The 144,179-nt window shown below is 48.2% G+C and overlaps 1 protein-coding gene and 1 pseudogene across 1 annotated transcript; both read left to right on the top strand.

Annotated features, from left to right (window-relative positions):
- Positions 1 to 26,788: 26,788 nt before the first annotated feature.
- On the top strand, positions 26,789 to 125,549 carry ALKBH8 (alkB homolog 8, tRNA methyltransferase). Its single transcript, XM_075337430.1, has 12 exons — positions 26,789 to 26,852; positions 41,735 to 41,875; positions 43,156 to 43,396; positions 66,637 to 66,759; positions 67,890 to 67,985; positions 69,786 to 69,890; positions 78,994 to 79,064; positions 86,757 to 86,863; positions 99,338 to 99,489; positions 110,919 to 111,178; positions 121,199 to 121,348; positions 124,136 to 125,549. Exons 1-12 carry the CDS (start codon positions 26,835 to 26,837, stop codon positions 124,595 to 124,597), a joined length of 1,926 nt encoding a protein of 641 aa, XP_075193545.1. The 5' UTR covers positions 26,789 to 26,834; the 3' UTR covers positions 124,598 to 125,549.
- LOC142292799 (U6 spliceosomal RNA) lies at positions 54,984 to 55,097 on the top strand (annotated as a pseudogene).
- Positions 125,550 to 144,179: the final 18,630 nt, after the last annotated feature.

Raw genomic sequence — 144,179 nt, 5'->3', positions numbered from 1 at the left:
GGAGAGGGTCAATCAAATCTTGACCTCTTTCTTACGTCACTATGTCAACGCCCATCACGACGACTGGTCCACGCTTCTTCCTTGGGCTGAATTCTCCCATAACCACCACATCAGTGAGTCGTCCTCCAGCTCTCCCTTCCATGTCATTTACGGACTTCAGCCCTCCGTCCCATTGCCTGTATCCCCTTCTTCGGATGTCCCTGCTGCTGATACTGTAGCCCGTGACTTTGCAACCATTTGGGACTCTGTCAAGGCGTCCCTTGGGCGTGCTTCCCTACGGATGAAACGACACGCAGACAAGAGACGTCTGGACCCTCCGTGTTTCTCTCCTGGAGATCTCGTCTGGCTTGCTTCCAAGTACGTCCGATTGAAGATACCATCATACAAGCTGGGTCCTCGCTACATCGGGCCGTTTAAAGTCCTCAACAAGATCAATGAGGTCTCCTACAAGCTACAGCTCCCGGCCACGATGAGGATACCCAACTCATTCCACGTCTCCCTGCTCAAGCCGGTTGTCCTGGTTCCCTTCTCCGCTGCTGCCAGTTCGGCTCCTCCACCTATTGCCGATGACGACATCTATGCGGTAAGGGATATCGTGGCCATGAAGACCGTACGGGGTCGACAGTTCTTCCTGGTGGACTGGGCAGGGTATGGTCCTGAGGATAGGTCCTGGGAGCCCCGGGAGAATGTGGGTACTCCGCTGATCCGTGCCTTCCTGTCCCGGTTGCGGGGAGGGGGGCGTGGGGGGGGGTACTGTCACGCTCCCCGGGTCCCCTGCGCTGGCCTCCGGCTCACCTGTCACGCTCTCCGGTTCCCCCGCCTCGCTCCCCGGTTCCTTGGTCCGGTCACCGCCGCTCCCCGCTCTCCAGCACCCTTTGCCGGCACGTTCCCAGCGTCCTGGTCCTCGCTCCCGGCGCCCGTCGGCTTCACAGCCCCAGCCCGGCCCTGCTGCTTCCTCCTCGCAGCTTCCTGCTCTGGCTTCTGGCACTCGGGCCGCGCGCATGCGCATTAGCGTCATTGACCCTTTCTTAAAGGGCCAGCGTCCATTAACAGGAAATGATGCAAAACAGGTACAGGGTATAAAGGGGTTTATTGTCCAAGGGGGCGGGGCCTGATCTTCGTGTTTCTTAAGCTAGGAGTCAGGTCTCCTGGTGTCTTTGTGATATACTCACCTATCTCTCTTGTAGAGCCGTGCCTGCCTCGCCATCCGGTCCTGACCGAATCCCGAACCCCGAACGCTGTCCATCTGCCATCCTGACAGTCCGTACCATCTCGGATCCCTGCGGTGACCCGTCATCTCGCTCCAAAGGTTCCGGACCCCGCCTGACATCATCTCGGCTTCCGAACCTGAGCTGCGTCACCCGAACTACCACCAGTGACTCCGTGGTCCCAGGGACTTCTCCGTTATCCTCGTGTGCACGGACTGTTCTGCTGCCTATAGTGCTCCAGCTACCGGACCCCTTACCACCATCTAGGAGTTCGGCCCAGTGGATCCACCTCCTGGGTTTGCCCGTCCACCTGGCCCTGACACCTGCCTAGCGACGTCGCTGTGACCGGCGAACCGCCTCCTTTGTATGTGGGCGGTTCGTTCGGCGTCACAGCGACGTCACTAAGCGGGCGCCCAATAGAAGCGGAGGGGTGGAGATGAGCGGGACGTAACATCCCGTCCACCTCCTTCCTTCCGCATTGCCGGTGACCGCAGGTAACGTGAGGTTCCTCGTTCCTGCAGTGTCACACATAGCGATGTGTGCTGCCGCAGGAACGATGAACTACATTGTACACAAAGCAGCAGCGATAATTGTGAATAGGGGGTGATGTCACCGATTAGCAATTTTGAAAGTTTTTGCGACGATTCAAAATCGCTCATAGGTGTCACACGCAACGACATCACTAAAGCGACCGGATGTGCGTCACAAATTCCGTGACCCCAACGAGATTTCTTGAGTGATATCGTAGCGTGTGAAGCGGCCTTAAGAGTACTAGTAAAAATCAATAAAAAAATGTAAAAAAAGTTTAAAAACTTATTTTTTTAAATAAAACAATTAAAAAAAGCAACTCCCCACATATTTGGTATCACTGCGTTGAGAAATGCCCAATCTATCAAAATGTAAAATCAATCTGATTGATGAAGTGCGTACTGAGAAAAAAAATCAAAACGCCAATATTACGTTTTTTTGTCACCAAAACATTGCATTACAATGCAATAACAGGTGATGAAAACATCGGAAACGTGAACAGATACAAACCTCTAACAAATATACAGCTGCACTCTGAGATGCTAAGGTATGCAAGCATTGAATACAGAAATTTGGACATGTATTACTGCTATAGAAACACATTTAAAAACTGAGACATTTAGATCATAAAAAGACCAGTTTTATGTGAGCCCAGCAGCCAGTGGCAAGGCGTATCTCTCTTTTCTGGGTCCTTACCTAAATGCCTTAAATTTCCTATTAGCGGGTTCTTGCGCGCCCATAAAATTGTAGACTGTTTAGTCTAGGTAGATGCATTTAGGTGGGGGCCCACGCCTTGACCCTGGCTGCTGGGCTCACATACAATTGGCATTTTAAAAGTGTTGTGTCTAAATTTTGTAAATTTATTTCCTTAACCCCTTAATCGTGTCACTATCATCGCCGCGGTTATCTGCACGCATATCAGCTGATTTCAACAGCTGACATGTGTGCCTGCTAGTTGCGAGTAGAATCGCTTTCCACCCGCAACTATTAACTCCTTACATCTCCCTCCCAAAATCTGGTAGCGGGACGTATATGTGCGCGACTGGGCAGCCATTACATTTACTTACCCCCGCCCCCACCGGAAGTCACGTGTGTGATCATGTGACTTCTGGTGGTTGCCATGGTAACACAGGTTCATGTGATGACGCCTGTAGCTAACATGAGTCACTTTCTCTCAGTGCCGGCATAGTGTCAGCACTGAGAGTAAGGCCGGTTCAGACGTCCATGTTTAATCAGGTACCAGTCACACGCATGGTTATGGTCATATGTGTGTCACGCGTGTGTCACACGTGACATCTGTGTTTGCATACGTGTGACAGGTATCGGAGAAAGCACTGGTCTGTGAAATAAGATGTTCCTTATTTACCTGCTTTCTTCGGCTCTGCTGCCTCCCACTTCTGACTCCCGCTCATTATATTCATAGATTATTCACCGCACTCAGAACCTGGAAGCCGGAGAATCGCGGGTATAGCGCTGGGTACAGCACCGCCGAGGACAGCACCATGGGGAGAGGTGAGTATTCTGCAAGCACAGTGACATACAGGAGGTCATTGGAGTTCACAATGAACTCTGATGACCCCCGCGACACTCACGCTACAGCTTTACGGGTTCATCAGAGTTCATTGGGAACTGTGAGGAGTCCCCGATGCTGTTCCCGCGGTGCTCCGGCTTACAGGTTCTCACTACACACACACCCAGGACACACATACAAGTGTACACTGAGCACATATACAGACATATGTATACACATAGCAGACACACATGGATACACCGAGCACATACACACACATAGCACACATGCATGTATACAGTGAACACACACACACTCTGCTGTATACTCACCCAGTGATGCGGTCCCCGGCACTGAAGTCCCCGCGATGCTCCGGCTTCCAGATTCACAGGGCACTGACTATACAGTGAGTATAATGAGCGGCGATAAGGAGCGGGAGTCAGCAGAGCTGGATACAGGTAAATATAGAAGACCCATGTTTTCTAAGTTATGTGTCACACTGATGTCACATGGATCACATCAGTGTGCGATCCGTGTCACACCCGTGCTGCCGGAGAAAAAACGGACATGTCTGCGTGTGTGCGTGCGGAGTCATGATAAGTCACACGGTCCATGTGAAAATACGGACGTGTGAGTAACAGCAAATAATAACATGGGTACGTGTGGCATCTGTGTTAAAAACGGATGTCACACATACCTGAAACACGGACGTCTGAACCCAGCCTAAGGCCTCCTTCACACGCACGTGTCTCTGGTACGTGTTAGGTCCGTTCCTGCACGTACCGGAGACACGGGCACACGTAGACCCATTAAATCAATGGGTCTGCGCACACGTGCGTGTTTTGCCATGGAACGTGTGTAGCATACGCGTGTCCATGTGTTCCACACGTAGACATGTCCACGCTTTCTCTGGCATCACGGGTGTCACACGGCCCGCATACGGACCACACGGATGTAGTGTGGATGCGGTCCCATGTGACACGCGCCGGAGAACACTCACGTGTCAGAAAAAAAAATAACAAATCTTTACTCACCTTCTCCAGCCCTCCTGTCTCTGCTGTCACTTGCTGCCGACCGCCGCTCATTATGCTCATTCACTTCACTGCGGCCGGAAGCACAGCAGCGGGGAGTCGGCAGGACCGGAGACCGAAGATCAGCACCACGGACAGCGACACCAGGGACAGGTGAGTAGAAAGTTCTCGTTCTCTGTGTGTTATCATGGATAACACACGGAGAACACACGTAGTGCCATAAACGCGGCTCATGGAGGAAAAAATGCACCTTTGACACGTCCGTGAAACACGTGCGTGATTTTCACGGACGTGTGAAGGGGGCCTAAAGCAGCATATCTGCAGATCTCAGTTCTGTAGATGAGATCTGAAGATATGGAAGAGCGATCAGATTGCTGATGCCTATAGCCCGCTAAGGAACCTAGTAAAATAAAAAAAAAGTTGAAAAAAAGTAAAAAAAAGAAAAAAGTTTAAATCACCCTCCTTTTGCCCCATTGAAAAATTAAAGGGTTAAAAAAAATAAAAAAATATACATTATATATATATATATATATATATATATATAATGTATATTTTTTTATTTTTTAGAAGGTGGCCCGATTCTACGCATCGGGTATTCTAGAATTTACGTATTGTGTAGTTCATGTATGATTTTTGTTATAGATATAGATATAGATGTTGTTGTGTGTAGTTACCAAGTGTTTGTGTAGGGCGCTGTACATGTTCTGGGTGTTGTCTGGGTGTGGTGGGGGGTGAGAGCGGTGTTGTATGTGTGTTGCGTTGTTTGTGGAGCGCTGTGTGTCTGTCGCGTTGTGTGTGTGTGTTGCGCGGTTTGTGTGGGTGTGGTGTGTTTTGGGGGGAGGTATGTTTTGTGCAATGTGTGTGTTGTGCGGTATGTGCGTATATTTATGTATGCCGCGGTGTTTGTGTGTTGGGTGTTGTGTGTGTGCAGCGTTGTCTGTGTGTGTGGGTGTCTGTGTATGGCGGTGTTTGTGGTTCCCTGTGTGTGTGTGTGTGTGTGTGTTGGGGGGAGGTGTGCACCTCCCATCGTGCTCCATCCCCCATGCTGCACACCCCCCATAATGCCCCATCCCCTATGCTGCGCATTCCCCATCGTGCTCCATCCCCCATGCTGCACACCCCCCATCGTGCTCCATCCCCCATGCTGCGCACTCCCCATCGTGCTCCATCCTCCATACTGCGCACTGCCCATCGTGCTCCATCCTCCATGCTGCGCACTCCCCATCATGCTCCATCCCACATGCTGCGCAACCCCCATCGTGCTACATCCCCCATGCTGCACACCCCCCATCGTGCTACATCCCCCATGCTGCGCACTCCCCATCGTGCTACATCCCCCATGCTGCGCACTCCCCATCGTGCTACATCCCCCATGCTGTGCACCCCCCATCGTGCTACATCCCTCATCGTGCTACATCCCCCATCGTGCTACATCCCCCATGCTGCGCACTCCCCATCGTGCTACATCCCCCATGCTGCGCACCCGCCATCGTGCTCCATCCGCCATGCTGCGCACTCCCCATCGTGCTACATCCGCCATGCTGCCCACTCCCCATCGTGCTACATCCCCCATGCTGCGCACTCACCATCGTGCTACATCCCCCATGCTGCACACTCCCCATCGTGCTACATCTCCCATGCTGCGCACTCCCCATCGTGCTACATCCCCCATGCTGCGCACCCCCCATCGTGCTACATCCCCCATCGTGCTACATCCCCCATCGTGCTACATCCCCCATGCTGCGCACTCCCCATCGTGCTACATCCCCCATGCTGCGCACCCGCCATCGTGCTCCATCCGCCATGCTGCGCACCTCCCCATCGTGCTACATCCGTCATGCTGCGCACTCCCCATCGTGCTACATCCCCCATGCTGCGCACTCCCCATCGTGCTACATCTCCCATGCTGCACACTCCCCATCGTGCTACATCCCCCATGCTGCGCACTCCCCATCGTGCTACATCCCCCATGCTGCGCACTCCCCATCGTGCTACAACCCCCATGCTGCGCACTCCCCATCGTGCTACATCCCCCATGCTGCGCACTCCCCATCATGCTACATCCCCCATGCTGCGCACCCCCCATCATGCTACATCCCCCATGCTGCGCACCTCCCCATCGTGCTCCATCCCCCATGCTGCACACTCCCCATCGTGCTCCATCCCCCATGCTGCGCACTCCCCATCGTGCTACATCCCCCATGCTGCACACTCCCCATCGTGCTACATCCCCCATGCTGCGCACTCCCCATCGTGCTACATCCCCCATGCTGCGCACTCCCCATCGTGCTACATCCCCCATGCTGCGCACTCCCCATCGTGCTACATTCCCCATGCTGCGCACCCCCCATCGTGCTCCATCCCCCATGCTGCGCACCCCCCATCGTGCTACATCCCCCATGCTGCGCACTCCCCATCGTGCTACATCCCCCATGCTGCGCACTCCCCATCGTGCTACATCCCCCATGCTGCACACTCCCCATCATGCTCCATCCCCCATGCTGCGCACTCCCCATCGTGCTACATCCCCCATGCTGCACACTCCCCATCGTGCTACATCCCCCATGCTGCGCACTCCCCATCGGGCTACATCCCCCATGCTGCGCACTCCCCATCGTGCTACATCCCCCATGCTGCGCACTCCCCATCGTGCTACATTCCCCATGCTGCGCACCCCCCATCGTGCTCCATCCCCCATGCTGCGCACCCCCCATCGTGCTACATCCCCCATGCTGCGCACCCCCCATCGTGCTACATCCCCCATGCTATAATAGTTCTCCTATTATACTCAGAGAGGAGTATAATAGGAGGACTGTAATAGGAGGAGTAGTCCTGGGAGTAGAGGAGTATAATGCCGGCTCCCTGCACATGTATACCGGGAGCCGGTGTACACTGATAACAATGATACACATCGGGTAACCAATGGACCTTAGTTACCCGATGTGTATAATGTTTACCAGCGTTCACGGCCTCCGTCAAGATCCCAGCATCGCAAGGTTATGTCTGGCGCTGCTGGGATCCTGACGGAGCCGGTGTAGAAGCAAGCGATATCCCAGGATGTTGTGAGTGTGTGATGTGTGAGGTGTGTGTGTGTCGCCCTGGGCAAGCCAGGGGACACAGGTCACACACCACCACACCCCACACTCCAGGTAGGCACATCACAGCTAACCAGAAATCCTTGTTGCCTTCCACCAGGAGTCTGATGATGCACACCAGGGGGTGGGCCAGGCGGTTGGCTCCGCCCACCGAGGAGCTCACAACGCTGGAGGCGGGAAAACCAGGCAGATTAGCCCAGGCAGGGCTTGAGTGCAGTCTAGTCAGGGAGGAGGAAGTGGAAGGAGCGGAGGAGTAGTCTAGACAGGGCGAAAGTAAACAGCAAAGTGAGAGTGAAAGTAGAAAAGTGGAAAAGGAGGAAAGCAAGTGAAGTGACAGAAGAGAAAGAAGCCTGAAGGGTCCAGCTTTGTGTAGGGCCAGATCAGCAAGGTCAGCGACGGCGGTGACTGTCTGGAGGGGGACCGTTTGGAAGTTCCTGGAAGGACCCCGTTGGCTGTGTGCCCGGTGGTCTGGAGCAGTGTACCGAAGGACAGTCAGCACCAGGGCAGGGGCCTCTCGGACCCCGGCAAGGCTAGGAGTCGCCAGATTTGCCAAATCCGTCAGTGAAGGGGACGTAGATCCCCCAGCAACCAAGTCCCGATTGAAGGCAACAGCCCAACCTGAACCAGAGAGACACCGCCACCGCCACGGCACCAGTTTCTCAGGGCCAGCGCCTGCGGGCAAAGTGTAGAGCTCCTCCGGCCCAGATTGCAGCCGGGGAGCGGGTAACCGGAGGGAATCCACCGCTACCACAAGTCAAACATAGGTGCAAGGAAGAGGGATATCACCGTCACCTACCGGGAGTGCAGGTGCAGCCGTCTGTGGGACCGTCCTACCAGCCGTTTGGTTTACCGTACAAACTGTGTCCACGTCTCAGGCTGAGTGAGTACCACAGTGCCGCAAGGCACAGCGCTGCCCCCGCGTCCCTGCGCCCTCCAGGCCCTACACTTTACATCTCATCACTGGGCCCCGGGATCACCAACCCCTACCCACGGAGGGGCAACACAACACCTGGCTGCTCCGCATCACCATCCCCGGGACCCCCATACTGAGCAGCGGTGGTGCAATCACCACAACCGTGGGTGGCGTCACGAACTATAACAATCCCCCACACCCAACAAACCCCCTTTCACTCACGGGCGAGGAGTGTCGCTCGAGAAACCCCGGGATCCGGCCCACAGCTCGAGCGACCACTGAGCAGCTGCCGGACCCGAGCAGAAGGGGTGAGCGCGGTGTGCTGACACCCTCCTCCCCGCCCGCGACAACTTGGCGTCACGAACAGGATCTTACCGCTCTGCCGTCTGGTAGAGGTGCGCCTTGTTACCGCCGGAGGTATCCGGCAGGAAAATTTCAGAAGCCGCCATCTTTGGCGCGAAAAGTTCCCGCTCGAGCGTCTTCTCGAGCAGTAGAGGCGCGAAGGCCAAAACCCCGCCCCGAGAGAGGAGGGGCCGGAAAGAGCTAAGGGGGACGGAAACAAGATGTCTGCGCCCGACGGAGCCGCTGGAGGAGCGGTGGTCGCAGCCGCAGCGGCACCCGCGGATGGGAATGGGCCTGCCCAGGTCCCGGCCGTACCGGCGGGAGGTGCCGCGGCCCCCGCGCTTGCTCAGGTCATGCCGTTTTCCTTGCCCTATGCGCCTGGAGCTGCCTGGCTACCGCGGTATGACGGGAAACCGGATGCCCTACAGGCCTTCCGGAAAAAGCTTAACCCGTTGCTAGAGCTGTACCCCCTGACTGATAAGCAACGTGCAGCGATAGTGCTAGGCCAGTTAACCGGTGCGGCGGAGCAGGAAGCGGAGACCTGGGCCGAGGGGGACCGGCTCTCTGTAGCCACCATCTTCGAGAAGCTACAGACTGCCTTCGAGACCCGGACTGAAGCTGAGCTGAGGATGCAGTTTTACCAGTGCCGGCAACGAGCTGGGGATAGCATTCGGGACTATGCTCTACGTCTGCAGACCGCCCTCCGCACGCTGAAGCGGGTGAACTCTATTAATGAGGCGGATAGCAACAAGATGTTAGTGGAGCAATTTGCGCAGGGGATGAGGTCCCCTGAGGATCGTAAACAACTCCGGCTGTGGGCCCTGGAACACCCTGATGTGGATTTTGCTGTGTTAAAGGAGCGGGCTATCAAGGCACTACAGCCCCCAGCTGCTGAAGTTCTGGAACCCGTCCCGTGGCCCGTCGAGACAGCTCCCGTTGTGGCGGCCCCAGCCAAACCAACTTCCTTAATACCTGCAGCCCCGAGCAGCACAGTGGAAGAACTGGCAGCCCAGGTCCGTCGCATGGACGGAGACCTTGCCAAGATCCTCGCTGCGCTACAACCTCTGACCAGATCTCAGCCTCCAGCGCAGATACAGCTTGCTGACAGTCCCGAAGATGTTCCCTGGATGCAGCGGAGAAGCGCTAACAACCCGCGGAGCAGACCCCCAATCTGCTACAAGTGCCGTAAGCCGGGCCATTATTACCGACAGTGCCCGTTAAACGAGCAACCCCTGGGGCCCCGGGCCAATCCTCAGGAGTAGAACACCGTGGCCCCCCGGACTGGCGAGACCGATATATCGGGGCCCGCCCTATTATCCCTGTGGCTGTGGACGGCATACCAGTGATGGCTCTCTTGGACACTGGATCACAGGTAACTACCATACCGTACACGTTGTATCAGCAGTATTGGGCCACAGACGAGCTGGCGCCTCCAGACAATAGTATAAATTTGATTGCCGCTAATGGACTTCCATTGACCCAGGTGGGGTATAAACAAGTGGCTATGACAGTGGGGCAAGCTGAACTGCAACACCAGGGTATGATTGTGATCATGAATGAACCCAGTGATCATAACCCGAAAATAGTGCTGGGAACCAATGTGATGGAACACTGCATGGTTGATGTGTTGAACCTATTGCAACAGCTAGCCGCCACAGCGGCGGGGAGCCGGCAGAGGGCTGTGCAGCGGGAGATCCGCGCCCTGATGTACCGCCAGCATGTAAGTTCAACCGGAGGGGAGATTGGTGGAGTGAGAGTGAGAGTGATGGATGTTGCTCCATTGACTGTGCCCCCTAGGAGTGAGATGATGATTTGGTGTAGGGCAGCAGTAGGGCCTCAGGGGCGTGACTACCCTGCGATGATGGAGCCCATGCCTTCCGAGCACTGGCCCACTGTAGTAGCCGCCCGAGGGCTGGTAGATGTGAAGAAAGGGAGAGTGCCCGTGAGAGTGTTGAACTGTGGGGAGGAAGAAGTCAGGCTCCCCCGGTATGCCACCATTGCCAAGCTGCTCACCCTGGACCCTCACACTATCCATGAAGCCAGTCCATCCACACTCCCACCTACCGTCAGCACTCCCCCACCCCAGGGGGACGCAAAGGAGTGGCACCAACAGTTACATGTGGGCACTGATGATACCCCTACACATCACAAGGCAGGGGTACACAGGGTGGTGCAGGAGTACGAGCAGGTTTTCAGTAAGCACCCCCTAGACTTTGGGCAGATCAAGGGGGTCCAACACCACATTCCCACGGGTGAACATCCCCCTATCAAAGAGAGGTATAGACCTATTTCCCCTGCACATTACCAGTGTGCCAAAGATATGTTGAGGAATATGAAGGAGGCAGGGGTTATTCGGGACAGCTGTAGTCCCTGGGCCGCTCCGTTGGTACTGGTCAAGAAGAAGGATGGTACCATGCGGATGTGTGTGGACTACCGGAAGATCAACCAGATAACCCATAAAGATGCCTATCCATTACCTCGTATTGAAGAGTCTTTGGCTGCGCTAAGAACTGCAAACTACTTCTCGACCCTTGACCTCACCAGCGGATACTGGCAAGTGGCCATGGCCCCAGAGGACCGGGAGAAGACCGCCTTCACCACCCCGATGGGGCTCTGCGAATTCAATAGCATGCCGTTTGGGCTGTGCAATGCCCCCGGGACCTTCCAACGGTTGATGGAGTGCTGTCTGGGACATTTAAACTTCGAGACCGTCCTGCTGTATTTGGATGATGTGATTGTTTATTCCCAGACGTATGAAGCCCATCTGGAGCACCTGGCCGAGGTGTTCGTGTCCCTTGCCAAGTACGGGATGAAGTTGAAGCCCTCAAAATGCCACCTGCTGAAACCCAGGGTGCAATATCTAGGGCATGTGGTGAGTGCGGATGGTGTCGCCCCCGACCCTGAGAAGATTACTGCCATCCAGAGCTGGCCGAGACCAGCTACAGTGAGGGAAGTAAGGCAGTTTCTGGGTCTGGTAGGGTACTATCGGCGCTTTATAAAAGGGTACAAGAAGATGGCTGCCCCCATGCAAGATCTCCTCGTGGGACAGACCAAAGGTGGTAGACCCATTGGAGCCCCACTGTCGTGGGAGGACAAGCATGAGGAGTCCTTTTGCCAGTTGAAGGCGGCCTTGACCGGAGAAGAGGTCCTGGCGTACCCTGACTATGGGCGCCCGTTTATCCTCCACACGGACGCCAGTAACGTGGGGCTAGGAGCGGTCCTATCCCAGGTCCAAGATGGAAAGGAGAAGGTGATTGCCTATGCTAGCCGAAAACTCCGGCCGACCGAAAGGAACCCCGAGAATTATAGCTCCTTCAAGCTTGAGCTATTAGCGTTGGTATGGGCTATCACGGAGCGGTTCCGCCACTACTTGGCGGCAGCAACCTTCACTGCGTTTACGGACAACAATCCGCTGACCCACCTGAACACGGCCAAGTTGGGCGCGCTGGAGCAGCGGTGGGTAGCTCGGCTAGCCAACTACGATTTCACCATAAAGTACCGAGCTGGTCGTGTCAACATAAATGCTGATGCCCTCTCCCGGATGCCCCATTTGTCGGAAGAGGGGTGCGAGGATGACGACCTCGAGGAGATCGAGTTGCCTGCGTTTCACCAGCCGCCTACTGAGAGGGTACAAGTATGCCAGCCGAGTGTAGATCTGGACCCGCGGCCCAGTAAAGAGTGGCAGGACGCCCAGGACCAAGCGCCGGCTGTCCGCCTTGTCAAGACTCTGGTGGAACAAGGCGCCATGGGAATAGACCCTGGCGCTCCAGCCAAAGCCCAACGCTTGTAGAAAGAACGAAAACGGCTCTACCTACACCAAGGGAGGCTGTACCGTGAGCTGATCAACCCAAAGACCCATGAGAAAATATGCCAGTTGATCGTTCCTCAAGCTGAGGTCGCTACTGTCCTGCGGGCATACCATGATGGTGCTGGCCACTTCGGGTGGAAAAAGCTGGAGATGCTGTTGAGGGAGCGGTTCTATTGGAGTGGGATGCGTGAATCGGTGGAAGCCTGGTGCCGAGTGTGCGGTCCTTGTACACTGAGGAGAAAGGACGAGACTAGCCAGAGGGCACCGTTACATCCCATCGTTACCCATCAGCCGCTGGAACTGGTCGCCCTGGACCATGTCAAGCTCACCCCTAGCCGAAGTGGGTACACCTACGCATTGACCATGGTAGACCACTACTCAAGATTTATGGTGGTAGTCCCCGTTAAGGACCTAACTGGTCGAACCGCTGCTCGAGCGTTCCAGGCTTATTTCTGCCGACCCCATGGGTACCCCGAGAAGGTGCTGACTGACCAAGGCCCGGCTTTTGAAGCAGAGGTGTTTCACGAATTCTGCCAGTTGTACGGCTGCAAGAAGATCCGGACCACTCCGTACCACGCCCAAACCAACGGCATGTGCGAGAAAATGAACCACTTGGTCCTGGGGCTCCTCAAGACGTTACCGCTGGAAGAACGGAACATGTGGCCGGAAAAGCTACCTGACTTGGTCGACATGTACAATAATATCCCGTCCAGCTCGACGAAATGCACCCCAGCGTATTTGATGAGGGCTCGGCCTGGCCGCCTGCCGGTGGATCTGGAGATGAGGTTGGAAGCTCCGGAAGCACTCCCTTCAACGGCGGAGTGGGAAAGTCGGAGGAGGGTACAGTACCGGCAAATCCAGGAGTATGTGGAGAAAAACCTCAGTCGAAGTCGAGAGCAGCAAGAGCACCGGTTCAACCAGAAGGCGCCCGCAGGTCCTTTCCAGCCAGGAGATGTGGTGCTGAAACGGAAGAGAAAAGCCCACAAGCTGGATGATCAGTGGGAGCAAGTCCCTTATGTCATACAACCCACAGAATGGGGAGATGGGAAAACCTACCAGATCAGTCGTGACCAAGGGGGCACCCTAGCCACAGTTTCCCGGGACCATCTAAAAAAATACCCCCCAGCGCTGAAGGCAGAGGCTGAAGTACCGGTTCCTCCACCAGTGGAGAAGGCAGCAGAGGTAATCCACACTGTAATGGGTGACTTCCCAGCAAACTGGCCTACACAGAACGGCGCGGTGATTCTTCCAGTGATACTGTTCCCACAACCCGTGGATGAAGAAGTAGTGGAAGCGGTTAACCGTGAGCCAGAACCAGTGCCAGTGCCCAGGGATGAACCTGTACCCAGCCCCCCTGCACCTCCGCCTGCTCCACACTATAGCAGGGAGGAGGAACCAATTGTTCCCTCTACCCCACTGTCTAGCACCACTGACACCGGGCCCCGAAGGTCCACCCGTTCCAACCTAGGTAGACCCCCACTTAGGTACAGGGAGACCGTTCTATGAGTAGAAGGGGTCCGCAAATATAAAAGAGTGTTGTTGTTTGTTTGAAAGTTTGCAAAAGAATGATAAGGAAAATGAAAATTACCGAAGTTTCACCTGATTTGCTTGTGATTGAACCGGCAGGAGCTGGCACCGTTGTCCCCGTGGGGACCGTTTAAAGTTTATTGGCATGGGAACTATCCATGGACAAGCCCGTGAACTTGCAGGGCACCACAAACGTTAAGTGGCTTGTAAATATGTTGGTTACCGTTACCGTTTCCGCTATACCGCCTCCGGAGAGGCAGGTTGGAGGGAGGGCCCTGAGCAGAGCAGGCTAGGGCCCAGCCACCAAAGGAACCGGTGGCTACCCTCTGGAGGGGAAGGACAGATCCCGCTCGGGTAACTTGTGCTGGACTGTGGGTCAAGGGGTGCTGCCTGGGTTTTAGGGGCAGCATCAGGGCCAGGTTGCTTGGGTGGGAGAGCGGAAACCGTGACCGTAAACCGTTGTAACGTTTAAGTAAATGTGCCTCCCATCTTGGGAAGAGTTTTGATTAAAAATGTTATTTATGTTTTCTTAACCCTGTTACCCCTTTTACAGAAAAATAAAACCGGTGTAGGACGGCAGCCCGCGGACGGTCTGCATTTTGCTAAGGGGGAATGTGTCGCCCTGGGCAAGCCAGGGGACACAGGTCACACACCACCACACCCCACACTCCAGGTAGGCACATCACAGCTAACCAGAAATCCTTGTTGCCTTCCACCAGGAGTCTGATGATGCACACCAGGGGGTGGGCCAGGCGGTTGGCTCCGCCCACCGAGGAGCTCACAACGCTGGAGGCGGGAAAACCAGGCAGATTAGCCCAGGCAGGGCTTGAGTGCAGTCTAGTCAGGGAGGAGGAAGTGGAAGGAGCGGAGGAGTAGTCTAGACAGGGCGAAAGTAAACAGCAAAGTGAGAGTGAAAGTAGAAAAGTGGAAAAGGAGGAAAGCAAGTGAAGTGACAGAAGAGAAAGAAGCCTGAAGGGTCCAGCTTTGTGTAGGGCCAGATCAGCAAGGTCAGCGATGGCGGTGACTGTCTGGAGGGGGACGTTTGGAAGTTCCTGGAAGGACCCCGTTGGCTGTGTGCCCGGTGGTCTGGAGCAGTGTACCGAAGGACAGTCAGCACCAGGGCAGGGGCCTCTCGGACCCCGGCAAGGCTAGGAGTCGCCAGATTTGCCAAATCCGTCAGTGAAGGGGACGTAGATCCCCCAGCAACCAAGTCCCGATTGAAGGCAACAGCCCAACCTGAACCGGAGAGACACCGCCACCGCCACGGCACCAGTTTCTCAGGGCCAGCGCCTGCGGGCAAAGTGTAGAGCTCCTCCGGCCCAGATTGCAGCCGGGGAGCGGGTAACCAGAGGGAATCCACCGCTACCACAAGTCAAACATAGGTGCAAGGAAGAGGGACATCACCGTCACCTACCGGGAGTGCAGGTGCAGCCGTCTGTGGGACCGTCCTACCAGCCGTTTGGTTTACCGTACAAACTGTGTCCACGTCTCAGGCTGAGTGAGTACCACAGTGCCGCAAGGCACAGCGCTGCCCCCGCGTCCCTGCGCCCTCCAGGCCCTACACTTTACATCTCATCACTGGGCCCCGGGATCACCAACCCCTACCCACGGAGGGGCAACACAACACCTGGCTGCTCCGCATCACCATCCCCGGGACCCCCATACTGAGCAGCGGTGGTGCAATCACCACAACCGTGGGTGGCGTCACGAACTATAACAATCCCCCACACCCAACAAACCCCCTTTCACTCACGGGCGAGGAGTGTCGCTCGAGAAACCCCGGGATCCGGCCCACAGCTCGAGCCACCACTGAGCAGCTGCCGGACCCGAGCAGAAGGGGTGAGCGCGGTGTGCTGACACCCTCCTCCCCGCTCGCGACATGTGTGAGAGTGAGTGTGATGTGTGTGTATGTGTAGTCACCTAGGAGTCGGAGCTCCGTGTCAGTTGGGCCAGAGCGAGCGTGCATTGCGTGAGGGGGGCGGGGCCTGCAGAGAGCCGGGGCGAGAGGCCAATCCGTGTGGGGGGGCGGGGCCATGGCGAGCCCAGCTGCCAATCAGCTTTGTGTCACCGTAAGGACACAATTTTGGAGCATGACAGACAGACAGACAGACAGACAGAATAAGGCAATTATATATATAGATTTAGTATTGCAACGTTCAGAAATGCCCGATCTATCAAAAATGAAAATCATTTAATCTAATCAATAAACGGCGTAGCGGTAAAAAAATTCCAAACGCCAAAATTACGTTTTTTGGTTGCCACAAGTTTTGCGCAAAATGCAATAACAGGCGATCAAAACATATCATCGGCGCAAAAATGGTATCATTAGAAACGTCAGCTCCAGATGCAAAAAAATAAGCTTGTGAATTTTTTTTAACCCCTTAGATACAAGTAAACCTATTCATGTTTGGTGTCTACAAACTCGCACTGACCTTAGGCATCTCAACGACATATTAGTTTTACCATATAGTGAACATGGTGAATAAAATATCCCAAAAACTATTGTGCGATCACACTTTTTTTTGCAGTTTTTCCACACTTGGAATTTTGTGCTGTTTTCCAGTACACTATATGGTAAAACTTATGGTTTCATTTAAAAGTACAACTCGTCCCGCAAAAAACAAGCCCTTATATGGCAAGATTGACAGAAAAATAAAAACGTTATGGCTCTCGGAAGAAGGGGAGCAAAAAAAAAAAATCCGGAAAAACGCAAAACGCCTGGGGACTGAAGGGGTTAAAGCAGTAATGCATGTCCAAATTTCTATATTCAATGTTTGCATACTTTAGCGTTTCAGAGTGCAGCTGTATATTTGTTAGAGTATATTTCACGTTCAGTTTGCACCTGCTCACATTTGTCTGCTAGGAAGTATCATCAGTTTTGTTACTTTAGATTACAGGGTCATGCCTTCTGACTGAGCACTCCTTCCCATTGACTTAAGGCAATTTTTAATTTCCTATTAGCAGATTCCTGCCCGCCCATAAAATTGTAGGACGTTCAACCAGAGTAGAGGCATTATTTAGATAGGGACCCAGCATATTGATACGCCTTGGTGCTGGCTGCTGGGCTCTCATAAAACTGGCTTTTTTATGCTCTAAGTGTCTTAATTTTTAAATCTATTTCTGTAGCAGTAATGCATGCCCCAATCCCTATATTTATTGTTTGTATACCTTAGAGTGCAGCTGTATATTGAGGATGTGTAGTTCTGGACACGCACTTGCTTCACGCCATCTCTTGGCTGAGGTCTTCAACACTGCGACCACCAGATAACACCCAATGGAACACTCAGTAATTCATTATTACAAGTCTCGGGATGTCACATGGAGTTTTACACAAAACTCGCCAAATATCATGGTGGCATCAGACGCTGTTCACAATGTAGATTCTGACACTCCACCTGATGTTTTCTCCGATGTCTCTGACCTACACAGGCAGATTCGGGTGTTGACCAGCTGTGTGCTCAGTCATAGACAGGCTAGCAAGAGTTAACCTCTGCTACCCTGCTTGTTAGGCTTCTGGGCTCACGTGTTGTAAGGAAGCCTATCACATACTTAGGTTGGAGGAGATCTTCCACCCACGTCAACTATAGTTTCTGCTGTGTTGGTCTGTGTGCTGTGGTGTCCGATTTGCTGAAGAGAGAGTAGTCTGTGCTTGGTGTTGTTGTGGAGTTTACCTGTCATTTTGTTATTTCCACCCTGCTTTTGTTTTCCTCCTAATCTCTTGTTGTCTTATGACTGTGTGACCGAGTTTTGGTTTCCCGTTTGTCTATTTATGTGGGTTTAATCACTCTCCTGTCCTGGCCCCCCCTGGGGTAGGGGGTATAAGATCAGGGCTGGTCAGGAGCAGGACAGGTAAGGGGAATCAGACATCACCACCATTAGGGGTATCTCTGAGAATAGGGATAGCACAGGGCCCCGTAATCTGAGGGTCAGCTTAGGGTCTAGGTTTCACGCTATCCCCATAGTTCCACGTGACAAGAGATTACAAAAACCTGGCTGTTGCTTCAAAAACAGGTGCACACCTGTGTCCTGATTAGATTTCAGAAATATGACATTGTAGATGTACAACATGCTTACATAGCGATATACTGCACTTTCTCTTGTGTACATCCTTGTGGACTTTCCTTTTAGGCGTCATTTTAGCCACATTGGATAGTGTATATATATATGTATATATATATATATATATATATATATATATATATATATATATATATATTGAGTACTGACAGGTATGAGAGCTGTTAGGATATAACCCTAAAAGTAGATCCGTCACCAAATTTCACAATACTGACTGCATACATATTTAAATAGATCTCTTGGACCTAACGAAGTTTTTGGACTTATTGTATTAATATGCAAACTTTACAAACTAAGAATTTTATAAGCTGGAAGACTAAATGTTACAATAGATTGCTATACATTTTACACTAGGGTGTTGCTAAGAAAAATATTTTCTTATGTCTTTGCAGATAAAAGTAAAATTAGTAAAGTGAAAGTTAATGGGAATGTTACTGTATTTTTCATAATGACTGCCATTTTACTACCAGTTAAACATCATGAATGGTTGATTTATTTGTTAACACATCCAGTCTGGGTTATAGGAATCTCATGTTCCGTGATGACCAGGCCTCTTGTGATAAAGTAATGAAGTTGATCACGGACATCGGTTAAGGGCTCACCTGGTGACGTGGATTATCTAAGTGTGAAGTCAGGGAGAACAGCGGACCAGAGGCAATGATGCATGTTGTGAACGTCGTCTGTGTGGGTGCTGTTCTGAAGCTCCCTCTGGTGGCCAAGAATGGTAGAGGAGCTGAATCTGAGCCTGTGACTCAGACAGGTGTCGGCATTAATTTGGAATTGGGTAAGTCATATTGCAGACAGGTCTGGTCTATATAGGAGAGCTCTTTCTGCCCTGCGGGCGCTAGTTATAATTGTATATTCCTCAGTCTCTCTTCTTGGCCTGAAGCTTTGTCCTTCCCTGTATCCCTGAGCAAAACGTCTGAAGATAAGTGTTCAGTTTTTGCCTTGCTTCCTGGTGTACACCTTAGGACCACTTTACACGCTGGGATATTGTTACCAATATCGATAGCGTGCGTACCCGCCCCCCGTTTGTGCGACAGTCAAATCGTTGCCCGTGGCGCACAAAATCGCGCAGACCCGTCACACTACTTACTTGCCTAGCGACGTCGCTGTGACGGGCGAACCGCCTCCTTTCTAAGGGGGCGGTTCGTTCAGCGTCACAGCGACATCACTAAGCGGCCGCCCAATAGAAGCGGAGGGGCGGAGATGAGCGGGACGTAACATCCCACCCACCTTCTTCCTTCCTCATTGCCGGTGGCCACAGGTAAAGTGAGGTTCCTCGTTCCTGCGGTGTCACACGTAGCGATGTGTGCTGCCGCAGGAACGACGAACTACATCGTCCAAGCAGCAACAACGATAATTGGGAATAGGGGGTGATGTCACCGATGAGCGATTTTGAACGTTTTTGCGATGATTCAAAATCGCTCATAGGTGTCACACGCAACATCGCTAAAGCGGCCGGATGTGCGTCACAAATTCTGTGACCCCAACGAGATCGCTTTAGCGATATCGTAGCGTGTAAAGCCACCTTTAGAGGGGTTGTCTTTCCTTGTTTTGCTTTGTATCCGTTTTCTTGCAGGTGAAGTTTTGTTTCTATTGTGTTGTGAACATGGGGGTTCCCCCTGTCCTAGCTCTCCTGCAGGAAAAGGGATTCCCTGTCTAATTTGATTATTTGCTCTTCTGTATTTTTGTGTTCTTTTTTGTATTTTGTTCTCCCATAATTTACAGGAGTACCTGATATAGTGGGGGTGAGGTCACATGACCTCCAGGGCCATTTTTACTATCAGGGGTTTGGTATTTTTCTATAGGGATTTTGCACTGACCACAATCAGTTCCTTTCCTTTGTATCAAGTTAGTTGGGGCCTCGCCTTTGCTAAATCTATTTTTCCTGAGTATTGTGTTTTCATACATCACTTGTAATCTTTATATGTGGGGGGCTATCTACTCCTTTGGGGACTTCTCTGAGGCAAGGTAGATTTCCTCATTTCATTCTGTGAGGCGTAGCTAGTTTCTCAGGCTGTGACGTGGCGTCTAGGTTTTTAGGAGCGCTCCATGGCTACTTCTAGTGTGGTCTGATAGGGGTCAGCCCAGATTCCAAATACTCCTGTTTCTTGGTGTTTTTTTCACCAATGGCAGTTTTTTGTAATCCTCCGGTTACCGAATCATAACAGATGCAGCAAAAATCCTGAATGTTCGTGGGCTCCTTCTATGAACTCTGAGCTTTAGTTCCTTCCATTCATTGTCTATTGGATTCAGCTCCGGTGATCGGCTCGGCCATTCCAGCAGCTTTATTGTATTTCTCTGAAACCAATTGAGAGTTTCCTTGCCTGTTTGCTTGGGATCATTGCCTTGCTGAAATGTCCTCCCTCGTTTCATCTTCATGGTGGTAGATGGCAGCAGATTCCTATCAAGAATGTCTTGGTACATTTGTCCTCTGTCCTCCAGTGCCGAATAGTGCAAAAGAGCCCCACACCCTGATGTTCACACCTTAAAACGTAACTATTGGTATAATGTTATTTGGGCTGATATGCAGTGTCTTTTGGCCCAAACATGATGTGTATTATGGCATCCAAACAGTTGAATTGTGGTCTCATCTGACCAGATAATATTATCCCAGTATTTCACAGGCTTGTCTAAATGTTGTTGAGCAATCCTTAAACGCACTTGAACATGTTTTTTTTTTAGCTATGGTGTCTTGCATGGTGAGCGTACATACAGGCTATGGAGGGGGGTGCATTACTTGTGTTCTTTGAAACATTTGTACCTGCTGATTACAGGTCTTTCTGTAGCTCTCCACGGGTGGTTCTTGGACAACTCTTCTGATAATTATTTTCACTCCTCTACCTGAAATCTTGCGGGGAACACCTGGTTGTGGCTGGTTTATGGTGACTTGATGTTCTTTCCACTTCTGGTTTATGGCCCCAACAGTGCTCACTTGATTTTTCACTAGTTTACATCCACATCACATCAGACTCTCCCCTACCGTGGAAAGCTTCAAGAGGAACCTCAAGACCCATCTCTTCCAACAAGCCTACAACCTACAATAGCCCTCAGTCCAGTAGACCAGAGGTTGCCAACCCCAGTCCTCAACAGTGCATGTTTTCAGGATTTCTTTAGCATTGCATGGGTGTTGGATTCAGCACCTTTGCAGGTGATTAAATTATCACCTGTGCAATACTAAGGAAATCCTGAAAACATGCACTGTTGGTGTGCCTTGAGGACTGGAGTTGGGAACCTCTGCAGTAGACCAATGCACAACCAGCTCTGTCCCCACCTATTGTACCATCACCCATTCCCTGTAGACTGTGAGCCCTAGCGGGCAGGGTCCTGTGTCCTCCTATACCAGTCTGTTTTGTACTGTTAATGATTGTTGTACGTATACCCTCTTTCACTTGAAAAGCGCCATGGAATAAATGGCGCTATAATAAAAATAAATAATAATAATAGTTTAAAAATTCTTGTGTATCCAATGCCATCAGGATGTTTTGCAACAATAAGATTGCTAAGGTCTTGAGACAGCTCACTAGTTTTACCCATCATGAGATGTTTGTTGGGTGACACCTTGGTAATGAGACACCTTTTCATAGGCCATCACTTGAACCAGCTGATAAGTGGCAGGATTCTCACAGTATGTGCACTGAACACTTTAAGGATTGTCCTTTGCTTGTGGCAAGTGTGGACAGTCATGGGAGTGCATGTATGCAATTTGTTTATGTCAAGCCTCACTTAATTCATTTTCAGTGAGTGAAGCCTCACATATCTCATCAACACATGACTGCATGTAAGCAAAATGCATACTTGTTGTTTCATAACCTTCTACTCTCACCACCTGCACCAGAGAATCCTGACAGTGTGCAGTGCACACACTGTGAGAATTCTGAAGCCTTCAGTCACAGTGACTGTAAATGCATCACAAACTTGAACAACCCCTTTAACCCCATTACGACTGACTTACAGAAATTAATGGCGGCAGAAAAGGGTACTCATTCTGATCTGTCGTTTATAAACGGCAACAAGAAAAAAGTGAATAGCGCCCCCCAGCATAGGAAAATCTCCGTGATTTCAGCTCGGGACATTTTTTCCAGTCCCTGGTCACATGATCACCAGTACACACTGGAGAATCAAGCCCCCCATATTCTGGAAGGTCCAGAGTCATCGTGCAATCTCCAAAATGGATTGCGTCGGACCGGATTTTTTTTTCTTTTAAATAAATTGGTGAAAGGGGGAATGTGTTGGGGAGTGTTTTTTTAAATAATTTTTTTTGTGGTCATTATTTTTTTTATTACTGACAGTTAGTAATGTCGGGTATCTGATAGATGCCGTGACATCAATAACCTCTGGGCTTGATGCCAGGTGACATTACACAGCTGGTGTCCAGCCCATATATTACCATGTTTGCCACCGCACTAGGGCAATGGGATGAGCCGGGGTGAAGCACCAGGAATGGCGCATCTAATGGATGCACCACTTCTGGGGTGGTTGCGGCCTGCTATTCTTAGGCTGGGGAGGGCCAATTAACCATGGTCCTTCCCACCCTGAGAATACCAGACCCCATCTGTCTGCTTTGCCTTGGCTGGTAATCTAATTTAAGGGGACTCCATGTTTTTCTTTTTAAAGTATTTATCTGTCCCCTGATTGCCTGCAGCTTCAGCTCTGTCCCCTGATCGCCTGCAGCCTTAGCTCTGCCCTGATAGTCGGCGGCCTCAGCTCTGCCCCCTGAGAGCCGGCGGCCTCAGCTCTGCCCCCTGAGAGCCGGCGGCCTCAGCTCTGACCCCTGACAGCCCGTGGCCTCAGCTCTGACCCCTGACAGCCCGCGGCCTCAGCTCTGTCTCCTGATAAATGGCGGCCTGAGCTCTGCCTCCTGATAAATGGCGGCCTGAGCTCTGCCTCCTGACAGCCAGCGGCCTCAGCTCTGCCCCCTGATAGACAGCAGCCTCAGCTCTGCCTCCTGATCGCCTGTAGTCTCAACTCTTCCTCCTGATCGCCTGTAGTCTCAACTCTGCCTCCTGATCGCCTGTAGCCTTAGCTATGCCTCCTGATCGCCAGCGGCTTCAGCCCTGACTTCTGATTGCTTGCAGCCTCATCCCTGCCTCCTGATCGCTTGCAGCCTCATCCCTGCCTCCTGATCGCCAGCGGCCTCAGCCCTGCACCTGATCGCCTGTATCCTCAGCTCTGCCTCCTGATCGCCCGCAGCCTCAGCTCTCCTCATCGCCTGCTGCCTCAGCTCTGCCTCCTGATCGCCTGTAGTCTCAACTCTGCCTCCTGATCGCCAGTGGCCTCAGCTTTGTGCCCTTATAGCCAGCGGCCTCAGCTCTATCCCCTGATCGCCTGCAGCCTCAGTTCTGTCTCCTGATCGCCTGTAGCCTCATCTCTGCCCCATAATAGCCAGCGGCCTCAGCTCTGCCCCATGATAGCCAGTGGCCTCAGCTCTGCCCCATGATAGCCAGCGGCCTCAGCTCTGCATCCTGATCACCTGCAGTTTCACCTCTGCCTCCTGTAGCCTCAGGTCTGCCTCCTGATCGCTTGTAGTCTCAACTCTGCCTCCTGATCACCAGTGGCCTCAGCTATGTGCCCTGATAGCCAGCGGCTTCAGCTCTGCCTCCTGATCGCCTGCAGCCTAACCACTGCCCCCTGATAGCCAGCGCCTCAGTTCTGCCTCCTGATGGCCTGTAGCCTCAGCTTTGCCTCTTGATCGTCCGCAGCCTTAGCTCTCCTCATCGCCTGCTGCCTCAGCTCTGCCTCCTGATGGTCTGCAGCCTCAGCCCTGACATCTGATCGCCTGCAGCCTAAAGCGGGCTTTACATGCAACGACATCGCTAACGAGATTCCGTTAGGGGTCACGGAATTCGTGACTCACATCCGGCCTCGTTAACGACGTTGTTGCGTGTGACACCACAGGAATGACCGTTAACGATCAAAGATACTCACCATATCGATGTCCAGTCGTTCCTATCCCGATTATCGTTGCTGCTGCAGGTACGATGTTGTTCGGCGTTCCTGCGGCAGCACACATCGCTACGTGTGACACTGCAGGAACGAGGAACAACAACGTACCTGCGGCCACACGCAATGAGGAAGGAAGAAGGTGGGCGAGATGTTCGTCCTGGTCATCTCCGCCCCTCCGCTTCTATTGGGCGGCCGCTTAGTGACGCCGCACGAACCGCCCCCTTAGAAAGGAAACGGATCGCCGGCCACAGGGACGTCGCTAGGCAGGTAAGTATAGTGTGACAAGTGTTAGCGATGTTGTGCGCCACGGGCAGCGATTTGCCCGTGACGCACAACCGACGGGTGCCGCTCCAGCTTTAGGGACGCCACAGGACCTTCTTCTGTATATTTGGCAACAGGTAAGTTAGTTTTTATTATCGTGACGCCACTCACGGTTTGCGGTCAGGGATATGGGTGACCGTCACTGCAAATTTAACGAGCTTCTGGGGCTGATGGGGTCTGCAGTCGGATGGTGTGGCCTCCCGTGAGTGAGGCTGGCCCCAGGGGCTCGGGTGTGTAGGATAGTGGGTCAGGAATAACTCAGGCTCAGTCCAGAAGTCTTTCAATTGCTCTTTACTCACTTTTGATGTTGCTGTGGTGAGCTGACCCGGGCGATGCTGAGATAAACCAGGTGAAACCAGGTATCCTTCAAGCCAGTCTGAGGGTAGCCATTAACTCGCCTTCCTAGCACTCTTTTTTCGGATAACCCCTGACTTGAAGTACCATGGGGTCTATCCAGGGAAGTCGCTACTGCTTTTTCTCCCCTTTTTGGACCGTTTGCCGGAAGCGTGGACCAGGTGAGATGGCTTCTGGCTCTGTCTCCTTATGGGTCCCTGCGTTGCTGCTGAGGCTCAGACTCTGTATGGTTGGTGAGGGACTTGTAGTTCCCCTCACTGGCAGGTTTAGCAGATAGTTAAACTCGAGTCTACTCTAGGGACCTGTTCCCCGTACGTGCCTAGTCACCAGGAGTCCCCATACTCGACTGACTCTGTCTGACTGACTGGTATCCGTTCTCCCCCGCTAACTGCTACCCCACGCGCAGGGTCTGACTAGTGTGAGCACGCGTCTGCGTCTCCTAGCAACCGCCGCTCACCACTACCAGACTGGCTTGCTCCACTCCTTTCCTGACAGCCTCTGCATCTTAGCTCCAAGGCCCTCCACTACACCCCTTGACAAGAATTGAAGGCCAGACCCCTCTAGGGACTCCCCAAGGGTCCCATCTAAGCTTGTGGGAGACCTGGTTGCTATGTGTCTGTGCGTACACACCTCATTCCGGCCATTAGGAATACCTGGAAGTACTGTCCCAGCATAGGTGCAGTACTCCATGGCGCCTGACCAGGTCAGGGGCGCCACACTCGCTAGCGATATCGCTGCGTGGAAAGCCCGCTTTAGCCCTGCCATCTGATCGACTGCAGCCTAAAGGCCCCGCCCCCGTCGGTTGTGCGTCATGAGCAAATCACTGCCCGTGGCGCACAACATCGTTAGGACCCGTCACACGGGACTTACCTGCCTAGCGACGTCGCTGTGGCCGGCGAACACCCTCCTTTCTAAGGGGGGGGTTCGTGCGGCGTCACTAAGAGGCCGCCCAATAGAAGCGGAGGGTCGGAGATGAGCGTCCGGAACATCCTGCCCACCTCCTTCCTTCCTCATTGCCGGCAGCCACAGGTACAATGTTGTTTGTCGTTCCCGGGGTGTCACACGTAGCGATGTGTGCTGCCTCGGGAACAAGGAACAACCTGCGTCCTCAACAATCAACGATTTTTTGAAAAGGAATGACGTGTCAACGATCAATGATAAGGTGAGTATTTTCCATCGTTAACACTCGCTCGGAGCTGTTACACATAACGACGTCGCTAACGATGCCGGATGTGCGTCAAGGAATCCGTGACCCAGGTGATATATCGTTAGATACGTTGTTGCGTGTAACGGGGCCTTTAGCCCTGCCTCCTGATCGCCTGCTGCCTCAGCTCTGCCTCGTGATTGCCTGCAGCCTCAGCCCTGCCTCCTGATTGCGTGTAGCCTCAGCTCTGCCTCTTGATCGCCTGCAGCCTCAGCTCTGTCTCGTGATCGCAAGCAGCCTCAGCCCTGCTTCCTGATCGCCTGCAGCCTCAGCCCTGCCTCCTGATTGCGTGTAGCCTCAGCTCTGCCTCGTGATCGCCTGCACCCTCAGCTCTGCCTCCTGATCGCCTGCAGCCTCAGCTCTGCCTCCTGATCGCCTGCAGCCTCAGCCCTGCTTCCTGATCGCCTGCAGCCTCAGCTCTGCCTCTTCTTCGTCTGCTGCCTCAGCTCTGCCTCCTCTTCGTCTGCTGCCTCAGCTCTGCCTCCTGATCGCCTGCAGCCTAAGCCCTGCCTCCTGATCGTCTGTAGCCTCAGCGCTGCCTCCTGATCGCCTGCAGCCTAAGCCCTGCCTCCTGATCGCCTGCAGCCTCAGCTCTGCCTCCTGATCGCCTGCAGCCTCAGCCCTGCTTCCTGATCGCCTGCAGCCTCAGCTCTGCCTCGTGATCGCCTGCAGCCTCAGCTCTGCCTCTTCTTCGTCTGCTGCCTCAGCTCTGCCTCCTGATCGCCTGCAGCCTCAGCTCTGCCTCCTGATCGCCTGCAGCCTCAGCTCTGCCTCCTGATCGCCTGCAGCCTCAGCGCTGCCTCCTGATCGTCTGTAGCCTCAGCTCTGATTCCTGCTGTCCTGCTTCACTCTACACATTTTGACCAGTTTCCCTGACACTGACGTACAGCGCAAGTGCTTGATCAAGTGACACGCAGGGCAGCTGCTGCATGCTGGGAACTGTAGTTTTTGCGGCGGCTTCCTGAACATGGCCGCATACAGTGAGGTAACGTGCAGTGAGTGGAGCGGACATCATGACTGTGCTGAGGGTGTAATGCGCGGACCTGACACCGGCACTGGACCGTCACCTCCCGGTGCACGGAGCCTGAGGTGCCGGCAGCGTCTTGTGTCTGAGCATGCTGCTGTTTGTGGCTAAACTGCAGATGTGTGAGTGCAGAGCATGCTGGGACATGTAGTGCAACGACAATGGGGGGAGCACAAACTACTGATGCAGCTCTGCTGCAGATACTGAGAGGTGCCAGATTGCTGTATGTAAGCTCCCAGCGCCCCCATATTACTGCCTGCCACAGCGCCCCCATATTACTGCCTGCCACAGCGCCCCCATATTACTGCCTGCCACAGCGCCCCCATATTACTGCCTGCCACAGCGCCCCCATATTACTGCCTGCCACAGCGCCCCCATATTACTGCCTGCCACAGCCCCCCCATATTACTGCCTGCCACAGCTCCCCCATATTACTGCCTGCCACAGCTCCCCCATATTACTGCCTGCCACAGCTCCCCCATATTACTGCCTGCCACAGCTCCCCCATATTACTGCCTGCCACAGCCCCCCCATATTACTGCCTGCCACAGCTCCCCCATATTACTGCCTGCCACAGCTCCCCCATATTACTGCCTGCCACAGCGCCCCCATATTACTGCCGGCCACAGCGCCCCCATATTACTGCCTGCCACAGCGCCCCCATATTACTGCCTGCCACAGCGCCCCCATATTACTGCCGGCCACAGCGCCCCCATATTACTGCCTGCCACAGCTCCCCCATATTACTGCCTGCCACAGCTCCCCCACATTACTGCCGCCACAGCGCCCCCATATTACTGCCGGCCACAGCTCCCCCATATTACTGCCTGCCACAGCTCCCCCACATTACTGCCTGCCACAGCGCCCCCACATTACTGCCGGCCACAGCGCCCCCATATTACTGCCGGCCACAGCTCCCCCATATTACTGCCTGCCACAGCTCCCCCATATTACTGCCTGCCACAGCTCCCCCATATTACTGCCTGCCACAGCGCCCCCATATTACTGCCGGCCACAGCGCCCCCATATTACTGCCGGCCACAGCTCCCCCATATTACTGCCTGCCACAGCTCCCCCATATTACTGCCTGCCACAGCTCCCCCATATTACTGCCTGCCACAGCGCCCCCATATTACTGCCGGCCACAGCTCCCCCATATTACTGCCTGCCACAGCGCCCCCATATTACTGCCGGCCACAGCTCCCCCATATTACTGCCTGCCACAGCTCCCCCATATTACTGCCTGCCACAGCTCCCCCACATTACTGCCGCCACAGCTCCCCCACATTACTGCCGGCCACAGCTCCCCCACATTACTGCCGGCCACAGCGCCCCCATATTACTGCCGGCCACAGCGCCCATATTACTGCCGGCCACAGCTCCCCCACATTACTGCCGGCCACAGCGCCCCCATATTACTGCCGGCCACAGCGCCCCCATATTACTGCCGGCCACAGCGCCCCCATATTACTGCCGGCCACAGCGCCCCCATATTACTGCCGGCCACAGCGCCCCCATATTACTGCCGGCCACAGCTCCCCCATATTACTGCCTGCCACAGCTCCCCCATATTACTGCCTGCCACAGCTCCCCCACATTACTGCCGCCACAGCTCCCCCACATTACTGCCGGCCACAGCTCCCCCACATTACTGCCGGCCACAGCGCCCCCATATTACTGCCGGCCACAGCGCCCATATTACTGCCGGCCACAGCTCCCCCACATTACTGCCGGCCACAGCTCCCCCACATTACTGCCGGCCACAGCGCCCCCATATTACTGCCGGCCACAGCGCCCCCATATTACTGCCGGCCACAGTGTCCCATATTACTGCCGGCCACAGCGCCCCCATATTACTGCCGGCCACAGTGTCCCATATTACTGCCGGCCACAGCGCCCCCATATTACTGCCGGCCACAGCGCCCCCATATTACTGCCTGCCACAGCTCCCCCACATTACTGCCGGCCACAGCGCCCCCATATTACTGCCGCCACAGCGCCCCCATATTACTGCCGCCACAGCTCCCCCACATTACTGCCGGCCACAGCGCCCCCATATTACTGCCGGCCACAGCGCCCATATTACTGCCGGCCACAGCTCCCCCACATTACTGCCGGCCACAGCTCCCCCACATTACTGCCGGCCACAGCGCCCCCATATTACTGCCGGCCACAGCGCCCCCATATTACTGCCGGCCACAGTGTCCCATATTACTGCCGGCCACAGCGCCCCCATATTACTGCCGGCCACAGTGTCCCATATTACTGCCGGCCACAGCGCCCCCATATTACTGCCGGCCACAGCGCCCCCATATTACTGCCGGCCACAGCGCCCCCATATTACTGCCGGCCACAGCGCCCCCATATTACTGCCGGCCACAGCGCCCCCAATTAATGCCGGCCACAGCGCCCCATATTACTGCCGGCCACAGCGCCCCCATATTACTGCCGGCCACAGCGCCCCCATATTACTGCCGGCCACAGCGCCCCCATATTACTGCCGGCCACAGCGCCCCCATATTACTGCCGGCCACAGTGTCCCATATTAATGCCGGCCACCAGGGCCGCATTTCTGGCTGCAAAAACTGCAAAATACAAAAAAAAACAACACATGTACATGAAGAGAGGACGCGGAGCTTTTCCAGCAGGTAGCGGGTTTTTTTCCCTGCAGGAAATAAATGCAGTTATTTGTGAACAAATCCTATAGAAATCCGGGCGATCGCCCTTCTCAGAGTTGCCTCATTCACACCTCTGTTATCGTGTACTCCTGCTTTCCTAATGCGGGCTTTACACGAGACGAGCTATCGTGCAATGCATCGTCGGGGTCACGGTTTTCGTGACGCACATCCGGCATCATTCACGACGTCGTCTCATGTGACACCTCCGAGCGACGCAGAATCGGTCACAAATCGTGAGTCGTGTACTCTTCGCTTATTTTTAAAAAATTGTTTATTTTTCATGGTAACGGTTGTTCATCGTACCCGGGGTAGCACACATCGCTCCGTGTGACACCCCGGGAACGATGAACACGGCTTAGGCTGCTTTCACACTACGTTTTTTTAAATTGCGTCATGAACGTTTTTTTGCTGTAAAAGTGGATCCTGTTTTTACAAAGAAAAACGCATGTGTTATTTTGCAGGATCCTGTCACTTGAAGTTTATGTGCGGGCATTGAAGTCATTTGATTGGGAGTGAGGGGAACTGAACGTGATAGACTGGAAGCTGGCATCTGACAGCTGCGGTCGCTGGTAACCAAGGTAAACATCGGGTAACTAAGCGAAGTGCTTTCCTGGGTACCCGATATTTACCTTGGTTACGAGCGTCTGCAGCTGCTAGGAGCCGGGCTGCCTGATCCCTGCACACGTAACAAAGGTAAACATCGGGTAACTAAGCGAAGTGCTTTGCTTGGATACCCAATATTTACCTTGGTTACGAGCGTCCACAGCTGCTAGGAGCCGGGCTCCCTGCACATGTAACCAAGGTAAACATCGTGTAACTAAGAGAAGCGCTTTGCTTGGTTACCCGTTATTTACCTTGGTTACAAGTGTCCACTGGTCTCAGGCGAGGGAGAGAGGGAGGGGGAGAGAAAGAGGAAGGAGAGAGAGGGAGGGGGAGAGAGGGACTGATCACGTCAGGCTGGTTTCTGGGCATGCTCAGTAGAGCAAGCAGGATCCTGTCTATGAGCATGCCAGCATTCACATGAGTTTGCGTGCAGTATAGTCAGGATCCAGTGAAAAAGAGTATTTGGACGCAGTTCAAAAACGCTTTTGAAAAAAGTAAAAAAAACTGCAAGTCGCTGGATCCTCAGTATAACGCATGCAAACGCATGTTGACGCGAGTCCATTGCAAATGCATTGAAATGAAAACGCATTTGTACTGGATCCATTTTTGCGTTAAAAAAACATAGTGTGAAAGCGGCCTTACCTGCGTCCCGCGGCACCCGATGGCAATGCGGAAGGAAGGATGCGGGCGGGATGTTACCTCCCACTTATCTCCGCCCCTCCGCTTCTATTGGTCGGCTGCCATGTGACGTCGCTGTGACGCTGAACGTCCCTCCCCCTTCAGGAAAAGGATGTTCGCCGTCCACAGCGAGGTCGCTCTGCAGGTAAGTATGTGTGACGAAGGTTTAACGACTTTGTGCGACACGGGCAGTGATTTGCCCGTGACGCACAAACGACGGGGGCGGGTACAATCGCTTGTGCGATTGCACGATAGATCGTACCGTGTGACGCCCGCATAACTTCTGACAGATATCACTCACATATGTGATAGCGGTCTTTTTACTGACCGAGGTGACCAAGGAAAATCACAGTCACATGTCCGATCAAAGTCTGCAATGAAAGTCTATGGGAAAAAATCGGTGCGCACTCGGATGGCCTCTGTGTCCGGTCCAGATTTCACTGACTGTCACATAGGAGAAGGTGGAAAAACATTTATTTATTTTTTTTCTCCACATATGTGAAAAAGTGATGACACTTGGATCAAACTCTGATCAAAATAAGTGACATAAACGGATGTCTGAATGAGGACTTAGGCTATCTGAGCACGCTGCGGTTTTTACTGTCTTTGTGTCACTTTTTTGGTGCAGTGTTGTTGCTGTGCGCACGTTGCAGATTTTTTTGTCTGTAGTTTATTTGTCAAAACCTTTTGACAAAAAAGAAGCAGCGTGTTCATTTTTGTTATGTTTTTGTCATGTTATGTCATCCATTGAAATCAATGCTACCAAATTGGTGCATTTTGCATGTGTTTTACTTGCATTTTTGTCACAAAAAACGCAGGTCACCCACATTGTTCCAGGATAAATTCATTCTCTCTCCAAGCACTTCATACTCACCGATTACCGACGTGGCTGTCATGCTGCTCCCGTGGCCTCTCATTCTTCTTTCAGGGACACTCATTAGGCTCATACGTATTCACTGCTTTCCCTGGCGTCTGTGATTGGTTGCAGTCAGATGCGCCCCAGCTGTCTGAGTGCAACCAATCACAGACACCGATGGGCAGGTCTATATCGTACAGTAAAATAAATTATTTTTAAAAAAATGGCGTGCGGTTCCTTCAATTTTGATGTTCAGCCAAGAAAAAGCCCCACAGGTGGGGGCTGGTATTTTCAGACTGGGGAGGCGTATGGTTATTAGGCTCTCCCCAGCCTAAAAAATTCAGCCAGCAGCCGCCCGGTATTGCTGCATCCATTAGATGCGACAGTCCCGGCACTATACCCAGCTCTTCCCGATTGTCCTGGTGCAGTGGCAATTGGGGTAATAAGGAGCTAATGGTAGCCCATAGCTGCCATTAAATCCTAGATTAGTTATGGCAGACGACTAAGCGACACACTCCATTACTAATCTGTAAGTGAAAGTAAATAAACACAAACACTTCAAAAATCCTTTATTTGAAATAAATGACAAAAAAGTTCCCTCTTTCACCACTTTATTAACCCCAATAACACCCCTGCAGGTCCGACGTAATCCACACAAGGTCCCACGATGCTTCCAGCTCTGCTACATCTGACGCTCACAGTGAGTGCCATAGAACATGATTGCCCGCTGTAAGCTAAACGCAGCAACTGAAGTGAGCCGGTCAGCGGTGATGTCACTCAAGTTAGCTGCATCCCAGCTGGAGTTCTCCACCAGTGACAGCAAATCACTCGTGTGACTGAAGTGAGCTTCACGATCAGGAGTGATGTCACTCGGGTGATTTGCGGTCACAGCTGCAGTCCTCCACCTGTGATCGCAAATTGGGCCGCGACTGAAGTGAGCCGCATGTGGACGACTCACCTGAGTGATGTCACTGCTGACCGAGTGGCTCACTTCAGTCACGGCCTGAACCTCACAGCAGTGAACCGTGACATCACTGCTGCAACACACGTTGTACTGCGGGTCCAGCAGCGGTGACACCAGAGGTTCACCTGAGTTCATTTTGATCGTTGGGCTGTCTACACTCACAGCTGGCAGTCATGCTCTATAACGTTCTCTGTGACAGGACTGGGATGTAGCAGAGCTGAATTGCCGTGGAACCTCGTGTGGATTACTTTGGAACTATAGGGGTGTTTGGGGGTTAATAAAGTGGTCAAAGAGGGTACTTTTTGTATTTTATTTCAAATAAAGGATTTTTGAGGGATTTGTGTTTACTTTCACTTACAGATTAGTGATGGGGGGTCTCATAGACTATTTCCATCACTAATCTAGGACTTAGTGGCAGCTGTGGGCTGTTATTAACTCCTTATTACCCCGATTGCCACTGCACCAGGGCAACAGGAAGAACCGGGTCCAGCGCCAGAATTGATGCATCTTATGGATGCGCCACTTCTGGTGTGGCTGTGGGCTGCAATTGTTAGGCTGGAAAGGGCCAAATAACCATGGCCCTTTCCACCTTGGCTGGTTTTAGAAAAATGGTAGGTCCCCACGTCATTTAATAAAAAATAAATAAATCGAATCATTTTAAAAAAATAAGTGTGGAATCCCCTCTATATATCATAACCAGCCAAGGTACAGCAGACACTGAGGGTTGCAGCCTGCAGCTGCTGCTGTCCCTGTGCTGGATATGATGAAAAATGGGGTGACCCCAGGCCATTTTTGTGCCCCCCTCCTCCCCCCCCCAATTTAAAAAACAGCCAAGCTAACTATCCCTCTATCTATCCCTCTATCTATCTATCCATCCATCTATCTACAGTCATATGAAAACATTTGGGCACCCCTATTAATGTTAACCTTTTTTCTTTATAACAATTTGGGTTTTTGCAACAGCTATTTCAGTTTCATATATCTAATAACTGATGGACTCAGTAATATTTCTGGATTGAAATGAGGTTTATTGTACTAACAGAAAATGTGCAATCCACATGTAAACAAAATTTGACCGGTGCAAAAGTATGGGCACCCTTATCAATTTCTTGATTTGAACACTCCTAACTACTTTTTACTGACTTTTACTAAAGCACTAAATTGGTTTTGTAACCTCATTGAGCTTTGAACTTCATAGGCAGGTATAACCAATCATGAGAAAAGGTATTTAAGGTGGCCACTTGCAAATTGTTCTACTATTTGAATCTCCTATGAAGAGTGGCATCATGGGCTCCTCAAAACAACTCTCAAATGATCTGAAAACAAAGATTATTCAACATGGTTGTTCAGGGGAAGGATACAAAAAGTTGTCTCAGAGATTTAAACTGTCAGTTTCCACTGTGAGGAACTTGGTAAGGAAATGGAAGAACACAGGTACAGTTCTTGTTAAGCCCAGAAGTGGCAGGCCAAGAAAAATATCAGAAAGGCAGAGAAGAAGAATGGTGAGAACAGTCAAGGACAATCCACAGACCACCTCCAAAGACTTGCAGCATCATCTTGCTGCAGATGGTGTCACTGTGCATCGGTCAACAATACAGCGCACGTTGCACAAGGAGAAGCTGTATGGGAGAGTGATGCGAAAGAAGCCGTTTCTGCAAGCACGCCACAAACAGAGTTACCTGAGGTATTCAAAAGCACATTTGGACAAGGCAGTTACATTTTGGAAGAAGGTCCTGTGGACTGATGAAACAAAGATTGAGTTGTTTGGTCATAAAAAAAGGCATTATGCATGGAGGCAAAAAAACACGGCATTCCAAGAAAAGCACTTGCTACCCACCGTAAAATTTGGTGGAGGTTCCATCATGCTTTGGGGCCGTGTGGCCAATGCTGGCACCAGGAATCTTGTTAAAGTTGAGGGTCGCATGGATTCAACTCAGTATCAGCAGATTCTTGACAATAATGTTCAAGAATCAGTGACGAAGTTGAAGTTACGCAGGGGATGGATATTTCAGCAAGACAATGATCCAAAACACCGCTCCAAATCTACTCAGGCATTCATGCAGAGGAACAATTACAATGTTCTGGAATGGCCATCCCAGTCCCCAGACCTGAATATCATTGAAAATCTGTGGGATGATTTGAAGCGGGCTGTCCATGCTCGGCGACCATCAAACTTAACTGAACTGGAATTGTTTTGTAAACAGGAATGGTCAAATATACCTTCATCCAGGATCCAGGAACTCATTAAAAGCTACAGGAAGTGACTAGAGGCTGTGATTTTAGCAAAAGGAGGATAAACAAAATATTAATGTCACTTTTATGTTGAGGTGCCCATACTTTTGCACCAGTCAAATTTTGTTTAAATTCGGATTGCACATTTTCTGTTAGTACAATAAACCTCATTTCAATCCAGAAATATTACTGAGTCTATCAGTTATTAGAGATATGAAACTGAAATAGCTGTTGCAAAAAGCCAAATTGTTACAAAGAAAAAAGGTTAATATTAATAGGGGTGCCCAAACTTTTTCATATGACTGTATCTATCTCTCTATCCCTCTATCTATCTATCTATCTATCTATCTATCTATCTATCTATCTATTCTAGTGATCTGTCAATTATCCTATCCTATCATATTTTGTTTCCCCTTTAAAAAACGCATTAACAAAATCGTGGCAAAAAAGCACCATCATTTCAAGCGTTTTTTTGGACATTTTCAGGCTCTCTGTGAGAAGGTGCAGCTTTGGTTGCAGTAAAAACTGCAGTGTGCGGATATAGCCTAATGCCGGCGTCACACGGTACGATCTATCGTGCGATCGCACGAGCGATTGTACCCACCCCCGTCGTTTGTGCGACACGGGCAATTTGTTGTACTTATGTACTTACCATCCAAACGACCTCGCTGTGGGCGGCGAACATCCTCTTCCTGAAGGGGGAGGGACGTGCGGCGTCACAGCGATGTCACACAGCGGCCGGCCAATAAAAGCAGAGGGGCGGAGATGAGTGGGACGTAACATCCCGCCACCTCCTTCCTTCCGCATTGCCGGCGGGACGTAGGTAAGCTGTATTCATCATTCCCGAGGTGTCACACGGAGCGATGTGTGCTGCCTCGGGAACGATGAACAACCGGAGCACAGAAGGCGGACCGACTTTTTGAAAGTGAACGACGTGTCAACGATAAGGTGAGTATTTTTGCTCGTTAACAGTCGTTCCGAGGTGTCACACGCTACGATATGTCTGACGATGCCGGATGTGCGTCACTAACGACGTGACCCAGACGACATATCGCCCGATATATTGTACCGTGTGACGCCCACATAAGACTGAACGTGAGCCTTGGAACCTGGGGAAGAAGCAGGCGGCCATTGTCTTCTCATTAGAGTTGAGCGAGTAGCTAACTATTCGCTCTCACTATACTCATAATAGTACTGTCTAATACTCGCATATTCATTCCGAATAACGTGCAATGCAAGTCAATGGGAAAACTCGCAATGTAACGAGTAACCCGAATGCCGTACTGTTCGTGCGAGTTGCGAATAGTGCGGAATTCGGGTTACCCGTTACATTGTGAGTATTCCCCATTGACTTGCATTGCACATGCTATTTGGAATGAATACGCGAGTATTAGACAGTATTTGTTATGAGTATAGCGAGTATGAATAGTTAGGCACTCGCTCAACTCTACTGATTATATAAATAGTTTAACACCGCCATCTTGTGGCCATAGACAGTATCGTCTTCATTGGTTTTATCTGTTTTTCTTTGTCGCTCCTAATTGGGAGACCCAGACAATTGGGTGTATAGCTACTGCCTCCGGAGGCCACACAAAGCACTACACTCAAAAGTGTAAAGCCCCTCCCCTTCTGCCTATACACCCCCCGTGGGATCACGGGCTCCTCAGTTTTCATGCTTTGTGCGAAGGAGGTCAGAAGATGGGGCTGCACTTAAAGATGCCACTGACAGACAGATGGAGCTCTGGTTGAAATCCATCTATGAAGCTATCGGCGCGTCGTTTGCTCCAGCATTCGCAGCCGTATGGGCACTCCAAGCTATTTCAGCTGGTCTTACACAGATTGACACGGTCACACGTACATCTGTTCCGCAGGTGGCATCCTTAGCCTCTCAAATGTCTGCATTTGCGTCTTACGCGATTAATGCTGTCCTGGACTCTACGAGCCGTACGGCAGTGGCGTCCGCCAACTCCGTGGTTTTACGCAGAGCCTTGTGGTTAAGGGAATGGAAGGCAGATTCTGCTTCCAAAAAGTGCTTAACCAGTTTGCCATTTTCTGGTGACCGACTGTTTGGTGAGCGTTTGGATGAAATCATTAAACAGTCCAAGGGTAAGGATTCATCCTTACCTCAGCCCAGACAAAACAAACCCCAACAGAGGAGGGGACAGTCGGGGTTTCGGTCCTTTCGAGGCTCGGGCAGGTCCCAATTCTCCTCGTCCAAAAGGACTCAAAAGGATCAGAGGAGCTCAGATTCTTGGCGGGCTCAGTCACGCCCAAAAAAGACAGCCGGAAGACCCGCTACCAAGGCGGCTTCCTCATGACTTTCGGCCTCCTCTCTCCGCATCCTCGGTCGGTGGCAGGCTCTCCCGCTTTGGCGACATTTGGCTGCCACAGGTCAAAGACCGTTGGGTGAGAGACATTCTGTCTCACGGGTACAGGATAGAGTTCAGTTCTCGTCCTCCAACTCGATTCTTCAGAACTTCTCCACCTCCCGACCGAGCCGATGCTCTTCTGCAAGCAGTGTGCACTCTAAAGGCAGAAGGAGTGGTGACCCCTGTTCCTCTTCAGGAGCAAGGTCACGGTTTTTACTCCAATTTGTTTGTGGTGCCAAAAAAGGACGGGTCTTTCCGTCCCGTTCTGGATCTAAAACTGCTCAACAAGCACGTGAAAACCAGGCGGTTCCGGATGGAATCCCTCCGCTCCGTCATCGCCTCAATGTCTCAAGGAGATTTCCTAGCATCAATAGACATCAAGGATGCTTATCTCCACGTGCCGATTGCTCCAGAGCACCAGCGTTTTCTACGCTTCGTTATAGGAGACGAACTTCAGTTCGTAGCTCTGCCTTTCGGGCTGGCGACAGCCCCAAGGGTCTTCACCAAGGTCATGGCAGCAGTAGTAGCAGTCCTGCACTCTCAAGGTCACTCTGTGATCCCGTATTTGGACGATCTACTTGTCAAGGCACCCTCTCAAGAGGCATGCCAACACAGCCTGAACGTTGCGCTGGAGACTCTCCAGAGTTTCGGGTGGATCATCAACTTTTCAAAGTCAAATCTGACCTCGACCCAATCGCTAACATACCTTGGCATGGAGTTTCATACTCTCTCAGCGATAGTGAAGCTTCCGCTGGACAAACAGCGTTCACTACAGACAGGGGTGCAATCTCTCCTTCAAGGCCAGTCACACCCCTTGAGACGCCTCATGCACTTCCTAGGGAAGATGGTAGCAACAATGGAAGCAGTCCCTTTCGCGCAGTTTCATCTGCGTCCACTACAATGGGACATTCTCCGCCAATGGGACGGGAAGTCGACGTCCCTCGACAGGAACGTCTCCCTTTCTCAGGCGGCCAAGGAATCTCTTCGGTGGTGGCTTCTTCCCACCTCATTGTCAAAAGGAAAGTCCTTTCTACCCCCATCCTGGGCGGTGGTTACGACAGACACGAGTCTTTCAGGGTGGGGAGCAGTTTTTCTCCACCACAGGGCTCAAGGTACGTGGACTCAGCAAGAGTCCACCCTTCAGATCAATGTTCTGGAAATCAGAGCAGTGTATCTTGCCCTACAAGCCTTCCAGCAGTGGCTGGAAGGCAAGCAGATCCGAATTCAGTCGGACAACTCCACAGCGGTGGCATACATCAACCACCAAGGAGGAACACGCAGTCGGCAAGCCTTCCAGGAAGTCCGGCGGATTCTGACGTGGGTGGAAGACATGGCATCCACCATATCCGCAGTTCACATCCCAGGCGTGGAAAACTGGGAAGCAGACTTCCTCAGTCGCCAGGGTATGGACGCAGGGGAATGGTCTCTTCACCCGGACGTGTTTCAGGAGATCTGTCGCCGCTGGGGGATGCCGGACATCGACCTAATGGCGTCCCGGCACAACAACAAGGTCCCGGCTTTCATGGCACGGTCTCACGATCACCGAGCTCTGGCGGCGGACGCCTTAGTTCAAGATTGGTCGCAGTTCCGGCTACCTTATGTGTTCCCACCTCTGGCACTGTTGCCCAGAGTGCTGCGCAAGATCAGGTCCGACTGCCGCCGCGCCATCCTCGTCGCTCCAGACTGGCCGAGGAGGTCGTGGTACCCGGATCTGTGGCACCTCACGGTAGGCCAACCGTGGGCACTACCAGACCGACCAGACTTGTTGTCCCAAGGGCCACCGACCAGACTTGTTGTCCCAAGGGCCGTTTTTCCATCGGAATTCTGCGGCCCTGAACCTGACTGTGTGGCCATTGAGTCCTGGATCCTAGCGTCTTCAGGATTATCTCAAGAGGTCATTGCCACCATGAGACAGGCTAGAAAACCATCCTCCGCCAAGATCTACCACAGGACGTGGAAGATATTCTTATCTTGGTGCTCTGCTCAGGGAGTTTCTCCCTGGCCATTTGCATTGCCTACTCTTCTTTCCTTCCTGCAATCCGGTTTGGAAAAAGGTTTGTCGCTAGGCTCCCTTAAAGGACAAGTCTCAGCGCTATCTGTATTTTTTCAGAAACGCCTAGCACGACTTCCTCAGGTACGCACGTTCCTGCAAGGGGTTTGTCATATCGTCCCTCCTTACAAGCGGCCGTTAGAGCCCTGGGATCTGAACAGGGTTCTAATTGCTCTCCAGAAGCCGCCTTTCGAGCCTATGAGGGATGTTTCCCTTTCTCGCCTTTCACAGAAAGTGGCTTTTCTAGTAGCGGTCACGTCTCTTCGGAGAGTGTCCGAGCTAGCAGCGCTGTCATGCAAATCTCCCTTCCTGGTGTTTCACCAGGACAAGGTGGTTCTGCGCCCGATTCCGGAGTTTCTCCCTAAGGTGGTATCCCCCTTTCATCTCAATCAGGATATCGTCTTACCTTCTTTGTGTCCTCATCCAGTTCATCAATGTGAAAAGGATTTGCATTTGTTGGATCTGGTGAGAGCACTCAGAATCTACATTTCCCGCACGGCGCCTCTGCGCCGCTCGGATGCACTCTTTGTCCTTGTCGCTGGTCAGCGTAAAGGGTCGCAAGCTTCCAAATCCACCCTGGCTCGGTGGATCAAGGTACCAATTCTTGAAGCCTACCGTTCTGCTGGGATTCCGGTTCCCTCAGGGCTGAAGGCCCATTCTACCAGAGCCGTGGGTGCGTCCTGGGCATTACGGCACCAGGCTACGGCTCAGCAGGTGTGCCAGGCGGCTACCTGGTCGAGTCTGCACACTTTTACCAAGCATTATCAGGTGCATACCTACGCTTCGGCGGACGCCAGCCTAGGTAGACAAGTCCTTCAGGCGGCGGTTGCCCACCTGTAGGAAAGGGCTGTTTTTACGGCCCTATCACGAGGTGTTATTTTACCCACCCAGGGACTGCTTTTGGACGTCCCAATTGTCTGGGTCTCCCAATTAGGAGCGACAAAGAAGAAGGGAATTTTGTTTACTTACCGTAAATTCCTTTTCTTCTAGCTCCAATTGGGAGACCCAGCACCCGCCCTGTTTTCTTAGGGATTTTTGTTTTTTCGGGTACACATGTTGTTCATGTTGAATGGTTTCAGTTCTCCGATGTTTCTTCGGATCGAATTTGTTTTTAAACCAGTTATTGGCTTTCCTCCTTCTTGCTCTTGCACTAAAACTGAGGAGCCCGTGATCCCACGGGGGGGGTATAGGCAGAAGGGGAGGGGCTTTACACTTTTGAGTGTAGTGCTTTGTGTGGCCTCCGGAGGCAGTAGCTATACACCCAATTGTCTGGGTCTCCCAATTGGAGCTAGAAGAAAAGGAATTTACGGTAAGTAAACAAAATTCCCTTCTTCTTTAGGGACCCGCTCACAATATAATAGCAGACGGCACAATGCCTGACATTAGGTGATGCGGGAATGAGGCAGTGTTAATCCTCTCTTTGTGCCATATACAAACAGCATCAGGAGCTCTGTGGTCACCCCCCCCCATCTGTTACAGTGTAACTATCGTATTGTAAAACTGTTCTATATCAAAGACCCTGCATTGTTGCAGATCACTGGGGTCTTGGTGTTAAGACTATCACTGATAGGTCAAAATAATATACCTGCATGAACTTTGTGCACAGATTGGCGCGTGGGTCAATGGAAAGGCTGAACGCAGCTCTGTAAGAGTGAATTTCTGCACTCATAGATTTACTATTCAGCCCATGCATCACATGCACACTTTAGAGTGGTCTTTTCACTGATCAATGGGGTCTCAGGTCCTGGCCCCTCCGATCAGCAACACTATGCACTTGTAAATATGTGCAAAAAAATATACAAAATGATAACTACACTTTAAGGCTGCGCACACGGGGCACTACTGCGATCCCCTTGCATGACACTCGGCTCGCGCTGGCAGCACAGCAGGAGCCGAGTGTCATACGAGTGTGCCTGCATCTGAGGTCCGATCATGCGAGCAGACCTCAGCTGCGGGGGGGCGGGCCGGCACTCAGGAGGGGAAGGAGAGATTTCTCTCCCTCTCTCCTCCGTAGTCGGCTATTGCCATTCTCGCACTGCACTCTCGCAGTACACCGGAGTACCGCGAGTGCAGTGGGATTTTTCTCTCGCCCCATTCACTTGAATGGGTGCGAGAGAAAGAGTCTCGCATTACAGTTGCAGCATGCTGCGATTGTTTTCTCGGTCCGATTAGGGCTGAGAAAATAATCGCTCATGTGTGCTGACACACAGGCTAGAATTGGTCCGAGGGGAATGTGATGTTTTATCGCACTCCACTCGCACCGATTTTCTCGCCGTGTGGCTTAGGCCTAACTGTGAGCGGGAGGATTGGTGGCGACGATCACTGAGGACAGGAGCAGTGACCGGTGTGACAGTGTTTCCTCCTTATTCCTCGTCCTTATCTTATTCTTACTCTTCTGTCTATCGCTCCATAGATGACAGCAGAGCAGATGCTGGAACGTGGCACAAGACCGAAGCTGAGCAAAGAGCAGAAGAAGCTGATGAAGAAAGAAGCAAAGGCAAAGAACATCCTACTGCGGCATGAAGGCGTGGAGACTGCGTCACGTCCCTCAAAGGTGCCGGCCGGGGTCTTGTCTGATATCTTGGATATTTCGTCCTACACATCAATAGACAGTTCCGTTAATATTCCTGTAAATGATACTTGTATAATCGTCACATCCTGATGTCAGAACCTGACGAATACTGAGAGATGAGCGGCCCTGGACCGACACCGCTGATCCCTCCCTGTAGAACCTGTGTCACCTTACACTCTTATATTAACTTTATTCTCCTGTGTCAACTACCTAGTGCCACCTATCTATATAAAAAAAGAGGTTATTCAGCAGCATCAGTGTATCTTAAACAGTTTTGTCTCTAAGCTGCTGCAGAGCCTCACAATATACACCTCAACTGCTGTAGAATCTTATAATAAACACCTCAGTTGCTGCAGAACCTTATAATACACACCTCAACCACTGCATAACCTTATAATACACACATCAGCTGCTGCAGAACCTCATAATACCCATCTCAGCTGCTGTAGAATTTCATAATATCCATCTCAGCTGCTACAGAACTCTATAAAACACACCTCAGCTGCAGCAGAACCTCATAATACCCATCTCAGCTGCTGCAGAACCTCAAATTAAACCCCTCAAGTGCTGCAGAACCTCTCAATACACACCTCAGCTGCTGCAGTACCTCAAATTAAACCCATCAGCTGCTTCAGAACCTCCCAATACACACCTCAGCTGCTGCAGAACCTCATAATTCACACCAACTGCAGCAGAACCTTATAATACACCTCACCAGCTCAGAACCTCATAAAAGACACCAGCTGCTGCAGAACCTCATAATTCACATCTCAACTTAAGCAGAACCTCATAATACTCCTCCAGCTGCCAAAGAACCTCATAATACCCACCTCAGCTTCTACACAATCTGATAATACACACCTCAGCTGCTGCGGAACCTCATAATACTCAACTCATCTGCTGTAAAACTTCATAATACACACCTCAACTGCTGTAGAGCTTCACATTACCCATCTAAGCTTCTGCGGAACCTGATAATACCCACCTCAGCTGCTGCAGAACCTCATAATGTACACCTTAGCTGCTGCAGACCCTCACAATACACACCTTAGCTGCTGCAGAACCTCACCATACACACCTCAGCTGCTGCAGAACATTGTAATTCACATAATATACACCTCAGTTCACCCTTTTAGTGTCTCTGCCATCACTATGTGGTATGACTACATATGGCGGTTATCTTGGTTTTTGCTCACAGTGTGGTTATCAGGAGTGCGGTTGTGGACATGTTGGGGTTTACAGATCCGTTTCCTTTTCTTTAGAGTCTGGTAGTTGCTAATGGAGGTCTGGGCAATGGAGTGAGCAGAGAAAAGCTCCTGGATGTCCTGAAGGTGCATGGACTGGTGGAGTCGCTGGTGATGCCCCCCAACAAGCCCTACGCCTTTGTCACCTATGTGTCCCTTGAGGCGGCCATCAGCGCTTACTCCTCTCTCAGCGGTCAGGACATCCTGTCTGTGGACACGGAGCAGAAGATCTCTCTGTACCTGAGTTTTGTGGATAAAGGTATTTATATGTGGTGTCTGTTATCTGTAACTGAGAAACGATGTGGAATGTAAGGACGTCGCTGCCATGTCGTCATTGATTCTCAGTGGGAAGGAAAAGTCTGCACTCACTTATTGCTGGGGACCCTTCATTCTTAGGATCACTGAGGAATCTATAGATGACCCCCCTCCACCCCCGTCCTAACGTTTTGGAGCATCCTACTGATGTGTGAGATACTTACTTTGCAAATAGCCTCTTCAGAGAGAAGAGAATTTGACGCCTTGTGCCATATTGGCTTTTAGCATTACTACATACAATAGTTGGCACTCGACTTCTATTCCTCTCCCTTGCTGGAGTCTTTTTGCATATCCAATTCCCCTGAGGAGCATTGCATGGCTGATAAGTCTCCTAACACTGGCATGTCAGACATGTTCTTCTCCATAAGGAAAGACGTAACCAAGTGATACTGACATTTCAGTGTTTTCCCTAAAATAACATTATTTTTGTCTCCAAAATATGCACTAAAGGCCACATTACACGCTGCAATATCGTTACCGATATCGCTAGCGTGGGTTCCCGCCCCCTTCGGTTGTGCGACAGGCAAATCGCTGCCCGTGGCGCACAACATCGCTCAGACCCGTCACACTACTTACCTGCCTAGCGACGACGCTGTGACCGGCGAACCGCCTCCTTTCTAAGGGGGTGGTTCGTTCGGCGTCACAGCGATGTCACTAAGCGGTCTCCCAATAGAAGCGGAGATGAGCGGGACATAACATCCCGCCCACCTCCTTCCTTCCGCATTGCCGGTGGCCGCAGGTAAGGTGAGGTTCCTCGTTCCTGCGGTGTCATACATAGCGATGTGTGCTGCCGCAGGAACGACGGGCAACATCGTACCTGCAGCAGCAACGATAATTGAGAATAGGGGGGCATGTCACCGATTGGCGATTTTGTACGTTTTTGCGACGATTCAAAATCGCTGATAGGTGTCACATGCAACAACATCGCTAACGCGACCGGATGTGCGACCCAAATTCTGTGACCCCAACGAGATCGCTTGAGCGATGTCGTAGCGTGTAAAGCGGCCTTAAGACTTATTTTCAGGGGATGTCTTGTATTTTTTTATTGATGTACGTTGCCTCTTTGTCTTGTGGAAAATTTATAGTGTCCAGCTGGGTAGTTAAACATATGTTCATGCAAAGTTAATTTCTATAACTCTTCTTTGGGAGACACAGGAAACCATGGGTATTCACTGCTGCCATTATGAGGCTGACATTATGTAAAAAAAATTAACTCCTCTTCAGCAGATTACACCCACCAACCAGAGTCAAGCTAGTCAGTTTTAGCTTAGTATCCGTAGGAGGCAGACATGGTTCCCCTTGGAACCGTTTCTATCTTACGTTTGTTATTTTTGTTTCATTTTTCTGTTTTTTGGCTTTTAGGCTCAGCTTGTGAATGGGTAATTAGAGTCACCTCAGAGCCCAAGCGAACAGCGTGGTCTGATCCACAACATAGTTGCTTTTCTCTGTCCGACAGGTCCCTTAACCCTAACACTTCAGTGGTTAGAGGTCTCCAGGTGGATGGTCCTTGCCATCCATTTACAACACCATTCTCCCTCCAGAGTGAGAGGGGGCAGGGAGGAAAGATGGACCAGTACCAATGATTCCTGTGTACTGGGCTCTTGATGACGGTCTTCCAAGTCTGTGTGAGATGGAGCTGGATTTCATCTGCAGGAAAAGGTACTTGCGCTTTATTTTAAGCTACTTCCAGCAGTGGGGGCTCCTACTTTCACTGTAGACCAGCAGGCTCCATTTTCACGCTCATCTGACCTTTTTTCAGTTCTCTCTGTGCCAGCCTGCTGCCACCGGTGCTTACATTCTTAAATTTAGGGCCTCGCTTAATTTAGGCCTCGCTGCCTAGGCAACCTTCTTCATTGACGCATGAGTGGGCGGTCCTCACGCCTTTTTTCTGTTCTGCTCAAGCCTCGTCTGCCTATCACAGCCTTCCTCTTTCTAGGCCAATTTCTACACTAACGGAAATAGCGTTCTCCTCACCTCTCCTTCCTCTATTGGTGCCAGCCTAGTTCCTCTGGCTCCAGCACAGCGGTGAGCTCCGATCTCCTGGCCGCCTGTTCTCCTCAGGATTGTCCTCATGGCTTCTCAGCAGATCCTTCTACCCTCCTGGAAGGGGTTAGACTGTCATTTTGGGGTCTTCATGAACCTTCCTTTTTCCCTATCTGGAATCTATGCCTAATCTTAGGGAGAATCTCCCTCCTCCCTTCCCACCTATGGTAAGGATATTTTATCTGCTCATCCTTTAAGGAAAGGTTGTCATCAAGTCAGCCCCCATCTCTCTGTTCCTTTTGCAGCAGCCACTGTATGTCAGTCCTGCTGGAGCCCCCCACTGACCACAAAGAGAACGCGCCTTCACCCCCTAAGTGGGCTGCAGCGATATCACAAACGGTGGTGGACTTAACCAAGATTTTTCATGCCTTCGTCTTTGTCATTGAGCATCTGCCCATTTGCTCATCCGTCTCTGGAGCTGTGTTTGCTTCCCAGCGTGAATCGGACCCTTCAAGATGGTAGATCACTTAAGACATTCAAAAAGAAGATACGTTCCAGCTCCTCTTCTTGCTAACCTTAGGGTTACTAAGGGCAAGGTAGGGACAACCGCCAAGGAGCAGAGGCGCCACTTTTAAATTAGGGGGTTCACTGCAAGTGGGAGAAAAACGATTCCATCAGCTAAATAGGAAAGGGTTCTTTACAGTTAGTGCAGCCAGACCTTGGAATGCCCTACCGCAAGAGGTAGAAATGGAAGCACATTAACAGCTTTTAAAAAAGGGCTGGATGATTTCCTGAGTACAATGACTTAATGACAAAATGTATAATTGGTGGAGGAAGGTTGAACTAAATGGACCTAGGTCTTTTTTCAACCTATGTAACTATTTATGTTAGCTCTTCATTGTATGGTTCTTGCAGTGAATCAGACCTTAAATGTCAAGGTAGGTGATCCCTGGCCTCAGAACATTTTGTATCCTTTAAGAGAAGGAAGCAAACTCCCCGGGTCTTTTCTAACTAAAAGGAGTTTGACAAGGTCTTCTCCAGGGAATGGGAGCATCCGAAGAAACGGTTCCAGAAAAGAGGTAGAATGGATATTCTCTATCCCTTTCCTACTGACCTCCTCAAGAAATGGACTGAGTTTCCTGTTGTGGACTCCCCTGGTTTACTGCCTGTCCAGCAATACAGTCCTTTCCCTCCCTGACGGTGCCTCGCTCAAGGATCCTACTAACAGACACATTGAGTTCTTAGCCAAATCTGCATTCAAAGCCACAGAATCCGCGCTCTGCCTGGTCTTTGCTTCTATTTAGGTCTCAAAATCAGTTTCTGCTTGGGTTAAACTATTACATCAGGGTATTCTATATGTGGCCCCACCTGGTGAACTAGTGGGCCTGGCTGGTTAGATTGCTTACGCAGGAAAATATCTCCTCTCAGCTTCCCTAGACACTGCTTGAACATTTGGTGTTCAGCAATGTTGTGGTCATCCACTGGTCCATATGGCTTAAGGCTTGAAACACTGATACGGCATCCAAGAAGTTTGTCACCAGTCTTCCCTTTCAGGGTTCCTCAGAACCCAGTTGGACAAGATCATTTCGGACGCCACCAGTGGAAAGAGCACTTCACTTCCCCAAGAAAAGCTCAAGCAGAAGACTGACCATTCAGTTTCGTTCCTTTCACTTTTTATCTCCTGGGACCTTACCTGGGTGACATTTTGATCATGGCTCCCTCTTTCCAAGCCTGTTCCAAGAGTCTCCAAATAACACTCAACACTCTAACCTGCCTTGGTTTAATTATCAACATATCAAAGTCATCTTTGATCCCGACCCAGTGTCAGATTTTTCTAGGAGTGCTGTTCGATGCTGCATGCGCAATAGTCTTCATTGCAGAAGAAAAAGTTTCTCCCCATTACAGGGAATATGCTCTTTTAACTTCTCTCAACCACAGTCGCTTTGGTTCTGCATGAGTGTATTGGGGAATATGGTATTCGCAATGAAATCTGTCCCATTTGCACAGTTTCACACCGGTCATCTTCATCTTGCCCTCCTATCTCGATGGGACAGGACAACATCATCTCTGAACCGGCTCATACTCCTTACTCCCTGGGTCAGATAGTCCTTAAGCTGGTGGTAACACTCACTCGTCATTTGCTACAAGAGATCATTCCTCCACATATGCTGGGAGCTCATAAAAATGGACTCCAGCCTTTCGGCTGGGGAGCATTGTATCAGAGCTACGCAGTTCAGGGTCGCTGGAAAGTTGAAGAATCGTCTCTTCCCTTCAGCATTCTGGAACTCATAGCCATATTTTTCTCTCTCCTTCATTGCCAGGACCTCTCTTGGACCACCCAATCCGGATTCAGTGCGACAATGTCACAGCCGTGGCATACATCAACCACCAGGGTGGAACTCTGAGCAACACATGTCATGTCAGATGTAGCCTACATTCTATCTTGGACCACAAAGAACACGCCGGCAATCTTAGCTGTGCACATCCCTGGAGAGTGGACAACTGGGCCACCGACTTCCTAAGCCTCTCAGTGAGCGAGTAGTCTCTTAACCCAGAAGTTTTTGACAAGATCTATCAGAGAAGGGGTACATCGGACGTAGATCTCATGGGAGTCCAGAAGAAACAACCAGGTCTCTCGGTTTGTGTCTTGATCCCACAACCCTCTTGTGTTCGGCTTCCATGCTCTGGCTATTCCATGGTCCCAATTGTCTTTTCCATAGGTGTTTCCCCCCTCTTTCTCTGATCTGCCAGGTCATCCAGAAGGAAGGTCAAAAGGTCAAGGTGGAAGGAGTGCCAAGAGACGTCTTCTTGGAGACATCCCTTGAAAGCTTCCAGATCCTCCGGATCTTTTTTCCAGGGTCCCCTCTTCCACCAGAATACACAGATTCTCAATTTCTCTGACGCCTCATTGGGGGACACAGGACCATGTGTGTTATGCTGGTTATCCATAGGAGGACACTAAGTAGATGCAAAGATGTTAGCTCCTCCCCTGCAGTATACACCCCCTGGCTCAGCCAGGCTACTTCAGTTTTAGCTTAGTGTCTATAGGAGGCACATCTCTGCAGACTACTGCAGCAAGAATTTTTTTGGTTTTAGAGGGCAACGGTTTAATCGGGGACCGATTTCCCCAAACAATCAACAGGCGGGAACGCGGAGTATCGCCTCCCCGTACCCCCTCCTGCGACGCTGGATCCTGGGCTGTTACTCACTGGACGACAGGTCTCATGGCACTGATTTCTTTATCGTTCCTATGGGAGACCCAGACCATGGGTGTATAGCTACTGCCCCCGGAGGACACACAAAGTCACTACACTCAAAACGTGTAGCTCCTCCCTCCTAGCATATACACCCCCTGCTAGCCAGTCCTAGCCAGTTTCATGCTTTGTGTCAGGAGGATCACACACACACATGCATCCTTTTTTGATTTTTCATTTTTTCTAAAGATTTGGAAGAAAAGCGGGTCCACTGGACTCCCGGCATGTCCCTTCTCACCCCCCTGGCGACGGTGCTGTTAAGGTTGACTTCAGGGCAGGAGCCCTTCATGCCGTGCTCCTTCACCATCCCTTAGGGGCTCTGGCTTGAAGTTAGAGCCAACACGGTTCTCACTGCCTTGCAGGAGACCGGCCTCCATCCGCAGCCCTTTTGCAGGACCCTGCTGGACGGAGCACTGAACCCCCACCCCACCCAGGGACTGGGCCCTGCGTCTCAAAGCTAAGTATAGAGACGTTATTCAGAGGGTGCTTCTGCAATGTGGGGCACTTTTATTGGGGGGGACAGTGATTTACTTTGATAATGCTGCTTTTTACTGTGTTTCCGGCCGGTTCCACGGTTTTTACTGAGAACCGCGCCGATGATGCCTGATTGTCGGCCGCATGCATAACTCTAGGCCCCGGCTTCAGCCGCGGCCTAGTTTCGTTTCGTTCCCCTGCATGTCAGTCATGCAGGGGGACACTGCAGCGCCGCCCGCCGGCCGCTCTGCACAGGGGAGGACACTCCTTTTTGAGGAGATGATTCCCTCTCCTGTACATCTCCTTAGCACTCAGATTCCCGCTCCTGGGTTAACCCCCGCCCCCCCCCCCTCACTCTGGCGCCATTTTCTCAGCGTTCTTAGTACACTGGTCGGCGCTGGCTGCTCTGCAGTGCAGAGGGAGTGAATCTGGCTGGGGGTCCAGGCTTGGAATCCGGAGGGCACTCATATAGCGGCCTGATAGTCACAACCTCTGGTTGTGCACTTTTATACACTCTCAGGGCATTCTGAAGGAGTTAATTCTTTATTATAGAACCTCCTCCTCAGCAGCATGTCTCACACTAGCAGCAAAGCTCCAAGGCTGTACACTACATGTTCTGCATGTAAGCTGATATTGCCTGAACCGGCACAGACCCACACTGTAATGGTTCTTATGTGGTGGTACCTCAGCCTGGAGTCTCCCCAGGCTGAACCCCTGGCTTGGGTATTCTAGACATTCTAGACAGAGCCCCCACCTCTGCAGCATGTCTCACAGAGCGAGGCTGCAGGCTGTTTTTATTGTCCACTGCAGGAGATGCGAATGAACCGAGCTCATAACCACTGTGGCCCCTCAGCTTGGAGGCTCATTAATGGTCCCTCCAGCTGCTCCGGTTTCGGTGGCTGACCCCTGGGGGAATCCTATTTCCAGGGGTCGGCTGTCCCGGCATCTGCTGAGCATGCAGCCCCCTTCTCAGGGCGTTTTCTGCTTCAGCTCGCTCAGCAAAGCTCACAAGGGACTCTCCTTCTGGGCTCAGACCCCGTCCTCCTGACAGGGAGACGCAGGGTCCCCTGTCCTCCCCGTCCCGCAGCTCCGATTACGAGCTGACTCACTGGACGAGGAGGATGTCTCTACCAGCGGACGCTACCTTATGTACATTGATCCGTCCGTAGGTGACGCAGATGCGAATGATTGGATTGCGTCCATTATACTTGTACTGGACATCCATCCGCCTGTATCAGGGGAGTATTCCCCGCTGGCAGAAAGGCATCAGTATACCTTTAATAGGACGAGGAGTGTGTTCCTTAACCACTCCAGTTTTCAGCCCGCTGCGTCCAAGCCCACAGCCTGTCCTGCAGACCCCACAGCGGGGTTCTTCTGCCTGTCTCCCCCTCCCATCAGAGGTGGTCAAGGAGTGTACTCATTCGCCAAGGGTGGCCACTCCGGTGTCTAGACTTTCAGCCCGGATAGTTGTATCAGTGGCTGACGGCACCTCTATAAGGATCCCACGGTACATTAATTTTGTACTGGACCTCAATCAGCCGGAATTACCTTATCTAGGTGAACACAACGTGTGTTCCTTAACCACTCCAGTTTTCAGACCCCTGTCACCAGCCCAGGGTCCGCTCTGACAGTCGCTTCCCATGAAGCGTGATTCTGAGGACTGTGTTTCCCCTGTCCACCAATGGTGGTCAAGAAGTGGGCTCATTCACCTCAAGTGGCTCAGCCCGGACCGTTATGTCAGTGGCTGATGGCTCCTCACTTAAGGTTGCAGTCCGCCCGGTTGTCCTTTTGGCCAAGTCGGTATGGGGGCGGCAGGAGCTTCGTTCTCCTCAGCTTTACAGCAGTGCGTTTTTTTTGTTCCTTCTCTGCTTCTCTGGAGGAGATGCATTCCCGCACAGGGACTCTATGCCCAAAACGGTTGCCTGAACTTCCAGACTTCAGTCTTTTCATCCTCTGCCAGGTCTGCCAGGCTGGACACCGCACGGCGGTGGTCTTGGCTACTTTCCTCGCTATCCGCAGGCCCCTGTGGCTTCGGAGGGACCAGTTTCCTCGGAACCAACTGGATGAAATTAAGGAAGCTCTTGGCGGGGAGTGTTCTTCCTTGCCACAAACCTAAACCAGGGAACCTGTCCAGGGCAGGAATCAGTTGAGGTTTCGGTGGTTTCCGTTCCTCCATCTGATCGTCCTCTCGCTCGGCCTAGGTTCATAGAACCAAATGGCTCGAAGCTGCGTCTTCAGAGGACCGCAGGAGATGCTGCCACTGAGTCAGCTTCCTCCGAGCTATCTAGCCACGCCAACAACCTCCTTGGTCGGGGGCAGGCTCTCTCCACTTGGCGACGTAGGGTTCTAACACGTCTCCGTTCAGTGGGGGCGGGATTATATCTCCCATGGCTACAGGATGGAATTCTGTCCACCCGCCAAACAGATTTTTTCTGTCAACTCCTCCCGGCTCCAAGGCCGCCGTCTTCTCACAGACCAAGGCATTTCTTGCAGGCCAATGGAGTAATTGTACCGGTTCCCGACTGGGAACGGTTCTGAGATTTTTGCTTAAATCTATTACTAGTCCCCGAAGAGGGCGGTGCCTTCCGACCTGGATCTTTAGCTTTTCAAGCATAGTCAGGTGTGGCGTTTTCACATGGAGTCTCGGTTTTGTTCCGTGTGTTTTTCACCGGATCAATCAAGAACCCAAGGAGATTCCCTAGCAGCCATCGGCATCAGGGATGCCTATCTGCAGGAGTCAATCGCAGTTTCACACCAGCGTTGACTACGTTTTGACAATCGGAGTGGTCCAATTTGTGGCTTTTCCCTTGGGGTTAGCCACGGCCCCTCGAGTATTCTCATTGGGGCAGCTGTGCTTAAGGTCCTGCACCCCTAGGGATTTGCAGTGATCTTTTGCCCTGGACGGCCTTCTCGAGACTCTGTCGGCACTTGTGAAGCTGCTCTTAGTCGATCAGTAGTCCCTCCGCTGGCGGTCGACGTCGTTCTATCAGACACCATATACAGGTGCTGGTCAGACGGTGGCGTCAATGGGAGCGATTCCTTGCCCAGTTCCTCCTGCGTCCTCTGAGACTGGATGTTTTCCGCTGTACAAGCGAACTCCCTCCTCCCACGGGGTGGTGGCTTCGCCACTGACCACGGGCTCGTTTCAGTGGTGGCTTCGGCCACTCTGTCTCATGGGCGCTCCTTCCTGGCCCCGTCCCGGGTGATCCTCACCAGGATGCTAGCCTATCCGCCTTGGGAGCAGTATATCTCCACCGTGGAGCGCAGGGCGTTTGGACTCTGTCCGAATCAGCCCTCTGGATCAATGTGCTGGAAATCAGAGCTGTATTTCTAGCTATCTAAGCCTTCACCATCTGTTGGCAGCTAGGCACATTCGAGTCCAGTCGGACAACGTGACAGCGTTTTCCTACATCAGCTTCCAGGGCGGGACACTCAGCCGCCTGGCAATCTTGGCGGCTCAACATTCTTCAGTGGACAAGGGACTCCTAGTCCACCGTATCCGCAGCCCACATCCTAGATGTGAAAACTGCGAGGCAGACTATTTCAGCTGTCCAACCGTGGTCCACAATCCTCAGGTTTTGCGGTAGACACACTGGTTCATGTTTGATCCCAGCTTCGTCTCTTTACGTATTTCACCCTCTACCTCTTGTCCAGAGTCCTGCGCAAGATCAGTAAAGGGGGCCGTCGGGTCATTCTCATACTCCAGACTGACCCAGGCAGGCTTGGTACTCTGACCTGCTCCTTCTGTCCGTTGGGTTGCCATGGCATCTTCCGGACCGTTCAGACCTTTTCTCAAAAGGTCCGTTTTTTCTGTCAGAATTCTGAATTCTCAGATTGACGGCGTAGCTCTTGAGTCCTGGATCTTGGCGACTTCTGATATCCTTCCTGAAGTCATCTCCGCTATGACTCGAGCTCCAAAGTGTCCTTTGACCTTTTTGGCCTTGCCGACCCTCCTGTCCCTTCCACAGTCCGGTCTACAGCTAGGACTATCCCTCATTAACGGACAGGTCTCGGCTCTGTCAGTATGTGCCAGCGGCGTATTGTCCGGCTGGCTCCGGTGCGCTCCTTTAAGGGCGCATCTCACATCATTCCGCCTTTCCGGCGGCCTATGGAGCCCTGGGACCTTAATCCGGTCCTCCCGGTTCCCGGAAACCCCCCTTTGCGCCTCTTAGGGAGGTTTCTTTGTTTCATCTTTCACAGAAAGTAGTCTTTCTAGTGGCTATATTTTCCCGCCAGAGAGTTCTGGCTGCACTCTCTCGGAGTCACCCCCTTTTTTTTTTGGTCTTTTGCATCAAAACAAGGTGGTCTTCGTCCGACTCCGGATTTTTTTCCCTAAGGTGGTTACTGCCCCACCTTATCCGGGGCAATTTTCCTGCCTTCCTTTTGTCCGGCTCCTGTTCATCGCTTGAGGAAGCGTTGCATATCCTGGATCTGGTGCGGGCGCTCCGGATCTATGTGTCTCGCACCGCCGTTATTAGGCGGTGCACCTCTCTCTGGTGCTGACTGCTAGTCAGCGTAGCGGTCTCTCGGCATCTAAGCCGACCCTGGTTCGTTGGCTTAGGTCGGCCATTTCCGAGACCTACAAGTGTACTCAAGTGCCTTCCCCGCCGGGGATCAGAGCACATTTGATCAGACCTGTCGGCGCCTTTTTGGGCTTTCAGGCACCAGGTTACGGCTCAGTAGGTCTGTCAGACTGCAGCTCGAATTAGTCTGCATACTTTTTCGAAGCACTACCCAAGGCATGCTCATGCTTTGGCAGACGCGGGCTTGGGCAGACGCATTTTTCCGGCGTCTGTCGCCCATTTGTGAAGTTAGGTTTGCCTGCTTCTCAGTTGTCTGTTTATTCCCACCCATGGACTGCTTTTGAACGTCCCATGGTCTGGGTCTCCCATATGAACGATAAAGAAAAAGAGAATTTTGTTACTTACCGTAAATTCTTTTTCTTATAGTTCCGTCATGGGAGACCCAGCACCCTCCCTATTGCCTGTTGGCAGGTTTCTTGTTCCGTGTGTCTTCACCGGCTGTTATTGTTGTAGACAGAAGTTCCGGTTCTTCCGGATTTTACTCTGTCTCTTCTTGTGGGTGGATGTCCTCCTTCAGCTTTTGCACTAAACTGGCTAGGACTGGCTAGCAGGGGGTGTATATGCTAGGAGGGAGGAGCTACACGTTTTGAGTGTAGTAACTTTGTGTGTCCTCCGGGGGCAGTAGCTATACACCCATGGTCTGGGTCTCCCATGACGGAACTATAAGAAAAAGAATTTACGGTAAGTAACAAAATTCTCTTTTTTCCAGAGCCCAGAGCAGATGAAAACTTCCTCATCCCCTCTTGCAGACTCTGAGTTGATGCAAGTTCTGCACCAAGTGTGACCAGACTGCCATCTCCACAGGAGCTGAGGTGAGATCATTACGATTTTTCCAGAGCCCAGAGCAGATGGAAAACTTCCTCAGCCCCTCTGGCAGGGTCTGAGTTGATACAAGTTCTGCCAGCAGGCGTCAGAATCTGCACACTGGCTCCCTGACAGGAAATTGGAGCAAAGGTCACACTGACTGGATGCACATGGGCTGTGATTGCAGACTCCTACATAACATTCCACCTGTGGCGGGGGGAGGGGGAGAGCTCCCAGGACTCAGTGCAGCTGCAGCTGTGGTACACTTATAGAGGTTTTTCTGTCCACCATTGTTGTGCAGGGCTGGAGGGGGAAGGGGAGTCCCTTCCCACCATTTTTTGTTTTTTTGTTCATTCTATTTTCTCATGCCTTCTTGTCAGAGCTAAGCCCCGTCCCCTCCAACACTCGATAAGCCACGCCCCCCCCACACAGGGTGCTAGCTTCGGCAGCACATATGCTCAAATGCAGAGCTACACAGAAGATTAGCATGGCCCCTGCACAGCAGGCCAAGGATGACATGGACATTCGTGAAACATTCAACATCCTCCTTCCCACAGGAACTGTGACACAGGAGGAGGGGGGGAAGGGCTATCAGTGTTCTGGGTGAGTTATAGCCTCACTTGCATATTAGCTATGCAGAGCACTGCTCCCTCATTACATTCAGTTTGTGGCTCATCAGCCAGGGGCTGCAGTCACATGTTTTATGCCCTGCACAACTGCAGCAACAACTATAAGACGCTGAGCTACTAGGGGATGATAGCACCTCTTCCTTCTGTGAGTCCGATGCCCCTGTAGCTTACCACCCGCCACCACCGCAGCAACCGCTTACGGCTCCCAGTCCCCCGGAATGGGCACAGTTCCCAGAACCTGGTGCTGGCTATGCAACATCGTCCTCACACCCCTCGGGGCCCCTGGACAGAACGCAGCCTGATGACACCTCTATAGAGGGTCCTTCTGATAAGAATCAGCCCTCTGCTTCACCGGTTGCAGATCAGAAAAAGGGCATGACCCCCATGGTTCTCCCTCTGGGGTACACAGATGGGGTTCTCCCACATGTTCCGCGGTCTCTGAGGAGCCGGAGGAAGGGGAATGATGTTTGTACCGGGATGATTCCTTGGTTTCAACCTCCCCGAGCGATCAAGCTGCGATGGACTTATTGCAGCAATCAACCAAAACTCTGCGTGTGGAAGATCTCCCATCCACTACTACTGACCCTGCGGGCTCCTTTTAAAAGGGTGAAGAAACCTCAAAAAAAAAAAGGGATTTTAACGCCGCTTCGGTATCCGTAAACTCATGGAGTCCCGATACCCCTTTGGCTTAGCTGTCTCTAAGGGCTGGGCTGATCCGGCCTCGGTGGACCCTCACCCGGCTTCCGCCTGCCTGAAGGACCACTCCTGTCTTTTACTTGATGGATCCTCCTTCAAGGACCCGACAGACAGACAAGTGGAGCAGCTCGATCACTCTGCCTTGAGGCCGCGAGTCCCTCTCCCCTTCCGTGTGGGTCGCACAGGCACCAGGACTACCAGTTTCCCTCAGACCCTCACAGATGTAACAGTTCACATTGCTGCGGTGGCAGAGTACCTCATGCAGGCCTCCCTCGGCGCTGCTACCTGCGCAGTTATTGCCGCCTCAAATACCATAGCCATCCGTAAGGCCCTCTGGTTCCGATAATGGAGAGCGGACTCTGTCTCTAAGAAGCCTCTCACAGTACTCCTTTCCAGACCGATGGTTTGCGATCATCTGGACAGGCTCTTTTTTTGTCTGACGCCACGGGAGGAAAAGAGTACCTCCCTCCCCCAACTCTAGCCCAGGATGTTTTTTACTAGACACGCAGGGCCCGACCTTCTCAGCCCTCCTCGAGTCCACCTCGTCCTGGCAGTCTAGACAAAGACCGAGGAGTCTCGTCCTCCTCCATCTGGGCCGCCGCCTCAGACCACAAATGGGTGTGATACCTTGTGTCTTCCGGTTACCACATTGAATTCTGGACCCGATCCCCTGGTCAGTCTTTTCTCTCAAACCCCCCCAAGGCTCTAAAACACCACGAGGCCTTCTCCTCAGCAATCCACTCCCTCCAAACGGCGGGGGTGATGGTACCTGTTCCGGACGGCGAGAGGTTCAGGACTTTCTATTCCAACCTCTCGTGATCCTTAAAAAAGGACGGGTCAGTTCGTCCCATCCTGGACCTCTAACACCTGAGCAAACATGTGCATGTAAGGAGATTCAGAATGGACTTCCTAGGGTCCATTATTACCTTTTGTGGTCGAAGGAGAATTCCTTGCCTCCCTAGCTATCAGGGACACGTACCTGCACATACCCATCGCTCCAGCTCACCAAAAGTTCCTCCGCTTCGCGGTTCAGGACTTCTTTTTTTTTTCGTTTGTGGCCCTACCCTCGGCTCTGCCACAGCACCAAGGGTCTTAACTAAGGTCATGGCGGCCACCATGAGTGCCCTTCACGCCAGGAGAGTGGCTGTTCTGCCTTGCTTGGATGACCTCCTCATAAAGGGCTCAACCAGCGTGCAGATCTCTGTGGGCACCCTATCCCGCTTAGGGCGGCTTCTGACTCCAGTCAAATCATCCCCGGTCCCGTCAAAATCAGTCACCTCTCTGGCCATGTCCCTGGACACTCTTCGGGGCTTGATATTTTCCCCTCAAGACAAGGCGATTGCTCTACAACAAGCGGTACACTGCCCTCTACATACGATTCAGTATGAGAGTGCTAGGTAAGATAGCGGCGGCTATAGAGGCAGTGCTGCTCGCTTAGCCACACCACCGCCCACTGCAGCTTGCGCTTCTAGCTGCCTGGGAAAAGAGCTCCTTTTCCTTGGACGAACTTTTCACCTGACACCTTCAGTCAGGTATGCGCTTTGCTGGTGGCTTCAGTCCTCTTCCATATCGAGAAGGAGTTTTTCTCCCCCAAGTGGACTGGCTACTCCTGACCACAGACGTCAGCCTCTTAGTCTGGGGAGCAGCGTACTGGCTCCACACTGCTTCGGGACGTTGGACACCCCAGGAGTCTTCCCTTCTCAGAAATCATCCTGAAAATCAGCGCGATCTTCTCGCGCTCAGGTAATTTCCCCCTTCTGCTAGCAGGTCGTTTGATTCGGGTCCAATTGGACAATGCAACAGCTGTGGCGTAGGTCAATCGGCAGGAGGTACCAGCAGCAAGACAGCTTATCTCGAGGTCCTCAGGATCCTCACCTGGGCCGAATCGATGGGGGTCTGTGTTTTCAGCGTTACACATACCGGGAGTAGAGAACTGGGCGGCGGACCTTCTAAGTCGCCAAGGACTGGCTGCCGGAGAGTGGTTTTCTCCCAGAAGTGTTCCCACACATCTGCACTCACTGGAGTACACCAGACGTGGATCTAATGGCCTCAAGGTTGAACGCAAAGGTACCCGCGTTCTTAGCCAGGTGACGTGATCCACAGTCCATTGGCGTGGATGCTCTTGTCTCCTGAAGTCGTTTCAGGCTGCCTTACATGTTTTTCGCCTCTGCCCCTGCTGCCGCGAGTAATCTGGAAGATCAAGGCAGAAGGAGTCCCGGTGATACTAATAGCACCGGACTAGCCCAGGTGCGCCTGGTATGCTGAATTAGTACAATTGCTCATGGCACCTCGTAAGCATCCCAGACCTGCTGACCCAAGGGCCCATTTCCCATCAGAACTCCAGAGCCCTGAAGCTGACGGCCTGGCCATTGAGACCTGGACTTTAACAAGAGCGAGATTCTCTCCTGCGGTCATCTCCACCATGTACAGTGCCCGAAAGCCGGCCTTCATCCTGTTTTTACCACCGTACGTGAAAAACTTTCCTTTCCCAGTGCAGGGAATCTAATGTCCAACCTATGCCTCTGGCGATCCCCATAATTCTTGCATAATTCTTGATTTTTTTTTTTTGGCAGTCAGGTTGCAAAAGGGGTTGGCCCTCAGCTCCCTTAAGGGGCAGGTTTCATCTCTCTCGATATTCTATCAATACCGCCTTGCTTGAAATCCGCAAGTCAAGACTTTCCTCAAGGGTGTTTCCCATCTAGTTTCCCTGTATAAACGGTCGCTGGACCCATGGGACCTCAATCTCGTTTTGGACGGTATCCAGAGGTCCCCTTTTGAACCTCTTAAGGAATCTTCTCTTGCTCTTCTCTCCTGGAAGGTAACATTCTTAGTGGCGATTACGTCCATCAGACAAGTTTCGGAACTGGCAGAACCCTTTCTGATCTTTCATCAGGACAAGGTGGTTCTACGCCCCCTTCCGGATTTTTTTCCGAAGGTTACTTCCCCGTTTCATATGAACGAGGTCATTGTTCTGCCTTCCTTTTGTCCACACCCAGTCCTTGGGGTGGAAAGGGTTCTATATTCGCTAGACCTTGTGAGGGCTCTCATATATTACGTACCTAGGACAGCCCCTTTAGGAGCATAGACTCCTTGTTCGTCATTCTTGAAAGGCCTAAGAAAGGAGAGGCAGCTTCATAGGCAACGCTGGCTTGCTGGATTCGCTCTGTGATCCAGGAGGTCTACCGCTTGCAACTCAAGCCCATTCCTAGTGGGCTGCGGACTCATTCCACGCTAGCAGTTGGCGCCTCTTGGGCCATTAGGCATCAGGCTTCAGTGGAACAGAGGTGTAAGGCTGCGACCTGGTCTTGCCTGCATACTGTTTCAAAGCATTACTGAGTCCATACCCAGGCTTCGGCTGAGGCGAACCTAGGTAGGAAAATTCTGCAAACAATAGTGGAGTACCTATCTCAGTAGGCGCTCCTGGCTATCTGGGACTGGTTCCTAGTCCTTGGGTTGCGTTGTTTATTGTTTACCCACCCATGGACTGCTTTAGGACGTCCCATGGTCCTGTGTCCCCCAATGAGGCGTTAGAGAAAAACGGATTTTTGTGTACTCACTGTAAAATCGTTTTCTCTTAGCCATCATTGGGGGACACAGCACCCTCCCTTTTGCCCTGTTGGGCCTTAGTTTTTTTCTGTCTCAGTACTTTTTTGTTATGAGTATTCACTCACGTTTTTTGTTACTTGTTCTCCTACTGCTTGTGTACTAAAACTGAAGTAGCCTGGCTGAGCCAGGGGGTGTATACTGCATGGGAGGAGCTAACATCTTTGCATCTACTTAGTGTCCTCCTATGGATAAGCAGCATAACACCCATGGTCTTGTGTCCCCCAATGATGGCTAAGAGAAAACGATTTTACGGTGAGTACACAAAAATCCGTTTTTAACTGCATGGGAATTGAAGCTCCAGTTTTAAAGGCTGGGGGGTTTTCTAATCAGATCATTCAGACCATGCACAAGGTGAGGAAACCCTTTTAATCTACTATCTACCATTGCACATGGAAGATCTTCTTTCACTAATATGAAGCTCACCAGGTTGCTCCCTTATCCTTTTCGCTCCCCTCCTTGCTGGCTTTCTTACAGTCTGGTCTCGAGTCCGGGCTGTCCCTTAGCTCCCTTAAGGGCCAGGTTTCCGCACTCTCTATTCTTTTCCAAAGGAATCCCACTCTCAGATCAGGGCCTTTCTGCAGGGCGTCACTCACTTTGTGACCCATGTTAGATCTCCTGTTGACTCATGGAAACATCAGGTGTGTAATATGGCAGTCTGATTATACCCAATCACTGACGCCGGTGCAGAGGGGTGATGCGATTATGGACTAGGGAAGGGGTGAATATTCATTTTGCTTTAACATACATTTATTTCACTAGCCAGCTTCTGACTATAAAATTTCCAGGGCTTACTGAAACACCATTGGCCAGCATAAAGCTATAAGAGTTACATATCCTGAAAAGGCTGCCCAAGCCCTATTTAAAGATACTTTCTTCAGCGCTCTATTGGGAGACCCAGACGATTGGGGTATAGCTACTGCCCTCCGGAGGCCACACAAAGCACTACACTAAAAAGTGCAAGGCCCCTCCCCTTCTGGCTATACCCCCCCGTGATATCACGGGTTCTCTAGTTTTAGCTTTGTGTGCGAAGGAGGTCAGACATCCATGCATAGCTCCACAGATTTTAGTCAGCAGCAGCTGCTGACTATGTCGGATGGAAGAAAAGAGGGCCCATATAGGGCCCCCAGCATGCTCCCTTCTCACCCGTGGATGGTGTTGTAAGGTTGAGGTACTTATTGCTAGTACAGAGGCCGGAGCCCACATGCTGTTTTCCTTCCCCATCCCCATGAGGGGCTCTGGGTGAAGTGGGATCTTACCGGTCTCCAGGCACAGAGACCGAGCTCCATCCACAGACCCAAAAGAACCTGCTGGATATGGAGCTGAGTATCGTCAGGGACAGGGCCCTGCTACATCAAGGTACTCTGTGTTCCCATGCACATCGCGCCCACACACACCAGCATTGCTGGGAGTGTTAGTGCGCCGGGGACAACAGCGCGGAGCGCTGGTGCTATTATTCACTGCAGCTTTGCTGAGTGAATTTATGTATTGAAAACGGCCGCGCCGGCCGCTGCTGGTTGTTTTTTACATTGTGGCGCGGCTGGGACTTGTGGTGCGCCGGGGGACTTCGGCGTCGGCCGTGCACATAGGACGGCCGCGCTTATTACTCGAGTCCCCGGCTTTGCGGCCTAGTTTTCGTTTCGTTCCCGCCCCAGCCCTGCCAGTCAGAGGAGGGGCGGGACGCTGTACAGTAGCTCAGCGCAGGGAGCTGGAGTCTGCTTTGCATTCTCCAGCCCCCTCTCACTGAACACAGTGAGACGCCGGGTTCCCGCTCTTGGCTGGGGCTCGCCCACGGCCCGCCCCTCTGCACAGGACGGGGAAGAGAAGCCGGCAGCCATTATGGTTTCCACTCTGGGAGAACGGAACCAGTCACAGGTTTTTGGGCGACCTCGCACCCGCTCTTGTGCGGGCGGTAAGCAACTGACACCACTAATGCTGAAGTGGGCTTTTGGGCTGTGTGCTGATATGCTATGCACTGTACTGTACTGTCGCTATTCTGGGCAACAGCAGCAAATAAGCAATGCTGCTGAGGCACAAGCTTTCAATGCTTCTTCGTTTGCATGTGCTGCAGTGTTTACTGTCAGATTGGGCAACAGCAGCAGTAGAGCAATTTGTGCTAAGGCACAAGCTTTCAATGCTGCTTCGCTTGCATGTGCTGCACGGTTTATTGTTATGATATACATTCACTGTATGTCGCTATTCTTGGCTAATGCGCCCAGATAAACAGACAAAAGCAGCAGTAGAGCAATGGTGCTACGGCACAAGTTTTCAATGCTGCTTGACTTGCATTGGCTGCAGTGTTTACTGTCATGCTTGTATGCTATACATTCACTGTATGTCGCTATCCTTGGCTAATGTTCCTGGATAAATAGACAACAGCAGCAGAAAGGCTAGGGTGCTAACGCGCAAGCTTTCAATGCTGCTTGGATTGCATGGGCTGCAGTGTTTACTGTCATGCTGTATGCTATACATTCACTGTATGTCGCTATCCTTGTCTCATGCTCCTAGATAAATAGACAACAGCAGCAGAAGAGCAAATGTGCCAAGCCACAAGTTTTCAATGCTGCGTGTACTACATGTACTGAAGTGTTTATTTGTACTTCATGCTTGTATGACTATTCACTGTACGGTCGCTATCCTCGGCTAGGCTCTTAGATAGCTAGACAACAACAGCAGAAAAAGACAAGTTGCCAATGCACGGGCTTTCTATGCTGCTTGTACTGCATGTCATACGGTTTCAGGACCCCCAGTGCGTGCAATTGCTCAACCGGGGTCTCTGCTATATGTGGCCAAAGGAACCACCTGTGATCTCTGTCCAGAGACAGGGACGAAGTTGCAGTTTTTCCGCTGATATATTGTCTGTGACTATGACTGACATCTTACAGACTTTGCACCCCAAGCAGACCGTGGGCAATATGGTTGCAATGACCCTGGCTGCCCTGATCTGGAGCATCTCAAGGCGCCAGAGTGATTCCAGGCATCCCAGAGAGCAGGCATCCGACACGGTCGACAGTCCCAGATGGCCTAAGCGGGCTCGCTGGCATTAGCCCTCGACTACATCACTGGTCAAGGTCCCAGCTGGAGTACTCTCTGTACGATGAGGCAGACGTAGCTGTTCAGGACTCTGTTCCTGAGACCGCTCTCAATCCGGATACACCGGATGGTGACGCTATAGTGAATAATCTTATTGCGTCCATCAACGAAAGGTTGGGTATTTCTCCCTCAACTCCTCCAGTGGAGGGGTCAGCTTCACAGCAAGAGAAATCTCTATATATTGAGTACTTGTTTAGCACTCTGACTCCAGAGACGCAGTCCAGAAACGACACGCTTATCACGATAAGCGTTTCTCCGACCGTATTAATGAGACACGTGTCGCTCCCCCTGACGTGGTCAAGCGCTAGACCCAGTATCCAAATGTGGATCCCCCAATCTCCATGCTTGCAGCTAGATCTATAGTTGTAGTGGTGGATAGGACTTCACTTCAAAATGCCATTGACAGGCAGATTGGCCTCTGGTTGCAATCTGTCTATGAAGCTATCGGCAGGTCGGCTGCTCCGGCAGTCGCAGCCGTGAAGGCACTCCAAGCTATTTCAGCTAGTATTGCGCAGAGGGTCGTTGTCACAGGTACTCTCGGTCCCAGCAGCGTCTTTAACTCGCAATGTCGGCATGGCGAATCATGCTGTTATTGCTGTCCGAGACTCTACGAGCCGGACGTCAGTGGCATCCGCCAACTCCGTGTTTTTACGCAGAGGCTAGTAGTTGAGAGATTGGAACAGAGGCTGCTTCCAACGAAGTGCTTAACCAGGTTGCCTTTATCTAGTGATAGTCTGTTGGTAAGGGTTGAATGAAATCATTCAACTATCCAAGACGACTCAAAAAGCCCAGAAGGGCATAGATTCCTAGCGGGCTCAATCACGCCCGGGGAAGGCAGCCGGAGGAACCGCTACCAAAGCGTTTTCCTCATAATTTTCAGCCCTCTCACTCCGCAACCGCGGGGGGGCAGACTCCCCCGCTTTAGCGGCATTTACCTACCGCAGGTTAAGGGCCTGTGAGTGAGAGTCAGTTTGTTTTCAAACTACCGCACCGACCGAGCCGAGGCTCTTCTGCAGGCGGAAAGAGCGGTAATCCCTGTTCCTCTTCAGGAACCAGATACGCATTTTGCCCCGACCTGGTCGTGGTGCCAAAATAGGACGGCTCCTTCCGTCCCGTTCTGGACTTTATACTGCTTAACGAGCACGTGAAAACCAGGCGGTTCCGGATGGCATCACTCCGCTCCGTCATTGCCTCTCTGTCTCAAGGAGTTTTCCTAGCATCAATAGACATCAGGATGCTTATCTACACGTGCCGATTGCTCCGAGGCACCGGCGTTGGCTACGATTCGTTATTAAAGACGAGAATATTTCGTTTCGTAGCCATACCCTTTGGCTGGCGACAGCCCCACGGGTGTTCACCAAGTTCGTGGCAGCAGAGGGAGCAGTCCCGCGCTCTCACGGTCACTCTGTGATCCTTTACTTGGGCAATCTACTGGTCAAGGCACTCTCCTTTAGAAGCATGCCAACACAACCTGAACATGGCGCTGGACCCTTCCCAGAGTTTCGGGTGGGTCTTCAACTTTTCAAGGTTGAACCCAATCGCTGGCATCTCCTGGAGAGTTTTCACACTCTCTCAGCGATAGTGAAGCTTCCGCTGGACAAACAGCGTTCACTACAGACGAGGGGACAGTCTCTCCTTCAAGGAGGCGCCTCATCCAGAGGCGAGCTCTTTTTTTTTTTTTTTTTTTTTTTTTTCACGCAGTTTCATCTGCGTCCGCCTCAATAGCACTTTCTTCGCTTATGGGAGGGAAGTCGATGTCCCTACACAGGAACGTGCCACTTTTCCAGACGGTCAAAGACCATCTTCAGAGGAGTCCACTCTTCAACTCAGTGGTCTGGAGCTCTGGGCAGTGTATCTTGCACTGCAAGCCTTCCTGCAGTGGCTGGAATGCAAATAGATCCGAATTCAGTCGGACTATCCACAGCGGTGGCATACACCAACCACCAAGGCGGACTACGCAGTCGACAAGACTCCCAAGAGGTACGGCGGATTCTGCTATGGGTAGAAGACAGAGCATACACCATATCAGCTGTTCACATCCCGGGCGTACGACACTAGGAAGCAGACTTCCTCAGTCGCCAGGGCGTGGACGCAGGGGAATGGGCTCTGCACCCGTTTGTTTGCAAGAATTCTGTAGCCGCAGGATGAAGACGGACGTCGACGTCATGGCTTCTCGGCAACAACAAGGTCCCGATTTTCATGACGCGGTCTTACGATCAAAGAGCTCTGGCGACAGGCGCCTTGGCTCAGGATTGGTCACAGTTCCAGCTACCGATTGCTGCCACACCATCCTCGTCGCCCCAGACTGGCCGGGGAGGTCGTGGTACCGAGATCTGTGGCATCTCACCGTCGGTCGACCGTGAGCACGACGTCATTGCCACCATGAGACGGGCTAGCCAGCCGCGGTCTGCCAAGATCTACCACAACTCGTGGAAAATATTCTTATCTTAGTGTTCTGCTCAGGGAGGGTCTCCCTGGCCATCGGCATTGCCTACTTTGCCTTCCCTCCTGCAATCTGGTTGGGAAAGAGGTTGGTCGCTCGGCTCCCTTTAAGGGCAAGTCTCGGCACTATCCGTGTTCTTTTCAGAAGCGTCTAGCACGTCTTCCTAAGGTGCGCACGTTACTACAGGGGGTTTGTCATATTGTGCCCCCGTACAAGCGGCCGTTAGATCCATGGGATCTGAACAGGGTACTAGTTGCTCTCTAGAAGCCGCATTTCGAGCCTCTGAGGGAAGTTTCCCTTTCGCGCCTGTCACAGAAAGTGGCCTTTCTGGTTGCGATCACGTCGCTTCGGCGAGTGTCTAAGCTGGCGGCTCTGTCATTCAAGGATCCCTTCCTAGTGTTCCACCAGGACAAGGTAGTGCTGCGCCCTATTCAGGAGTTTCTCCCTAAGGTTGTATCCGCGTTTCTTCTTAATCGGGATATACCCTTTCCTTCCTTTTGTTCTCATCCGGTTCTCCGGTATGAAAAGGATTTACAGTTGTTAGTTCTGGTGAGAGCACTCAGAATCTACATTTCCCGCACGGCGCCCATGCGCCGCTCTGATGCATTTTTTGTCCTTGTCGCTGGTACGCGCAAGGGGTTGCAGGTTTCTAAAGCCACCATGGCTCGATGGATCAAAGAACCAATTCTTGAAGACTACCGTTCTGCGGGGCTTCCGGTTCCTTCAGGGCTGAAGGTCCATTCTACCAGAGCCGTAGGTGCGTCCTGGGCATTACGACACCAGGCTACGGCTCAACAGGTGTGCCAGGCAGCTACCTGGTCGAGCCTGCACATTTTTCACCAAACATTATCAGGTGCATACCTATGCTTCGGCGGACGCCAGCCTAGGTAGAAGAGCCCTGCAGGTGGCAGTGGCTTCCCCATAGGGGAGGGCTGTCTTGCAGCTCTAACATGAGGTATTTCTTTACCCACCCAGGGACAGCTTTTGGACGTCCCAATCGTCTGGGTCTCCCAATAGAGCGCTGAAGAAGAAGGGAATTTTGTTACTTACCGTAAATTCCTTTTCTTCTAGCTCTTATTGGGAGACCCAGCACCCGCCCTGTTGTCCTTCGGGATTTTTTTGTTGTTTGCGGGTACACATGTTGTTCATGTTGAACGGTTTTTCAGTTCTCCGATGTTACTCGGAGTTAATTTGTTTAAACCAGTTATTGGCTTTCCTCCTTCTTGCTTTGGCACTAAAACTGGAGAACCCGTGATATCACGGGGGGGTATAGCCAGAAGGGGAGGGGCCTTGCACTTTTTAGTGTAGTGCTTTGTGTGGCCTCCGGAGGGCAGTAGCTATACCCCAATCGTCTGGGTCTCCCAATAAGAGCTAGAAGAAAAGGAATTTACGGTAAGTAACAAAATTCCCTTCTTTAGTATGGTATGCAAAAATTAACCGCAGCTATGGCTTATTTTTTAAATTTTAAACATACACCAAAAAGCCCGAAAAATCCTACTAGGACTTTTCTTTGAGGTTAGGTCTTATTTTCTGAGAAACACATGACTTTGGGGGTGTGGGTGACTGTGGACCTTGCTTTTATCTTTTTCTCTTGTATAAATGATTTGTCCTTTTATTCCCAGTTGAAGTAAAAGATACATCCCCTCTGGCATTACCCCCCGGCCTGATAATTGTAGAAGACTTTGTATCTCCAGAAGAAGAACTCGTACTGCTGGAAAATATTCATTGGGAGACGGATAACACCCGTAAGTATTGTATGATGCTTAGCTGATCAGTAGAGTTGAGCGAGTAGTAGTAGTAGTCTAGTACTCGCGTATTCATTTCGAATAGCGTGTGCAATGTAAGTCAGTGGCACAATTGACGGAAAAATAAAAAAAGTTACCCATAGAGCAATTAATTGAAAGATTTAGTTTGTAAAATGGTATGAATTATGGGGTTTCTGCTTTTTGGGCACCTCAGGGGCTCTGCCAAAGTGACATGGCACCCGCGAACCTTTCCAGCAAATTCTGAACTACAATATGGCGCTCATGCCCTTCTGCACCGTCGTGCTCCCAAACAGTAGTTTTTCACCACATTTGGGGTATCCCTGTACTTGTCAGAAATTGCACAACAAATTGTGTGGTGCACTAGATAAATTGTTTGAGGGATCTCATTTCCAAAATAGGGTCACATGTGGTAGCTTTCCACTGTTTAGGCACCTCAGGGACTCTACAAATGCACCATGGCATCCGCTATCTATTTCAGCCAAATTTGCTTTAAAAAAGTCAAATGGCGCTCCTTCCCTTCTGAGCCCCGCCATATGCCCAAATCACAGCTTTTCAACACACATGGGGTATCGTTGTACTCGGGAGAAATCGCACAACCCATGTTTTCTGTGTACCCTTGTGAAAATGCAAAATTTGAGTTTAAAGCAAAACTTTTGTGGGAAAAACTAATGTTCATTTTTTTCCTTCCACATTGCTTTAGTTCCTGTGAAGCATCCACAGGGTTAATTAGCTTCCTGGATATGTTTTTGAGCAGTTTGAGGGGTGCAGTTTTTAACATGGGGTCAGAAAAGTGTTAATCCATTTTGTCGCAAATCTACTCTACCTAGCTTTTAGTGAAAACTGGCATATAAAACGCCCTAATGCCCTTTTTGATCATTTTTCTATTAGTGTAAAGATATCACAACGTAGAATACAAAGCACCAAAATAAACTCTACCTTGATACTGTGTAACGTAGGAGTGCTGGGAGATTTTAGCTCTGAAGCATTCAAGATCGTGAAGGCAACTCTTGGCTATAATACGGACAAGAGTCTGCAATTCTGCATCAATAGAAAATTCAATCCCTTTGTAGAACGCTTCAGCTCCAGCTTTGTCTTAAATCTATTTGCAGATCAGAAGTCACTGAAACACCGGCGGGTGAAGCATTATGGATACGAGTTCCGATATGATAACAACAATGTGGATAAGGACCAACCTCTGCCTGAGGGTGAGTTATAAAATCTGCCATTTATCGATGTAGGTTCAAAATACTATGCTGGTTAATGTTTAATTCTGATCTTTTTTTTTTCACAGCTCCAAATTGTTTGCATATTCTAATTAACCATTAATAATATTCTGGCTACCTACAGACACCACTAGAGGGAGCTCACTGCAGACTGTTCTCATTGAGTTCAAACTATAAACCATGTTCAGTGAGCTCCCTCTTGTGCTGGCTAAAATTAAATGCAGGAAATTAGCAAACTTTCTCAATTCTTTGCACATAGTGGATTTTTATATCCCTACTAGGGCATCTGATCAGGGTTTGCATCAATAGACAATCTTTTTGTCTACTACTTGGACAACCCTTTCTTAAATTCTGTATTCTCTAGTGAGATATAAAAATTCCCCATGCTCCTCTCCGGCACTTGCACCATTCGCTGGTCTCGGTCCGGCGCCTCCTCTCTTCCTTCCATCGCCGTCCTTCTTCCCTGCTCCGTGTGGACGACTTGTCCTATGTTATCCACACAGAGGCTGCCATTGAGCACTCCCGCTACTTTCACTCTAATTGGAGACGTCCAGCAGATTGGAGTGCAGCACTCAGCTATCTCTGGCGGTCTCATTAAGTCTGAATAGAGCGGTCGTCCGCATGATCGACCGCTACTCTGTGCACACGGGAAGCCCCAGTGTTCAGAGTCAGTGGGGGGCCCAGCAGCCGGACCCCCAGTGTACTGGAAGTTATCCCCACCTGTAGGAGATAACTTCCACACTTGATAATACCCCTGGGATGATTTAGACATTGTATAATGAAACCTGGTATGGCCATCTGATCTTTTCTTCCTCTTCAGCTGTCTTCTTCTCTTTAGCTGTCAGTGAATGGAAATAAATGTAAAAAAAAAAAAAAAAAAAGTTTCTGAGAAATTGAGAGTAAGACAGAATAGAAATTATATTAGAAAGCTGCATATATGTTGATTATTCAATTATTACATGTAAGACTGGAGAACGCATTTAATATTTAAAGGGGTTGTGTGGGTATATAAGGCCTCTTTCACACTGCGCTCCTCTCCCTGTTCAGTGGTCCCATGGGGGTTCCTGTCCAAATCCCCCCCCACAAAACAGATTTTGGATGTATGCGCCGAAAGGGCCATTGACTAAAATGATGCAGACGGAGTCATCGTGTGCTCTGTTGTGGACCATTTTCGGGCGTGTACACTTTCTTGAGGCGGGCACATAGACAAAGTGGACTGCAAATGGGTGTCCGCCTCCAGACAGTGTATATGCCCGAAAATGGTGCACGACAGAGCACATCGTGACTCCGTCTGCTCCATTATAGACAATGGCCCTGTCGGCGCATGCGTCCGAAACCCGTTTTGCTGGGAGGTTTGGATGGAAGCTCCGACGGGACCAGTGAACAAAGGACAGAACACAGTGTGAAACTGGCCTAACACTGATGAACTCTCAACAGGATAGGTCATCAATATCAAATTGATTGGGGTCCGACACCTGGCACCCCCACTAATACGCTATTATTAGCTCCGGTGTATGCAGTGTGGTGGTCACTGCCGAGCTCATCTCCAAGGTGTTCTGCAGCAGCCGCTACATAATGATAGGAGCTGAGCTGTACCGACTCCATTCACACCCTTCCACCACAGGACATAGTAATCAGCTGATTTATGGGGGTACTGGGTGTCGTACCCCTACGGATCTGATTCTGGTGACTTAACCTGAGGATAGGTCATCAATATTATATGCCCGGACCACCTCTTTAAGCTAAATGTTTTTTTTTCTTTTATAATATTTTTTTGCACAGGTCTGCCAGTGTCCTGCAAGACCCTCCTGGACAGATGTCTGCATCAGGGGCTTATAAAGAATATGCCGGACCAATTAACAATAAACCAATATGATCCCGGGCAAGGTAAGACCACCAGACAGGCCTCCATCACTGGTGGGTTCATCCCCTGCAAAAAAAAAATCATGAAATATAGATACAGATTTCAATGCTTTTAAGACAATGGGGCGGCCTTATAAAAAAACGTCTAAAAGTAAATCCTTCTTTGTTACCCATAGCAACCAATCACAGAGTAGCTTTCATTTTTCCAGAGCTGTTTCTGAAATAAAAGCTTAGCTGTGATTGGTTGCTATGGGCAACAAAGCCAGTTTTCCCTTCTAGACACTTTTAATAAAGGCGGCCCTGTGTGTTACATGCTGCTCAGTATTCACATGGAATTAATACCAGATAGGGATATTCTACAGACTATCATTGCTAGAAAATGCAATAAAATCCTTGTTTCTATTGTATGTGAATGGGATGTGGACAAACCAGCAGTCAAATTACAACATTTACCGCCTTGGGTCAGCCAGCATCTATATGGGCTAGAGAATCCTGTAGGATCAAAGCAGGAGAATACTTGTGTGTACAAAGGGTTAATGTGCATACTTATGCTTTATTTGGTTAACACTAGAAGTCCCAGAGAGGAGTCATTGAACATTTCTACCATTGGAACCCTATGGATCTCGAAATTCTGTGACTTCTAGTGTTTAAAGGGATTGTCCACCTTTGAGAGCAATTATTTTTTGTTACCTAATTGCATGTATGTGTGTATACAAATCATTTTTGTAAGTGGGTTACATTAAAAAATCTGCACCATTTGCCTTTTATAGACTCTGCTTTTCACTGCATTGACGACTGGAGAATGGGTTAACTGAAAGCCTGTCAGTGAGCCCACTGTGATGGTTAAACAGGAGAGTTTCTAACTTTTTTGAGCTCCTTAAAGCTGTTTTATTACCACAGACCACATCAAAGTTGAATGAGCAGGGAAACAAAGAAGAGAAAAAAGTGTCATGTCAGCTCCCCACTCCTGTGCTAGAGATAAATATCCCAAAAAATATCACAGGGTAGACAGTCTGTGGTCTGTGTGTGATGCACGACGTAGGCACTGGTCTGGCTTCTAGGTCTAATAGCTCTAAATGGTCCAAAAGAGGTGTTCTCCAGCACTAAAGGAAAGTACTTAAAACTTGGCCTTAGCTGACGCATTTCAGGCAGGAAAAATATTAGTCACTAGAAGGTGGCCTGATTCTACGCATCGGGTATTCTAGAATTTACGTATTGTGTAGTTCATGTATGATTTTTGTTATATATATAGATGTTGTTGTGTGTAGTTACCAAGTGTTTGTGTAGGGCGCTGTACATGTTCTGGGTGTTGTCTGGGTGTGGCAGGGGGTGAGAGCGGTGTTGTATGTGTGTTGCGTTGTGTGTGTTGCGTGTGTTGCGTTGTTTGTGGAGCGCTGTGTGTCTGTAGCATTGTGTGTGTGTTGCGTGGTTTGTGTGTGTTTTGGGGGGAGGTATGTTTTGTGCAGTGTGTGTGTTGCGCGGTATGTGCGTATATTTATGTATGCCGCGGTGTTTGCGTGTTGGGTGTTGTGTGTGTGCAGCGTTGTCTGTGTGTGTGGGTGTCTGTGTAGGGCAGTGTTTGTGTTTCCCAGTGTGTGTGTGTTGTGCAGTGCGCGTGTGTGTGTGTGTTGGGGGGAGGTGTGCAACTCCCATCGTGCTCCATCCGCCATGCTGCGCACTCCCAAACGTGCTCCATCCGCCATGCTGCGCACTCCCAAACGTGCTGCATCCCCCATGCTGCGCACTCCCCATCGTGCTCCATCCGCCATGCTGCGCACCCCCCATCGTGCTCCATCTCCCATGCTGCGCACTCCCAAACGTGCTCCATCTCCCATGCTGCGCACTCCCCATCGTGCTCCATCCGCCATGCTGCGCACTCCCAAACGTGCTCCATCCGCTATGCTGCGCACTCCCAAACGTGCTCCATCCGCCATGCTGCGCACTCCGAAACGTGCTCCATCCGCCATGCTGCGCACTCCGAAACGTGCTCCATCCGCCATGCTGCGCACTCCCAAACGTGCTCCATCCGCCATGCTGCGCACTCCCAAACGTGCTCCATCCGCCATGCTGCGCACTCCCAAACGTGCTCCATCCGACATGCTGCGCACTCCCAAATGTGCTCCATCCGACATGCTGCGCACTCCCAAACGTGGTCCATCCGCCATGCTGCGCACTCCCAAACGTGCTCCATCCAACATGCTGCACACTCCCAAACGTGCTCCATCCGCCATGCTGCGCACTCCCAAACGTGCTCCATCCGCCATGCTGCGCACTCCCAAACGTGCTCCATCCGCCATGCTGCGCGCTCCCAAACGTGGTCCATCCGCGATGCTGCGCACTCCCAAACGTGCTCCATCCGCCATGCTGCGCACTCCCAAACGTGCTCCATCTCCCATGCTGCGCACTCCCCATCGTGCTCCATCCGCCATGCTGCGCACTCCCAAACGTGCTCCATCTCCCATGCTGCGCACTCCCCATCGTGCTCCATCCGCCATGCTGCGCACTCCCAAACGTGCTGCGCACTCCCAAACATGCTCCATCCGCAATGCTGCGCACTCCCAAACGTGCTCCATCCGCCATGCTGCGCACTCCGAAACGTGCTCCATCCGCCATGCTGCGCACTCCGAAACGTGCTCCATCCGCCATGCTGCGCACTCCGAAACGTGCTCCATCCGACATGCTGCGCACTCCCAAACGTGCTCCATCCGCCATGCTGCGCACTCCCAAACGTGCTCCATCCGCCATGCTGCGCACTCCCAAACGTGCTCCATCCGCCATGCTGCGCACTCCCAAACGTGCTCCATCCGCCATGCTGCGCACTCCCAAACGTGCTCCATCCGCCATGCTGCGCACTCCCAAACGTGCTCCATCCGCCATGCTGCGCACTCCCAAACGTGCTCCATCCGCCATGCTGCGCACTCCCAAACGTGCTCCATCCGCCATGCTGCGCACTCCCAAACGTGCTCCATCCGCCATGCTGCGCACTCCCAAACGTGCTCCATCCGCCATGCTGCGCACTCCCAAACGTGGTCCATCCGCGATGCTGCGCACTCCCAAACGTGCTCCATCCGCCATGCTGCGCACTCCCAAACGTGCTCCATCTCCCATGCTGCGCACTCCCCATCGTGCTCCATCCGCCATGCTGCGCACTCCCAAACGTGCTCCATCTCCCATGCTGCGCACTCCCCATCGTGCTCCATCCGCCATGCTGCGCACTCCCAAACGTGCTCCATCCGCCATGCTGCGCACTCCCAAACGTGCTCCATCCGCAATGCTGCGCACTCCCTAACGTGCTCCATCCGCCATGCTGCGCACTCCCAAACGTGCTCCATCCGCCATGCTGCGCACTCCGAAACGTGCTCCATCCGCCATGCTGCGCACTCCGAAACGTGCTCCATCCGCCATGCTGCGCACTCCCAAACGTGCTCCATCCGCCATGCTGCGCACTCCCAAACGTGCTCCATCCGACATGCTGCGCACTCCCAAACGTGGTCCATCCGCCATGCTGCGCACTCCCAAACGTGCTCCATCCGCCATGCTGCGCACTCCTAAACGTGCTCCATCCGCCATGCTGCGCACTCCCAAACGTGGTCCATCCGCCATGCTGCGCACTCCCAAACGTGCTCCATCCGCCATGCTGCGCACTCCCAAACGTGCTCCATCCGCCATGCTGCGCACTCCCCATCGTGCTCCATACCCCCATGCTGCGCACCCCCCATAGTGCTCCATCCCCCATGCTGGCCGCAGCATCAGCCTCTGTGCCCGCAGCATCAGCCTCTGTGCCCGCAGCATCAGCCTCTGTGCCCGCAGCATCAGCCTCTGTGCCCGCAGCATCAGCCTCTGTGCCCGCAGCATCAGCCTCTGTGCCCGCAGCATCAGCCTGTCTGCCCGCAGCATCAGCCTGTCTGCCCGCAGCATCAGCCTGTCTGCCCGCAGCATCAGCCTGTCTGCCCGCAGCATCAGCCTGTCTGCCCGCAGCATCAGCCTCTGTGCCCGCAGCATCAGCCTCTGTGCCCGCAGCATCAGCCTCTGTGCCCGCAGCATCAGCCTCTGTGCCCGCAGCATCAGCCTCTGTGCCCGCAGCATCAGCCTCTGTGCCCGCAGCATCAGCCTCTGTGCTCGCAGCATCAGCCTCTGTGCCCGCAGCATCAGCCTTTTCTGTCCCCAGCATCAGCCTCTCTCCTCCCATCCCAGCCTACCCCAGCCTCAGCCTCCCCCAACATCAGCCTCTCTTCTCCCAGCCTCCCCCCTCCCAGCCTTCCCCAGGATCAGCCTCTTTCCTCCCAGCCTCCTCCAGCACGCCGTGCTCCTCTGCCGACACTCACAGATCCGATCGTATACACTCACACACACACACACACCCACCCGATCGCATACACTCACACCCACCCGATCGCATACACTCACACCCACCCGATCGCATACACTCACGCACACAGACATTGACTATATTACACATACGCGCTCATACTCACAACATCCGGAGATACCACATGCTTCTGGCCATGTCATCCTCCGGCAGGTCCTGAAAGCTCACAGCACAGTATCGCCGCCGAGAAGCAAGCGATATCCCAGGATGTTGTGAGTGTGTGGATGTGATGTGTGTGTGAGGTGTGTGTGAGAGTGAGTGTGATCTGATGTGTGTGTGTGTACTCACCTGGGGCTCCGTGTCAGTTGGGGGAATGCGTGCGGGGGACGGGGCCAGAGCGAGCGTGCATTGCGTGAGGGGGGCGGGGCCTGCAGAGAGCCGGGGCGAGAGGCCAATCCGTGTGGGGGGGCGGGGCCATGGCGAGCCCAGCGGCCAATCAGCTTTGTGTCACCGTAAGGACACAATTTTGGAGCATGACAGACAGACAGACAGAATAAGGCAATTATATATATAGATAGCTGACATCTTGGTATGGGGTACTTCCCTAAATAATTAATATTGTGGGTGGGATTGGAAAGACAAATGGATCCAGCCATGTAATCACATGTTCCATAATTGTAATATATGCCGTATTTTTCAGGCTATAAGGCTAGTTTCACACCTGCGTTGAACGGGATCCGTAGCATTGCATTGTGTGACGCATGCAACGGATGCGTTGCATATAGTGGCACAACGCATGCTACAGATCGTACAAAATAACGCAGTCCGTTGTAGTTTTTTTTCCTTGACTTTACACATCTGAGCATGCGCAGTGGTGTAAAGTCAGGTGCGTTAACGGAATCCGTCAAATGACGCATTCTAACGGAATCCGCCACCATAGGCGTCCATTATAAAATCAACGGACGCCTAACGGATTCCTGCAGATTGCGTTTTTTTGACACTGCGCCAAGCGCAGAAAAACGTTACGTGCTGCGTTCCATCCGCCCGACGCAGCGTCAAAATAACGACGCTGCGTCGTCCAGCGGATGCAACGCAGACACTTGCGTTACAGTGCGTCGTCCATACAAGTCTATGGAGAATAGCGCAGTGCGTTAACGGACTGCGCTATTCTCCATAGTGACGGACTGCGCTGAACGCAAGTGTGAAACTAGCCTAAGATTCATCGGCCTGTTGGAGACCCCCAGGTTTAGACAAAAGAGAAGAAAAAAGTATTTCATAGTAATTAAACTTCCACAGTGCTAATAATTAGGAATAGCATGAAGTAAGGACGTACCCCACACCAAGCTGTCAGCTATGATTAAAGGGAACCAACCAGCAGGATTTTCATATATAAAGTAAAGCCAGTGCTATACTGCCACTAGGAGGCTGAATGTAAGCAGAGCTTTTGTTCTGAGATTGGATGTTTTATCTCTGAAATATGTGCAAGTAAAGTTCCAGCAATGCACTGCTATTTGATTGACAGGTACAACAAGAAGGGAATATGTGGGTTGGGTCTTGCTATCTATTCCCACCCAGGAATTTTGTCGGATTTTCCTAAGATGTTGGACACCCGATGTCTATCTGATGGCTTTCAAATTGAACCACAAGGTTCACCAACTCGTGCCCAGATCTCTCCATCCCCTAGCAATTGATTCTGATTCTTTGGTAATTTCCTGGTCCTAGTTCTCCCTTCCAGATCTATTTCCTCCTCTACTGCTGATCCCAAGGTGGTCAAGAAGATCAAGGAGGAAAGAGTACCCAACAATACTCATGGCCCTGGAATGGACCAGATCTAGGTACGCAGAACTAGTCAATCTCCTCACTGACTCTCCATGGAGACTCAGACCACCCGAATTCTCAGCTGCTCAATTTAACAGCATGGCTGTTGAAGCCGCAATTTTTGAGATCCTCTGGTCTCCCTGATCCAGTCGTCCAGATCATGATAAAGGCGAAGAAGCCTTTCTCTCTCATATACCATCGCACCTTGAAGGCTTTTTTCCGCTGGTGCGAAACCAACCAGACTGCTCCCATAGTTTTTTACTTACCTTCCATGCTGTTCTTCCTGCAGTCAGATCTTGATTCTTGCCTGTCCCTTAGCTCTCTCAAGGCTCATGTCTTGGCATTTTTAATTCTCTTCCAGAGAAATCTTGCGTCTCATCCCCAGGGGGGTTGCGTATTCTGTGCCACCTTACCAACCTTTCGTAGAATCTTAAAACCTCAAACTCATTCTGGATGTCCTTCAGAGGTCAACATTTGAACCACTGAGAAGTTTCTATATCCTTCCTCTCCTGGAAGCCATCACCTTGATTAGAAGAGTGTCTCAATTTGCAGCCCTCTGCTGGCCTCCCTCAATCGGGTGTTCCATCAGGACAAGGTGGTTTTGTGTCCGATTCCATCTTTTCTCGCTAAGGTGGTTTCATTGTTTCACCTTAACAAGGACATTGTGTTCCCTTCGCTCTGCCCGCCTCCTTCTTACCCTTCAGAACGGTTTCTCCATAAGCTGGACCTCGTAAGAGCACTGTGCTTCTACATAACCATGACTGGATTGTCTTTGTGATTCAGGATGGTCATCGCAGAGATCTTCCTTCATCTGGATCCACCATTGGCCGCTGGATTCAGTCTGCCATCTTGGAAGCTTACAGATAAAGAACAGAGCACGCCCGCTCATGGTCACAGCTCAGTCCACTCACACAGTGGCGGCCTCCTGGGCCATCCATCACTAGGCCTCTGTCTTGCTGTTACGTAAGGCTGCTACCTGGTCTTCCATTCATACCTTCACAAAATTCTACAGGGTTCTCACATACATCTTGTCAGATGCAAACCTTGGTAGAAGAGTTCCAGCAGGTCTCGGTGGCCCGAGCTCAGACTTGACAGTACTTTCTTGTGCCCACCTTTGGAACTACTTTAGGATGTCCCATGGTCTCCTGTACCACAGCATCCGCCTGAGTAATAAGTTATGAGTTGTGCTGTTTAATGATGTTACTTCAATATCTTCTTACCTTATTGTTGCTTCTCCTACTGCTTTCTGACTAACTGATTATCTTCATGCCAGTTGGTGGGTATATACTATTGGGTAGGAGATAACATTTTTTGCATAGTGTCAGCCATGGTTTCCTGTGTTCCTCAATGAAGGCTTCACGTAAGGGATTTTATTTTTTTATGGCTAAAAGATAGGAAACAAAGAGTAGTCATAAATGGAACATTCTCTAAATGGGCCATAGTCAGCAGTGGGGTGCCGCAGGGATCTGTGCTAGGACCGATTCTTTTTACTCTCTTTATTAATGACCTTGTGGATGGGATTGATAGTACAGTGTCAGTCTTTGCTGATGACACCAAACTATGTAGGATATTAAAAACTGACCTTGATAGTATAATATTACAAAAATATCTGGATAAGATGTCAGAATGGGCAGATACTTGGCAAATGAGATTTAATGTTGATTAATGTAAAGTAATGCACCTAGGACGGAGTAATCCTATAGCTGTGTATACATTAAATGGAAGTAAACTCGGGACTACAGAACAGGAGAAGGACTTGGGTATTCTCATTACAAATAAGCTGAGCAGCAGCACTCAATGTCAGGCAGCAGCTGCAAAAGCAAACAAGATTCTAGGTTGTATAAAAAGAGAGATTAGATCCCGTGATCCCAACGTATTGTTACCCCTCTATAAATCACTTGTAAGGCCACATCTGGAATATGGGATCCAGTTTTGGGCTCCACATTTTAAAAAGGACATTCAGAAGTTAGAGTCAGTTCAAAGGCGGGCAACTAGACTACTACAAGGAATGGAGGCCTCCCATATGATGACAGGTTGAAAAAGTTAGATATGTTTAGCTTAGAAAAAAGACGTCTCAGAGGAGATCTCATTTATATGTATAAATACATGTGTGGTCAATATAAAGGACTGGCACATGACTTATTTCTTCCAAAGACAGTACTAAGGACCAGGGGGCACTCACTGCGAGTGGAAGAAAAGCGATTCCGACAGCTAAATAGGAAAGGGTTCTTTACAGTTAGAGCAGTCAGACTGTGGAATGCCGACCACAAGAGGTAGTAATGCCAGATACTATAACAGCTTTCAAAAAAAGGGCTGGATGATTTCCTCAGTACACACAACATTGTTGGTTATAAATGACTTGGTGACCAAATGTAGAACTGGTGGAGGAAGGTTGAACTAGATGGACCTAGGTCTTTTTTTCAACCTAAGTAACTATGTAACTATATGTAACTATGTACATGGAGGTAAACTATATGGTGGATACACTGTGTGTCTGTCTTTGACAAAATACCTTTGATGTGTTCCCTCCTGTAACAGAAAAGATTAACGAGTACATGTGACAGGCACAGGCGTAGACTGATAAAGGGACCAGCCTGCTTGTTTTACATCTATCTCTATCTGTCTTTGGTGCTATGAAGCAAGAGTTGTCCATCAAAGAAGAGGGGGTGAAGATAAAGTGGGAAAAAAGCAGGAGGTGTAGTTAAATATTTGAGCATGTCATAGTGTATTGATTGAGGGCCTTTACTTGGTTTGCACACTTTTGGTAAGGGTTTCTTTGTATCTGCCTATGCTCAAATGGGGAGGGGAGTAGCGTTGATGACATTGCATGCGCAGTACATGCTGGCCATACGTGTGTCCTGGTGGGACAACTATCAGTCTGGCATCATCAATGCCACTCACCTCCCGATACAGAACTCCTGTAACCATTTTACTTGTGTTGTTTGCTTGTCAGACCTTATTGTGCCATATAATCAAAGATCTATCCTCGCTATCTTCCAGGTATTCCACCACATATTGATACCCATTCTGCATTTGAAGATGAAATTACCTCTTTGAGTTTGGGATCAAAGGTAACAATTTACCATCATTTCTTTCGTATATTCAGAATCTGATTCTTTCTTTGCATAACCATTTTATGTGTCCAACCAATTTTCTGGTCCCCCACCTGAAACTCAAGTGTGGGATTCAGGGCTGTGGAGTCGGAGTCGGAGCTCATTTTGGTAGAGTCTGAGTCGATATAAAATGGACCGACTCCGTCTCCTAAAATATATAATAAATTGGGTACAGGAGTGCAATGCAGAATGTGCTGAATGTGTTTTCATAGGAATTTGGGAAAATTATGAAATGTCCTATAAATGGTTGTTCTATTCCTGATCTAAGGCTACATTCACACACAGCGTTTTTGCTGCGGTTTTTGAGGATACATTTTTCAGCTGCAAAAGCAGATCAGCTTTTTCAAAAACCGCATCACCTGAAAGGTTTTTGACCTCATAGATAATGTTTTCAATAGCAGATTAGAAAAACGCCACACAAACTGACTGCTCAGTCTTTGTGATGATCTGTTTTTGAGTCCAAAAACGGATCCTCACAAAACAATGTGTCTGAATGGTCATATCTTGAAACCCATTGACTTTGCTGCCACAGAAGAACAGCAAAATGATACTTTAGAATTAGATGATCTTGTTGAAGCTTCTTCAAAACACTTTCATATTCATCACATGCGCTGTGTTGTGCCTACGCTGCAGCTGGCAATAAGAGATAGTCTGCAAGAGGGACATGCTGGAAATCTGATTGGAAAAGTGAGGAAATTAGTTATTGCTGCCAGAACCCCTAAAATTGATTCCATCTTGAAGAGACGTGCTGGGAAAGGGGCAATTGTCGATCAAGCCACGCGGTGGGGCAGCACTTATTTAATGATTGAGTGATTGCTTGAACTAAAGCAGTTTCTTATAGATATGGCGAACCCTCAGGTAACCCTAAATGAAGGTGAATGGACACAGGTGGCTGAATTGAAGGAATTGCTTAATCCCCCATTTACCGTGACTAAAAATTTACAAGCTGAGGCTTTAACTCTTGGCATTTTCATAAGGGAGTGAAAGAACTTGCTCTTTTGCCTGTCCGAAAGAGAAGGTTTAATCGCTATTGGCATTTCTGCTTCAATGCAACGGAGAGAGACACAGCTGTTGGAAAATAAAATTCTGACAGCTGTTTATGTGGACCCAAGTCATCGTATACTGCTTGATGATCAACAGCTTACTAAAGGAAAAGAAGCTCTGAGTGAGGTAGCAGTTAGGATGAGTAGCCTACAGGATTGCCAGGCGCAAGAGGACTTGGGTCCTGACAGTGCTACTGCTGCCATATCTTCATCCTCATCAGATGAGGAGTTTAAGGCTATGTGCCCATGTGTGCACTCTGCACAGCGTACAAGGTCCACTTCAGAGCGCAGCTGAAAAGCTCCGTTCTGAAGCGCCTGGTGCCTGCAGAATTTGTGCGCTCTGAATGCTGCCTCTCCCTTTAGACAGCATGCAAAGCACACGAAAGAAGTGACATGTCACTTCTTAGAACGCAGCGCTTCGGGCAGCAGCCGAATCGCTGAGTTCTAATACGCCACGTGGGCACGTCTCATACACAATCTTTATAGATTGTGCTGGGGACGCAGGACGCATGCAGTTACGCTGCGGTGCAGATCGCAGCGTAACTGCATGAAAATACGCCACGTGGGCACAGAGCCTTACTTTGACAAGTATTTGGATGACATGGAGCAGGCAAAGCGTTGCCGCAAGGAAAAAGATTTCGCTCCGTCTCCTATAGCAGCAGATTGACCAGATTTCAGCAAATTTTTTCACTTGCTCTCAAAGAAATCGAAAAATTCAACCGTTCATCAAAACTGACTGTGCATGAGGCCATTCCTTTATACCCGGAAATTTAGAGATGTTGCCCATGGGGTTACGGCTTTGCCTCCAACCCAAGTTACTGTAGAGAGGTTGTTCTCTAGCCTTAAAATTATTAGGTCAGATTTGAGGTCATCTATGAAGGAGGACCTCATGGAGGCAATTCTATTTCTTACAACAAATTCATAGACTGCACAAATGGTATTTAGTGTGTTTTTGCGGAAAACAGTTTTTTGCCACTTACATAGTTTATTACATACACATATATATATAAAATGCAATCTATATTACATAGTGTATTACATATTTACAATTTATTACAGTTTTGTGTGTTCTAAAGTTGTATTCCAATAAATATATTTTATGTTCTATCTAAATATCTTGATTATTGTATCATAAAATTGATTAAATCTCTGATGCTCACTTTGCACTACAATACATTTTTCACTTTAATATAAGCAATATATATGTCGGAGTCATGGAGTCGAAGTTGGAGTCGGTGCAAGGGAAAGTCGCAGGTTTGGCTTACCGACTCCACAGCCCTGGTGGGATTATACTCCCCTCCCATACCTGTGCCGTTCCAGCGGTGTCTGGGTTCGCGATGCCGGTGCTCGCATAGTATTGTGATGTCATGCAAGCCTCTCATCCAGTCAGCGCCAGCTTCCTTCTACCCGCCTTTGGACCAACCGAGTTCATCAACCGGAAGAGAACGTTGAATTGTTCATGTGGTCTGAAGGTGGGGAGAGTCAGAAGCCGGCGCTGATTAGACTTTCATGGCGTCACAACCCTATATTAGCATCGGCACAGCGATCCGGAACACCAGTGAAATAGCACAGGCACGGGAGGTGAGTATAGGCTTTATTATTTTACCTAACGGAAAGCATGTGATATCTGAAGGAGTTGTTCTAGTACTGGATAATCCCTTTAAGGCAAAGGTCTCAGGCAACTAGAGTACTGGGTTTCTTTTGCAGAGGGTGGAAGGAAAACACGGCTTGTGTGCAAGAGATTTATTAGCAAGGAGATGGGGAACAAAGTTTTGCCTGGTATCCGGGCGATGTGAAGACTTTTGCATCCAGTTCGTTATTATTCTCAATTGGGTTGTCAGATATAATGCACGGATATTATGCAAGTTCAATTCGCCATGCAATTTTTTTTTTTTTTACTGAAAGATTTTCAATCCTCTTCTTCCACAAACGTTAAAGGTGAATAATTCTTCATTTGTCTTTGGGTCGTGAATATAAAGTTTTTGAAAATTTTTGGACCAAATCAAACATGGCAGTGACAAGACTTCCAATAGACTATAAAAAACCCCACCAGCGCTCCATACCCCAACATCACATATCCGCCGTAAATTTTTGTCATGTGTAACCAACAGGGTATAGTGTTTGGGTTTCCTTCCCTGATTCCATAATTGTGAACAGTTTTATTCAAACTTTTAACTTTTCTTTTCTTTTTTTTTTTTGTCAAATTTTGAACTCAATTTAAAGTTGAAATTAGTTTCCGCGCCCGATCACATCCATTGTTTGTTTCCGGGGTGTGAACGTGAAATTATGTTTTGTGTTTGTCGGCTAATTTAAATAATTGGGAAATAATACTCGGCTAAGATACACACAGCAAGCCGCAAAGATAAATGCCATTACTTCATTTTCTTCCATTTAATATTGCCAGACTAATTAACTTTCATCAGAATCACAAAATTACTTCTGCAAATGCTTCAAAGAGCAGAGAATTGTGTTCTTCTATTTCTTCTGGAGAATTCAAGCTCCTATACTATGTGCAGAAACCATAAATAGGATTGTCTAAAGATGGTCCTAACCTTGCAGCATGCCCCCATAGGGAATGAAAACTTCTGAACTTGACAATATTACATATAATATATAATATACAGTGCCTTGCAAAAGTAATTGGCCCCCTTGAATTTTTCAACCTTTTCCCACATTTCAGGCTTCAAACATAAAGATAAAAATTTTAATGTTATGGTGAAGAATCAACAACAAGTGGGACACAATTGTGAAGTTGAACGAAATTTATTGCTTATTTTAAATTAAAAAAATAACTAACTGGAAATTGGGGCGTGCAATATTATTCATCCCCTTTACTTTCAGTGCAGCAAACTCACTCCAGAAGTTCATTGAGGATTTCTGAATGATGCAATGTTGTCCTAAATGACTGATGAGGATAAATATAATCACCTGTGTGTAATCAAGTCTCCGTATAAATGCACCTGCTCTGTGATAGTCTCAGTGATCTGTTTAAAGCGTGAATCACGAGAGTCTTATGACCAGAAAGTCCCGTATCTGAGAACAGTTCAAACGCCATTTTGAGTCCGGTTTTTGGATATCTTCATATAATTGTTAAAGGGAACCTGTCATCAGAAATTTAGCTATAAAGCTAAAAGTTCCCCCCTCTGCAGCTCCTGGGCTGCATTCTAGGAAGCTTCCTATAGTTCTTGTAGCCGCTTTTATACCAAAATAAACACTTTGTAAACTTGTACCTTTTCTTATGCAAATTTCGTAAATCTTCCATGGGGGCGGGCTGCCTGGGGTCCGTTGCTGTCATCCTGCCGATTTACGCCGCCCCCAAATGCTGAATTTCAAAGCTCAGGACGCCGCCCCTGGGTGCCCGTGGTCCCGCGCATGCGCTGTTCCACTGTAGCGGTGCCGTGCACTGTGTGCACGTGTGACCGCTGGTGACGCTTTGCGCGGGCACGAGGTTATGGGCGGCGCTGTGAGTGTCATCAGCAAGTGCCGCCCATAACCTCGTGACCGCACTTTCCCCTATTACTCCAGCGTTATGCGCAAGCTGGCCAGATGACCAGACATCACCTGCTGCTGAGCAGGATGGGAAAGAGGTGACGTCCGGTCACCTGGCCAGCGAGCGCATCACCAGCGGTCAGACGTGCACACAGTGCACGGCACTGTTTATTTTGGTATAAAAGTGGCCACAAGAACTATAGGAAGCTTCCTAGAATGCAGCCCAGGAGCTGCAGAGGGGGGAACTTTTAGCTTTATAGCTAAATTTCTGATGACAGGTTCCCTTTAATACTCATAACAGTCCATAAAAATGTCCATAACACTGGGAACTTGAGATCTGATCATATTCATTTGAATTCACTACACAAGGAGCTTAAAAACGCACAATGATGTCAAGAAAAAAAAGACTGCGATCAGTCCTGAGACCAAAAAAATAGTCCGGATGCCAACCCTTTTTCTGTCTGCCAAAGCCTTATGTAATAGATCATGTCATAAGGGCTCATGCGCACGTACCTGCTGAATATTCTGCAGCGTTTTGACACATGTGCGCTTCAATTCGCTGCAGAAAGACTGCATAATGGATGCAGGTTTTTTTGTAGAAAAAAGCCGATTTCATGCGCTCGGGATGCTGCACCCACCATAGTCAGAGCGGGAGCTGCATCCAAAGCGCACAGAATAATTGACATGCTGCTTTTCTGAACGCACGGATTTGGGTCAAAATTTTAGCACCCAAATCGCTGCGTTCATAAAAGCAACATGCGCACGTGTTGCATTTTACATTACCAGCAAAACCTATGTGAATTCAGAAATCTCATGCACGAGATTATTTTTTTTTTATGTCCTGACTGAATCTGATATAGCAAAAAAAAAACCAAAAAACTCCGGCACTCTTGAGCAGTGAAATTGGATTTAGCTTTATTAGCAGGTAATTATCAGTAATTCAGTTTAATTCAGTTAACGTTTTGGGTCATGCCTTCTTCACGAACTGAAATTTACATACAAAGAAAAAATGGACAAAATCAGTACCTTGTACATAATTCAATAATCATCGAGACTTATATCCACATAAAATTATCAGAAAAAATGAATAAATAAATGAATTTACATCATATGAAATAAGGTATAAGTTTGAACCCAGTTATATCATTAATAAGGATAAAATAAAAGGAGGCCATACCCATTATATATATGTATCTATGCACTCGAAATACAGTTAAACAATCAATTGAAACCCACACACCTGTTTATGGGTACTTGGGACTGAATCTGAGACTTATAACATTTTTGAAATCTGAAGAATGTCAATTTTTTGCAGCATTTTTTCACCCATAGAAAGCAATGAGAGAGTGCAAAAAAACAATGCAAGCAGGTTTTAGGCCCTGTGCACACTGGGAAATGACTTTTTCTTAAGAAAAATCCGCACCCTCTGGCAGAATTCCGCACTTGTGGCCAAAACCGCGATAAAACCACACCAGCGGTTTGCCGCAGTATTGCCGTGGGTTGGTCCCTGCGTTTTTTTTTACCATTATCTATGGCAAAAACTGCAGGTACTTGCAGAAAAGAAGTGACATGCTGCTACTTTTTTGCTGCTGAAATTCTGCAGCAAGACCTTTAGGAAAAAAAGAACACAGTGTGCGCACAGCATTTTGGTTTTCCCATAGATTTTGCTGGGGAAGGACTGCAGATAGGTTATGAACAAAAACGCACCTTTTTTGCAGCAAAAATCGCGGCAAAAAACGCAGTGTGCGCACAGGGCCTTACTGTGTTTTTCCAGCATTTTTGATGAATAAAACTAGTATTATTAATCATGTACTGTAGACAAATCACACACGATCCGCACAAACAAAAAATTTAGCTAAAAAATGCATCAAAACACAGTGTGTTTAGTACCAAGAAAGAAAGATTTGGCTGCAGAAAAAAAGCGCTGCAAAAAACTGTTGCGTGTGAACACAGCCTAAAGGAGGCAGAATGTGAGCAGCTGCTCATCTGTTCAGATCAGAACCCATCGGCCCCATGACTGTTGGTTATCTGCAGCTGGTATCTTGATTACTGATATTTTTGGTTTGCAGACAAGGTTACTTTGATGCAAAATTGAGTGATGGGGCAAATGAATGGAAACTGCATGGTGACAATTTTACATTGGGTATAACTACTTTTCGGAAAAAAAAAAAAATGTAGAAATGCAGGTGTTTTCTGATTTTTCCATTTTTATTTGTGTACAGTATGTGGAATTTTTTCTGTCCTTCAACCATAGTTAAAGGGAATCTATCTCCAAGTTTTTGACACCTAATCTGAGACCAGCATAATGTAGGGGCAGAGATCCTGATTCCAGTGATGTGTCACTTACTGGGCTGCTTAGTGTAGTTTTGATAAAATCACTGATTAATCAGCAGTGGATTATCATTACAGGACTACTTGGCGTGCTGCAGGTAGTCCAGCATATTCATGAGCTCTGTATAACTGCTAGATCTGCAGCAGAGAAAACATTGATTTTATCAAAATGACAGCAAACAGCTCAGTAAGTGACACATCGCTGGAATCAGGGTCTCTGCCTCTACATTATGCTGCTCTCAGATGGGGGAAGCAAAAAGCTGGTGACAGATTTCCTTTAAAGGGAACCTGACACCAGTTTTTTTGGGTTAAAAATTATTCTCATAACCCTTAAGATCATGTGAATAGGATCCGTATAAACCATTTATATCTTCGCATGTGTCCTTGAATTTCTTTGGTTTATAACCTGGTTATAGGTTCCCTTTCATTTTCCCTATAAGGGCAGCAGCGGTGATGTCATGGCCATATCACGTGACCAATTCGGCCAATCATTGCTGTGATAATGGTGTACATGGTACCAGACCACTGAGCCCAGTGATTGGCTGAAGCAGTTACGTCGATGTGACCATCAAAAAAGACTGGGGGAGCCAGCGGAGAGCTGGAGGGAAGCTTATCTGAGTTATTTTGATGTCCAAGAGGCCTACAGATTAATAAAAGCATTGATAATTGAAGATGGACAACCTCTTTAAGTGACTGTTTGGTCAAAGGAGAACTTTATCCTTCACTGTATTCTGTTAAATCAAATTAAAATATGACCTGAGAACTCAGCCTGGTATCTTCTCTGCAGATTGTGATGGACTTCAGACACCCGGATGGCACCAGCGTCCCAGTGATGGTGCCGCAGCGCAGTCTGCTGGTGATGAGCGAAGAATCGAGATATCTGTGGACACATGGGTACGTATGGGGAAGTGTTTTGGATATTGAGTGTCACTATCACTATGAAACTGAAGATATTATTATTATTTATTATTATTATAGGGCCATTTATTCCATGGCGCTTTACAAGTGAAAGAGGGTATACGTACAACAGTCATTAACAGTACAAAACAGACTGGTATAGGAGGACACAGGACCCTGCCCGCGAGGGCTCACAGTCTACAGGAAATGGGTGATGGTACAATAGGTGAGGACAGAGCTGGTTGCGCAGTGGTCTACTGGACTGAGGGCTATTGTTGGTTGTAGGCTTGTTGGAAGAGGTGGGTCTTGAAGATAGAAACAAAATGAGCCCATACCCTTCAGTATTACATGTGAATAAAATAGGGGACTTAGGAGTCTTTCACACGACAGTGTCTCATCAGTATCTGAATGCCAGGAGTGAAACTTAGGCTATGTTCACACAGAGCTTTTTTGGTAAGTTTTTGCTGTGGTTTTTAGCTGCAGATTTGCCTTGGTTTTATGCAAATCCATGCTAATAAAAAGCTGCTTTTTACAGTCCCAGCAAAGTCTATGAGATTTCTGAAATATCATATGCGCGCGCACACACACATATATATACACACACACATAAACACACACACACACACACACACACATATATACACACACACACACATATATACACACATACATACATACACACACACATACATACATACATACATACATACACACATATACACACACACATACATACATACATACATACATACACACACACACACACACACATACATACATACATACACACACACACACACACACACACACACATACACACACACACACACACGTCAGGTTTTATTCCTGACTATTTTGTCAAATACCTGCGTTTTTGGTCAGGTTTTTTTAAAGAATGAGCATGTCAATTCTTTGCTGCAGATTTGCTGCGTTTTTTCATTAATAGAACCCATTTTGTAGAAAAAAAAAAAGCAGCAAATCTGCAGCAAAAACGCCATTAAAAAATGCATGAACAATGCACCAAAAACACAGATGACTCACAGGAGATTTCCTGCCACAAGATCAGGTTTTGATCAGGAAAAAAACTTACGAAAAAAGCCCTGTGTGAACATAGCCTTACTTAAAGGAGATTTCCTGCCACAAGATCAGGAAAAAAACGCTTACCAAAAAAGCCCTGTGTGAACATAGCCTTACAGAGAAGAACTATAATTGAAAGACTGACACCTGTTCTGTGTTTTGGCGATACTCCTGCTTTTGGCATACAAATACTGACGTGTGAAAGAGGCCTAACACTGTGCTTGATCATAAAAGCCATTCCACCACAACAAGGTGAATCCCAATCAGGATGGTAGCCCCTATAACAATCATGCTAGGACTGTGCCTGTTACTGGTACAGTGTCTGAGAAAATAACTCTTATGCAAATGAGGAAGCATTGGTGCACCCTTGGCATGGCCAAGGGTTTGGGGCACAATTTTGCATCCTCATTTGCATTTTTGGCCATTAGGGGCGTGCCGCCCCTAATGGCCAAAAATGCAAATGAGGATGCAAAATTGTGCCCCAAACTCTTGGCAATGCCAATTGCCAGCGGCTTAGTGGTTAGCACTGCAGTCTTGCAGCGCTGGGGTCCTGGGTTCGAATCCCACTAAGGACAATATCTGCAAGGAGTCTGTATGTTCTCCCCGTGTTTGCGTGGGTTTCCTCCTGGTACTCCGGTTTCTTCCCACACTCCAAAAGACATACAGATAGGGAATTTAGATTGTGAACCCCAATGCTCACATCCACAACCACCAGCTCCTGATGTATGTGAAGCGCTTTGGAATATGTTGGCGCTATATAAAAATAAAGATTTATTTTATTTTTTATTTGCTCACATCTGATTGACAATGCTCGGGACCCAGAGCACGAACTGTCAGGATGCTGCTGTCGCCATCTGTGCGCATGTGGCCAGACGCAGTCTTCTCCCTTTCTTCTTTCTACTGATGCCGCTTGCTGCACTAATATATTCAGAAATTGTCACGTCTCCACCGGAGCCCGCTCCTGTGACTTCAATCACCAGGCACCACCGTCTTTCCTCCGTGAGTGATGCTGTTGATAGGAGAGAAGTGTGCCATTGCCCCACCCCAGACCCTTGGGATACTCTGTGGATAACGGAGATCACCGTCACAGGTGGCACCTCGGGGGCACTATTTTGTATGTTACTCGTGACGCCACTGGTGGGTTGAGGTAATAAGATGTCCCTCGGCTGCTGTGGTTTTAGGGACAGATGATATAACAGCAAGTGTGTTTGCACCCTCCACCAGTAAGGGCTTAAATCCCATGTAGGTGTGCTGCGCCTTGTGGTGCGCCAGTAACAGATACGCCACAGTTCTTGCAGATTAACCGGTATTTACTCACTTGATGTTGCAAGTACAGTTTGGTACGGCTGGTCAACGGACTTTCCTTTTGTCCCATTGCTAATGTGAGACCTAGTTGAGCCCTCCGTGCACGTAGAGCTGATGGTTCCCTTGCCTGAAGCTGTCGGTGACCTGTGGCGCTCCGTTCTTTTCTACCAGGCCCAGTATGACAGGCCTCGCGATCCCTTGTGGGGTAGACTACTTTTCTCGATGCCTTCTCCTGGGTCCTATATGAGGCTGTGTCCATGAGCCTATGGGTGGCATGGTACCCAAGAAGTCGCTACACGCGGCTGGATCAGCAGACTGCCTGGAGCTGTCTACTCTGGCGTCCAGGACCCTGTCGTGCGTAGTACCTGGGATCTTCTGTCTACCCTCAGGCTACTACCTCCTAGTCACCCTTTGGGGTCTCCTCACAATCCTCACACCCCTCTCACTCACTCCTCTCAACTGTCACCCCTTCAACCGTCGTTTTTCCTCTGTCTACTCTGCCCAGCAACCCCTGTCGCTTCCCACTAGCCACGCCCCTTCCCCAGGCTAACAGCTAAGGGATTGAGTCTCACATCTGCCCACCATTAACCCTCTACATGCTGTGGGCAGTTCTCGGGGATCGTGTCCCCACCTGTGTGTGAGGTGTGGGTTGTCGGTAGAGGGTGTTCCAGAAAGCCTTAGGATCCTGCAGACCACTGGGGTAGCATACCCCAGGGTGCTGCACCAGTGGCTCCAGTGGGCGCATGCTCTGCCCATCCGCTAAGCTGGGTTTGCCTGGGGCCTGCAGTACCACTGGCTGACGGTGGTGGCGTGTGTCTTCCAGCTAAAATTACCACCTTTCAGCTAAAGTTAATGGGAAGACAACACACCCTTCTGATTCCCCCCTCCTGTCTGCTGGTCACCGCCAGGTATAGTCTTGCAGTATACTGCTTGTCTCTGGTTCACACCCTGATCCCCGTGTTTTGACCCCAGCCTGCCCTCTGATTACTCGCCTGCCGTGATTTGTACTTCACTGCCATCTCTGGTATGACCTTAGCCTAATTTCCTGACCACCCTCTTGGCTGCCGATTTTGCCCCTTTTTTGTACACTCCTGGTTTGACTCTGGCTGATGACTACTCATTCCTGTATTGCAGCATTTCCATTGGCAATGATTTATTGCACCTTGTTGTAATTCTAAATTCCTATACAAGGGTTAAAGGGTTTCGGGGTTCTTGGGATCCTGCTGAGTGGGCAGCTAGCCTCTAGTCTGTCCGTGACAGCCATCCTGAGTCTGTGGTCCCGGCCAGACGTCACAGACATGTATCAAGTGGCTTCCGACGACTACTATCTGAAACCGCTCACTACACTTCTGGGTGTATTATTGTAGCAAGCGGCATCAGCAAAAGAAGACATGGACACTCTGCGCGTTCGACCGGGGACACGCAATGTCAGTGCACACAAGCATGCAGCTTTCTGACAATGCTCATCCTAAGACGCAAACACTGTCAATCAGAAGCGGGGCAAGACCCCAAATATGCAGATCAGGAGGCTTCAGTGCAACAAACTCTTGGCCATGCCAACACTGCACCGAAACTTCCTAATTTGTATACACATTTTTATTTTTTCAGGCCCAGTTCCAGTAACAGGTAAAGTGCTAGTATGGTTTTTATAGGGGCCAAGTCCCCTACAACACTGTATAGCTCATTTAAAGGGAACCTGTCACCAGATTTGGGTCCTATAAGCTGCGGTCACCACCAGTGGGTTCTTCTATACAGCATTCTAACATACTGTATATAAGAGCCCAGGCCGCTGTGTAGAACGTAAAAAACACTTTATAATTCTCACCTAAACGGTCTGTGTGGAGCAGATGGGTCGGATGGCCGTCTCCGTTCTCCGGTATCGGCGCCTCCTCTTTCGGCCATCTTTATCCTCAATCTTCTGAAGCTAGTGTGGATGACGCATCCTACGTCATCCACACAAGCAGACACTGGGGTCCTGCGCAGGCACACTTTGATCTGCCCTGAGCAGGGAAGATCAAAGTATTGTAGTGCGCATGCATGGAACCTCAATGCCGGCTAGTGTGGATGACATCGAATGCGTCGGCTAGTGTGGATGACATTGAATGCGTCATGCACCCAGGCTTCAGAAGAAGGAGGACAAAGCTGGCCGAAAGAGGAGGCGTCGCGGAGAATCCGGAGAACGGAGACACCCATCTGACCCATCTGCTCCCCACCGACCACTGAGGGCAGTATTATAAAGTGTTTTGTTTTTTTTTTGTAACTTCGTTTTATTAATAATTTAAAACATGGTACAACTGACATTTGCCATATAAAGATAGCTCAGTATATAGATAGTAATATTTAAATATAACAATGAACAGTCATATAAAGTCCATAATATCTTTAGCACTTAACATAGAACAATGTTATTATCCAAACTTCTTATCATTTGCATATATATCTAATTTTATATTGAGCATAAGAACAGCTCTAACTATCAGCATGACCATATTTTGAAAACAAGATAGAAAGAGGAAGAGAAAAAGGAAGAAAGAAAGAACAACAACAGCCACATTGCATTATTATACCTCAATATACCATTGGACAGTGTTTCATATCCCAACATCTAACGGGAACCACCATTATCCGCATAATCTCCCTCAAACTTCCGCAAGTGTGTCTGGAGAAGAATTCCACAAACCCCAGATTTTGTTAAATTTTCCCGGGCACCCCCTATTATAATATACCACCCGCTCATAGACTATGGTTGCATTGACTAGTTTAACCCAGGACCGCACAGTTGGATTCGAATCTGCCATCCACCTCAGAGCTATTAATTTCCTAGCCAGAAACAATGCCTCTCTGAGGAATATTGTCATGTAATGATCCCAGGACTCTTCCTCCACCACCCCAAACAGGCATATCAAAGGGTCACACAAAACAGGAATCGACACAATCAATGTCAGCAGAGATGTCACTCCCCGCCAGTACGAAGATATATTGGGACAGCTCCAAATCATATGTATGAAATTTGCCCCTGAGAGATGACAGCTCGGGCACTCCGATGTACGAGAACGGCCCATACTAAATAATCGAGTTGGAGTAAGGTATGCCTGGTGGACAATGTAGCATTGAATCAACTTATTATTAACCGAAAGGGATACCGCAGTCGGAGATTCCAATATCTCTTCCCATTCCTCTCCCTGTAGAGAGGGAATTAGAGATTTCCATCTATCCTGGGCTGGCAAGGGGTCCGACTCCACCCCCACAGACAACAGGTAAGTATATATAGCTGAGATGAGGCCTCTAGGTCCTTGTGATTTTAGAATACCTATCATAGGAAGTGATGATATAAAGTGTTTTTTATGTTCTACACAGTGGGCTGGGCTCTTATATACAGTATGTTAGAATGCTGTATATAAGAACCCACTAGTGGTGACCGCAGCTTATAGGGGCCAAATCTGGTGATAGGTTCCCTTTAAAATGCATTTAGGGGGTGATGGACTCCCTTTATTACTGTCAGTTCAGATTATGATGAGGTCTTGCTTCCGTCTATAAGTTTTCTCTTGAACTGTTTTTGGATTTTTGAATGATTTGCCTCAAAGAACTGGAGTAAATAATGCATGCCTCGATTGTGCCTGCCTTCTCTCTCATATTCGTTAAGATTCGTCAAAAAATAAAAAGACTCTTTCTAAACCTAGAAAAGCCTGTTAGTTCTTCAGATAGCCAGGAGTCTTCTTCATGTCCAGCAGAGGTTGCCCTTTACTCAGTTTTTGATGGCTTCTGCTGGAAAAGTTATAGGAATGACAGGTTTTAGATGACATTCTTTACCAAGGATCCGTGGTTGGCACTATTTCTTAAGGGAAGGTGCCGTGATTGTAATTTTATTCAAGAGTTCATAAACAGGACTACAAAAAACATTTTGAATATAAGTTATTAGAATTAAAACAAGAAAATCATGAGGACAAAGACGGAAAGTTTCCCTGAAGAGCAACACTACCGGGATAGGTAAACGCAAATTAAGGGATAAAAAATCCCCTAAAAAACTGTGCTGAGGTCACAATAGGTTCAGTTAAATAAACAGTGTATACTAACACTCATGACTGTAGGGTGGTGCTATAGTCTATTTAGCTATTAGAGTTGGCTAACTAAAGTGCATGGGATAATACAAATGGCACACAAATCCATATCACCCACATATGCAGCCTAATGCGGGCGTCACACAAGACGATCTATCGTGCGATATGTCATCGGGGTCACGGTTTTCGTGACGCACATCCGGCATCGTTTGCGACGTCGTTTTGTGTGACACTTACGAGCGTCTCAGAACAATCGCAAATCGGTTACAAATCGTGTATCGTTTACACATCGTTTATTTTTAAAAAATCGTTTATTTTTCTTTGCGCCGGTTGTTCATCGTACCCGGAGTAGCACACATCTCTCCGTGTAACACCCCGGGAACGATGAACACCACTTACCTGCGTCCCGCAGCTCCCGCCGGCAATGCGGAAGGAAGAAGGTGGGCGGGATGTTTACGTCCCGCTCATCTCCGCCCCTCCGCTTCTATTGGCCGGCGGCTGTGTGACGTCGCTGTGACGCCGAACGTCTCACCCCCTTCAGGAAGTGGATTTTCGCCGCCCACAGCAACGTCGCTCAGCAGGTAAGTACGTGGGGTTTAACGACTTTGTGCGACACGGGCAGCAATTTGCCCATGACGCACAAACGACGGGGGCGGATACGATCGCTCGTGCGATTGCACGATAGATCGTATCGTGTGACGCCCGCATAAGTCTAAGAAACAATCATTATTGCTACCAACTAGCCTAACACACATGTTTTATTGCAATCCATACTCACCAATAAAGTGCACAAGTGCCTTGGACGTGTTGAAAAGCCCCCTACGCGCGTTTCGCATCCGGTTTTCTCGCAGGGCCGCAGGGGTAAAGTGTGAAGTGCATATTTATATATGGAGTGTATGCAAGGAGATCAGTGCTGTTTGGGCGCATGCAGGGGGTGGGACACTACACACAGAGTCCACGTCATCGGGTTATTCCAGGTGAGGCGTAGGTTGGAAGAATACTTCCGCTGATGTCAGTTAACCCACGCCTCCCCCAAAGGAAGCACCTTAGACTGGGACCCATGTTGAGGCAACCCCGTGCATGTGCACTCAGTGGGGCCATATCTACTGCTGGCAAGTGAAGGGCACGATCAAGATGGTAAGTAAATCAATTAAGGGTTAAAAAAGTGTTGTTCTTCACAGAAACCTGGTAATGTTGTTGGGCAGTAAAAGACTGTTTGAATTTCTGAATTAGTTGTTGTATAGGGAGTTGCCCCTTTTGGGTTTACACTAATAATGATTGATCCTTGTCTCTAAATCATATGTGATGATTTGAAGTATTATGTAAGAACAATTTGCTGATCATAAGTTCAGTCTTTTAACCGCTTCATGTTCCCAAAGACACCAAGCGGTTAAAAGAAGTGAGCCAACAATTCTTCATCTGTTGTCCTCTCTAAAGATTTACAATACAAAACAATGGGAAGGCTGAATAAAATGCCAACAAAAATGACAAAAAAGTACTCAGGAAACAACATCAACTGCAAAAAAACACAAACAAAAGATGTTTCAGTAAAAAAAAAAAAACAGAACAAAATTTCATGATGGTCCTTATTCTTGGAAAACCTGGGGAGTTTTACACTAAAGGACTCCTTACAGATATAACATATTTAATGTGACCACTTTAACAGTATACAAACATGGCTGTCATAAATCATCTTTGTAAGAATGTTTATCATTTGTCATGGCTCATATGTCCATCTCCCAATGGGGACCGTGATGATAATACAGTCATATGAAAAAGTTTGGGCACCCCTATTAATGTTAACCTTTTTTCTTTATAACAATTTGGGGTTTTACAACAGCTATTTCAGTTTCATATATCTAATAACTGATGGACTGAGTAATATTTCTGGATTGAAATGAGGTTTATTGAACTAATAGAAAATGTGCAATCCGCATTTAAACAAAATTTGAGCGGTGCAAAAGTATGGGCACCCTTATCAATTTCTTGATTTGAACACTCCTAACTACTTTTTACTAACTTACTAAAGCACTAAATTGGGTTTTGTAACCTCATTGAGCTTTGAACTTCATAGGCAGGTGAATCCAATCATGAGAAAAGGTATTTAACCCCTTAACGACCGCGGGCCGTAAAATTACGTCCTAAATGACATAATCTTACTGCCCGCGGTCCTCCGGCGGCAGCATGCCGCGATCGGCACACATCTCAGCTGATTTTCACAGCTGAGATGTGTGCCTGCTAGGCACGAGCAGAATCGTTATCTGCTCGTGCCGATTAACCCCTTATAATGGCGCTGTCAATACATGACAGCGCCATTATAAGCGCAATCGCGGTAAAGTTTTACTTACCGCCGAAACCGGAAGTCACGTGACGCGATCACGTGACTCCCGATAGTTGTCATGGTAGCACAGGGTCATGTGATGACTCCTGTACTACACATGAATTGGTTTCACTTTCGCTGTGCCCGGGGCACAGCAAAAGAGAAAGACAGCGTATCTGCTGTTTACAGCCTTCCAGCTGTGATCAGCAGATACTGCAGAGCGATCGGAATGCTGATCGCAATAGCCCCCTAGGGGGACTAGTAAAATAAAAAAAAAAAGTAAAAAAATAAGTTTTAAAAAATTTAAAAAAAACAAAAAAACCTAAAAGTTCAAATCACCCCCCATTCGCCCCATTGAAAATTAAAGGGTTAAAAAAATAAAAAATATACACACATTTGGTATCGCCGCGTTCAGAAACGCCCGATCTATCAAAATATAAAATCAATTAATCTGATCAGTAAACGGCGTAGCGGCAAAAAAATTCCAAACGCCAAAACGACGTTTTTTTGTCGCCACAACTTTTGCGCAAAATGCAATAAGAGGCGATCAAAACGTAGCATCTGCGCAAAAATGGTACCGTTAAAAACGTCAGCTCGAGACGCAAAAAATAAGCCGTCATTGAGCCTAAGATCCCGAAAAATGAGAACGCTACGGGTCACGGAATATGGCGTAAAACGTGCGCCACTTTTTTCGGACAAACTTCCGATTTTTTTTTTAACCCCTTATATAAAAGTAAACCTATACATGTTTGGTGTCTACGAACTCGCACTGACCTGAGGCATCACACCCACACATCAGTTTTACCATATAGTGAACACAGTGAATAAAATATCTCAAAAACCATAGTGCTATCGCACTTTTTTTGCAATTTTTCAGCATTTGGAATTTTTTTGCCATTTTCTAGTACACAATATGGTAAAACTGATGGTTTCATTTAAAAGTACAGCTCGTTCCGCAAAAAATGAGCCCTCACATGACCATATTGACTGAAAAATAAAAAAGTTACGTCTCTCAGAAAAAGAATGGCGAAAAAAAAAAACGGAAAGCGAAAAATCGGCCGGTCGTGAAAGGGTTAAGGTGGCCACTTGCAAGTAGTTCTCCTATTTGAATCTCCTATGAAGAGTAGCATCATGGGCTCCTCAAAACAACTCTAAAATGATCTGAAAACAAAGATTATTCAACATAGTTGTTCAGGGGATTGATACAAAAAGTTGTCTCAGAGATTTAAACTGTCAGTTTCCACTGTGAGGAACATAGTAAGGAAATGGAAGAACACTGGTACAGTTCTTGTTAAGCCCAGAAGTGGCAGGCCAAGAAAAATATCAGAAAGGCAGAGAAGAAGAATGGTGAGAACAGTCAAGGACAATCCATAGACCACCTCCAAAGACCTGCAGCACAATCTTGCTGCAGATGGTGTCAATGTGCATCGGTCAACAATACAGCGCACTTTGCACAAGGAGAAGCTGTATGGGAGAGTGATGCGAAAGAAGCCGTTTCTGCAAGCATTCCACAAACACAGTCGCCTGAGGTATGCAAAAGCACATTTGGACAAGCCAGTTACATTTTGGAAGAAGGTCCTGTGGACTGATGAAACAAAGATTGAGTTGTTTGGTCATACAAAAAGGTGTTATGCATGGAGGCAAAACAACACGGCATTCCAAGAAAAGCACTTGCTACTCACAGTAAAATTTGGTGGAGGTTCCATCATGCTTTGGGGCTGTGTGGCTAATGCCGGCACCGGGAATCTTGTTAAAGTTGAGGGTCGCATGGATTCAACTCCGTATCAGCAGATTCTTGACAATAATGTGCAAGAATCAGTGACGAAGTTGAAGTTATGCAGGGGATGGATATTTCAGCAAGACAATGATCCAAAACACCGCTCCAAATCTACTCAGGCATTCATGCAGAGGAACAATTATAATGTTCTGGAATGGCCATTCCAGTCCCCAGACCTGAATATCATTGAACATCTGTGGGATGATTTGAAGTGTGCTGTCCATGCTCGGCGACCATCAAACTTAACTGAACTGGAATTGTTTTGTAAACAGCAATGGTCAAATATACCTTCATCCAGGATCCAGGAACTCATTAAAAGCTACAGGAAGTGACTAGAGGCTGCTATTTTTGCAAAAGGAGGATCTACAAAATATTAATGTCACTTTTATGTTGAGGTGCACATACTTTTGCACCGAAACCTCATTTCAATCCAGAAATATTACTCAGTCAATCAGTTATTAGATATATGAAACTGAAATAGCTGTTGCAAAAACCCAAATTGTTATAAAGAAAAAAGGTTAACATTAATAGGGGTGCCCAAACTTTTTCATATGACTGTATATGTAAAGTGCTATGAAATAATGGCGCTATATAAGCGGGCAAATAAAATAAATATGGACAAATTACATACTATAATTTTCTTTACTATCCCTGCCTATCATACTGGCACCCCTTGAAGTCACTGCCATTTAGTTTGTGGGTGCTGTAGGTCCAAGACTTATACTTCATCTCTTAGATAGGAGTCACTTAAGGTGGTCTTGTGCACATGTTAATGTTCCTCAATGTTCTCTAATGGCTTGGTTTTGCCAAAATTAAAGGGAAAAAAAGATCAAAATTCGCCCCAAAATTAAAACAAATTGCACACAAAAAAAGGGAATACAGTATGTACCTGCCCAAGTCACAGAAACTAATACACTAACAGGATGAAGCAACACAGCTTGATAAAGATGGAGGCAGCACAGGTGCAAAATACTGATGGGACAACCACTCTAGTGGGCCTTTCACACTGTGTTCCGATCGCCGTTCATTTTCGGAAGTATATACTTACTGGAGATGGACACTCAGACATAGTATACTGCGTCTCAGTGTCCGTCTCCAGTAAGTGTATACTCCCGAAAATGGTGCATGACAGAGCACATGGTGACTCGGTCTTCACCATTATAGTCAATGGCCCCGTTGGCGCGTACATCCAAAACCCGTTTTGAGGAGGGTTCGGACAGAAACCCTGACGGGACCACTGAACGGAGATCGGAATGCAGTGTCAAAAGGCTCCTTATATAATGCTGGGCGGTTTGACTAATCTAATAGTATGGGTGTCACTAATGGGGTGTAAGCTGGACTCTGCACCCAATATAAGCCATATCCGTGTGCAATTCTAATAGCAATCACCCCTTCTGTGAACTGGTAGCTTATGAGTGGTGGTCTCATCAGTATTTTGCACTTGTGCTTCCCCCACTTTTATCATGGGTATCTGCTGCATCCTGCTAGTGCATCAGTTTTGATGTGACCTTGGCAGGTAAATATTGTTTCCCTTTTTTTGCTGCGTTAACACATAAGGTGGCCATACAGCAATCACCATTTTCCATATCCATTAAAGCTTCTCCTTTCGTGGATGATAGGGAAATGACTGTTTTACTGGAGAATTCGCTGAATACACCAGTCATGATCCTCAGTTTATATCACAAAGTATAGGTTCTCCCCGGAGCTGAGCGTCTCAGAGTCTGGACAGTTCATTAGTTGTTTATGGATATTTCCACTTCATTTCCTTTTCAATAGCAGAACAATTGTCTTCTCCTCTGAGTGATGCCCGTGACACCGAGAGGCCATTCAGACCCAGCGCATTTCTGCAGCTTTTCACTGTCAGACTCTCATTCTTGCTGAATCTATTTCAGCCTTGTCCGAGCTCTGTAATCACTGACCTTTGGTAATTGCAGGATCACTCCAAGAAAGTTTGATGTTATTCAAGTATCTAAAGGACAGAAAGTGGAGACAGTCAGCGGGAACACAGAAGAGCTGACCCTAAGCAGGAGGGGTACAAGGACATCCTTTACCTTTAGAAAAATAAGACACGGTTCCTGTAAATGTGGTAAGTCTTACATATAAATGATCTTTCATATATATACAGTGGAGTAAATAAGTATTTGATACGCTGCCCATTGCGCACGTTTTCCCACCTACAAAGAATGGAGAGGTCTGTAATTTTTATCGTAGGTACACTTCAACTGTGACAGACAGAATAAAATAAAAATCCAGAAAATCACATTGTATGATTTTTAAATAATTAATTTGCATTTTATGGCATGAAATAATTATTTGATCACCTACCAACCAGGAACAATTCTGTCTCTCACAGACCGTGTTATTTTTTTTCTTTAAGAAGCTCCTACTCTGCTATCATTACCTGTATTAATTGCACCTGTTTGAACGCATTACCTGTATAAAAGACACCTGTCCACACAATCACACTCCAACCTCTCCACCATGGTCAATACCAAAAAGCTGTCTAAGGACACCAGGGACAAAATTGTAGACCTGCATATTGCTAGGATGAACAGGACAATAGGCAAGCAGCTTGGTGAGAAGGCAACAACTGTTGGTGCAATTATTAGAAAATGAAAGAAACCCAAGATAACTGTCAATCTTACTCTGTTTGGGGCTCCATGCAAGATCTCACCTCATGGGTTAAGGCTGATTCTGAGAAAGGTCAGGAATCAGTCCAGAACTACATAGGACGAACTGTCAATGACTTGAAGAGAGCTGGGACCACAGTCTCAAAGATTACCATTAGTAACACTATGCCGTCATGGATTAAAATCCTGCAGGGCACATAAGGTCCCTCTGCTCATGTCATCATATGTCCAGGTCCGCTTGAAGTTCGCCAATGACCATCTGGATGATCCAGAGAACGCACGGGAGAAAGTGATGTGCTCAGATGAGACTAAAATAGAACTTTTTGGTATCAACTCCACTCGCCGTGTTTGGAGGAAGAAGAAGTATAAGTACAATCCCAAGAACACCATCCCAGCCTTAAAGCAAGGAGGTGGAAACATCATACTTTGGGGGGTGCTTTTCTGCAAAGTGGACAGGACAACTGCACCGTATTGAAAGGAGGATGGCTGGGGTCATGTATCTCTAAATTTTGGCAAACGAAATTCTCCTCCTTACCTCAGTAAGAGCATTGAAGATGCACGTCATAACAGAAGTGGAGACCGCCCACTTCCAAGATCAGCTCCTCGAACATGACCGCAGACCGCACCCAGAAGAAGAGCCGCGTGCTTCAGAGGAGACCGGTGAGTTGATTTGGTGAGAGGTCTCCACCTTTGTTGTGACCGCGTGCTCTACCGCCATCACAATGAGATCTGAGGATGTGAGGGCACATACGCCACTCTCGCATCGTGCGTCTATTACTCCAATGAAGGAAGAGAGAGCCTTTCACAAAGATGGCGCTGGAGATAGCACTATGCGCAGGCGCCGACTCAAACTCCATCGTAGTGAAGAGTTTGCTGCAATAATGATAAATACTAATGAGCAGGTGCCGGAATAAAAGTCTATGACAGCGGCAAGGGGAGGAAGACAGGGACGGGAATAGATAGCAATTCCTGACCCACATATTTCCGCCCCTGTTGCACCTGTCAATCAAATAACAGTGCATTTCTGTAACTTTACTTGCAAATATTTCATTCAATAAAATGCAAATTAATTATTTAAAAATTATACAATGTGATTTCCTGGATATTTTTTTTTGGATTCTGTCTGTCACAATTGAAGTGTAAGTATGATAAAATGAATGTCTTAAAAGCACCACTCCAGCTTTTTTTTTTTTTTAGCCCTGGAGTGGCGCTTTTATATGTAAGCCCCCTGTCATAGACTTGCCTTTTGAGTCTTCGCCTCTTACTGCCATCGCTCCAATCCCGTGGCACCATCTTATGACAGTAACTTTTGAATGGCCGGAAGTCATAAATTACATCACAATCTCCAAATGCGATTTAGAGACAGAATGAGGCTTTCATAGAGATTCACTGATTTGGGACTTCTGGCTCCATGAAACACTGGGGCTGGTCACAATTTTCCGAGACCAACAGAAGCGGCCGCTATAGAAGGTGAAGCCTCCAGAAGGTGAGTGTGTGACTGGGGGCAAGGGATTTAGATTTAAAGCATCACTCTAGCAATGCAATAAAGAAATCTCTGGAGTGGTGCTTTAAAGGGAACCGCTCACCACTTTTTTGGCCTATAAGCTGCGGCCACCACCACCGGGCTCTTATATACAGTATTCTAACATGCTGTACATAAGAGCCCAGGCCGCTGTGAGAACATAAAAAATACTTTATAAAAAATACTTTATAATACTTACCTAACAGTTGTGCGGTTGGCCATATGTGCGTCTCCGTTCTCCGGTCCCGGCGCCTCCTCTTTTGGCCATCTTCATCCTCTTTCTGAAGCCTGTGTGCATGACACGTCTACGTCATACACACTCGCCGGTCCTACAATACTTTGATCTGCCCTGCTCAGGACCTGAATGCCGGTGAGTGTGTATGACGTCGGACGCGTCATGCACCGCGGCTTCAGAAAATGAACGACGAAGATGGCTGAAAGAGGCAGCTCCGGCACCGGACAACGGAGATGCCCATATGGCCAACCGCGCGACTGTTAGGTGAGTATTATAAAGTGATTTTTATGTTATCACAGCAGCATGGGCTCTTTTATATACAGCATGTTAGAATATTGTATATAAGAGCCCGGAGGTGGTGGCTGCAGCTTATACGCCAAAAAAGTGGTGACAGGCTCCCTTTAACTCTGGCAGCACTGATCCATTCTTGTGCTACGGGAAAACATATGTATATATATATATATATATATATATATATATATATATATATATATGATGTAAGATTCCTGCTGTTTGTTAAGATCATAAACACACATTGGTCAACAGTGGCCTTAACTGCTGATTTTGGCAAGACTGGCCAGTCACTTAATGGGTATGGGAATTTTCTATCTCTCCCCTCATTGCAAATGTCGGGGGAAAGAAAAATCAATCATGTTTAGATTAGTTTTGATCTTTTATGGGAAATAATAAACTGTCTGACAGCAGTTTGTTCCCGATGAGAACACATGCACACTGAGCTTCTAAAAAAAAAAAAAAAACCTTCCAGCTCTTCCTCAGGTTCCAAAAAGAAGCACTGGGCTTTTTGGATTTTTATTTTTATTTTTTTAACTATATTTTTATTCAAATTTTTCAATAACATAACACTGGCATAAGCGAATTCAGCATTGTAAATTCAATTAAAAAACATTACATTGTCATGTTTGATCATCCCAAATTCCATACCAGTTTTTAAAATCAATAACCGTAACATGGCAAGATAAAGCAAAGGAAAGCAGCGACCCCTTCACCCAACATTCTTATCATTCCCCCCATTGAACCCTTGTGAACATGGTAATGACATACAATAAAGAAGTCCCACTCAAATCGGTTATTTCCCCCTCTCCTTTTAGTCATCTTTCGGCCTCTCCTCCCCCACTTCCAAGCCATCCAATGTATCCTTCAATTTTTCAGTATGATACCAGACTGTGTCTTTGAAAGGTGATATAATCCTGACTATCTCCTCCCGAGTACAATAGGCCAGTATGAATTTCTTCCATTTGTTAAAGTGCTGTCGTATTCTATCCGCCCTCCTTTCTGCATCCAGTCTTTCTATTTCAAGAAGATGCATGAGCTGACCCAAGATCTCTTCAATCGTGGGGACCCTAGACTCCAACCAATTTTTTAGTATCGCTCTCTTGGCTGCCAGAAGTATCACATGTATAAGTCTGGGTGGGTTAGTCATCTTCCCTTTAGTATCGTTCCCCTCCTCCCAATGGTGAAAAATAGCGAACCCAGGTGAGAGCCGAACTTCAAGACCCCACACCTTTTGTATACAACTTTTGATCTGTGACCATAATGGACTGAAATGGGGGCAGGACCACAACCCGTGAAGGAGATCACTTCCACTACTCTTACATTTAGGGCAGGGGTGGGGAACCTCCGGCCCGCGGGCCGTATATGGCCTGTGACGACTTTTTATGCGGCCCCCAGGCACATTCCTGGGGACCGCTGTGCTCTGGCAGCAGCCGCGCTTTTCCCCGCTGCCGGCGCTTTAAATCCCACTGCCTGATGCCCTGAGGGTAGATGCTAGAATGTACGGGCTCTATCCAGATCCTGACTTCCAGGACCTGACTGCAGCCCATACATTCTAGGCTTAACCCCCGGACTGTGCTAGTCTGCTCTGGTGGGCGGTGCAGCACGCTGCGATAAGTCACACAAGACCTGCAGCAGATTTACCAGCCTCCCGGACCTGCTGTGTGTGTGACTCCCCCCTCCCCCTCACTGTGAGTACTCAACCCATCGCTGCCCCCCCTCCCAGCTCAGCCTCAGTGCTGTGTACTCGCTTGTGCTGTGTGTACCCCTCAATGCTGTGTACCCCCTAGTACAGTGTGTACCCCCTTGTGCTGTGTATCCCCTAGTACAGTGTGTACTACCTAATGCTGTGTGCACCCCCTAATGTTGAGCACACCCCCTAGTACAGTGTGTACCCCCTCAGCGCTGTGTAACCCCCCACTGCTGTCCGTACCCCCCTAGTGCTGTCTGTACCCTTTGGGTGATGTCTATGCCCCCCCAGTGTTGTCCGCACCACCTAATGCTGTTCATGCTGCCACCAGTGCTGTCCATGCCACGGTCAGTGCTGTCTGTGCCCCCCTTATGCTGTCCGTGCTCCCCAGTGCTGTGTGCCACCCCAAAGTACTGTGTACCCCCCAGTGCTCTGAACTCGCTACTGCTGTCTGTACCCTCCCACTCCTTTCTATGCCCCCCAGTCCGTGCCCTCCTGTTGATGTCTATGCTCCCCCAGACCTGTCTGTGTCTCCCTAGTGATGCCACCTATTGCTGTCCGTGCTGCCTCCTAGTGCGGTCCGTGCTACCTCCTAGTGCGGTCCGTGATGCCACCTAGTGCGGTCCGTGCTGCCACCTAGTGCGGTCCGTGCTGCCACCTAGTGCAGTCTTTGTCCCCAGTCATGTCTGTGCCACCACCAGGGCTGTCTGTGCCACCACCAGGGCTGTCCATGCCCCCCTACTGATGTATATGCCCCAGCCCCTCCTGTGATGTATATGCCCCAGCCCCTCCTGTGATGTATATGCCCCAGCCCCTCCTGTGATGTATATGCCCCAGCCCCTCCTGTGATGTGTACTCCCAGTGTCTCCTGTAATGTATGCGCCCCAGCCCCTCCTGTGATGTATATGTCCCAGCCCCTCCTGTGATGTATATGCCCCCAGCATCTCCAGAACGAGACAAACCTGGAAAAGCAGCTCTGAGAAACAAGATGATCAATATCACCGAACATCACAGTCGCACTAAAGAGAAGCAGCTCCTGCCTCCACAGTAGGGGTGAGTTAATCGTTTGACCAAATATAGCAGGGTTATTTTTCAAGTTGATAATGTTGTGCGGCCCCCAAAGGTTAGTAGGAAATTCCAAATGGCCCCCGGCAGTAAAAAGGTTCCCCACCCCTGATTTAGGGCAAAATGTAAGCCTGTCTGGCTTTGTTGCTGATGGAGGGAGATTAAAACCATAAATTGCCTTGTGCATAATTCTAAATTGGGTTTCTCGCCAATGCTCATTTAAAATTGATTTACGAAGAGCATTCCACCCTCCCCTAATTTTTACCCCATAGACGGGTCCTCAAATTGTTTTTCCCAAGATTTAAAAAACACTTCCGGGTGCTGTCCTATTAATAGATCACGCATGGCTCCATAAAGAAAAGAGATAGATGATGAAGTTATTGAGTTCTTTACCAGAAAGAGTTAAATACTACCTCCTGGGTCACATCATGCAACTGAGTCATAATACTATATCTCACTTGGTCATATTGGATTAGTTGGTTAGGCCCCAAGCCATACTGCGCTATAATTTCATCTCTACTCAACCATCTAGGCTCTGAGGTGTTCAAGAGATGAGCAACAGTCCTTATACCCCTCACCTTCCACTCTTCAAACAGCTTATTGCTTGTCCCCTGCACAAACTCCGGATTCCCCCATATAGGCAAGGATTTGGATATTTTATAGGGAAGTTTGTAATTTTTCCTCAACGCCTTCCACGCTGCAATTGTGTTTTTAAATAAGGAAGAGTGCTTGATTTTCACTGGGAGATTAGCCTGCCTAGTATGAAGTAATGCCACCAGATCCCAAGGTTGTGCATAGTCTCTCTCAAGCTCCAACGCTGAATAATGCCTAGAGCCTTTAATCCAATCCAATATATATCTAGTCAAACAGGCTATATTGTAACCCCGAATGTTCGGCAAACTCAGACCTCCATGAACCTTAGATGCCATCAACTTCTTAAGCCCTATACGAGGGCGTTTCCCCCTCCAAATGAAGTGTGAAAAAGCTCTATTTAGCTGGACAATATCTTTATGCTTGAGAAGCAGGGGAAGTGTTTGAAGATGATACATTAATTTTGATATCGACATCATCTTAATTCGGTGGACTCTACCAATTAGGTTCAATGGAAGTTCGTGCCATCTTTTAAGATCTTGCTCTATTTGGCTCAGAAGGGGTGGATAGTTTAGACTATAAAGGGTTGCAGGAACCTTACCTATTTTAACTCCCAAGTATGTGATATATGACTTAGCCACTGTAATTCCTTCAAAAGGGATCTGCTCCCGTGTTTGAACATTTGTCCCTCCCAGGTATAGAAGCTCGCACTTTGACGCATTAATCTTGAAGCCTGAGTACGCTCCAAACTCTCGCAAAATTTGTAAAATCTCGGGGACCTGCTGAGCTGGATTCGAAAAGAAAAGCAAAATGTCATCCGCAAAAAAAAGCTGACTGAATTTGTCTATTATTTACAGAAATACCCTGGAAGGTGCTATGTGTAGATAACAATCGTACCAATGGTTCCAGAGCCAGATTAAAAAGTAATGGGGAAAGGGGGCAACCCTGTCTGGTTCCTTTCAGTAACGAAAAAGGGGCTGACAGATATCCTGGAATGTAAACTTGAGCCTTCGGATTTGTGTAAATTTCTCTAATGTAGGTATAAAATGACCCCGAAAAACGCATTTCATCTAGAACTCTATAAAGCCATGACCACTCAATATTATCAAAGGCTTTCTCGGCATCTATTTTAAGCAAAGCGGGAGATTCTCCTTTCAGAGGCCGAAGGTTAACCCTATCCAGGACAAGAAGAACTTTTCTAATATTTAGTGTCCCTCATCTTTTCTGAATGAAACCGGCCTGTGCTGGGGAAATCAATTGGGGAAGAATTATAGCTAGACGATTTGCCATAATCTTTGACATTATCTTCATATCTAGGTTGATAAGTGATATGGGCCTGTACGAACCAGGATCCTTCGGGTCCTTCCCCTGTTTAGGGATCAATTTTATATATGCCCGGTTATTATTTTGGAAAGACGCATTACCGTCTAGTATGCTATTATACAGCTCTAGTAATGTAGGTAAGATCTCTTCCTTTACTGTTTTATAGAATTCTCCCGTAAATCCGTCAGGGCCAGGGGCTTTATAATTGTGCATGGAGTTCATTGTCCCCAATACTTCTTCCCCCGTAATTTTGGCATTCAGAAAAGTGCGATGCTTTTCTGTGAGTCGAGGTAGTATCACTTTAGATAAAAGATTATTATCGGGAAATTTGTCTCGCTTTTCCGACGAATAAAGGTTTCTATAATACGTGCCTAAAGTCTCAATTATTGTCTTAGGGTTTTTGTGTATCTCCCCCTTTTGATTTTTTATTTGCATGGGTCCCTGAGTTATAATCCTATTTTTCGCTAAGTTGGCCAGTATTTTCCCTGCTTTATTTCCAAAGCGATGTAATGTAGCTTCTTGCATTGACCTAGCCATTTGTTCCCGTTTTTCCGCCCACCCATTAAAACCCCTTTGGGCTATTACCCATCTATCTCTATGGTCCCTATCAGGATGCTTTTGAAAAGAAGTATATGCTTCCCTCAGTTTATGGGAGGTTTCAGGAAATTTAAGTTGAGCCTTTTTCTTCAAATAGGAAACATGTGCTATTGTTCTGCCCCATAATACTGCCTTCGCCGTGTCCCATAATAACATAGGTGTGTCTTTATGCTGATCATTATGTACCATATATTCCATCCACCATTCCTTTAATTTCAAGGAAAAATCTTCGTTATCTTTAAGGAAGGAAGGATATCTCCACAGATAGTCCGTTCCTCTGGGATAGATGTTTGCTAGGTCTAGCACCACCGGGGCATGGTCAGAAATCACCAAATCCTGGATAGTAGCTGAGTGGAGCGCACGTACCAGGTTCCCTGAAATAAGAAAGTAGTCAATGCGAGACCAAGAGCTATTAGCATGCGAATAGTGCGTAAAGTCCCTATCCTGAGGGTGCAATAGTCTCCACGCATCCCATAAGGCCGTGGCACTTAACAGAGGACGCGTAACTTTATCATGGCCGCGCGGTACATTTGGGGGGCCTTTAGCGTTCTTCCTGTCCTCTAGCACAGATACCACCGAGTTGAAATCCCCTTCCAATTATTAGATTAAAATGGGCATGTTCTAAAATTTTGGCCTCAAGTCGTTGAAAGAATGATTTGTTGTTTTCGTTTGGGGCATAAATATTAAAGATTTTATAAATTCCTCCAGTGATCTCCACTGAGACCATCTGAACCCTACCTTCCGTGTCCGCATATGTTTCCAGGACTTGAATCTCCTACTGACTAATGTAATAACCCCTGCTTTCCTTTTAACTGAAGATGACCCGTAGACTCCTCCAACCCACAATTTCCCCATCCTCTGCATGTCTGAGCCTTCCAGATGAGTTTCCTGAAGGAGCGCAATGTTCGTAATATCTTAATTCTTTTTTGGGGGGAACGTAACCCCTTAACATTCCAAGTGACTATTCTCATAAAGCACACGTAATAAATGGAAATCCTGCCTTTCGTTTACCATGATTTTGCTGCCCTCCCTTGCCAAAAAAAAAATTCAACCAATTAGACAATTGAACATAATGCTGACTTGCAATAACGAGAGTAGTAGTAATAATAATAACTCTGTGTAAAATCTTCGCTACTTCACTTGAATCCAAAATCCCCAAACATTTCAAACATCTCCCTCCCCTCCCCCCAACTATACCATAATACTCAGACTTCACTTTTTTCTGATCATTTTCCAAACTCAGTCACCCTTATACGTGTATAGCATTTAACCAATATAAAGGAGTGTCCCACCTACAAAGAAAGAGAGAGAAGAAAAAAAAAAAAAGTTCTCTTTCCTTTCCTCCTCCCCAGGCTTCTCCAACCTAAATCAAATACAGGTGTCCCACCTTGAACTTTACACATCAGACATTTGTCTCAGGTTCCCTTAAGTTCCTTGTTTTGTTGTCTCCGGTCCTTCGGGGAAGCTGTAGCGAACTCACAGAGCTCCCTTTGGTCACTCTCTGGTCCGGTGAGTCGTTGCGCCCTTGTCCTGGAGAATTCCTGAGGTCACGAGGACTGCTGATCCGCTCAATAAAGGCCTCTGCCTCCTTTGGGCTTGAGAAAGAATTGTAGGATCCATCCTGATGTCTGATAATCAACGTTGCCGGGTACTTTAACTGGAAGCGTATATTTCTCTTAAATAAGGCTGAGCATATGTATGAGAATGCCCTCCGCTGCCGTGTGTGTGACCTCCGCAGAAAAATCCTCGAAGAGCAAGATGCGCGAGCCTTTCACCTCCAAGGGATGTTTCAATTTCTTGTACGCCTGTAATATTTCCTGTTTATCGGAGAAGTCCAAGTATTTCATTATGACTTGTCTTGGACGTCTGTTATTTTCACTCTCATCACCTCTCCTTGGCGGACCAATGCGGTGCACCCTTTCCACTTTTCTCCTTCCTGCTACTCCCAGGGTTGTAGGAATAGTTGATTCACACAATGTACGTAGCTCACCAACCGGGTAAGTTTCAGGGAGGCCGACAATGCGCAAATTGCTCCTTTTGGAGCGGTTCTCCAGATCGTCCACACTGTCCCTCAGGATCAGTTTCTCCCTGGCCAGACGCATGACTGTAGTATGGTCAGAGCTGAAGTCCTCCTCTAACGTCGACATTCTGGTTTTCATAGCCGCAACCTGTTCCACCGTCTCATCAAGTTGGTTCTGTATGGCACTGAGAGCTGTTGCTATTGATGCTTTAATTGTAGCGGAAATGTCAGGTAGCAAATGATTGGCGACTTCATCAGCCAGACGCTTATAATCCATACCCTCCATCGTTTTGAATACATCCGGGGTCCCCGGGGAATCCTCCATCTCCAACATATGAGTATTTTCAGGTGACCGAGGGACACTTAATTCTGTATGGGAAGTCACAATCTTTTTTTCACACTGTACGCTGGATGTATGAGGATTTTGGGTTTTGGAGCTGCTGCGCAGCAGGTATCTTTCCATCAAGCAGTGAATGAAGGGACGTAAGTTTTGACACTGATTTCGTGTGGGTTGTCAGACAAATCTTGATTCTGCTCCCCATTTTGTTTATTCTCACTTTCACCCCTTTCTCCCCCCTGCCAGAGTTATATGAATTCTCACTGTCCTGTAACTTTGCAGGGATGTATGTTTAAATTTCCCTCCTTCAGCTTCCTTCACTTTCTCAAGAGCTTTGCACTGAGTCTGTATGCCTAGAGATTCAGCACCTGCTTATTAAGCACAGGTCTGGACAGCGATGGGGGATGGGCCCAGGGATTCCCTGCTGTTTTCCTCTGCTCTTTGCAGAACTTGTCAGTAGCGTTTTGTTTGCTGCTTATATCTTATCAGGACTCCAGGAGATTTATTATTTTGCTGCAGGTTAACTGGTTAGTGCTGGCGGAGTGAGTGATCTCTGCATCCGAGGTAAGCCCTCAGCCGTGCCCTGCTCTCTGTGCACAGATCTGATTTTAGTGCAGGGCAGGCTCCGGCGCCATCTTTATCACGCTGCCAGATCTTGAGAGGGAGGGGGAGAGCGAAGTTCACCACTGCTGTTTCAGCTGATTGTCTCCACGGCTCCCCATGAGCTTCCCTGCATGCAGCAACTTCACTCACCGGTGGTATGGAGCGGGGGAGGCTGGTGGGTCGTCTGGTATATATGTCAGAGCTGCAGGGAATGACGGGGCTCAGGCGTCCTGTGTCCTAGATGATCAGCGCAGGATCCGGAAGTCCTTTTTGGATTTTTAACACACCTGATACTTTTAATTTTTGGTTTTCATGTTTCAACAGATCTGTCATTTGATCCTGCAGTCTCTAGTGATAACGAGATTACTCTGCTGGGTCTGTCCAAGTCAGTACAGTAAAGCTTACAAGTGAGATACAAGTAATGTCAGACTGTTGTGACTACTCAAGTGGCCATTGTGAAAACTGGAATATTTTGGGGATGCTTTTCATGAATTGTTATGAAGGATTTAATTGTTTGATAAGACAAGTCGTTTATTGTTTGTAAGAAAAACATAAAACCGTTCTGACAGCATACGATTAAACACTCACCTGCTCTTTATGTGTAATTGCAGCTTTTCCATTAGTGTGTGATAGCCAGCAAGGTTTAGAGAAGAAACCTCCTCCACGAGTCAGTGACTTAGAGCCTGAGTCCCTGGAGAAGGAATATGTTCATAAGGTCTATGAAGATATCGCCGGCCACTTCAGCAGCACAAGACATTCTCCTTGGCCCAAGGTGGTGGACTTCCTTATGAGTTTATCAGCTGGCTCTCTCGTGGCTGATGTGGGCTGTGGTAATGGCAAATATATTGGGGTCAACAAGAATTTATACATGGTATGTTTTTTTTATCTTTTTTTGATTGTAGATTTTTTTAACTCTATTTTCTGAACATGGTGATGTGGCAGCAACCTTTCCTGAGCTGCCTTTTGCAGCAGCTACATGGCCATAGAGAACAATTAAAATGGAGATGTCCATTGATTTGTGTGAGGAAATTTCCAAGACCTACTTTGTGATCTGTTCATGTTCAGAGGTCATTGCTAGAGATGAGCAGACTCCCAGATAACTGGGACAGGCTGGTCCCTTTTCTCTTTTTTGTTAAATCCAGTCCAGAATCTAGTCCCCATATAAGTTTATAGGGACCAGAATCCGAAGATTAAACATGTTGGTAGAAGGTATAAGAAGATAGGAGCAAGCGCGCTGTACTTACCGAGGTTCCGTCATGGCGGTACAATGCTTCCAGGCCGCACATTCAGTTCCAGAGCCGATAATTAACCCTCATTGAATATTCACTGCTTTAACCGCCCACCGGAGCCTTTGGTTGCAGTCAGACGTGCCCCCAGCCTGTGTGACAGCGTGTATGACCAATCACAGACCTGGTCTGCGGGTCTATAGCATGCAGTAAAAATAAATAAATGAATAAAAGAATTGTCGTGCGGTCCCACCATATTATGATACCCAGCACAGATAAAGCCTATGGCTACAGGCTGCAGCCTCCAGTTGTACTCATCTTGGCTGTGTATCAAAATAAGAGGAACCACATGCGTTTTGTTTTTTTTTTCTGTTTTTTAGTTTAAATAAAAAATCAAAATTGGGGACCGCATGTTGTTTTGTTAACCAAGATGAAGCCTGACAGTTGGGGGCTGGTATTCTCAGACTGGGAAAGTCCTTGCTTATTGGGGGCCCCCCAGCCTAAAAATAGCGACCTGCAGCCGCTCCGGGATTGTCATATCTATTAGATGCGACAAGCCTGGCACTTTACCCAGCTTTTCCTCATTGCCCTGGTGCGGTGAGGAAATAAGGAGTTAATAGCAGCCCACCGCATTTATTTATTTTTATACCGTGATACTGACCCGCATACAGGGCCTGTGATTGTTTGCAGTCAGATGCTGTCACACAGGCTGGGGGCGTGTCTGATTGCAACCAATCACAGACACCAGGCCGGCTGGTGGGCGGGGAAAGCAGTGCATATTGCTGAGTGTCCCAGGACGTGAAGGAGAGGCTGCGGGAGCAGTGTACAGCTGTGACGGAGCCTCGGTAAGTATGAAGCGCTCACTTCAATCTTATTTATTTTTCCTTTATTTTTTGAGTGCCGGATCATACACCCAGAATCATGGGCCCTAGCCCAGCACCCGGGTACCTTTGAAACCGCGCGGATCCAGACTTCTACCATCCGGGTCGACTCATCACTAGTCATTGTGCAGGGAGGTTCTGGAGGTGCGTTCTGACCTCACCAATTGTGAATGGTGGCTCCTGTGTTATTGATATATAGGTGTCATCTAATATTGTAATCACGCCTGTGATGATAATGAGACTAGTGAAATGATCTCTACCGGAGTTTCAATTTTTTATAGGGCTCAGTAGTCAGAATCTAAACTGCAAGATTTAAAAAAAAAAAAAAAAACACAAAAATTCTAAAGAAATGTGCGGTCTAGGGGCGGTCTGGTCTGCTAGGTATCGCTGCTCTCCAGTCCAGCTCCTCATCTCTGCAGCGTTCGCCATCCTCATTCTACCCAGCCCAGTGTGGATGACGCGTCCTACATGATCCACTCTGGCCTCCATTACGCTCTTGCTCAGGCGCACTTTCACCCGCCCTGCTCAGGTCAGATCAAAGTACTGTAATGCGCAGGCGTGAAAGGTGAAAGATCGCCCACGCATGCACACTACAATATTTTGATCTGCCTTCAGCAGGGTAGAGAGAAGTGCGCATGCGCAGGACCTCAATGCCAGTGGTGGTCGCAGCTTAGAGGGAGCAAATCTGGTGACAGGTTTCCTTTAAACTACATCAATATAAAGCCCACCATACATATGAGATGACTATCAGCAGAACAACGCTTTGGCTGATCTTTTGGTTGGCCATCATCTCGGCCTTTTCTCCCACACACAAGCTTTTGTTTGACCATGCTCTCTATAATGGAGCCGCCGGCAGACATGTTAGGCAGCAGCTTATCTCCGGGAGAACAAATTAATCATTACTCCAAAATCGGGCATTCCATATCAATACTTCCCCCGACAATAAATTTACCGGGACTCCCATACACATTAAAGTGTTTCCCGAACCTGTTGATATTGGTGCTTTTGGCCGACATTAGTCTTAAGACATGCGTTCACACCTAACCATTATAAAGATAGCCTTCTGTTTGACCTCTGGCACCTCCACCAATCTGCAGAATGAAGTTATCAATGGCCCTTGAGCTTTTCACATGCACAGTGGTGTTTTGGCAACTTGTAGTTCATAACAATCTCAATTTTGGGAATGGGGCAGTGGTGTAACTTTTCACACAGTGGGTGGTCAGGAATGCCGCTATGCAGTCAACCGTACAAGTGGATAAAATTAAAGGCTGCTTTACACACAGCAATATGGCTAGCGATCTCGTTAGCGATGTGACATGCCAGATCGTAGATACGATTTGCCGAGATCGCACATAGGTCGTTTTGTGACCGGCGCTACAAAAACGACCTATGTGCGTTCTCAGCAAATCGTATCTACGATCTGGCGTGTCACATCGCTAACGAGATCGCTAGCGATATCGTTGTGTGTAAAGCAGCCTTTACTTTGCATCATATCTTAGCAGAAAAATATGTTTCTTTCTCAACACCCCCCCCCCCTTGCTTCCTGAACTTACCATCCTGAAAACAAACCCAGCTAGGTTGGTGAAAACAAGATAGATTTCCAGCTTACTGAGAGGTCAGATTACAGCTGCCTATTAAAGTCTATGGAGAAGGGAGTGTGAGGAGCATAAGGAAAGGAGAGAACATGAAGTGTGACACACACACAGATAATTCTGCTCCTTTTTCTCAATCTCACTTCAGAGCTGGATTCACTGTTACACTGCTCACTGCTGCTGTATAATATCTTCTATGATGTTTCTGCTGATTCTGGACACATGCTACATAGAGACAGGACGCAGGAACCCTTCATATCTCTGTGTGCTGTGTATGGGAGACATCATACCTGTTAGTCTTTACCTCGTTGCGTAAGAACAACTGACATTTTGAGAAAACTGGTGAAAAATGAAGTTATAATGGCCAAAAGTAGTGTAGTAGTAGTATTCTTCATACACACACACACATACACACACGCTTATTATGAAAAGTCTCTTCATGAGGATCTTTCACAAAATGTTCCATGTTGGACCTATCATGCGCAAGCAGCAACATGGAAGTTCATAAGGAGCTTTGATTATGTCATGTTCAGAATGCTCCTTCTGCACTTCTATGTGCTGCTTGCTTATGATTGGTCAACGTCATACAGGTGGCAGAAGTGCCCACCCCCAGTGGAAAGGATCTATTAACACCTACTAGGACTACAAAGGGTATTCCCATCTTCAAGATCCTATCCCAATATGAAGTAGGTATTATAATAATATGAGCAAATACCTCCAATTAGAAAGGTAGTATAGTTTCCCTTATGTGCAGGGCATTGAAGCTTAGGTGTCCATGCCAACGACCACAAATATAGTGACAGTTAATTTGTTAGTTGCTCGTGGTCCTAACCATGGACACCTAAACTGCAATGCCCTGCAAATGAGGTCAGAGACCTAACTAATCAGTAGAGCTATACTACATTTGTAATTGTAGGTATTTGCTAATATTATTATTATTATTATTAGCTGTAATACCCGGCATTGCCCGGGATTGTAACTGTTTCTCTGTCTCTCTCCCAGTCTGTCTCTTTCCCTGTCTGCCTCTGTCTTTGTCTGTCTTTCCCTGTCTGCCCCTTTCTGTCTGTGCCTGTCTGTCTCTCTGTCTCTCAGTCTGTCTCTGTCTATCCGTTTCTCCACCGACATCATATTACCTCACACATAAGCTTCTTATACTAACAGTTTCCTTTGTTCCTATAGCAACCAATCACAGCTCCTATTAATAACCTGTATCTCCCAGCTCTATTCACTTTAATGGAGGCAGGTTTTTTGGAGAGTAACTGTAAAGCGCGGGGTTAAATTTTCCCATCAAAACATAGTCTATGATGTTCCCTGAGTCAGATGGAGTGTCTGTGCAAAATTTTGTTATTGTAAATGCGACAGCGCAGATTCCTTTAGCAGACATACATATATACTGTACATACACACCCATACACTCAGTTTTATATATTAGATTACAACTACTTCTGATAAATAAGGGTATAGGATCTTGGTGATGGGAATACCGCTTTAACTTTAGTTAACATTTGATTCCTAAAATCTCCACAACTGAGAGGAAAAATAAAAAAAACAACAAAACAAACAACTTTTTTTTCTCTTGTTCAACATAAAATAAATTGGTGCAACGTCCCTGAAGACAGCATGCTGCAAGGGTTAGCACATAGAATTCAGGTATGCCTGTCTTGTCAAGGTCCAATCTGTTGTTTATTTGCTATCTTTGTTTAAGCAGCAGAACTTCTCATTGCTCAGACTACAAGGAAGTCCTGCACATCCCCTCCTGTAATTGACACCTCACTATAAATGTAGAGAGCCTGGTGTTGGCTGGTTCACCTCTCTCAGCTCTGCTACATGGCTAAATCTAAAAATTCTATATTGTGTCATAACGGCTGCACCGAGTAATCTATTGTTGGAATCAGAGTCTCTGTCTCTACATCATGCATCTCTCAGATGAAATAGCAAAAACTTGCTGACGGATTCGCTTTAAATGACGGGTACGGGTACCGTAGCGTCTTAATTCTAATGTTCAGCAGGCGAATTGCCATGATCATTAATATTCTAATGATACTATGGTGACAAATGGTTGTAACAGGGTGAGGTCTCTGTAGCTTTTCCATCAAACATTCCCACTGGTAAAAGGCAGCATTTAAAGGGAATCTGTCACCTGGTTTTTGCTCCCCCATCTGAGAGCAGCATGATGTAGAGACAGAGACAGTGATTCCAACGATGTGTCACTTACTGAGCTGTTTGCTGTCATTTTGATAAAATCAATGTTTTCTCTGCTGCAGATCAAGCAGTTATACATAGCTTATGAAAATGCTGGACTACGTGCAGCACGCCAATTAGTCCTGTAATGATAATCTCCTGCTGATTAACAGTGATTTTTTTCAAAACAGCACTAAGCAGCTCAGTAAGTGACATCGCTGGAATCAGGATCTCTGCCCCTACATTATCATGCTTTCAGATTAGGTGGCAAAAACCTGGTGACAGATTCTCTTCTATGGTAGGAGAGGGCTTCAGATATCGCAGTCTTTCTCTCTTATATGAACCCTGATATTTGTCCTTCGGGCTCTGGCAGATTTATTTCACCTGTTTTGTTCGGCCTACATTTCCTTATCCCTCCGTTACCGAATCCTTTCTAAATAAATAAGACTGAGGATCTGAAATGAGCTGTAACCTGTAATTAACAGCTCCCGTAAACTGTAATTGAGACCCATAACTCAGCCGTCTTCCCTCTTTGTCATTTTTGCGATATTTTTATGTGGTCAGAGGCGAGGACAGAAAGCAAGTCTGAGGCGAGATGTATCTGATGCTATTTATATGCAAATGACAGAGTAATGCGCGTTGTTCCCTTCAATTAGCTGACAATTCATTATCACCTCTCCGTGTGCTCGGATCACTCTCAAGGTCACTTTTCTCTCCCTTCTTGTTCCACATAATCAGTACATTTTCCACATGACCGTTTGGTTAAACGCTGCCTTCATTTTCTGGCTTTTCTCTTGTAAATATTCTTGACGGCTTCCTGTCCCTGATCCCGTGAGAAAAAAAAAAATCAAAAGTCCAGAATGACATCTTTTTGGTCACCGCAACATTGCAATAAAATGCAATAAGGGGCGATCAAAACATCACATTACCCAAAAATGGTGTAATTAAAAATATCAGCAAATGGTGCAAAAACATAAGCCGTCACTGAGCCCCAGATCCCGAAAAATGAGAACGCTATTCTGTGCTGCGGGCAGTGCGCTGCTCTGTGCTGCGGGCAGTGCGCTGCCGTGGGCAGTGCGCTGCTCTGTGCTGCGGGCTGTGCGCTGCGGCTCTGTGCTGGGGGCTGTGGGCTGTGTCCTGCGGGCTGTTGTTGGTAAGGCAGAGGACATCCTGAAGACGTCGGAGGTGCGGGCTTCAAAGAAATGGCACCATGGACTTCAGGAAAATGACTGTGGAGGTGGTGCATGCGCAGATAGAGATCTCAGCTCTCTGAGATCTCAATCTGCGCCACCTCCGCAGCCATTTTCCTGAAGTCCATCGTGTCAGAGGCAGCGCAGGTAGAGATCTCGGCTTTAAGATCTATTTCGCCCGCCTCCACAGCCATTTGCCAGGGAAGCCATGGAGGCCGCCTCCTCAGTCATTTGCTGGGAGATCCATGGTGCCCTCCTCTTGCCACCGTGACACACAAGCAACGGGCCCACAGCAATTGAAAGCATCACTCAACTGGTGCCGGTGCTGCAGGAAGTCGGCGACAGAAGCGGCACCCAACTCCTGTGACTCCACGCCACCGCCGCAGTGCTCCCTGGTAAGCTAGATTCACTTTCTAAGATGCCCCCCTATTTTCCCCACACTTTTGGAGGAAAAAAAAGTGCCTCTTAAAAAGCGAAAAAATATGTATTTTATTTTTTCAATCACTATATTAAAAAAAAAAAAATAAAAAAAAAAAATCTTACAATTTTTACACTGACCACTGAGTCAAATATTAATATATTAGACCCTTACCACCTGTTGGGCAAATGGAAAATGGCAATGCACTGACTCATACCCCATTTGATTGTATGGCAGTATTATCTGAGAATGCACTAATCTAGGATAATAGTCATTATGAGGGGAGGGTGAGGAGAGAAGCTGTGATATCATGGATTGTGAATGCTGGAGCCTGTGTTATCTGCTATATATAATGGTGTTACTTTCTATTGTAAATAATCCAGAAAGTCATTATTAAACCCCCATGATAACACACTACATTGAGAGGCCTAAGGGTACCTTCACACTTTAGCGATGCAGCAGCGATCCGACCAGCGATCTGACCTGGTCAGGATCGCTGCTGCATCGCTACATGGTCGCTGGTGAGCTGTCAAACAGGCAGATCTCACCAGCGACCAGTGACCAGCCCCCAGCCAGCAGCGACGTGCAAGCGACGCTACGCTTGCACGGAGCCGGCGTCTGGAAGCTGCGGACACTGGTAACTAAGGTAAACATCGGGTATGGTTACCCGATGTTTACATTAGTTAGCAGCGCACACCGCTTAGCTTTGCTCTCCTAGCCACAGTACACATCGGGTTAATTAACCCAATGTGTAATGCAGCTACATGTGCAGAGAGCAGGGAGCCGAGCACACTGCTTAGTGCTGGCTCCTTGCTCTCCTAGCTACAGTACACATCGGGTTAATTAACCCGATGTGTAATGCAGCTACATGTGCAGAGAGCCGGAGCCGGCAGCACAGGCAGCGTGAGAGCTGCGGAGGCTGGTAACTAAGGTAAATATCGGGTAGCCACCTTGGTTACCCGATGTTTATCTTGGTTACAGCTTACCGCAGCTGTCAGACGCCGGCTCCTGCTCCCTGCTCGCTTCAGTTCGTCGCTCTCTCGCTGTCACACACAGCGATCTGTGTGTCACAGTGGGAGAGCGCCTTTGAAGAAAACGAACCAGGGCTGTGTGTAACGAGCAGCGATCTCGCAGCAGGGGCCAGATCGCTGCTCAGTGTCACACACAGCGAGATCGCTAATGAGGTCACTGCTGCGTCACAAAAAAACGTGACTCAGCAGCGATCTCGGCAGCGAGCTCGCTGTGTGTGAAGCACCCCTAAAGGTGGCTTTACACACTGCAACATCGCAAACGACATCGCTGTAACGTCACCGGTTTTGTGACGTTACAGCGACCTCCCCAGCGACATTGCAGTGTGTGAAACACATCAGCGACCTGGCCCCTGCTGTGAAGTTGTCATCGCTACAAATCGTTCAGGACCATTCTTAGGTCCTTTGTTTCCCGCTGTGCAGCATGATCGCTAGAAAGTTTCAGTGTGTAAAGAGGACTTTACAGCGACTTCCCTTTCAAAAAGCTGCTTTACAACGTCCCCAACAACCAGCTAGGTCGCTCTGCAGGTCCGGATCGCTGTTGCGTCGTTGGCCAGGTTTGCCTGTTTGACAGCTCACCAGAGACTTTGTAGCGATCCCGGCCAGGTTGGGATCGCTGGTGGGATCGCTAGAAAGTTTCAGTGTGTAAACCCAGCTTTACACATATTCCCCAGTACATTCCAAATTCCATAGTATCTTTTTATTTTTTATATCTTTGTATTTTTATTATTCTGTTTTTTCATCCTAGAATTTTATTCCTAAATTGACAACTGGGCGTTATTACAGGGGGCGTGTCCATGCTCTGTCTGCACTGATTGGACAGTGTGAGATTATGCAGACACACCCCCAACTGATCACACCCAGATGTCGATTTTTCCCTATATTGCCAGGGGGATAACAGAGGAAAGTCACAGCATAAACTTCTGAGAAAAGAGGATACAGAATTATAGAAAATAAAATTAAAACAGACGTGTCAGTGGCGCTGTCAGATCTTTGTTAACTAAATTGAAATTCCAAGATCTTTCCTTATTGAGGTTACTTACGGCTCTTGCCAAATTGTAAGGTACAAATAAATCTTGTAAGGAGCTCATGCTGTGTCTAGCAGCCAATCAGAACAAGCAGAGCTGTCATTTAAAATATGGCAGAGGACAGAATACGAATCGGAAATAAAACCGGGCACTCCCAAATGGATGCAAAAAAGGGCTGCACAAATAAATTCACCCTTTTTTCCATCCACTTGGTAATACCCAGCTTTATTTCTTATCTTATGGACTTGGACCCTTTCGGTGCACCCCTACTTTGGCCAAGAGTGTCACGGTATTTCATATAGAATAGGAATCGGAGCCTGGGGTGAAACAAGACATCTTTCTGATATCCTGACTTTCAATGGACATCATAGCTAAGCTGTAATCCCGAATTATACCTACGGTTTAGGGCTTATTCAGGTATCAGTGATTTTTTTTTTTTATGTACTCAAAGAAAAGGCCCAATTTTTGTCAGGGTTTTGATTCAGATTTTCATCAGCGTTTGGTCGATGTTTGATCACTGATATTCTCGTTTTCTGGAAAAAAAATTGCAAATCATCTTTTACCCATTATGATGATAAAAGAAAGGAAAAAAAGAAAAAAACATTTGTGACTCGAATCAAAAGTGGACATTTTTTCATTACTTTTTTTTGTGACCATGCAATTCACAAAGAAAAACAGACATCTGAACAGCCCCAAAGACTATAATGAAAAACACGGATAGAACCCAGAAGTGAAAAATGGATATCTGTATGAGACATTAATTGGTGTAGAAAAAAAGATTAAAAAAACAACTAAGGCCTTGTGCGCACAGTGCGTTTTCGATGCAGATTTCAGCACAAATCTGCATGTGTATCTTTATGCCAGCAAAGTCATTGAGAATTCTGAAGTTCTGTGTGCATGTTGCTTATTTTTTTCCTTGCAGATTTGGTGCAGAAAATAATCTGCAGTATATCATTTTTTGGTGCATTTTTGCCCTTCTACCCATTGACATCATTTTAAAAAAAAAATGCACGGCACAAAAATATGCCAAAATCACATGCATTTTTTGGTGTGGTTTTTTTTCTGCCAGAACATGCAGATTTGATTCAGAAAATGTCTGCACCAAATCTGCAATGTGCGCACATAACCTAACTGTTTAGTTATGTGCGCACATTGCAGGTTTGGTGTAGAAACAGAAACATTTAGAAAAGTTGTGTTTAAATTTACATATTCATGGAGTAAGTGACAAAAAAATAAACCTATACTCCTGGAATGGGGTCTCTTTGGGGTCTCTTTTGTACCATGGCAGTGATGTGACTCTTTTGGATGTCTCCTGTAGATTGTAATGCTATCGTTTTCTCTCCACAGATCGGCTGTGACCGCAGTAAGAACCTTGTGGACATTTGTGGAGACAGACAATTTGAGGCCTGCGTGTGTGATGCCTTGTCTGTTCCTTTCAGAAGTGGCTCCTTTGACGCCTGCATCTCCATAGCTGTGATCCACCACTTTGCCACAGAGGTATGGCATCCTTCAATCAGCCTTGTAGAGTATAAAAAATCACACTGGGTTTTCTATTGTCACAAAAGTACCAGGAGAATATTAACCGTACAATTTGTTATGTAATTTCTCCTAAGTACAGGGATACCTCAATGTAGTGGAAAGCTACTGTTTGGGAACACGACAGGGCTTGGAATAGAAGGAGCAACATTGGACATGTGGAACTCAAAATTGGCTGGAAGAGATAGCAGATGCCATATTGCCTTTACAGAGCCTCTGATGTGCCTAAACAGTGGATACCGCCACAAGTGTCCCCATTTTGGAAACCACACCCCTCAGATTGCTTTATGCTGATATGCAAATATATGAACCTGTATACACAAGTTTTTTTTCCACTTCTTGAATTGCTTGAGAAAGGCTGTCAAGCCGAAATGTTGCCTGTTGCACATATGACTTCTTATAAGTTTCACTTTACAATAATAATAATAATATTTATTTATACAGTGCCAACATATTCTGCAGTGCAAATACAATAATTGTTGCAAAAATGATCACCCTGCTCGTAAGAGCTTACAATCTACAATGAGGTGGGGGTGACAAAAAGTACAGGTGCTTATTTACAATGATGGTCCTTCATCTTGCATAAATGGGGGATAGATAAGGGGTGCATTGCCAGCCAATCTTTGTAATGCTTTTGGGTGCGGTGGAGTTTGATGGAGTGTTATGTTCAGCGAAATAGTGGAGTGTATATATATGAAAGGAATTCGAATACAGAACGTGGTAGGCTGCTCTAAAAAGGTGTGTTTTTAGGAAGCGTCTAAAACTGTGTAAGTTGTGGTTAGTCCTAATTTCTTGGGATAGAGCATCAAGAGAATTGGTGCAACTCGGGAGAGGTCTTGGAGCTTGGAGTGGGAGGTTTGGATTAGTATGGATGTTAGTCGAAAGTCGCTTGTGGAGTGCAGAGAACAGGTAGGGTGACAGACAGAGATGAAGGTGGAGATGTAGGTGGGTGCCATGTTGTAAAGAGCTTTGTGGGTGATACAGATAAGAGTGGAGATGTAGGGGGGCGCACTGTGGAGAGCTTTGTGGGTGAGAACAAGCAATTTGAAGTGGATCCTATAATGTATGGGCAGCCAGTGCAATGACTGGCACAGAGCGGAAGCATCCAAATAATGATTAGCCAGATAGGTGACCCTGGCTGCAGCATTGAGGATGGACTGTAGAGGAGAAAGTCTAGTTAGGGGGAGGCCAATTAATAGAAAATTACAATAATTAAGGCGGGAGTGGATCAGGGCCACCGTGATGGTTTTTGTTGCTTCCAAGGTGAGAAACGGGCAGATTCTAGAGATGTTCTTCAGGTGCAGACGACAAGAGCAGGCGAGAGACTGTATATAGGAGACAAAGGAAAAATAGGTGTGAAATATAATACCCAGACAGCGAGACTGCTGCTTAGGTGTTTTTGTGGTGCCGCGCACTGAGAGGGAGATATCAGATTTAGGGTTAGGTTAGTGAACGTCGGGAGCAGAAGAAGTTCAGTTTTGAAAAGGTTGAGTTACAAATAAAGAACGGACATGATGTTGGAAACTGCGGAGAGACAGTTGCTGGTGTTCTGTAGTACAGCGTGGGTGAGGTCAGGAGATGAAGTGTATAGTTGTGTGTCATCAGCATAAAGATTGTACAGGAAGCCAAATTTGCTGATGGACTGTCCAATTGGGGCAATGTAGAGAGAGAAGAGGGTCAAGGACTGAACCCTGAGGGAAGGACCCCAACAGTGAGAAGAAGAGAAGATGATGTGGAGCCAGTGAATTATACACTGAAAGAGTGGTCAGAAAGATAGTAAGAGAACCAGGAGAAAGCAGTGTAATTTAAGTTGATTGAGTCTTTTATTGAGTATTTTTATTTTTTATTGAGTGGAGCATACCGAATAGGAGATGGTGGTCAACAGTGTTGAAGGCTGCAGAGAGATCCAGAAGAATAAGCAGAGAGTTTTCACCATTATGTTTTGCTGTCAAAATGTCTTTGGTTACTTTGATGAGGGCAGTTTCTGTAGAATGTAGGGAGCGGAAGTCAGACTGCAATGTATCTAAAAGAAAATGAGTGGAGAGGTAACGGGGGAGGCGGGAGTAGACCAGGCGCTCCAAGAGTTTAGTTATGAGGAGGAGATTGGAGACTAGACTGTAGTTTTTTGGGCAGAGTATGAGTCAAGAGGATATTTTTTTAATAATGGAGTAATGATAGAGTGTGAAGAGATTGAAGATTTTAGTTAAAAGAATATTGAGTATAGGACAGAGGGACTTGAGTTAGGTGTGAGGGAAAGGGGTCAGTAGTGCATTTAGTAGGAGGAGGAGGAGGAGAAGAGAGGAGCCTGGAGACTTCTTCTTCTGTGATTGGGTCAAATATGGAGAGTGAGACAGATGAGAAGTTGGGAGGGATGGGAATCACGACGCTTGGTGGCAGGGAGCCAATCTCCCAATGTATATTTTCTATTTTCTCTGTGACATTGAAGGCCAGATCATCAGCACAAAATTCTGTGATTGGGACCTGCACTTTGGGACTAAGGAGAGAGTAAAAGGTGTCAAAACTTTTTTTTTTTTGGATTGTTGTATAGTGAGGAGATCAGGGTGGTAACGTTTGATAGTTTTCCATTTTTGAGTACCACCTGCTTAATTTACTTTTATATTATTTGATTTTTGAGCTACAGCCAGCAGGCTAGCACCTATGTTTAACTCTGAAGCTGGTGCTGCTTCATTTGTTTTTGCTTACAGTATATCGAATATATATTGGTAGATGTTTTTTTTTTACTTGCAGGAAAGAAGACTGGCAGCGATACAAGAATTAATCAGTCTCCTAAAAGCAGGAGGAAAAGCTCTTATTTATGTGTGGGCGATGGAACAAGAGTACAAGAAGAACAAGTCAAAGTACCTGAAGGAAGGCAAAACTTCTGACGAGGCGATCCTGCAGAATGCCAAGTGTGATCAGACTCACCAGGAGTCAGGCACCGCGCTCCCTATACACACAAACAGGACTGCATTCGATTCTCAGGACCTTCTAGTTCCTTGGCATCTGAAAGCAAACAATCAATCTAGAAATAATGAAGGTACTAATGCCAAGGAGGAAAACCATCTGGTGCCGGGCTCTGTGTATCACCGGTATTATCATGTCTACCGAGAAGGGGAGCTGGAAGCGTTGTGCAGAAGAGTCACAGGTGTCACCGTCCAGCAGAGTTACCACGATCAGGGAAACTGGTGTGTAATTATAGAGAAGTTATGACACAAAAGGAAAAACTAGACTTGAACTACAATTGCAAAAATCATTATGAGATGCTCTAATTTTCACAGCGTTGGACTAAAGTTTGTATTTTATTGTTTTTATACGTCATCGCCTTTGTACAATAAAGAAAATACAGTGGGTGAAATAAGTATTGAACACATCACCAATTTTATAAGTTAATATATTTCTAAAGGTGGTATTGACATGAGTTTTTCACCAGATGTCGTTAACAAGCAATCCAATACACAGTCAAAAAAATAAAAACATACATATCCATAAATTATGTGTAATAATGAGAAATGATACTGGGAAAAGGTATTGAACACACTTTCTGAGATTTAATTAATCGTTTGTGAAAAAGCCTTTGTTGATAACGACAGTTTCAAGACAGCTCCTGTATGGCGAAACTAGTCACATGCATTGCTCAGGTGTGATTTTGGTCCATTTGTCCACACAAACACACTTTAAATGCTGAAGGTCTCGTTGGCTCCTTCTATGAACTTTGAGCTTTAGTTCTGTTGAGGTTAAAATGAGACTCAAGCGGTCTCTCTCTGGATCTGACTGCTGTTCCAAATTATATTGTCGTGTGTGCACAGCGAGAAAGAATAACAATTAGTTGAATCAATTATGACTCTCTCTCCCACGACTGACGAGCCGACTGAAACTTTTAATCTTAGACAAAGCCTTTTACAGTGAGGGTGTATACAAAAGTTTAGTTTAATCAAGTATCGTAGGTCGGGGCTTCAAGACGTATAGAAATTAGCATAATCTCTTCTGGATTGGTCAGTCCAAGCTCTAGGAATTTCTCCTTTGTTCATCATCTCAGGTGTAGACAGGATATGGCAGCCATCTTCAAATTACATATACTGGTATATACTGTGTTAAGGAAAATCACTAAATATGCAATATACATATATACGTGTTAGTAAGGAAGAAAAGCATTCATAAATATGTGTGTTAGTTTACATCTAATAAACTATATACCTGAGTCTATGAAATGGCTGAATTAAGTATTTCTGGTTACTTAATTCTTATCCTCAACAGTTCCTTCCATAAATTTTCTACTGGATTCAGGTCAGGTGATTGGCTCGACCATTCTACCAGCTTTATTTTCTTTGTGTTTGGGATCATTGTCTTGCTGAAATGTCCATCTTTTTCCATCTTCGACATCTTGTTAGATGGCAGCAGATTTGTATCAAGAATGTCTACACATGTCCATAAATCCATCCTTCAATAACAAAGTTTGCCAGTGCCGTATGCTGAAAAACAGACCGACACGATATTCCTATCTTCAAACTTCACTGTAGGTATGGTGTTGAATGCATCCAGCAATTCAAATATAGTGGAACCTTGGATAACTCGTTGCATTTGTTCTGTGAGTGTGCTCGTAAACCAAGTTACTCGTATATCAAAACAAATTTTCCCATAGGAAATAATTGAAACTCAGACAATTCGTTCCACAAGTTGTAGAAATGTCCCTTCCTGGTTCCCTATTGTGCCATTGTATATACTGTACACACACATACAACAAAAACATTATTCTCACCTATCCTCCCTTCCCTTGGCAGCCTCTTTCCTGGTTCTTGCAGTCCATAGGCATGTGGACCCGATAACTATCGTGGCCGATGCAAGGGCTGCTGCTGTCAGTGCTTCAGCAGCAGACGTTATACACATGCACAGCGCGCTGCCTTTGAGAATACAGTGCAGAGAGAGCTGACACTGCTCAGCACTGGCATCTGAAATGAAGCAAAGACAGCGGCAGCGGCTGTGATCGTCCACGTGCCTGTGGGCCCCAAGAAGCACCCAGTGGGTCACAGTGCGGTGAAAGTACGGAACCGGAAGTGTGTGCAGTGAGTATTTGCTCGTATAGCAAATCATTGCTCGTAAACAGAGTTACAAATTTGCAAGAAGCTCGTCTTGCAAACTACTCGCACACCATGTTACTTGTAATGCGTGGTTCCACTGTATTAGGCTTAAATTCTAAAGTTAACTCTCACCGTATTAGCATTCAATATCAGTTTTTCCCACAACTGCATACTTCAATCTAAAAGTTTTTTGTAGAAAAACGGCACCAAAATCTTGTGTTTAAACAATTTTTATGTAGTGAATTCAGCCTTTTAAACATAGTGATCCGAGTGAAAATCTCTGTTAATCACGTCCATCTGTACAAATTCAATCTCAACAGAATAAATCTGGTTTCTTGACACATTAAAGTGTCTATGAATTTTGCACTGCCGGTCATACAGAGAATAATATAATGTAACTAGTCTTTGCTCCACAGCGCTACAATATATTGCACATTCGGCTCATATGAAATGCAGCATTCGCTAACTCATTCTAAGTCCCACTAGAATTAGCATTTTAACACTAGAAGTCCCAGAGAGGGGTCATTTGACATTTCTACCATTGGAACCCTAGGGAGCTCGAAATTCCTGGGACTTCTAGTGTTAAATCCATGCGCTACAGCGTTACACTATATTGCACACAGGGGCGTACTACTGCGGTCGCAGAGGTCACCATTGCGACCGGGCCCGCAGGGTTAGGGGCCCGCAGGGTTAGGGGCCCGCTCTGCAGATCAGCAGAGCTACATTCTGTGTGAGGGAAGCTGCGCTGTTCAGTGGCAGACCACGCGGCCGCTATGTGCCCATGAGTCAGGGGGGCCTAGTGTCATCGGCGGTGGCGGCGCCAGTCCCCCCCCCTCACCTGTGATCGCACACAGCAATGATGAAGAACGGAGAGGTGCGCTCCGCTCCATTCTTCTTCATTTTCCCACTGTGCCCTCCTGCGCTTGCAGAGCATGGTGACGTCATCATTGCGCGCTGCCGAGATATAAAAGCAGAGCGCAGGACGGGAGGATGCTGACTGGAGCAGTGAGGGAATGAGGAGAGGTGAGGACTCCAGTGGCTGACATATAACCTGTGCAATTGTTGTGCCGGGGCACAGTGGAGAGGGGGGCTCTCACAAGTAAAGGAGGACCATGGACCGTAATAAGTATTATATATTTCCGGGGTCCGACTCACCAGGAAACTGCTGACTGCCGATCAGCCGTGGAACCAGTAAGATACCCTTCCTATGTTTCTAAATGCACTGCAAGACACTCTGCCCCTCCCCCATCTAAGAGCGAGGGGAAAAGATGGAGGCCGCGGCCAAAGAGGAGCAGCTGATGTCTAACATTCTGTGTGTGTGGAGCTGATTTCTGTAGGAGTAGAGGTCAGAGCTGAGGGGCAGCAGGAAGATGGAGCCTGCACAGCGCCACATCCACAGCAGGAGTAGAGGTCAGAGCTAAGGAACTGCAGGAGGATGGAGGCTGCACAGCACCACATCCACAGCAGGAATGGAGGTTAGAGCTGAGATGCAGCAGGAAGATGGAGGCTGCACAGTCATTATTATTGGGAACTTCAACTACCCTGAAATAAATTGGGGAGTTGAACCCTTCAGTTCCAGCATAGGAAACTGAAAATAGTAAGACAATTACCTTTCATAACTGGTGGGAGGTGTCTGGAGGAAAACCTGTAGCAAAACAGAAGGTACAGTGCTTCCTGAGTGCTGTGGTTAAAGGGAACCAATCACCAAGATTTTCATATATAACCTAAAGCCAGTGCTATATTGGCACTATCAGGCTGATTCTCTACATACCTGTAGTGCTCAGCTGGGATGTTTAGGTTTTGAAATCTAAGAAAGTAAAGTTTATAAAATCGGCAGCTGCTTGAGTGACAGCAGCTGAGGAGCAGATATCTGGGGGGGATTCATAGTTATCCCTTCCCCCTATTAGAATTAGCATATGTATTATACAATCGATGTAACTTTTCACTTCCAGGACCTGTGGTGAGGTCATACCCATGTGACCAGAAGGGGCGGAGCCTCAGCCAATAGGAAAATGTAGCTTCGTGATATCAGCCACGAAGTAAAAGCCATACCCCTGGCTTTTCTCTTTAAAGGGAACCTGTCATCAGAAATTTCGCCCAAAAGCTAAAACATTCCCCCTCTGCAGCTCCTGGGCTGCATTCTAGGAAGGTCCCTGTTATTATTGTGCTCCATGTGAGACCAAAATAAAGCCTTTATAAAGTTCTACCTTTTTGTATGCAGCTTCTGTAAATCTGACACGGGGGCGGGCTCTCTGCCATCCGTTATTCTGCCTCCTGGTCCTGTATGCCGCCCCCATCGCTCCTTTCCATATCTGATGCACCGCCCACTGCTCCAGCCATCCCCGCGCATGCCCAGTGCCAGTCTCACAGGACTGAGCAGTGTGACCGCTGGTGACGTGTGCGCAGGCAAGTGATTATGGGCGGGACTGTGACTGTTATCAGCAAGTACCCGCCCATAATCTCGTGAGCGCGCAAACCTCTCCAGCGGTCACACTGAGCTCAGTGTAGATGCTAGACTGTATGGGCTGCTTCCAGGGATGACGTCCCTTTGTCATGTGATAGTATTTCGAACACGCCCCTATCACATGACAAAGGGACGTCATCCCTGGAAGCAGCCCATACAGTCTAGCATCTACACTGAGCTCAGTGTGACCGCTGGAGAGGTTTGCGCGCTCACGAGATTATGGGCGGGTACTTGCTGATAAGAGTCACAGTCCCGCCCATAATCACTTGCCTGCGCACACGTCACCAGCGGTCACACTGCTCAGTCCTGTGAGACTGGCACTGGGCATGCGCGGGGATGGCTGGAGCAGTGGGCGGTGCATCAGATATGGAAAGGAGCGATGGGGGCGGCATACAGGACCAGGAGGCAGAATAACGGACGGCAGAGAGCCCGCCCCCGTGTCGGATTTACAGAAGCTGCATACAAAAAGGTAGAACTTTATAAAGGCTTTATTTTGGTCTCACATGGGGCACAATAATAACAGGGACCTTCCTAGAATGCAGCCCAGGAGCTGCAGAGGGGGAATCTTTTAGCTTTTGGGCGAAATTTCTGATGACAGGTTCCCTTTAAAGCCAGGGGTATGGGAACACCAGCCTTACACCTGTATGTCATCTTGCTGTCTATGGTGAAGGTAGAAATGCTGGTTCAGGCCTTGTTCTAGGGCCAGTCCCACGCAGCCATGTTGCTTAGTTGGCCTATTTGTAGTGTGTGCCAAGTGTTGCCACTTTTCCTTTTACCTGACCTTAATTTTTGGAAATATGGAGACTCCAAGTAGGCTTTGGTTTGTAGTGCCAGTGTTCTGTTAGCATGACGCATATGCCGCTGTGTCATCTTGCTGTCTCTGGTGAAGGTAGAAATGCTGGTTCAGGCCTTGTTACAGGGCTGTAAATACAGGAGAACTAAGGAGTAAGGAAAGTGCAAAAATCATTTATTAACCCTTACACGACCCATGACGGATCTTTCCGTCATGGAGCGTGTGAGGTTAGTCCCCGCCCCCTGCCGTGGGCAGGTTGCGGCGATCCACGCACATATCAGCTGCTTTCAACAGCTGACGTGTGCCTGCATGTTCCGAGTGGAATTGCATTTCACCCGGAACATTTAACCCCTTACATCTCGCTGCCAAAGTCTGGCAGTGAGATGTATATGCGCGCGGCCATTACTTTTACTTACCGCCTGCCCCACTGGAAGTCACGTGCGTGATTACGTGACTTTCGGTGGTTGCCATGGTAGCACAGAGTCATGTGATGACGCCTGTAGCTAACATGAGTCACTTCCTCTCAATGCCGGAATACAGCCGGCATTGAAAGTAAAGCAGCATATCTGCAGTTCTCAGCTGTGTAGCTGAGATCTGCACATAGGGCAGAGCAATCGGATTGCTGATCATTATAGCCCCCTAGGGGAACTAGTAAAATTAAAAAAAAAAAAAGGAAAAAAAAAAAGTTTAAAAAAAAACAAACCAAAAACCTAAGGCTATGTGTCCACGGTAGAATGTACCTGCGGATTTTTCTGCATGAAAATCCGCGACTTTCGCGGCAAATCCGCACCCGCGGATTTGCCGTGGATTTACCACGGATTTACCACGGATTTGCCGCGGATTTTGATGCGGATTTTTTTTTTTTTTTTCCCCATTCTATACCCAAATCCGCACCAAAATCCGCAACAAATAATTGACATGCTGCAGATTTTTCCGCATCAAAATCCGCGGCAAATCCGCAGCGGAAAAATCCGCAGCATGGACACAGCATTTCCAAAATGCCATTGAAATGGCTTGGAAGTGCCGCTGCTGCAGATTTTCGGTAAATCCACGGCAAATCCGCGGCAAAATCCGCGGTAAATCCGCAGCGTGGGCACATAGCCTAAAAGTTCAAATCACCCCCCTTTCGCCCCATTGAAAATTAAAGGGTTAAGAAATAAAAAATATACACATTTGGTATCGCCGCGTTCAGAAATGCCCAATCTATCAAAATATAAAATCAATTAATCTAATCAGTAAACGGCGTAGCGGCAAAAAATTTCGAAACTCTAAAATTACGTTTTTTGGTCGCCACAAGTTTTGCACAAACTGCAATAACAGGTGATCAAAACGTAGCATCTGCACAAAAATGGTACCATTAGAAACGTCGAGACACAAAAAATAAGCCGTCACTGAGCCATAGATCCAGAAAAATGAGAACGCTACGGGTTTCGGAAAATGGCGCAAAACGTGCGACGCTTTTATTGGACAAACTTGTGATTTTCTTTAACCCCTTAGATACAAATAAATCTATACATGTTTGGTGTTTACAAACTCGCACCGACCTGAGGCATCACAACAACACATCAGTTTTACCATATAGTGAACACGGTGAATAACATATCCCAAAAACAATTGTGCGATCACACTTTTTTTGCAGTTTTTTCACACTTGGAATTTTTTTGCTATTTTGCACTACACTATATGGTAAAACTTTTGGTTTCATTTAAAAGTACAACTCTTCCCGTAAAAAACAAGCCCTCATATGGCAAGATTGACGGAAAAATAAAAAAGTTACGGCAAAAAAGGGGAGCAAAAAACAAAAACGTAAAACGCCCGGGGCCTGAAGGGGTGAAACACACAAAGGAGCTGTGGAGCTGTTGTCAAGGGTTTCACATAAAAATATAAAACAATTTTTTCTCCTGAGGTTTCTCCAAGGATTGACACCTTCCCTCCCTGATGAAGCCGCAGTTGGGATGTTCAGGCTCCTGAGGCGAAACACGTATTGGTGGGGGGGGGGGGGGGGGGGTTGTTCCTTGACTTTGAGGACTGGCATCTTTTACCCCAATGGTCTCTTTCTTTTGGTAAGGCAACCATTTAATATTGCTTGAAGAGAAATCCTGGTATATACATGTGTTGCCTTACTTTATTAGGTCTCTCTTATGTAGGTGCACTGTCAGCACCTTATCATTATATGTAGGTTCTAGCGAAAGGGGAACTTTTAACCCTGTATGCACTGTGGCACTTTATATATGTGTGGGTTGAGTTTAAAACCCCTTGTCTGCTCCCTATGTAATTAGTGTTTCTGATTTTGTCAAACAGTGCTTAATGTGAATATACTGGACCTTTTGGGGGAAAAAAATTGTATCTTTAATACTTATTAGGGTCTTTGAGATCCCTCTATAAAAGTTGCCATGTTAACCTCAGGAGAAAAAATTGTTTTATATTTTTATGTGAAACCCTTGACAACCCCTCCTTTGTGTATTTAATAAATGTTTTTTGCACTTTCTTTACTTTCTTTACTCCTTGGTTCTCCTGTATTTATGTTCAATATGGAGTGCCCTCTTCTACATTTTTGAGTGCCCTTTTCTGTACATTTGAGAGTGCCCTCACTTATTCAAATGGTAGGGCCCTCACTCACTCATTTAACTAATTTAAGGGCAGAGACTACAGAGAAGAAGGGCAAGTGACATGGAGTACAAGAAGGGAGCAGTGACTGAAGCCTGCGAGCCTCGTGTTGGGCTCGATAAAGCTGCAGTAGTCAACTGGAAGATCAGCTCAAATATATCACTTGTGCAAGTGAATGGAAAACGAATATATTGTGCCCCCCCCTCCCCCCTCCAGGATGGGTGGGAGAAGCTCCTCCAAATGGCTCAGAGATATTTATTGCCAATATTCCCCAGATTATATAGGAAGAGAAGACTTGTTGATTGATACTCTAGTACTTGGTCCAGGGCAGAATGTGCATCGGATTTCTAAAAATCAGTCCTCTGGACTGTGTCATAGATGCAGGAAGACACCATGACAAGGACCTCCCATGACAAACATTATCTACGTAGGACTAATGTAGTAGTTGTGGCCCTCAATTAAAGTTTTCAGAGGGCCATCAGTTGTTTATCAACAGTCATGGTAAATTGCTATCAAATATGTATCCCCTATCTCAGTCACAATGTGGGACAACCCAGGGATGTTTTTTTTGCCAGCTATGGTGATTGACAGTAGATTTCTATCCAATATGTATCCCCTATCTCAGTCGCAATGTGGGACAACCCGTGACAAGGGTCTCCAATGACAAATATTAGTTTGGTAGGACTACTGTCCTGGTTTGTCCAGTGCACAATGTGCATAGTGTTTACAAAAATTAGCCCCATGAGCTGAGTCATGGTTGATGCAGGGAATCACCATCACAAGGGCCTCCAATGACAAATAGTAGTTAGGCTGGACTAGCAGTAATGTTCTGGTTTGTCCACTGCACAGTGTGCATAGTATTTACAAAATTAGCCCTATATAATGAGTCATGGTTGACGCAGGGAGTCACCATCACAAGGGCCTCCAATGACAAATAGTAGATAGGCTGGAATAAGCGTACTGTCCTTGTATGTCCACTGCACAATGTGCATAATGTTTACAAAAATTAGCCCTATGGCCTGAGTCATGGTTGACGAAGGGAGCCACCATCACAAGGGCCTCCAATGACAAATAGTAGTTAGGCTGGAGTAGGAGTACTTTCCTGGTTTGTCCACTGGACAATGTGAATGATGTTTATAAACATCCCTATGGGCTGAGTCATGGATGATGCAGGGAGTCACCATCACAAGGGCATCCAATGTCCTATAGTAGCTAGGCTGGAGTAGGAGTACTTTCCTGGTTTGTCCACTGGACAATGTGCATAGTGTTTACAAAAATTAGCCCTATGGCCTGAGTCATGGTTGACGAAAAGAGCCACCATCACAAGGGCCTCCAATGACAAATAGTAATTAGGCTGGAGTAGGAGTACTTTCCTGGTTTGTCCACTGGACAATGTGAATGATGTTTATAAACATCCCTATGGGCTGAGTCATGGATGATGCAGGGAGTCACCATCACAAGGGCATCCAATGTCCTATAGTAGCTAGGCTAGAGTAGGAGTACTGTCCTGGTTTGTCCACTGCATACTGTACATAGTTTTTACAAAATTAGCCCTATGGGCCAAGTCTTGGTTTACACAGGAAGTAAACAGATTTATATGGGAAGGGGTGGATGTTAACAGCAGTAGTCAAAATTAACATTTGGGGGGAATTTAGTTTGGCTTCCTCTCATTTGGAGGGATTAGAAAGTGTGGAGGGATTAGAAAGTGTGGAGAAATCCAGTCCTTGTTGAATTTAATCAGAGTAAAGCGGGCTTTACACACTGCGATATCGGTCCCGATATCGCTAGCGTGGGTACCCGCCCCCATCTGTTGCGCGACACGGGCAAATCGCTGCCCGTGGCGCAAAACATCGCCCAGACCCGTCACACATACTTACCTGCCCGGCGACGTCGCTGTGACCGGTGAACCGCCTCCTTTCTAAGGGGGCAGTCCATGCGGCGTCACAGCGACGTCACTGAGCGGCCGCCCAATAGAAGCGGAGGAGCGGAGATGGTCGGGACGTAACATCCCGCCAACCTCCTTCCTTCCGCATAGTGGCCGGGAGGCAGGTAAGGAGAGGTTCCTCGTTCCTGCGATGTCACACGGAGCGATGTGTGGTGCCGCAGGAATGAGGAACAACCTCGTTACTGCTGCAGTAACGATTTTTGAGAATGGACCCCCATGTCACCGATGAGCAATTTTGCACGTTTTTGCAACGATGCAAAATCGCTCATCGGTGTCACACGCAACGGCATCGCTAATGCGGCCAGATGTGCGTCACGAAATCCGTGACCCCAACGAGTTCGCACTAGCGATGTCGTAGCGTGTAAAGCCCCCTTAAGTCTGTGCATTTTCTGTGGAGAGGTGTGTGCACCTATCAGTTATGATTGCCCCAGCAGAACTGACAACACGCTCTGACATCACACTAGCAGCCGAGCAGGCCAGCACCTCCAAGGTGTATAAGGAGAGGTTGGGTCAAGTGTTCAGCTTGGACAGCCAACAATTAAATGGAACTGAAGAATCAGAAAGGGCACAGGTATGGTCACTTAAGTACCCCTTGACCATGTTGTGCAACTACTTCCTCTTTAGCATTGTTATAGGTACAGTAAAGGCCGCTTTACACGGCTGCGATATCGGTACCGATATCGCTAGCGTGCGTACCCGCTCCTATTGGTTGTGCAACACAAGAAAATCTCTGCCCGTGGCGCACATCGCTAACACCCGTCACACGTACTTACCTGCCTACCTGTGCTGCCGCAGGAGCAACGAACTACATCGTACACGCAGCAGCAGCGATAATCGAGAATAGGGGGGCATGTCACCGATGAGCGATTTTGAACGTTGTTGCGACGATTCAAAATCGCTCATAGTTGTCACATGAACCGACATCGCTAAAGCGGCCGGATGTGCGTCACAAATTCCGTGACCCCAACAAGATCGCTTGAGCGATGTCGCAGCGTGTAAAGCGGCCTTTAGCCATTGCTGATGTGCACATTTTCCCCCATCTCTGTTGGACCTGGTGTTCATGTCTCTCTCCATTAATTCTGGTGTTGAAAAGAGCTGTTAACTGTACACCCAACGTTGTCTGAAGGTGATGTTTTCAGCAACTGATCTACAATGACCTTCTTGAAGTATTCCATTATGCAACCTGTTGGTGACTTGAATAGGAGAGAAGGAAATTTTCTTCTTGTACCGTGGGTCCAGAAAGGTGACCAAACAGTATAGGTTGTTGGATGAAATGTGTATCACGTGAGGGTCTTGTCACAAACACTTACAAATGAACTGTGTCATGTGGACAAAGCTGCAAACAGGCAAATGTTCTATGTCCCCACCTGGAGGAACAATACCCATCCTCTCTTCACGCTGACTCGCCTCCTCCTTCTCCAACGCCTTCTCTCCAGCCCATCCATGCTGGACAGACATGAAGCTGTGGTTGAGAGCCCCTGTGTAGCATTGGGAGTCACCTTGTTAGCGCAGAAAAACAAGTCCTCTCCCTTCTCATCATCATAACCCAATGTTGCCTCAGAGTATTTGCTAGGCTGGGTAGTATCACCCATTGGGAAATTTGGCTCCATAGCCACATACTGGGCACTCAAAGCTTCCTGTTTGAGATTATACATTGATTGTTTCAGCAGATACAGCAGGGGGGTGGTTAAACTGATATTAGCCTGATCACCGCTCACGAGCTTGGTGCAATACTCAAAGTTCTCAAGAACCTCAGAAATGTCAGCGATCCACATCTATTTGACAGTTATGTGTGGTGGCTGACTCTCAGTCTGACGGGTATGTTGGAGCTGATATTCAGCTACAGCCCTCTCCTACTCACTAATCCTCGACAACATATGATATGTAGAGTTCCACCGCATGGGCAGGTCGCACATGAGTTGGTGACTTGGCAAATTCAAGATGCAAATTTTACAGCACTGTAAGACTAGAAAAAGTAGTAGAGGAATGGTGGAAATGGGCACTAATATGGTGTACCTTCTTAAGTAGGCACGGCAAGCCAGGGTATGTTTTGAGAAATTTCTGAACAGCTAGGTTCAGCGCGTGAGTCATGCATGGCACGTGTACCAGCTTGCCGACCTTTAAAGCTGCCACCAGGTTATGCTTATTATCGCAGATGACCAGACCAAGTTGGAGGTGCAGCGGGGAGAGACACTGATCAGTCTTTTCTTTTATACCTGGCCACAAATCTGCTGCAGTGTGTGGTTTGTGACCTAAAAAGATCAGTTTTAGTAGAGTGTGTTGCCGCTTTGCCAATTACCTTCTGCACAGCTCCCATAATTCAGCAGAGGATGGAGGAGGGAGAGGAGAGGAGACAGGAAGTGGCATATGATGAGGTGGAAACACTGATAGACGTTGGGCCCACTATGCTTCATGTGGGTAGGATGTGTGATGTTCCAGTTTGCGACTTTGTCCCAGCCACCACCAGGTTCCCCCAGGCACACCGGGCAAAATAGTGGCAACTGGGAACACTGTATCCTGGGGCAGCCACAGCCAAGAGATCATGGAAACACAATGTTCCCACAAGCCTAAACGTCAACATCTCCATGGCTAGCAATTTGGCAATGTGCGAGTTTAGGTTTTGTGCCTGTGGGTGTGTGTCTGAGTATTTACGCTTCCTTTCGAAGCTCCCAGGCAGGGACAACTGGACGCTTTGCTGGGACAAGGAAGTGGCTGTAGTTGATGTTTGCTGTGTCTGTGTAATCGCAGCTTGTGGGCAGGATGTATGAGCACCTGCTTCCTGGACAGCAGATTGTGAAGGACGTAGCACAGATGACATGGCAGTGGTTTGACCCGCAGACACAGATTTGTTACACTGGTTGTCTGCCAACCTACTGGGGTGCTTGTCTGCCATGTGGTTCTGTGCCATGTGGTTCTGCATACTGGTGGTGCTCAGGTTGCCTTTGCTTTGGTCTCTGCTCAACTTGGTATGACAGATGCTACCGATTACAATGTTTTTCTCTGAATTACCTTCCAAAAAAAACTTTCAGACAGTGGCTGCACACCCCCTTGCCATGACTTGGGCCACAGTGGGAATGCTCTTCAGAACAGTTGACCCAGTTCTCACTCTGGGCAAACCACTACCCCTTGGTACCTGTGTTAGTGCTACATATATCCATCTTCCTCTGTGTTGCTGTGCTGGCTATGCATGTTAACGGTCTAGTTCGGATCAGTGGACTCATCATTGGCCACCTCGTCTTCCATCTCATTCTCCTTCCTAGTTGAGATTGTAGGCTGTCTTGATGGCAACTGTGTCTCATCATCATCAGCCTCCACCTCTGCAGACTGTAAATCAGGTTCCTCAAAGTTGCTTTTATAGACCTTATGACGCTGAACGGCATTACTGTGAACGGTTAAGAAGCCCAGCATGTTTAGTGACTGCAAATCAGGTGCCAAACCGGCTGGGTGGGACATATGAATATAGCGAGGCGAGTACACAAACACTCGCAATATAACGAGTAATCAAACTACTGCACTATCAGTGCGAGTAGCGAATAGTGACGATTACATTCGCTCATCACTTGGGAAAATACTTTAATGACTCGGGGCAAATGTCTCCTGAGTTTGACAGTACCAGATATATGGACGGACGCATTTGTTTAGACACACTGGACTGCTTAGAAGGGAAGGAGCCTCATTTGGCTTTTGCAGAACAGATTTTTCTGGAGTCTGTCAAGGTCATTTGAAGTGCCGCTGATGTGCCGGAACAGCCAAAAACTCCAAAAAAGAAAACCCACTTTTCCAAAATGCACCTTTCAGTGATTTCTTTTAGCGAAATTGAGAACTTTATAACCACACGGGGGTTTTACAGAAGTTAGCGAGCAGTTGATGCTGTAGAGTGAAAATCGTAAATTTGCCATTTTAGTGCGCAAAACATTGCGCCCATCTTGTTCTTTTAAATAAATCACAACAAACCACAGACAGAAACACCAAGTAGATGGCATAAGGAATAATAATGATAATATTTATTCAGCACTATTAATTCCACAGCGCTATGTAATCTAGAGTTCCTATCAGTATGTCTTTGGATTGTGGGAGGAAACCGGAGTACCCGGAGGAAACCCACGCAAATACGGGGAGAACATACATCCTTGCAGATGTCCTTGGTGCAAGACTGCAGTGCTAACCACTGAGCCAACGTGCTGTCCAAGGCATATTTGGCATGCCTATGTACAAATTATGTACATGGATGTTGGATATTGCAAGCCAGCCATAATGGTGAAAAATATTCCAGTGAGTGATGAATGCCTCGATGACCGGGCGATGAACTGATGTTTTCAGCCTTATAGAAAGAAGAAAAAATAAAAGAAAAAAAACTGGTCACATGATGTTTATGTGATATAGAGTGACAGATATAAGAATGTAAATATGTAAAACCTCCCCAGCTACCTCCGTATAACATTCCTCCTTTCCTCATAGAACATGATGTAGTTACTATGAAGCTAAATACCAATATTGTCATGTGACGCCCTGGCCTATCAGGTCGTCACAGGGTATTGTGCAATCTGCCCTTCTGTGCAATATCCACCTCCTCCTTGGTTAAGGGTCCCCAACCATTGGTGTTGCCAAGAAAAAGCTAATCAAAATCCTAGGAACACTCTGCACCACACCCACCAGACACACCAGTGGACGGCCTGAGTGGAATAGGGTCGCCCACTTGGGGGGTTGGTTTTAGCGGAGGTCAGGAGACAGTCAGTTGAGCGGAGACTCTCAAGAGGAGAGGTCACAGGCAGAGTAGTGTTGGAGGTGAAGGAGAGGAGAGGTCAGGAGCTGGGCTCCTTGGAACTACTAGGTGGCAGACGTTGGTCTGGGCCTGGTAGGAGTAGGAGCTGGACCCCGGTCGCAGGGGGATTTTGACGAGGCACGGACTGTTGAGGAGGACAGCCGGCGGCCTTGTGCCATCACTGGGCAGGGGCCAGGGCACGACAGGGTACGTGGACCCTAGGTCAGGGAGTAGCTTTAGGCGTCCTGACAATTTACCCGATGAGGATGGAGCCTTCAAGATCCGTTCTCCACCTACTCCAAAACCGGGGTACTAGCGCAACGAGGGGGAAAGAACTTTTCACACATACGGTCCATAAAATCCTAAGTGTGAAGCCTGAGAGCAAGCTCCTCCAGTTAGCCATACTGGGGAGCGGGACCCGATTAGTTTCATACTATAGGGGCCAACTAAAGGACAAGGTGCCAAGGCAAAGGTCACAGACTATCAGGCAACACTAACGGGTACAGGATCCAGGCATGCTCCCTTCAAGCGGCAGCGGTGTCCAGAACTTTGGTTTACTACAGTTGTCAGTGTCAGCGTTATTGGACTGAGTGAGTACGCAAGTGACCTTTACCATCCCAACGGCACCTCTCCGTCACCATCACCGAGTCCCGGGGTATCCCCCCTACCCGTGGAGGGGTTAAACACCTGGCTGCCCACACCATCGCCACCGGGTACTCCCAACCACAGCGGTGGAACTCCACCTTACCACACACCACGAGTGGCGTCACCAACTTTCCACACCATACCCTGTACATAACCCCCCCTTCGTTTGAGGAGCCGCATGACCCCCGGGTCCGGAGCCCTCTCGAGCCACCGCGGATCCGGATCCAAGCAGCCCGGCTGCTGATGCGGGGGCGGCACAGTCACAAGAGATGAACAAGCTTATTTACAGAACCCTGGACCAATACCACATGGTAATAGTTTCTGGCTGCCGAACCATGGCACTATGAACCTCCCCTACTTGCCAGAATCCTGGCTCCTCTCTGGATTAGTGGACCTGGCACAATATCATCTTTGCTGAACAATGAAGGCAAGACATGGTGCCCGGTCATCTAATGAAAGAGGGCGCTGGGATGCTAGTAGCTAGGAGGAGGTTCACAGGGCAATGGTGGGGACCACAGATTACCAACATGGCCACTGACTCTTTTTGTTCATCTCTAATCCTCACAGACCTTCTAATTCACCACTTTATAATCCCACCCCTGAGGAGACACTACATGATAAGGTTACACGCAGTATGGACACTAAATTGGTAGCAAATAAAATATGGGTTAATTAAACAGGGAGAGAGAGTGAGAGTAAAAGAGAGAAGAGAAAGAAATCCCAAATTTTACTACTGTAAGAAGGATAAGTAATGTGTGTTCTATGAATATATTATTACACTTTGCCTCCCCCGGCCCTACATCTCTCTCACTATTGAGGCAACGGCCCCTGATTAGAATGGGTTGGGATGGATTGGGAATATCATGAAAGAAGAATCTGGAGAACTTACTGTCATTAGTGGCTGGGATGGTAAAATACACCAGGGCAGGTCTTGGTCCCTTTGTGGATTCCTTCTTTTACAGCCCAGCGTAGATGCTTTGCATTGGTTGCATCTTCTTGTTTGCTTTTGTGTTCTGCAAAAAAAAAATCACAAGAGAATGTATCAGGGCCTGACTTCTCTTTTAATTAGTTGACCTGGCACCATGCCATTGTTGCTGAACAATGAAGGCAAGGCATTGTGCCAGGCTAACACAGGGAATGGTGCGGTGGCCAAAAATTACCGACATGGCCACTGAATCTTTTTAATGATCTCTAATCCTCACAGATCACCTACTCCACCGCCTTATTATGCCACCCCTGAGGAGACACTACAGGATGGGGTGTGATGTAGTGTGGCAACTAAAGCAGAGACAAATAACATAGGGGTTCATTAAATAGGGAGCGAGGGAGTGAGAAAAAGAGAAGAAAGGAGAGGAAGAGATCCCAGACTTTCCTACTACACGAAGGATAAGTGATGTGTGTTCTGTGAATACATTATTACACTTTGCCACCACCGGCCCTACATGGTTTTCTCTATTGACGCAACTGCCCCTGATTAGAATGGATTGGGGGGTTTGCTACTTTGAATCTCATAAAATAAGAATCTGGAGAATTTACTGTCACTGGAGCTGGTTCGGTAAATACCACAAGAGCAGGTCTGGGTCCTTTTGTGGCTTTGTTCTGTTACATCCCCGGGTAAATGTTCTGCATTGGTTGCATCATCTTCTTTGCTCTTGGCTCCTGCAAAAGAAACAGAGGAAAATGTATCAGAGACTTTGTGACTTTTTTTTACCTTCAGAAAATATATGAATATGTTGAATGCTATTATATGAGGAAAACATTTAATTTGTTGGCTATTTAGGTGTCTCTATCCAGGTTTACGAATATGAGTTTTAGTTATACACATAAAGATTAGCCCAGCTGTGTGAAATGGGGCTTTGGAAAAAGTTGAAAACAGTAAAAATTCCTTCACCAGTTGGTGGGGGGAGGTGACAGGATAGAGTGGGAAAAAGTTCTAGACAGACGTGTTCATGGGGATATAACACTGGAGGACTTAGGGGTACTTTACACGTTGTGACATCGCTAGCATCAACTAGCGATGTCCAGCGTGATAGTACCCGCCCCCGTCGCACATGTGATATCTGGTGATCGCTGCCGTAGCGAACATTATCGCTACGGGAGCATCACACGCACATACCTTGTCGGCGACGTCGCGGTGACCGCCGAACAATCCCTCCTTCAAGGGGGAGGTGCGTTCGGCGTCACCGCGACGTCACCGCGATGTCACTAAGCGGCCGGCCAATAGAAGCCGAGGGGCGGAGATGAGCGGGACGTAACATCCCACCCACCTTCTTCCTTCCGCAGTGACGGTGGACGCAGGTAAGGAGATGTTTGTCGTTCCTGCAGCTTCACCCATAGCGATGTGTGACGCCGCAGGAGCGACAAACAACATCATACCTGCAGCTGGAGCGACATTATGAAAATGAACGACGTGACACAGATCACCGATTTTTGACTGTTTTGCGATCATTCATCGTCGCTCCTAGGATTTACACATTGCGATGTCGCTACCGGCGCCGGATGTGCCTCACAACAACTGTAACCCTGACGATATTTCGGTAGCGATGTCGCAACGTGTAAAGTACCCCTTACTGTCAGTAGGGAGATCTGCACTGATATCAATGGCAGCAGGCGGACAGGTCGCGGTGTCTTCAGCGATGTCTATGTCTCTAGCAAGTTCTAATGGCTCCATAACATGGTTCTGCTGTTATCCTCTGTAAAGGAAACATAGGGAAAATTGTATCAGGGCATTTTAGACAATTTATTTAGCCTTTAGAAATATATAAATATGTTTCATGCTGTACTTGCGCAAACGTGTAAATTCTGTCTCTTTTCTGGTTCTATCCACTTTTACAAAGGGGATGGAAAAAGTGACAATTCCAAAACACCAGTATTGCTGTGATAGGACTACAGGAAAGAGAGTAATAAAATAAAAGTGTTCATGGGGATAAAATACTGGAGGACTTACCGTCAGCAGAGAGATCTGCGCTTATATCAATGGCAGCAGGCGGACAGGTCTCGGTGTCTTCAGCGCTGTCTACGTCTCCAGCCGGTTCTAGAGGCTCCATATCAATAACAATATGGTCTCTTCTGGTATCTTCTGTAACAGAAACATAGAGGAGATTGTATCAGGATATTTAAGAAACATTTTTTAATCTTTAGAAATATGTACTGTATATAAATATTTTTGAGTTTTAACGATTTAGTCGCCCTATCCAGTATTAGAAAGAGGATGGAAATGTGAAGCCCTGGACTATTCAGGTCGTCACAGGGTTCTGCACGCTCTTTTTCTTAGTGCAGGATTCAACCCCCCATGGTTCTGGGTCTCCATCCTGCAGTACTGCCTCCATCAGCATTCACAAATCCTTGATACACTTTGCACCACACCTGTCAGGCACCCCAGTGGGCTGCTTAAGCAGGAATAGGGCCGACCACCTAGGGATCAGGCAGGAAGGTGGGAGCTGTCAAGTCAGTTCAGTGGTAACTCTCGATCTGTGAGGAGCTCGGAGGAAGCTGGGAGTTGTAGCTCCCAGGGGAGAAGTAGACTAGGTTGCAGACGGATTGAGGCTAGGTGCCTGGAACCCGTCAAGGAGGACGGTCAGCAGCCTGATCCTATCACCGGTCCGGGACCGAAGGCATGTCGGGGTACACGGACCCTTGGTCGGGGAGAAGCTTCAGGTGACCCGGCAATTAACCTGAGGAGGACAGGTCCTTTATGGATTCCCAACGGCAGTGGCGGTACTCCCAATTACCGTACACCACGGGTGGTGTCACAAACTATACGAAATCCCCTGTAAATACTCCCTTTTCCATTTGAGAGTGGCCCCTAGCCCCCAGGTCCGGAGACCCTCGAGCCATGAGTAACCACCACCCCCGAATCCGAGCGGTTCGATCCACTGCAGGGGCGGCACAGAAACAATAGCTGCTTTACCCGTGCAAATAAGCTTTAAGACAAATTTATCAACTAGAACTTTTTAAAAAGTTGGAAAAAGTGACAATTCCAAAACATCAGTATTTCTGTGATAGGACTACAGGAAAGAGGGGAGAAAGATACAAGTGTTCATAGGGTATAAAATACTGGAGGACATACTGTCATTAGGGAGATCTGCGCTGATATCACTGGCGGCAGGCGGACAGGTCGCGGTGTCTTCAGCGCTGTCTACGTCTCCAGCCGGTTTTATGGCCTCCATAATGATAACAACATGGCCCCTGCAGTAATCTTCTGTAACAGAAACAAAGGAGGGAATAATTAGACAAATGGGAGGAGATTTATCAAAACCGGTGCAAAGAAAGAGCGGGAGAAATTTCTAATAATAACCAATCAGATTCCTCCTCTCATTTCCCAGTGATCCTGTGAAGTTTCTAACCCTAATCCTGATTGGTCGCTCATCTGCTCCACTTTTTATTTCCTCCGGTCTCAGATCACCTCCACAGTGTGTAATAGAAGTGAATGGAGGCTGCTCAGCCGTCCTCTACACATTGTATTGTTTTATGGCGGCTTCTTATACAATTTAATACATTT

The sequence above is a fragment of the Anomaloglossus baeobatrachus genome, chromosome 2, assembly GCF_048569485.1.
Source record: "Anomaloglossus baeobatrachus isolate aAnoBae1 chromosome 2, aAnoBae1.hap1, whole genome shotgun sequence".
Classification (NCBI taxonomy): Eukaryota; Metazoa; Chordata; class Amphibia; order Anura; family Aromobatidae; genus Anomaloglossus; species Anomaloglossus baeobatrachus.
The sequence above is the reverse complement of the archived record's forward strand: the minus strand, read 5'-3'. Positions and strand labels throughout refer to the sequence as shown.

Bases quoted from the DNA above. Each gene is read 5' to 3' on its own strand.
- ALKBH8 (XM_075337430.1), top strand. The intron at 43,397-66,636 runs GTATTTATATGT...TTTTATTCCCAG, and splicing joins CCTGAGTTTTGTGGATAAAG to TTGAAGTAAAAGATACATCC. The intron at 121,349-124,135 runs GTATGGCATCCT...TTTTACTTGCAG, and splicing joins TCCACCACTTTGCCACAGAG to GAAAGAAGACTGGCAGCGAT.